Here is a 116763-nt window from a genome sequence, read left to right as displayed (position 1 = left end):
AGCCCTCATGTTTCCACTGTTTCTTTTGTCTAGCTTTGTTCATGTAACCCGCTGTTGGTGAATTCTGTTGTGGTTCATGTTCAAATCATTGTTCTGTTTTCTTGTATTGATTTCACTTTTTGTTTTGTAATAAACTGCAATAGGGTTCCTCTTTAGGAAACATCAGGTAAAAAATGCTAAATAAAATAAAAACATGCAAAAAAATTTGAGGATGACTTGCGATAGCGCACTAAAATTTGACAAGCAGATAAATGAAATTGAGTGAGTTTTTTTCAAATTGAGGATGATCTCTAAGATTAAGCCTTTTTTATCCCAGAAAGATTTGGAAAAAGTTATTCATGCATTTAGCGTCTCAAGATCACATTACTGCAATTCCCTATATTAAGGTGCTCAAAATAAAGTCTTAGACAGACTGCAGATGGTCCAAAATGCGGCTGCAAGAATGCTCACAGGCACTGGTGAATTAGATCATATTACCCCGGTGTTAAAATCATTGCATTGCTGCCTGTTTCTTTTAGGATTCATTTTAAAATTGTATTTTTTGCATTTAAATCTCTTCATGGCTCCATCTCATATTGCTGATCTAATTCAGGAACAAAAGCCAGTAAGATCCCTACGATCTCATTCACAGAAACGTCTTGTTGTTTCCCGGTCTAAGATGAAATCCAGAGAGGTTTGCAGTCGCTGCCCCTAAATTATGGAACAGCCTGCCGTTATATATTAGGGACATACCGATGCTCGGTCAGTTTAAAAGCCACTTCAAAACATATATATATATATATTTTTTTTTTTTATGATAGCGTTCGATCATAGATAAGTGAGGAGGTTGCTAGTATCATATGCCTCTTCTGATCCTAGTTAAGATGTATTTTGACTGTCTATTTAAGGTTTCTTTTTATATTACTTATATAATTATATGGAAGTGTTCCTTTTTTTAAAAGTTGTCTTCTTCTTGTGTTACTGTTTGTACAGCACTATGATCAACGTTATTGTTTTATTAAGTGCTTTATAAATAAATTTGAATTTGAATCTTCATCTTGTCTCCAGTGACTCATTACAGTCAGAGCTGTGTCTGTCAGTGTTTAAAACAGGAACTGATGTGGTTTCAAAGAAGGGCAAGTCTGTCAGATCAGTTGAGAAGAAAATGTTGAAACCCAGTGGTTGAAGTTTCTGAGACCTCAGACAGTGAAAACTTCTGTGTCTGTATGAAGCCAACTCAAAGCCAAAGGAAGTGTGGGTAAAATGTGTATTGTGCATTTTCTGGCCCACCGAGCCTGAACCACATTCATTTGACTGACAATATTCACACACAGACACACAAACATGACTGTTTTCTTGTTAGACTTGCATGATCTTTCCACAGTTACACTGGAGTGGAGTATATATTAAGCATAAATACTGTTAATGAAGTTTTCTTATAGAATAATTTACACACAAATCCTGCAGAGTATTGAATGGGTGCCTTTTGTAGTAAAGAAATGTGTGAACTTTGCATAAAAGTTTGAGCAATCTGAATGAAAACTTCAGTGAGTTACAGCTGCTGAACCAAAAGTTGTTTCAACCCTTTGCAGGGGCGCAGATAGGAATTTGTAACTGGGGGGGACCAAGCTGTCAGCAAATGATTTAAACTCAATTAGTTATTTGGCGTAATTTGGGCTTTAACTTGTGCTCAACATTCGGCAGACATTTTTATCCAAAGCGACTTACATTGCATTCAAGATACACATTTTACATTTTGTCAATTCTTGCTTTCCCTGGGAATCGAAACTATGACCTTGGCGTTGCAAGCGCCATGCTCTACTGTTTGAGCTATAGGAAAGCTAAACACTCTTTGTCCCTGGGTGGGCACGATCCACCAACCTTTCGATTAACAGCCGAAGTTATAATTTCATAATTTTTCTATACCTCCTATAGAATTTCACAACAATGTGAAATACAACATATTCCTGAGAATGAATGGCTAAAACTACTATTTCAAATGTCTAAGAATAACTAAACATTTGAAATTTAAGTGTTAATTACAAGTTTGTTGCAATTTACAGAAATATCTTTCAAACGATTTTTTTTTCATCCTAGCCCATAATTTAAGAATCTATATCCTCCGTTGCTCCATACAAAAAAAAAAAAAAAAGATTTCCTGCTATAAGAGGATGTCAAAAGTCTATGTAGGCCTTTATTTGTTGTTTGCATAAACCTTGCACCACACACATTTACTTATAATTATTTTTATAGTGGCTTGCATGACAGTGAACTCAAATTATACAGTACAATGGGTTAAATGGTCAGATAAAACATTTCCATTATGTTTGGCTAATTGACTACCATTCATATAACCACAGTTTTACCACAAATACCATGGTTAAACTCGGTTAGAGTAGCAAAACCATGGTTAATTTGTGGTTACCATGGTTTAACTATGGTTTAACTACATGGTTTAACTACATTTCTTTGGTTTTATTTGTAGTAAAACCATGGTTCATTTTCGTAAGGGCATTGTTGTTAAACTAGCTATTCTCCTTCAAAAAAATCTAACCTGCCACATATGGGAAAGTCAACAGGCACAGGATACTTACATTGTTTGTTTTTTTAAAAAAAACGAGGTGATTGTTTTTTGTCTCTTCATTCCGAAATCACCGACTCAGTCGGTGTCAGCTCAGTCATAGTATATGATCACTATGGTTACCGCTCTAAGTCCTACAGGCACGATTGAGGCAGCTACCAGCTCCTCATAGGACCCCGCGTTGCCAAGTCCGCGGTTTTCCATATGGGTTTTCCCGCAGAATTGGGCTACTTCATCACTATTTCCGCGGGCTGTTTTTCATGTCGCGGGTTGAAGCAACACCAAATGTGATTTTTACCGGGGAAGCAGTCCCCCTGAAACGCGATTGGGCTTGTTTTGAGTAGCAATTGGGTGGGTTTTGTTGTAACCTGGCAACCCTCCGGCGTCACTCAGGAGTCGTAGCAACCCAAGCACGCGCGCGCGCGCGCACACACACACACACACACACACACACAGAGCGTAAACGTCAGGTATCGTGTGTTTATTGACAGCAGAACAGCGTGTAGTGAGAACGTGACTACAAAGTAATAGTGACCGGTGTAGATTATTATTGTGTGTCACCTTGCTCTGCCCCGTTCGTAGGGGGGGACGGATCGGGTCACTATGAATCTGGGGGGACATGTCCCCCCCGTCCCCAGTGTCATCTGCGCGCCTGACCCTTTGGTGTGTAGTGGTGGTTTAAAATGAGGAGACAAAATCCTCAATTTTTTAATATAAAATGTAAATGTGTACATTATTATTAATTTTTCCTGGTTAAATAAACATTACACAAATAGAGACCAAATACAATTCTATTTTTGCAATAACTAGACTTATGTAATGTTCTATTGGTAACACTTTATAATAATGGTCCATCATATGCAGGAATTAATGCAGGACTAATAAGTAGTACTACATTAACCCTTCAGCTACTACTATTAACTAATGTAGAAACAAGCTTAACTAATCAGTAAGTAATATCAAATTTAGGACTAAGATAGTTCCTTATTAGCTAATCTATAATTAGAGAATGAGATTGGCATCATTAAGAACTAATAGGTAACTATGACAAATTATAAAGAATTACTAATTAATTACTAATCACAACATTAAAGTGTCTGAGATGTGAGCAATTGTCTTTTTTTACTCTCAACGTGGTCATAAAATGCATCATTAATCACTCAAGTGTTACCTAGTCACTATGCAGGAACTACTAGTGATCAGGACCATTATTTTAAAGTGAAAAAGATGTTTTTTTCACTTTAAAATAATGGTCCTGATCACTAGGAGTTCCTGCATAGGGACTAGGTAAAAATTAAGTAATTTATTGATGCATTTTATGACTATATTCAGAGTAAAAATGATGACTGATTACATCTCAGACACACAATAATGTTCTTTACGATTTTCCGTTAGTTAATAGTTATTAATGATGGTAATCTCAATAGGTAATTATAGATTAGCTAATAAGGAACTATCTTCTAAATTTGATATTACTTACTGATTAGTTAAGTTTGTTTCTATATTAGTTAATAGTAGTAGCTGAAGTGTTAATGTAGATCTACTCATTAGTCCTTACTTATTAATGGCGGACCATTATACTAAAGTGTTTTTATTAAAACCAAGTATAAATTTCATCAAGATAGTTTAAGTATTTTTACATTTATTCCAAAATAATAACTAAAAGCAGTAACAATTTAAACTATATATTATTTGTGAGCTAATGTTCCACTTTTCTTTTTAATAGTCAACTTCAGCTGTTATCGAGCTTGTATGGTCACAGACACAAAGATGTACCTTTTATTTCCCCAAGCTGATTGCTCTCTAAAACCCCACAGCCATCATGTTTTCAGAAAATTTCAAGTTTTAATTTGATGTGACACAAAGCAGTGAAACGTTTTAATTATTTTTCCTATTAATGCCATCAATATTATTGTTTGGCTTGAAGCAGTGCCGCACAGACCGATCAGTGTTTGACGTCGAAGTACAGCAAGAGCGATTCAAAAGCATAAGGAGTCGTCTCTCTGATCACTCTGTGTAATGTGTACTTTGATTTAGGCTGATGAAAATGCGCACGAAAACAATCACGCTAACCAATCATGACCAGTCGATCTCATCCAATCAAAGCGTGATGGAGGCACTGTCTCCTCTCATGTGACTTCCCTTCATTCATTCTCAATTACCCCCCACAGGGTGCACAGCAAACAAGCTAAATAAAACTTCACTTTCAAATGAAAATTAGCTCAAGCTTTACTCACCTTCAAGTCATCTTAGGTGTATATGACTTTCTTCTGTCTGACAAACACTCTCTGAGATATAATAAATATCCCAACGCATCAAGCTTCATAATGGCAGTGAACAGGACCCACAAGTATGAGCTGAAGAAAGTGCTTCCATCTACTTCCATCCATCATAAACGTACTCCACACGACTCCGAGGGGATAACAAAGGCCTTCTGAATCTAACTGATGCATTTGTGTAAAAAAAAAAAAATCCATATTTAACAAGTGTAAGACTGATGCCAGAGTGCCTGGACCAAAAGGGCTACTCTTTGAGAAAACAAAGAAAATTACCATTTGAACTCTCTCTTGGAAAATAGCATCCCCACCCGAGACGCAGTCACACTGAGTCAATCACACCTCAGCATCTGCCTTAATCTACAGTTCACTCCCTTCACCCTCTCCCCCCATCTCTTCTCTCTGCATACAGAGATGACCTAGAATTCACCCAAAATCTATCTGGTTTAATGTGAACAATCATCAAAGAATGCTATACAATGTTTGGTATCTTTGAAATGTCTCAGTGCAACTGGTACAACGGTCTCGTCTACATAAAGGTAAACCAAAGGTATTAAAGGTTTTAAGAGTTTTAGAGATACTTTGGTTGCAATCATGGGTGTGTCCCTTTCCCAAGGTTTTGATCTCCAAATTACCTCCTGTTCCACAGCAAGGTGCGAACCCCTGAGGTCTGTGACCCTAGTCAATGCAAATTCTGATTGTAAGTTCATGCCCCACATTGGGGGATGTTTTGTCTTGTCTGAGTATTTAAAGAAATGTTGCAAAAGGCTCGGCGCGCTTCTGTATTCAGACGAGCCCTCATTGCTGGGTGTCCCAGGTATTGATCACCTTTGCATTGATTATGTAATTGGCATGATACATTTACCTGACTAATAAATTGTCACATTTGATTTATTCTGACTTACTCTGAAATTATTGACTTCAGTAGATTACGATGTATCCATTGTTACCGCAAATCTGCGTCAGGTTAGTAACGGACTAAAGTCCAGTTTTGAGTGGAGCATAGGGCACACTAACTGTGATTTTAGAGCTCCGACTAACGCTTGGCATTAGTTCAAGTGTACTTAGTCTGTAAAGGCTAAAAAGGGAATTTCTGTTTAGGCAACAAATGTTGATCGACCAACCTAAATAGGGTGAGCCTTACCTCTGTTTATTGTAACGTTACTCTAGCTAAGTGTACATGGTAAAACCATAGCATAACCAAACCAAAGCTATTATAAGAGAAGTAATATTGGTCGACTTCCCTGTAAATAGTGGTTATGACCTCTGACTAGAGTTAGTGTTACTTTAATTCAAGTGTATACAGATCTAAGGGGACTACACAAATACTTTTAGACAGAGCAAGCATGAAAGCAGCCTTCTAAATAGTATAGTCAATTACCTCTGTCTAATGACCAAGACTGGCGAGTTTGTGATCGTGGGCCCGCATAATTAATGAATGGCCAGTGCGGGGACCCTGTGCGACTCTGAGAACCGAATGAACGAGAACAATAAGAGTAAAGAGTTAAATAGAGTATTCAAATGTAAAGCTAAATTATTATACAAATGACCAATAATCAATTGACATTTTAAACTAAATTCGAGGTCATGATAACATGGAGTCAGATAAGAGATTATTTGGAATTAAACTACTTTGCCACGCTGAAAAGACGGAACGCGCAAGAAACCTTCCCCGCCCGGTGGGAAACCGCCATTGGGCTGATTGGGCGGGCCTTACACAAGTTATGAAGTAAAATATCTAGTTTCCTCCGGACCACCTTCTGTATTCAAGTTACAAAGATAGTGTCAGCTGGCGTCGCTTCAGTTACACTTTTTCTGTAAGCCGAATAGGGCAGACGTAGGATGTAGCGTAAGCTTTGTGAACTGCAAGAGTTTTACACATTCTTCTTAAGTTGAATATGGAAGACGGTCTGGTGGAAGCTAGATATTTTATTTCATAACTTGTTAACAAATTACTGCATTTTCTCTTGGCTTTTCTTGACAAATGTGCTTTAAATATTTTATCAAAAATGGATTTGTTTTATTTTCAATAAAACATCTAAACCTCTGATAATCCTCAGTGAGAACTTCTTTAGACGACTGACGGGAAGTCAAAATAATTAGTAATACCTGAAGCTGTTAATGCAGTTTGTGCACTTGTTTAATCATCCTCTGCTGAGATCTTAAGAGATTTAATGCATTTTATCTTCAGTCTGTTGTAGTTCTTGTGTTTTTATTTTTTCTGTTCTTGTTGTTTATCTTTCCTTCAGTGATTCTGTTTGTTAACAGCAGGTGTTCATCAGTGTCTGAATTCACTCTGTCAAGTGGACTATATCAGTAAAGTAGTGTAGGGAATAGTGAATGAGGGTATAGGGTGTGATTTGAAACAGCCTCTGAGTGTCGATTCTGAACACTGATAATTCAAGTCAAGTCACCTTTATTTATAAAGATGAATGTTACGATCCCAATCTGACCTCTGACCTGAAATGTCTGTCAGTTTGTGGTTTTTATAACAGTTTGTTACAAAGGAAGCCATTAAGATGATCAGGTGATATAGGAAAAAAGATTAACTAATCTCATCACTGACCAAAAGAGCGTCACGGTTCATGGGTTCACTTACTCGCCCTCGTGTGGTTGTGGTGTGTGTTGCACTGAGTGAGTGATTGTGTGGGCGTCACCCACCTGTTTGATTGTGATGTGCTGCCAGCCGTGTCTTGTTCTGTGTTTGCTATATCTCGTGCTTGTCTTCATGGTGTCTTTGTCAGTTCGTTGCAGGCTGTCCCGGTGTTGTGCTTCTGTGTTTCACCTCCTGATTTCCTGGAGTTCTGGACTGTCGTCTTGTGCCCGCGTCTGGATTGGATTATTCCTTGGTTTCTGATACCCGTTGCAGCCCTGCGCCACCCTGTTCATCTGCCTCTGCACGCCATTTCTTCAGCACGTCTCTTTCACTGCAACGACTGCCCATTTGGAGTGAAGTTATTGTACAGCGTCTTCTGTCAATAAATATTGTTTTACTGGCACTTGGATCCTCTGTCGGTGTTCATTTCCTGACAAAGAGGTTGTTTGTTGTTAATACATTTTCCCCTTCTTGCCATAGATCAGACTTTCTTAATTTTGATTTTTAAAAGCATTTTGGGGAAATTTCTTTAGAAATTCATATGCTGATTCATGATGTCTGTGTGCGTGTAAACAAGTTTCTCACAATGTATTAAAAATGTAATTTGGTACAATTTCCCCATAATGCTTTTAAAAATATAAATGTATTATTAACAAATAACCTCTTTTGGTCAAGATTTGATCAAGATTAGTCAATTGTTTTTATTTTATGATGACACAATCTATATTTATATAAATAGCATATCACAATGTATTACAAATGTAATTTGGCAAACACCATCACAAAAACCACAAACTGACATAAAAAAACAAAGTGTCAAACTGCCGAACTAAATGAAACACTGATCACCAAAATGGCAACCAAACATTTTCAATAAAACATTGACTAAACCTCTATTCATTCTCAAACAGAACTGTAGATGACAGTCGGTCTGGTTTGTAATAAGAGAGATTTAATGTATTGTCAGTTGATTTGATCTAGGCTGTAGCTGGAAGTCAGTTGTGTTTCTCTTTCCTCCAGTGATTCTGCTCACTATCATCAGGGTTCTTCAATAATAATCAATCATCACACAATCAATCAATCAATCAATCAATCAATCAATCAATCAATCAATCAATCAATCAATCAATCAATCAATCAATCAATCAATCAATCAATCAATCAATCAATCAATCACCTAATTATCTCTAACACTGTTTCGTTGTTACTTTTAAAACCCTGCTGGTGGTTCCCAAATGAACACTGAACGGTGTTAAATTAACACAGAGGTATTTACTGTGCAGTATCTGAATTTATATTACATTATACATTACATTTATATTAAGAGGAACAGACATAAAATTCATTACATCTTGGTGTTTGAATATTAAACTGTTCACAGGTACAAATATATCAGCGTCAAATTCAACACCCTTATTGTCAGAGGCCTGAAAGAATCGATATAGAGTTGAGCTTATAGTTGTGGTTTGGTTTGTTCTCTTTCAGCTCAGTGGCATTAACCAGTGTGGAGGAACAGCAGTCATTCTCCAGTTTCTGCTTCTTCACTTATAAAGTTATAAGTACAGCTAAGACCATTATTACAATACAGATACAAGTAGTTTCCTTTTCCTTCTCCATTGAACACAAAAGAATATCAATTCTCAAAATAGCAAACTGCTGCTCTTCAGTTTGATACTGAATGAGTCCTGACAACATTTCACTATAAACTTTTGTGACATTTTTTGAAAACATGTTACAAGATTATCAACATTATCAGAAGGTTTTCTGTAACACATGAGGTTCATTTGTATGTCTTTAATCTGTCATTATGTTCCTAAAGATCTGACTGTAGGTATCAGGAAGTCTTGAGGCTTTAACTCAGTCTGTGTCTTTAACCGTCTGTCATTATTCAGTCAGTATGGAGCTCAGTCAACTTCCTCTTGTGCTCTGTGAGTATTATTTTCACTGGATGTTAACTGATCGTATTATGAATAGGATTGAACAGGTTCAAGAGATTAATTAGTGTTCTTGGATTATTTTCTTCTTTTCATGCTGCTCTCAGTGTTTCAGATCCAGCTCTAGTTCATGATAAATGAGTAAAAGATGATCTTGAGAGAGGAAGTGTGCAGTTAGAGCTGTTTGTGAAAGAGAAATGAACTCTGTTGTGTTTGAGTCAGTCTGTTTGTTCAGTCACTCAGTTTTGTGCTTTCTAATATTGTTTGTTGAATCAGTTCTGTTGGTTTGTTTTGTTCAGTTTTCTGTCCATGAAGTAGAAATTCACTAGTTTGTCTTCAGTAGATGTTCACTAGTGCAGTTAGTAAGAGTTTATCTTTAATCAGTCTTTAGATCAGACTGTTGGCTTCAAGTTTCTTAATCAATTTCAGGTTCTCTCTGCTGTGATGATAAAATAAACATTTCTGTGTTGTGAAGCTGAGGAACATGTGAATGATGGTGTTTCACAAGCAAAGGACGAATATTCATTTATAAAATGCCTAAAGTATAATAAAAGTTGATCAGCTCCATGTTCAAAAATTGTTAGATTTCAGTATTTGGCTGATCTGTCGTTTGGGTGGCTTGTTAATGTATTTGATTTCTCTATATAAAATGAGTAAGCTTGACCAGAGATCTTGTGAGGAGGAGAATTTACATGCAGTTTAGCACCGATCTTTAGCAGTGATGTTAGTCTGTCCCCGGCTAACAGATTTTTGTTATGAGAACTGTGACGAGCAGGGCGGGCGAGAGCCGTGAGGGAACGGCGCGAGTCGCACCAGCCTTGATTCTCTTATGGAGGAGCTCTGGAAGCATAAAAGGAGGAGTGGCGACCCTGAAGGATGAGAGAGGACCAGGCCTGGACTTTATTTTATGTTTTGTTATGTTTGTGTGGCCGGCAGACGTCCATGAGGGTCTGCCAGCATTACTTTCATTTTGTTCTTTGTTTGTTTATTTAATATTAAAGTTTGTTTGAATGTTCGCCGGTTCCCGCCTCCTCCTTCCTGTATCAACAAACTTTAATATAAAATAAACAAAGAACAAAACGAAAGTAATGCAAGTAATGCCACACAAACATAACAAAACATAAAATAAAGTCCAGGCCTGGTCCTCTCGTCTTTCACTGTCGTCATTCCTCCTTGTATGCTTCCAGAGCTCCTCCGTGAGAGACTCGCGTCACCGGCCTCGCTCCGTTCCCTCACGGCTCTCGCCCGCCCTGCTCAACACAAGAACTTTCTCCAAATATTCAATGATTGTTCTGGGAAAGTAAAAAATTTCCACTTTTCTTGGCATTAGAGGAATGAATTTGAAAAGGTATGATGTTCCTCAAACGTTCTTTCAACTTAATTTTGATGAACAATTCAACATACTAGGAACGTTGATTTGAAACTTTCCAATAACATAAAAATGTCCAGTTTCCTTAATGTTAGTAGAACGTTATTTAAAGGTTAGTATGATGTTCCTGAAACATTGGCTGTGTCCGAAAACTGAGGTAGCTGACTTGCTGTCTCGCTGCCTTATCATGCAATAACTTGTAAGGCATTGTTTGTGCATGAAGGCACCTCATGAAACGGATTTCAGACAGACTTCTGAGGCAGCATAAGAGTTTAATGATCTACAGCAATATACCGCAAGCTTTGGTGAGAACTAAACAAATATTTAATTACTACAGTAGTAATTTATCACTAGAAATGACATCAAAAGTGGAAAATGTTGGTCAAAAATGTACATTTACTCACAAACTGGCCAGCAAATGCAACTTTCGAACGCCATCTTTATTTTTCCAGCTCAACTGTTACAGAAAGGAAAGCACAGGATTGTGGGATATCAAAGGCAGTTAAGGATACATCTATGCTGTCTTCAGAAATCAGTCAGATGAAGGTATCTCAGGAGACAGGAAGTGAAGCTAACATTGAATTTGGACGTGCCTTGATGCCTTCCCAACCTGAAATGTGTCCTCTGAAGGCAGCATTTCCAGTTTTCGGACGCAGCCATTCTTTAAATCATTCATAAGACCACAAACTACAACTTTCTTCAGCGACAGCCTTAGATGAAATCAACTGAAGATAAAAGACATTAAATCTTTCAAGATCTCAGCAGAGGATTAAACAACTCCACAGACAGCATCACCAGGTTTAGATGTTGATGTTTGGTTGAAAATGTTTAGTTTGAAGTCACCATCATGATGATCAGCGTTTGCTTTATTTGAGTTCTTGACTTTTGTTAAGTTGCCTCTTTTCAGCAATTGCAGTTGTTTTCAGAAAACATTTCTGCATTGATAAAGCAGATCAACATATCTGTTTTAAAGGTCAAATGACTAACTTCAAACTAAACAATTAAACCTGTTAATTCCTGCTGTAGATGTCTGACAGAGAAAATACAAATACAAATAATCTTTTAAGACTTTTTTTTTTTTTTTACTTTGTATTTTTAGTGCTGATTTCAAACATCTACTCTGGACACACTGAAGGTGAGTGAATTTGATTCATAAATTTGATCACAAATGTGTCATTGTGTTACAAACCAGGCACCGAATTCACAAAACATTCTGAAGAAGAAAATTATTCTTCACTGTTATTTTCTTATAATTTTCTAACTTAAGAAAAAAAAGATAAGAATATTTGTATTCCCAAAAACGTTTAATGTTACTTTTAATGTTAAACTTAAGAAAGTTCTTATCTTGTTTCTTAAGACAAAATTTAAGAAGAATGAAGGAATGAGACATTTATTTAGCACTTTCCACTGTACATCCAAAGCTCTTTCCAATCATATCAGGGAGTTTCTCCTCCTCCAGCACCAGAGTTCATCATCCACATGAATGATGTGACGACAGCCACAGAATAACAGCACCAGTGGTAGGGGTGCAACGGTTCACAAAATTCATGGTTCAGTTCGATAAGACACAGTGGTTCACGGCTCGGTATGATTTTGATACAGCAGAAATAAAGAAATGCCAGAGAAATTTCCTTGACTTTTACCATTTTCTAAATTTATTAAAGCTAACATCATAAAGTATGATCTTTTTTTACTTTGAACAATTATGGAGCTATACTTGACCCATCTTCTGGGGTGTCTTCTTAGCAGCATATAAAACAAAAACCACTCCTTATAAAAAAATGAAATGTAATATTGTAGTAGTTGTAAACAAATACAAAGAAAAGAACAATTTAGTTTTAGGGAAATACAGTCCAATGCCCTGATCAATTTTATCTCTGCCATTTTGGCACCAGACTTGGTGCTTGGCTCATGGGTCATGAACAGCATGGAGAGGCCTCGGTACACATAAGGGTTGTCACAGTTTTCCAGGGTTTCAAAACTGTGATGACATTCTCAGCCAGTCTCGCGTCGTTTTCAGACACACGTCTTTAATATTTTTCTTCACAGCTTTGTATGTCATTGCAGAACACACTGAAGCCTGCTGCTCAAGATATCTTTCAATCATAGCTTGACATCCATCTAGTTGGTAAATCTTGGATGAGTTTGTGAAAAGGAAGCTGCAGCAACTCCTGTTTTGTCTTCAACACATGGGCCGTTGTTGTACAAAGCACCCTTTTTTGGCCCAAGTCCAGCAGCTCCAACAGCATTAACTATATTCCAGTAGTCACAGGAATCGTTACATTAGCTCGCTCCCACTTCCACACTTCCACCAACCCTTTGGTCAAATCCTCACTCATGTGACTCTCAAAAGGGCGTGTCTGAAGAACATGGCTTTTCATCTCCCACTCAGCAGTAAGATAATGTGCCGTTACTGTCAGGTAGCTTTGTGTAGCCCTCGACGTCCAGCCGTCTGTTGTCAGAGCAATCGCTGGTGCTTTGGTCAATTGGCTCTCTATGTGGGCTTTTGTTTTTTGTAAAAATCAGGAATTACGGTCTGGCTGAAATGGGCTTGTGAAGGAACAGTGTAACGGGGCTCAATTACATTAAGAACGTTCTTAAAACCTGCGTTTTCCTCTACAGAGTAAGATCTCATATCCGCAGCTGTAAATGCATCAATCGCTGCGTCTTTTGCCCTGTTCAAATGAGTTGTAAATGCTTGAATAAATGCAGCAGGGATAGCTTGTAGTGTGTGTGTTTCTCCTTGTTTTCGTCTAGTTCCAGTTATTGACACACAGGGATGATTTCGGTGTAAATAAGGTGACATGTTTGAAGCATTCCTGCTGGTGTGACCTATTGTCATGTAGCAGATGTGACATAGCGTTGTTTTTTATCCACCATTCTCGTGCCATCACCCTCATAACTTACAGGGAACCCAAAGTGAAAACGCCAGACCTGTTGGTTATTGAAGGATCTTATATTTCTGGTCTGGTAATCGCATAGGATTAGTCCAATGAATTGTTTGGTTTGTAATGTGTACCGAACCGAAAGCCTCATACTGAACAGTTCAATGTGAATATGTTTATCGTTACACCTCTAACCAGTGGTTCACCACACACCAGCTGTAGGTGTAGAGGAGAGAGAGAATTCATAATTCTGGAAATAATGTTCTTAAAATTCATCGTAAATAACTTCTTAAAGTTAGGATAACCTCCAACCTGTCTTAAATTCCCAAAGGAACATTCTTACAAACTTCTTGGAAATATTTCTTAAAACGATTTTCATGAATCCAGCCCCAGCAGTGTAAATGAGTGTCATGATTATAAATACAGCTTTTTAAACAAGTTATATAATGATTCATGTGTTGTGAACTAAAACCACACAGACAGTTCTGAGGTGTGACAAAAAACACCAAAAACATTCACTCACAAAAATGATCATATAAATATTGCATGGCCAAAATTTGTTATGAAGAATATAAAAAATTAAGCATCTTTTGACATTTCCTTTGTCTTGAATATCAGTAACTCTACAGACACCACCTAGTGCTTTAAAATACAACAACAATGTTCAACACTTTGGTATCTGATACTGTGTGTCTCTTTGACTGCTGGTGTAGATGAAGGTGGTGTGAAACCCTGCTTTGAGCTCAGAGCTACTAAACTAAAGGATGTGGTTTGAACCACACATAGGGTGATCTTTGCACCTTTCATTTCTCTATTTCAGATGAAGTCCAGTTAAGTGTTTCTCCTCAGAAGTGGTTGACTGAAGGAGATCCAGTGACTCTGATCTGTGAGGTTAACAGCTCCTCTACAGGCTGGACATTCAGCTGGTTCACTGTAACTAACTCATCAGGTCAGTGATGTGCTTCATGTTGTATCATCTGAATTGGATGATTTTATTCAAGTCTGAAATATTAATATTTCTGTCAGGACCACTATCATCAAATATTATTGATAGAGTTTGTATTGGTGGTATGATTCTGTTCTGGTCATGAACTCTCTGCACATCCATGCATGGATAAGAGCAGGAAGAGCAGCAATAACCCCCCTATGAGGTAAACAGAACAGAACCAACATATGCAGATATAATTAATGTCAATAATTTAACACATATTTCAAGAATGCTGAGTCTTGATACAAGGGAATCATAAGGCCAATCCTGACTGACGAGAGGAGGAGCTGGGGATGGAGGAGGGTAATTAGCTCCTGAGAACTGCAATAGCTGCTGCTGATAATGCTGAAGAGCTTATATATGATATGCTGTGATAGGTGTCGTATTCGTATAGGTAGATGTGAGTCACCTGGGAGTCAGCTGATGCGAGTTTGACTGACGTGACCTGCCAGAACTAAAGTTACGCTTGATTTCTGAATCCAAACAACAGAGACGGGGCATGTAGACTTGTATTGTTCCCAGGTGCAAGAATTCAGAGAGTGAATGTTTAGCAGGAGTGAGTTACAATCAGTGATAATAAACCTCTGTTGATCCGACTGTCCATGAGTGAGGATACAAAAATACAGAAGTGTACTCTATAGTTTTCACAAATATAATCTATAGTTTTCACAAATATAATCTATAGTTTTCACAAAAGCCCTGAAGATGTCAGAAGTCTCATTTGTAAAATGCCTCATCTGGTGGACTTTTGCTGACAAATAAATATGAATAACTCTGTCCAGGAAACACAGATAATGAGTAAACACTGTTCATTTACATTTACTACCAACATTATAACAATTCAAAGTGGGTTTAAATCAGTGAAGTTCCACTTTAAAGTGAAATCTACACCTTCTCTTATTTTACAGGGAGCAGAAATTATCATCCGCTCTCAGACAGCAGCAGAGGAGCTGGAGGAAATTACACTGTCAGTTCTGCTACTGTAAATCACACTGGAGTTTATGTGTGTAAAGCAGAAAAACCAGCCTATAAAACATTGTACAGCAACAAACAACTACTGTGGGTCACTGGTGAGTTGATGCAGATTTAAACAATTGATTAAACTTTAGTAAAGAAACTTTGGAATTAGAATACTGATCCTTCATTAATGAATATTTACTCAGGAACAAATGAGTAATGCATTATTAACACTCTAGTAACTACTATTAACTAACAAGAAACTGATTAATGAATTAGTAAGTAATAGTGATCAGTTATCAGTTATTAGATAATCAATAACTACTATTTTTTTATAAGAACTACTATATACAGGCTCATAATTAATGTGAATAATGCATAATGTATAATTAATTCTAAAGTGAAGATCACTAGTAATGACTGAAGTATTACCAAATCCTTTAGAAGGAATTACTAGTTATTTGGATCAGTATTTTAAAGTGAGAAACATGAAAACTGTCTAGTAACCAAAACTCTGGAATATTTTACCTGTTTTATTATAACTGTCTCTACACTACATGAGTTTAAAACAAAACTCAAAACCCATCTTCTTTCTTCTTTCTCTTCGCTTTTAATTGTTGTTGATGTGTGCTGTGTCTGGTTTGTTTTGTGCTGTAATTTATGTGGTTCATGGTGTTAGTGTGTTATACTGTACAGCACCTTGCTCAACAATTGTTGTTTTTGTTGGTGCTATATAAATAAAGTTGAGTTGAGTTGAATAGTAACTAGTCATAGTAATCTTTTGAGGTTTTTGTACATTTTTGTAAATAATTCCTTCTGATTTATTTGGTAACACTTAAATACTAGTGGGTTACCATGAACTTCGCTTTAGAATACTGATCCAAATAATTAATAATTCCTTTAGAAGGAAATGTAACATGTGAGAAATTACTAGTGGGTCACCATGATTTTAACTTTAGAATTCTGATACAAATAAGTAGTAGTTGCTTTAGAGTTATGTATTATTAATGCATTACTCATTTGTCCCTGTGTAATTATTCATTAATTTCAAATCTGAAAAATTACAGCTGTAATTGTCTTGTCAGGTGTTTCTCCTCCAGTGTCTCTGATCATCAGTCCCAGCAGAACTCAACACTTCACATCTGACTCTCTCTCTCTGAGCTGTGAGGACCAGAGTAACTCCGATGGATGGACAGTCAGAAGATACACAGACAGTCAGGGGCTGGAAGATTGTTCATCAATACTCTCAGGATCACAAACAGGATCTACATGTACAATCAGCTCCACCAGCACATCACACACTGGAGTGTACTGGTGTCAGTCTGAATCTGGAGAGAAATCTCATCCTGTTAATATCACTGTACACTGTGAGTCTGTGTTTCTGTATTTGTTCATTTCACTGGCAGTTTACAGTCAATGCATGAAGCAGGTTGATTTAAAGGGCACATATAATGCAAAATTCACTTTGAACATAAAAGTTTGTCGGCGGTGTGTGTACACAACCAACCTATAATCATAAAGATCCACCCACACTATTTTTTTTAATTTCCATAAATCATAAGCAGTGTCTCAGAACAGCCATTTGCAGATTTTGTTCAAAGTTACATCACTTTGCACGACTGCTGACAGACTCTGGTGTATTAGCATAGACCCGCCTGAGCAAGTTTTACCCAGTCCGGCATTTTCTCTAAACCGGAGCAGCTGTAGTGACAAGAATGTCTCATAAGAGTTTGAGGTGTTTTGTTGTCAGATGAAAAGGCTGATATATGCCTCTGCACTGTGGGCTATGTGTCGGTTTTCATTTATACTTCTGCGTTGTTGTCTTTGTCGATGTGCAAACATGCAGACCACTAATAGGCAGTGTCTGCGGTCATGTTGAGTATCAAGGCAAAAGTCGAAGAAGAAGCAGCTTGTCATGAACATTGTCAGAGAAGCTTCAGCAGTGATGGTGGCAAATAAGCACCATTCCTATGAAAGTTGAAAATGCTCGCTCTTCTCCGATTGCTCTTCTGCTACATTGTTACATTTTTGAAGAGGTGCATGTCAGGCTACATGTGCTACACACAGCCTACACCATAGATACAGTGTGCACTCATTGCAGGAGTTTAAATCAGCCTTAAGGGTGAGCATAACAGTCTCCATGTACTCCTGATATCAGAGCACTGAAGACACAGTGGACAGGGTTCGCTACAACAGGCTTATATTAGTAGTGGATAAAAGCAAGATGGCAACATAATTTATAACCACAATGTAAGGCTTGATTTTCCTCCTAAACGAAAACTGAGATCAAGCATCCTGCAATAAAGCAATAAAACTCGCCTAGAGAACAAGATCTCAAAGAAATAGCAATTGACAACGCCTTGCCCTAACCCAAAAAAGACAATGCCTCCCCCTCCACACATACACACACACACACACACACACACACACACACACACACACACACACACACACACACACACACACACACACACACACACACACACCCTCCTTCCTTTCCCTTGACTCAAGTCACTGAAAATTCTTCAAGACATATAATGTAACTTGTGTATTTATTGTTTTTCCCTTTTTATGTTTGGTATCATTTTAAATGTCTCAGTGCGGTTGGTAAAATGGTCTCAATTTCACAGCAGTCACTAGAATTATGAAGAAGATGGAAAATTAAGGAAAATTCTGTCCTCTTTTTGGGTGGTGTCTCTTCTCCTCTCCCCCAAAACAGGTGTTGGTGTAATAAGCATTTACGATACTTTTGTTCTGGTCCTGGTATAAAAGGTAAAGAGCAAAGCAGTCATGTGGGATCATCTGCAGCCAGAGGCCCCCAGAGAGGTGGGTGAATGTCTTTAGACATTCATGCATCACTGTGTGTATATGCATTTCAACTATGTATTTATTATTTCTGAATTGGCTTCTAATTATCCAACTGTAATGTAATTGATATATTTTTACTTGACAAATAAAAGGTTATATTTAGTTGATTCTGTATTATTCTTAATTCATTATTTCTAGTAGATTAAAGCGAAGGTATTACCTCAAATCTGTGTTCAGGATTGTTCATACGAAAGGTTTAATAGATGGAGCATGGGGCACGTCAATTAAGTCCATTTCGATTTCTGACAATCGCTGCCTTAAATAAGTTGCAGTTTTCGTAAATATATAAAAACTATGCTTTTTGTTACGAGTAAGCAGAGCGTGACCGACTTAAAGGTAGATACTTACCCTGCATCCAGTGTTTAAGGTCAGAACTGACGAGTTTGTGTCCGGGAAGAGCAAGTTGGCCAAAGTGACTCTTCTAAAGCAATACCGGGACTGCAGTGAATGAAATAATTGAAACTATAAGGTAATCAGAATAATCAAAAATCTAAATTAAGGCATAACTAATGATTAATTTCTAATTTGAAACACAACCTAAGAATAAGAATCATTTGAAACTGGAGTCAGATTAAACGAGAGAAATTAAGTGAACTTAATAGAGATGCTGAAAAGGCATACATGCATTAACCTTTGACCGGGCGTGTCAGATTCCGTTTTTGGGCCGATGGGGGGTTCCTTACAACAATTAAACTAAACTATACCTGTTCAATCGCCATGCAGCATATATTCTCTGGCTCTGTAGGCATTATTGTCTGAATCCGGTTCAGGCTGAACAGTTACTGACAGTTTCTGACATTATTAATGTGTCCATTAAACTCATGAAGCTCCTCCCTCTTAGACCGGGTGCAGCAGCTCATTTGCATTTAAAGGGACACACACTAAAACGGCATGTTTTTGCTTATACCCAAAAAGTGGCAATTTTAACATGTTATAAAAATGATCTGTGCGGCATTTTGAGCTAAAACTTCACATACACAATCGGGGGTCCATAAGAGACTTATTTTACATCTTGTAAAAAGGGGCATAATAGGTACCCTTTCACAAGAACAGAAAGCATCAATGGGCAAAAAACAAAAACAACAGAAACTTAATGCACAAGTAAAAAAAAGGTTTTGTCAGAAAATCTAGAAATATATGTTTTATGTTACCATAATGCTAGTATAATTTTACTCTTTATGCAATCAGCACGTGTTTTCTGTGTTTCTGTAGCTGATGTAGCTGCTGTAATTCTGAAGAGTCCTGTTCATCCTGTGACTGAAGGAGATACTCTGACTCTACGCTGTTTAGATCAGTTTTCCACCCCATCAATCCTCAGAGCTGATTTCTATAAAAATGAATCACTCATCCAGAATCAAACTACAGAGATGATCATCTCTAATGTCTCAAAGTCACATGAGGGTTTCTACTACTGCAAACACCCAGAGATTGGAGAGTCGCTCAAGAGCTGGATCTCAGTCAGAGGTGAGAGTCAATGAAACTGTGAGTGATTTATGTCTTCATATGTCCTCGTTCAGATATAGTTCATGATAAAGTGCAGTGATGAAGTTACACTGACAGTATCAGGTGAGTTTGATCATCTCTTCATAAACACACACAAGTTTATCATGTTATTAATGAGAGATTTGCTTCTTCACATTAAGATACTTTTTTTTTTTTTTTTTTACCAAAATTATCTCGCATGATCTTCAAACCAAGTCTCAAATTTGGCTGGATTTTTTCACTTCCATTACCAAATAACACCCATGATGTATCTTGATGATTTTTATTATTGAATTTTATTTTATTTTTAATATTTATTTATTTATTTATGTATTGCATTTAACATCTTTGAATACATCTCGTTACCAAATAGACACTATGTTTATAAGTTGCATATTTCAATATCTGCATTCTTTCCAAAAAAAAAAAAAAAAAAAAAAAAACTTTACGTGACCTGGCGACACACTCACAGTAATTTTCAGGATTGACTACGGCATATAAATGCGAGTGAATCCCCCTAATTCTTTGATGATTGACAGCCTGGAAACCATATCGAGTGTTTGGTATCTGTTATTGTGAGTTATTGTATAATATTATAGTAACAAAACACTCATTATTTTCAGCAATTTAATTAAACATAGTCAATGGAGGCATCTTGTTTATGCTGCTTATACAGTGCGCTCTTTCTGTGTTGCCATGATCACTAATTATAAGCATTTTTTGGGGGGCTTGTTGTTGTTTAAATCTCATAAAGCAAACAGGTTATTATTTTCATTATTTTCATTATTAGCATTTGTTGTTTTTTTTACAGTGTACTTACAGTTTGTGTGGTCCTTGCTGATTTCAGAACAGTTGATTCCTGATCTTTGAGCAAAATTTTTTGCGCAAAGCCAGTGTCAAATTTCAACTTGTTCTCAAAACAGTAGCTGGTCAAATATACAGAACAAGTCAAGTCAAGTCACCTTTATTTATATAGCGCTTTTTACAATACAGATTGTGTCAAAGCAGCTTTACAGTGATAACTGGTTCATAATTTTGGCTGCACGGCAGCTCTTAAAGAAAATGGTGTCAGTGCAGGCAGATCAAAGCACTGTTGAATATCAAATGTCAAGTCAAATGTCAAGTTTGAACAAACATGCAAGTCAGCACTGAAGTGACTATACGTTCATTAAAAATAAACTGAATAAATTTTTCTCTGACACTGGGATCCTTTGGCAGCTCATGCAAAAATTATGTTTTCCACAGCAGGAACAGCACAACATCTGTGTGGCATCGCAATCTCGTTATTATCACAATCTTACCATAAACAGCTTTAGATCCACTCACTGCTCATGGACATTCACTTGCACATCAGTGGGTGGGGACAATGATGCAATGATGTAAAAGTAGGCATCATTGTCTTGCTCCAGAGGCAGTCGTATGCAAATGATTGTGCCCCTGTGATGTCAACTGGTATATAGAGGTTCAACTAGTGTTTTCAGTAGTGTTGTAGTCAGGACCACCTAAACTGAGATCTAGTCGAGACCAAGACTACTGTGTGTCAAGATCAAGACAAGAACAAGACCAGACTAGCACTCCTCAAATTCATCTGAAAGATCCACATTTACTGCCTTATTATTATTATTATTTTTTTTTTTTTTATCAATAATTACATTAGAATAATAAAACACTATAGAGCTGTTACTAATCAATTGAAACAACAAAATGAATCTTTACACTGCAGAGGTAACAGAAGTTGCATCTGAATTGGTAAAATTACAGATGCATAAATAGTGTTGAGGTTAATGTTTTAAAAATAAAATTTTGTGAACATTTGTATAAAACAATATCATGGTTGCCTCTTTCTTGTGATATTCCTTAATTATAAGGAATTCATTGTTATAATATCAAGATCAAGATCACAAGTACTTTTTGCAATCATATCTTGAATTTTGTGGGCAATTGTATTAATTTTGGTGACATTTTTGATACAAACCCTTCTGACCCGGCACAACAGTAACAAAATAAATGAAATTAGAAATAAGTTATTGATTACATTCAAAGCAGGAAGTTTTACATCTAATCAAATTAACAATGTTAACAAAGAAATCAGTTTTCAGTGAAAGACAGGAACACACATTCAGTTCTGTTACTGAGTCTGATGCAGGTAAATACTCCTGTAATGGATCAGAGACTGAAGGATCACACAGATCACACATCAGTGATGAAGTTACACTGACAGTATCAGGGACTTTGAAAGTAAACTTTCTTATTTTTTTTAGTTTAAAATAAGTATTCTAATAGCACAATTGAATAAACTTCTTTTTCATACTTTTTCCTGTGTTTCTGCAGCTGATGTGATTCTGGAGAGTCCTGTTCATCCTGTGACTGAAGGAGATAATCTGACTCTACGCTGTTTAAATAAGTTTCCAACCCCATCAATCCTCAGAGCTGATTTCTATAAAGATGAATCACTCATCCAGAATCAAACTACAGAGATGATCATCTCTACTGTCTCAAAGTCACATGAGGGTTTCTACTACTGCAAACACCCAGAGAGAGGAGAGTCGCTCAAGAGCTGGATCTCAGTCAGAGGTGAGAGTAAGAACTATAAACACAGTCGAAATGTTCCTGTACAGTTTACAGCATTAATCTAAATGTAAAAAATACTTGTATTTCTGTATCCCCAGCATCAGGATCTGATGGTCTCAATCCTGTGATAATTGGAGTGACTGCAGGACTGACAGTTGTATTTTTAATCATTGTCTTCTTGGTCCTGCTGCGGCGCTTCAGAAACAACAAAGGTTCATCATCTCATATTAAAATTCAGTGACACATTTTCATACACTAGCTTTGTTTCCAAACCTTTTGAGCTGCCGTCTTATATCAGTCTAAGCTGGCTTTTTGGACTTAGCTGTTCTCCCAACCTAAAGCTGGTTTGTTCGCTGGTTGTTTTTGGGCAGTTTTCAGCTGGTCAGGCCGAGAGGCCATCTTAAATTGTTACTTCAGTTCTGTAAAATATTGATAAAATATTTATGTCATCTACAACCCCATCACCAGGAAAGTTGGGAGATTTTATTAAATGCAATAAAATCAAGAATTTGAGGTTTGTTAATTCTCTTGAACCTTTTTTTAACTGACAAAAGTACAAAGAAAAGATTTTCAGTGTGTTCAGTGGCCAACTTAATTGTATTTTGTAAATATATACATGCAGTTAATTAACAGTACTCAGTACTTAATTAAGTAGATACAATGTAATTATGGCACTGTAAAAAAAAGTGTAACCTAACTTTTTTACTTATCGTTTTACATCGATTTATTTATTATTGTATTTGACAACTTGACAAATGTAGTTTTTTGATTTACTAAAGTAAAGTGATCTTACTTTTTTAAGTTTTCCACTCATGATCATGTTCAATTAACCTAATTTGATTTATTTTCTTAGTTGACCCAAATAAATTATTATTTTATTTCAATTGCATTAAAAAAAATAAAAAAATAAAATAAAAAATATTTCAAATGTTTCAGCCATGTTTCGGCTTTTCTTTTTTATTCACAAAGTGTGTCTAAATGCTCAGTTTAAAATTGCTGCACAAAAGATGTTTCTAATATTCTCAGTTTGTGTCAGTGTTAATGCAGTAATGCACTTTCTCTCACAGCTAAAGTTGTTTACCTAAAATAAATTATTTTAATAGTTCAGTGGGACTTCAACATTTCTATGGTCAAACATTGAATGTTGTAAAACAAGACAACTTCAGCTAATCTCCAAAAAAAAAAAAAAAAAAAAAAATCATCAATATAATGGTGACTTCAAAAAAATTTCAATAAAAAGATCCAACATTAATTAGAGCTAAACCTCTGTTAATTCTCAGAAACATCTTATGAAAGAAACAGTGGCAAACTGGTCTGTAATAAGTGAAGATGTTAAAGCTGTTTTTGGAGTTGTTTAATCATCCTCTGCTCAGATCTTGAGAAATATAATCGATTTGATTTGCAGTTGATATTTCAGTGGCTGAAATCAGATCAGTTATTATTCGCAGTAGAAAATGTATTTAAATGGTAATAAAGTTCTCAACTGAAACATGGCTGAAACATTGGAAATAAAATAATTATTTACAATTGACATAAAAGAACAATTTATATAAAATAATTATGAATTAATAAAATAAGCCACATTAGGTTACACGAACATGGACTTCAGTATTAAAACTTAAATAAGTCAGTGGAAATCAGTACCTCAAAAGTTAAGTTGAGTGAACAAGTAAGTTCACCTTACCTTCATAAAGTTAATCCAAACTAAACTTTATACAGTAAGTTCAAACAACATTATATTTGTCGAGTGAATCAATTTTCAGATTTTTTTTTTTTTTTACAATGTATGTATAGTAGATGGTGAAAGACCTAAATACTTTGAAATCTTGCATTAAAAAGTGTGATTATTGATTTGTCTCATGAAATTTGGCACAAAGTGGTGAGCCATGACCCATCTTTGGTGAATGCTCCTTTTATACCCAAACACGACACCCTCTTCTATTACCAGTTCACCTGCTTATTGTGGGCTGTTTCAAAACCGTTTAATTTGGATATTCTATGACCTTTTCACTATTATTTTGCCTTTGTCCCAACTTCTCTGGAAATGCGGTTATATATTGAAATTATTGAAACTCATCTAAACAGTGTTAACCATCTTGTCCACTAGTTATTTGATATAGTGCATATGTACTGTAAGCACTCCAGATTAGTCTTTTATCAGGTTTAATTTGCTGACTGAATACAGCAGGCAGTGAGGCAGATTAATGTAAACAGAATGTGATAGATAAATACAGACATGTCATTAAACTGTTTGTCATTCTCAAGCATAAATACATGAATGAGATGAAAAGTCTGTTTTCCTCAAAGCATTGACACAGTTTGTGTTTGACTAGGCGTGAGATCTGAGTCTCCCTCTGCTGTCCGTCAACAGCAGAACATCAGTCAGACATCAGAGCAGAACCAGAGTGAAGCCGGATACAACACACCGCTGTCTGGTCAGACTTTATTCATTACCATTAATAATACCCATAAATCTTTTTTTAGTTTAGGAATAACTCTTAACTAACAGGACAGATATCAGCTAAATGATATTTCATTCTTTCAAAGTTTAACAAGATAATTGTCTATATATTTCAGCTAGATGTCATTGGGCTTTATTTGATCAAAAATTAAACTTTATTTGTCAACATGAAACCAATATTTTTCCGTGGGATTGAATTTATAAGATGGATGACACAAAGCTTTTAAAAATATAATTGGAAATTAATTCATGTATTAATTTATTACAGGAACTGCACATGTTTAGGCCTATGATTCAGTTGATGCAACTATATTAATAAATTATTTTATGTCATTATGAGTTCAGTAGTTCTTCTCTAAAGAAACTGGAAATCAAATCCATCGTTTTTTGTATCTCTGTGATATTTGCAAAGGAAATCAAGTTCAACCAAGTGTCTTTTTTCTTTCTCTGTTGTTCATTGTAGACGGTGTAAGAGCGCCGACTGAGATCACATATGCTGAGATTGAACTCAAATCTACAAACAAAGAAAAGAAAGAGGAAGAAAACAAAGGTAAACTGACACAAAAGTCTCTGCTCTTTTTTAGCATGTTATAGTGCAGTGGGTCCCAAAGTGGGGGTCGCGGGATGATTTCCAGAAAACAAAAAAATGATTAGATGATAATTAAACAATAAACAATTAGAAATAGCATATTTTACTAATAATTGTGAAAAAAATACTAAAAAATAGAAGTTAAATTAAAAACAAAAACCATGCAAATAAAAAAGCCATCAATCCTTTTGATTTTCCTTCCCCTCGACCGTGACTCCTGAGGTGATTACCACAGATTAACCACATATTAATGACAGCATCCGTTGAAGCAGGTCAATTTACAGCACCAGACATGTGCACGTAGGTAATTCTTTAAGCTTTGGATATTATTTTTGCCGAAATGAAACGTTGGTTAATAAGGACCAAAAAAGACAACGCAGGGAGGCCAGTGGAGGAGAGCTGAGAAGCACCACCGTCATGCCTTTGCAGTAGTCTAGGCCTACATATGCATCACGCGCTACTGAGCTTTCACATGTGCTGCGTTTGCAGTGTGCAACTGATCTATGGCTGTATATCACAAACACAACATTTACTTATTTCAAATCCAAAAGTTGTTACTGAACATGGCTCGTCAGCATTGCAATTCTCTTTGTATACGTTATATTTATAGATGTCACGTTTAAACGCACTACATTTAAACATTTTATTCATATGCACTGCATACGCATTGCAAACAGAGTATGTAAAACAGGTGTTAGTGCGTGTGTGCCATTGAGCACAGTGTTTGTTTACTTTAACCACCTCTGAGGATAGTGGGGGGTCACTGGCATCGTTATTTTGGGGGTCGTGGGCTGAAAAGTTTGGGAACCCCTGTTATAGTGGCATATTTCATATCACTGTTGGACGTACAGTAAACACTATAGAGATATGAACTGTTGGCTTCTTCTAGACAAAAACACTGAGAGTTGTGACGTCCTGTACTCTAAACTGAAGCTGGAAACAGATCAAGGTGAGTGAAAAACTAAAAACATCAATCACAATTCACTGAAATCACTGAAAACTACATCTACATGCATTATTGAGAGAAATTAAATTCTGCATATAAAAACTATAAATGTATGTTTTGAATTTATTGATAATTTATTGATATATTTTCAGGTGCTGGATCTAGTGACGTATGCTCAGGTTAAATAAATGCCAGGAGGAGAAACTTCAATCCAGGATGCTGATGAGTTTACTGTAGATTGAGAAGTGAATGACTTTGATACTGATGATCACTTGAAGGCAACAGATTTGCCAGAACTGACTGTTATATTAGTAAGCCTTCATGTGCTTCAGAAACAATGTTTATCTTTGAAAGCAATAAGATGATTATTCTTTATTGTTTATTACTGCACAGTGTGTATTTATATTGGTTAATACCAGCAGCAGCAGCAGCAGCGAATCATTTGACAACTGAGAGAACAGAATATTCAGTGAAAGACTGTTTCTTTTCACACTGTTGAGTAAGTGACCAAGTTTCCTTTTTTTATTTTCTGTCTTTTTGGTTTTAAATGTATTTCATTTGGTTCACATGATCATGGAAAATCACAGAATGTTAAAATTGTGATTTCCAGGTCCAGAAAAGTTGTCTTTAGACGTAAATGTAGTCTAGTGACACATTTTTTTGTAGCTATGCTCAAAATATTTCATTGTCTAGAAATCTAGAAATAGCTCTTTGTTAATCTTAATACATTAGTCACAAGGTTATAGTTTTTTCTGCTCATATCCTATATAAACTGTTGTATTCTTCTTATTAAAGCATATTCTAAGTCATAGTCTAGAGTCTGTTTGGTTTTTAGGCTGCGCAGCAGACTAGGCACTAGAGATCTTACATCTAAACTCAAGTGATAGTGTTTAAACTAAAGAGCTTATTACCAGGTGATAGTGCCCAAACAGGCCGAGATGTCGGCCGACTCGAACAGGTATTGAAGTATGCTTAGAGTATAAATTCATAGGTGTCTGGGACACCCAGTTTAACTTAAGTCAGGTGCATAACGGAAAATCTACCATACAGAGTAATAATAAAACTCAACACAGAGTAAAATACATATTCAAAAACATTTATACACATAATACACTATATAAAACTAGTTCTGTGGGACTGTTTCATCATTTCGAAGGCTGCATCCTCCTGAGGTTGTATTCGAAGGCCGCATACATCATCAATGATGTCTTATTTAAGAAAAGTAACTGTAACTTGACTGACATGTAAGTAATATCTGATTTTTAATTACTTTACACTTTTTTTTTTAACTGTATTTCCTTTTATTTCATTGATCATTCACATAAATTCATTCACTGAAGTCATTATTAATCATCACAGATAATCAGTGGTGTGGAGTTTTTATTCCAATACCCCAAACTAACAAAAAGACAAAGATTCTCAGTGAAAGACTGACCAGTGTAAGTGTAGATATGAGACATGGACTCCACATCATAAAAAGAGACGAGACCCTCTTCATAATCCACAAACACCCCGACAATCTGAGGATTCACTCTCAGAGAAAGAGGCACAGGTGGATCATTACAAGCCAAATAAATCCCATATCTCAGACCCACAGTCCAGTATCCATCCTGAGGATTCATTTTGATCCCAAAGCCCTTCCTGTTAATGGATTCTCTGACCACTCCTAAAAACCACTTGGTTTGTTCCTTCACCTGAACTTCATAGTAAAAACTCCCTGAGGAGAATCTGTCCTTGCCAAGGACACTAAGATATTCCTTAAACCTGCCATTTTCCTCTTCATTTCCATCCATTTTTTCCCCCAATTTATTTCCAATTTCCACTTGTTTCCCATCATCAGACACGATGAGACGAGGATGAGCTGAATCAGCATCCAGAATCACATTCACTGTTGAAATATAGAAAATTATGCTTTACAGATGAGTAGATAATAAAATAATTATAATTGTTATAGTGTATTGGTATCTTTACAAAAATAATGCAGTAAAAATACTGCATTTATTGTAAATAAATGTAATGTTCAGTGTACTTTACATTATGATTGATAAAGTCTGTCTGCTTCTGAAAGACTGAAATGTTTTGATTGTTCTGATCATGTTTTCTGTTATTGTTCATTGTTGGATTCCCTTATGATGGTATTTTGACTTCTTTTTGACTTTGTTTTTTTAGCTTATTTGCTGTACACCTTGTCACATAGCAGCTTTTAGACATTTTAGACAAGTCAAACATGACAAGGAGGCAGCTTCACGCAATACAAACTCAATGGAGACGCTTGGATTGTCCCCCATAAAACTTGAGTATTTTACTCACCCTTTTGTGTCCTTAACTGTGTGAGAGCTAAAAACAAAGTATGAAGTTAAAAAGGGTTCATAACAGAATTCATCTTTAGATCAGTAATGAGATCAGGTGTTTTTAACCACTTGAATACCAATAACATTCAAGAAGACTTTACACAGTTTACAATACAATAATAAAATATGATGAATTTTATATATATATATGAATGCACAGCATATTCATTCATATTTGTGCAGAAAAATTAATATCTTAATAAAGCCATAAAACAAATTCACCTTTTGGTATAATCGTCTTCTGACTTTGTAAAAGTTGATCAGGTTCTAAAGAAAATCCAGAAAAAAAGACGAGATAAGAATATTGAAATGATATTATTTTTTATACAGTAAACCTGTCAACAAGTTATGAATAAATATACATAGACAACTGAATAAACAAATTAATAACGTTACATAGAAAAAATAAAGACAAATTCACCATGTTGTATTCTGTTCATCTTTTCCTTTAGACGTCTGTGTGCTGAAGACAATTCAGAATGAAGACAAAAAAACAGCATTCAGACAACATAAACACTAAATATAAACATAATTTCTGACAGGATGATCATGCACAAAAGAATATGGATACACAATATAAATATTTTCTGATTTAATTTGTGTGTGTGTAGACTGCTAGTAAAAATGCATTTTTGTAACATAATCATAATAAATTATACTATTTTCAATGTGGTTGCAGATATTGAAATGGACCCCACCGTCTTAAACCTGCAATTTAACATTTAACATTTAACCTATTCAACCAAGGAAACAGCCTACAAGTATCTAGCATGTGAACTCATTCAATATTGTTTAAAAAGTGGGTAACGCTTTAGATTACAGCCCGGAAAGTACTGCATAATTACAACAAATTTACAGCATAACTTTGGATAATTATAGTGTACCTATAAAGTAATTACAGGAAAGTAAAGAAAAAAAAGTAAAGTCTTGGGAACCAGGAATATAATAAATTATACTGTAAGTATTTTAGAGCTAAGGGTACTTATACTATTATGATCGACAACAATCTTACATTTGGGAGAAATTTAGCAAGAAATAGCACTGATTAAGTTGTTTCTAAGCAAGTAGAAAGAAGTATTGCAATCTTTTTTTAATACATGGGGAAATATGCTTTTGTTTATTGTAGTTACAGGGTAAGTATGACATTGCGGGCCGTAAATTAAAGTGGTGCTTGTTACACTCTTATTTCATGTAGCTACAGGGTAAGTGTAATGTCTTTTTTTGGTGTTGTTTCATGTTCACTTTTCAAGGTTTATTTTATAGTTATGCTTTGTTTCATTGCTTTGCTTCCTGGTTTTACCATGTGCTCTGATGTCATGTGATTCCATTGCCCTCATGTGATCATGTCATGTGATTCCCCAGTCTCATGTGTTATGTTCGCATTGGTTGATTTAGTCAGTTGATTTCAGTTCTGTTCTGTCATTGGTTCATTGTCTTGATTGTGCACAGGTGTTCCTTGTTTATGAATTAGTCTCTCTGTATAGATAGCCCTCATGTTTCATTGTTCTCTCGTCTAGCTTTGTTAATGTAACCTGCTGTTGGTGAGCGTCTGTCTGTAGTTATGTCAAGCCACGTCTTTGTTTTTTGTTCATGTTTTGGATACTATTAAAACTGCACTTGGGTTCTCACTAGTGATGGGAAACCAAGGCTTTCTGAAGCATTTGAGGCTTTCATCAAATTGTGCCGAAAAATGGTTCATTACTCAAAGCTTTTAACACAGTGCGCATTAGCGACATCTGGTGGTCAGACTTGTTTTCTCCACCATATCTAAATCATCGCGGAGCAGATCTATGGCTTGAAAAAGCACGTGACAAAAGCTTTGGAAGTCCGTGATATACGTATTCACTCTTGTCTTGAATCAGTTCTATCTAATATAAACTAGTCTCATCTAAATTAATTTGTGACAACGAGACCACCACTTGTGTCATGTGTAACCTGGTCAAATGATTCACATATTGATCAATAATATAAAATATACAATGATGTAATCATAACAACTGACATTAGTAGTTAAAAATATATTTTGGGTGAGCTGTTTAACCCTTATGTTCTGTTTGGAGTCTCTGAGACACCAGCAATAAAACATGATTAAATGCATTTTCCTTTATGCAACTGAAGCGCCAATTTTTTCAAACCAGCTGTCTTGATTTTCCGATACTGCATGACATTCGAAGCTTCAAACGTCATCAATCACGTGGTATTGTCATTTCGATACAAGCATCGGTACAGTGTGCGATACAATAGTGCTTTGAAAACTGCGTCGGAGCCTCGAAGCCTCCCTATCAACTGTCCCATCACTACTCACTACGCTCGCTTTCAGTGGACTTTGTTACAGTTTGTAGCCAACTAAAAAATGACGCCATCCAACATCCGCATGAGTTTCTCAGCAGGCTTACCAGAGATTGTATATAATAGGAAGATAAGAGGGTCTATATCTCTTATCATTGTAGAAAGCGTAACGGCTAACTTAATTTCGTGCAGCACCTCTTAGCCTATTGTGTAATTGCAGGGACATCAGTCACAACATTCCCTAGTCTGCCTTCTCTTAAAAAAAAACAAAAATTTTATCAAGCTAAAATCTACATATAGTTCCCAACGAAAGTATCGTTTAGTGTAAAACATGCTAAAGATTAACAAACAGGCTGTCAGTTAATTAATTGATTAGCTATTTCCCCACAAAAGCTGTTTAATCAGCATAGTGAAGCCTCTTATCCATTGACTTCCATTCAAAAAACAGCCTCTGGTCTCCTTCCCTGCGTACTGTAGGGGGGCGGAGCATTAGCATTAGCCCTTACGCTTTTTTGGCTAAAGGTTGCAGGCTTGCCTTCCAGTGGCTTTGGGCTTACATCACGCGTCAAGTTACGTCAAACATGAACTCTCTACCCTCTCATGCACACACAGGTGACAGTCGAAAGTTTAAAATTTTAAATATTTGATATTTTTCTTACAAATACGTATTATTTCACTTCAGAAGACATTGATTCATCCATTGGGGTCTTACGGATTACTGTAGTTATTACTGTATGTGCTGTTTGATGCTTCACTTTTAGGAACACATGAGCTTGCATTAGGCTATAAAGCGTTCACAGAGATTACTTATTTTTCTAAAAAACTTTTTGTTCATCTGAAGAAGGAAAGTCGTATACATCTCAGATGGCATGAAGGTAAAATATGAGAAAACGGTGAACACATTTCCGGCTGTACTGTATTTTCTTTTAGTACAGAATAGCAAATGATATGGGATTCCCAAGATTCATCACGGGGAAGAAAGAAAATGAAGAGGAACAAGAGGAGGAGGAAGCCAAGCAAGAGAAACAAATAAGAAGTGTTGTGACTTTAAATCTGTTTCTAATTAGGTTGTTTTTCAAATAAAGGTTTTGGAGTCAGTGATATCAGATTGTTTGCATTTTTTTTATTTTTTTTTATTTTTTATATTATTTACCCAGTAACTTCATGAAATAAGAGTGTAACAAGCACCACTTTAATTTACGGCCCGTAATGTCATACTTACCCTGTAACTACATGAAACAAAAGCATATTTCCCCATGTATTAAAAAAGATTGCAATAGTTCTTTCTACTTTCCTTGAATCAACTTAATCAGTGCACTTTCTCCTAAATTGCTCCCAAACATAAGTGTCACGTTCCTGGTCATTCCCGGACTACATTTCCCACAATCCTCCCTGGCAATCACCTGCACTCACTTCACCAATCAGTAATCACCACACCCAGTTGCAGCACATTATCTAAACTATTTAAACCATTCACACACTCACATACTTTGTGAGGTCTTGTTAACTTCTGTTACAATTCTGAGCGTTCTTGATTCTTGTTTGTCTGCCTGTTTCTGATCCCGTCTGTTCCTCATTTACGATACTCTGCCGCCTGCCCCTTGGACCCTTTGCTCTGTTTTGGATTTACGTTTGTTATCGGCCAGCCCTGACCCATTGCCTGCTCCTCGACTACGATTCTGCCTGCACTCTGCCATACCTGTTTGCTGTTGTTACACCTTTGCCTGTTTGACTATGAACTCTGTTTAAATAAAGCTGCAAATGGATCTTACCATGAGTCCCGCTTCGTTACAATAAGATTGTTGTCTATTATAATAGTGTAAGTACCCCTTAGTTCTAAAATACTTACAGTATGAATAGTTTGATATTTTCCTGGTTGTTCCCCTATACTTACATGTACTTACTGTATAGGTACACTATAATTATTGAAAGTTACGCTGTAAATTTGTTGTAATTACGCAGTACTTTCTGGGCTGTAAACTAAAGCGTTACCAAAAAATGGCATCACAGATCAAACACAGCACACAATCATTTGCGATGTGGTGGAAATTACATTAATTATCCCTTTCAAAAGAAATGAGAAAAAGACTAATTAAATTATCAAACATGTGAGAACTATCCCCAAGCTGTCTTGCTTATTTACAAAAAAATATATATAAAATAACAAGAAAACAAGATTATTACCTCTGTATTTATGAACAAGCAATAGTCCAGCAATCACAATGAACAAAACAAAAACTGAGATCAGTGTGACTGATGTCCTCCAATCATAAAACATGTTATCTGTGAAACAAAACAATAATTAAGCACATTGTGTAAGTTAGATGTTTTAATGAGGTGATTATTGATAAATTTGGAATGCTATACACAGTGAAATGTTAATAATCTATAATGAACATAATGCTGCTTTTGCTTTTAGCATTACATAATGTCATGGACTTTAATAGTCTTCAAATCTCTAGTCTTTAAAACTGTCAGCACTTACTTGAGGTGTCAATCAGTGTCTCCAGCATGTGATGCTTCATTTTGACTCTGCAGTGAATCTTGTTGATACTGTGTTGTACAATGACTGTGTGTTTCACACTGAATCCGTCTGTGTTTCTGTGTGTCTCTGTAGTTCCTGAACTCAAACTGACTCCTTCACTGTCCAGCCACTCAAGATCAGGTTCAGGATACCAACCTTCAGATTCACACTGTAGATGAAGCCCTCCCGAATGATCAAACCCATCTACAGTGATCACTGGAGGACGTCCTACAGCTACAGATCAACATCAACATTCATTGAGTGAACATTTTCTGCCTACAAGCCTTTTTATGTTCTGCTGACAAGATCAACAAAAAATATCATCATTGTTAGTTTTCACTGGTTTCCTCACCTTCAACTTTGACATTAACAGTGGTATCATCAAACCAGGATTTGGACTGAATAAAACACTTATAACGTCCTTCATCAGAGACTCGGACTGGTGAGAGTTTGAGTGATGCGTTTCCTCTCTGTAGTTCTTCATGATTCAGTTTTGTTCTCCCTCTGTAGGACTGAATCTGATCTGTGTTTCTGTCTTCATGATCCTCATAGAGATGCACTAATGAACCTCTCAGATCAGGTCTAAACCACTCCACTCTCATGTCCACAACACTGATGTTGGGTTTGACTGAACAGGGCAGAATCACATCTTCACCAGCTACAGCAAGAACAGCACTGTAAAAAATTGACTGTAAAATTTACAGTAACTTACTGGCAACTCCGGTTGCCAGTAAGACTGTAAAATTTACAAGAGCACTGTAAATTGTTAACTACAAATGTACTGTAAAATTTACAGTAACTTACTGGCAATTTTGGTTGCCAGTAATACTGTAAAATTTCCAAGAGTATTGTAAATCATTAACTACAATTGTACTGTAAAAAACACAGCACACTGCCTTATATACATGAATATTCTGTACATTTTTTACAGCTGTAACTAAAATTAAAGTCGAAATAATGTTTATGAATGCAAGTGAAATTACAAGAGCAACAATGAACTTACATGTACTGCTATACATTTTACAGTAAATTAGAGCATTTGATGTGGAATTCAATTCACTATTTGTTTGCTGTAAGTTAAAGCATTTTTGTCAAATAAAACTCACAATAACAGGTTCATTAACATAACAAATTTATTGTAATGGCTATTTAACATAACCAGATTCCAAAATGTATTTGGTGAAACAAAAAAAAAATGTAAAAAAAGATTGCACATTAAATGCAAGGCTTTAGCCTTGGTTCATTAATATAACAAATTTATTGTGCAATAATGGCTATTTAACAACCTGATTCCAAAATGTATTTGGAAAAACAATGGAGGAGAAAAAAAAAAAAGAAAAAAAAAGGAAATTGCACATTAAATGTAAGGCTTTAGCCTTGGAAAAAACCTCGGAGAACAGCAGCACTTAAATATTAACTATGCAGTGCACATATTCCTAAAGTGATTGTTCTAAAGTCATAAACTAAAGAAATGGTCTGAACTGTGCCTACCTTAAAGGCAAGAATATGAACTTCAAATCGGGTCAGTCTCTGGTATCAATTCTATTGGAAATCTTTAAATGACAAGCCATTCAAAGTCCATTAGTTTACGCAACAGTGTGCATACATGTGGGTTCATTCCATGCATTTTCTTGTCTCGCTTTCCAGCAGCAACTTTTGATCCAGTTTCCGGGTTGATGCCCACAAGTCCTCTGTGGAAAAAAAAAAAAAAAAAAAAACACACACACACACACACACACCATCTAATTATCAAAAACAATATACACTTAAAAATAAAATTCAAAATTAGTCAGACAATTCAAATTACATTTAATTTCAATGAAGAGTAGGGGTCATATTTAATTTTATCAGAAATTAATGTAAAAATATTTAGCCTTCCATGTTTACAATAAACAAAATGTACAGATTATATTATTATACAGATTTAAAATTTCTAAAAAGTTGGCTATAGAACATGTAAATCATTACACACTGCAATCCACTGCATCTAGTGCACTGTGTACAGGAAGACTGCAGTGACTATACAGCTGTTAAATGATCTCCTTAAGAGATTTAAGACAAGGTAGTTGTACTGTATTGGAAGTGCAACCACATTTTGTAAAATGCAATAAAATCAAGAATCTGTGATGTCAATACTCTTTCAACTTTAACTGAAAAAAAAAAAAAAAAAAAAGTACAAAGGAAATATTTCCAATATTTTCACTGACCAACTTATTTGTATTTAATAAATACACAAGTTTAGATATTTAGATAGATTCATTGTTATTTTAGTCATTATAATAATTTCTTTTATTTTTTTTATATGGTTTTAGCATTGTTTGTAGTATTTGAATTATTTGCACGTTTATAATAGATTATTTGCTACAGCTGTGCTATACTTAACTGCTATACTCTTGGCATTCTACTCTTGCTAATTGAATCCAGGTGGTTATTCATAAATAGTCTACAATGAAAAAAGAGTGAATGTTTGCTGGAAATGAAGTACTGAAGAAAAGCAACTTGAAGCATCTGCTTGTGCTCGTCTAGTTTTTAATCCAGATGCACTTTGCACTTTTTAGTAACATGCAGTGAATAAAATAATTCTCTATTCAGTATGTGGTTAGCAATTTGTTGTTCATTTGAAAACTTTTCCATAAAATATCTAATTCTGATAAACTATCCTAAATTGAAAACCTAAAAAATAAAAAATAAAAAAAAGTGAAAGTAACAATAAATATTGAGTAAGATTTTATGCTCTGAAATACCTCTGAATAAATTCCAGCGTGCATGCAGCGTCATCCTGATAAGCAAGATTTAAGTTGTAATAGGTCGCAAACAATGCTGCCAGACCCTCAACGAACGCCTCTGAAAATGGGCCCAGGACAACTTCCCTCTCGACGGACAACATCCACTTGCTTGGGGTCATGGATTCACCTATAAAAAATAAAATAAGAATATGGCAGGGCATAGATTAATAAGTGTTGTATAGCTCATGTTAAAGGGATAGTTCACCCAAAAATGAAAATTTGATGTTTATCTGCTTACCCCCAGCGCATCCAAGATGTAGGTGACATTTTTTTCTTCAGTCGAACACAAATAAGGATCTTTAACTGCAACTACTGCCGTCTGTCATTCAAATAATAGGTGCAGATGGGGACTTCGGCTATAAGAGTAAATAAAGCTTGCTTAGACAAATCCAAATTAAACCCTGCAGCTCGTGATGACACATTAATGTCCTAAGACACGAAACGATTGGTTTGTGTGAGAAACCGAACAGTATTTATATAATTTTTTACCTCTCATACAAGACTATGTCCAACTCCGTTCAGCACTATTAGTGATGTCTGTTCGCGCTCTGACAGCGGCAGTGATGCGCATATACTTCAATGAGTGTCAGACATCACTGCCGTTGTCAGAGCGCACTCAGACATCATTAAAAGAGTGCTGAATGCAGTTGGACATAGTGGTGTTTTAGAGGTAAAAAATTATATAAATACTGTTCGGTTTCTCACACAAACCGATCGTTTCGTGTCTTAGGACATTAATGTGTCGTCACGAGCCGCAGGGTTTCATTTGGATTTGTCTATGGAAGTTTTATTTACACTTATAGCCGAAGTCCCCATCTGCACCTATTATTTGAATGACAGACGGCAGCGGTTGGAGTTAAAAATCCTTATTTGTGTTCGACTGAAGAAAAAAAAGTCACCTACATCTTGGATGCGCTGGGGGTAAGCAGATAAACATCAAATTTTCATTTTTGGGTGAACCATCCCTTTAAAGGGATAGTCTGAAAAGAATTAAATGAAGTGAAAATTACCATGGTTTACTCATGCTATCCTAGGAGTAAATTACTTTCTTCTTTCAGACAAATACAATCGGAGTTACAAAAAAAAAAAAAAAAAAAATGTCCTGGCTCTTCTCAGCTTTATTATGGTAGTGAATGACAGGCAAGATTTTGAAAACCAAAAAGTGCATCCATCGATCATAAAAGTACTCCACATGGCTCAGGCCTTCTGAAGTGAAACGATGCATTCGTTTTAAGAAAAATATCCATATTTAAAACCATATAAACTAAAATATCCACTTTTCAGCATATTTCAGCCTTTCAGTGAATTAATCGCATGAGATTGTCATGCGTGTCTCATCAGTAAAGCCGGTTCTGTGATTAGCGGTAAATGTCCATCACCTGCTTTCAAATGGAGCGGCACTTAATATACTGAGCCGTAGTTCGCTGACAAGCTACACAATATTGCGTTCATAATCACAGATGAATCGCATGCGGTTATGAACGCGATATTGCGTAGCTTGTCCGTGAACTACAGGTTATGGACATTTACCGCTAATCACAGAACCGGCTTTTCTGAAGAGACACGCATGACAATCTCATGCGATTCATCGTGCAGCCCTAGAGTAAATCATGATGTAATTTTTAATTTTTAGATAGACACTATACACTATTGGATTTATAATGAAGACTAATGTTACTAATAAGGATTTTTGTTGAGAGAGAATGGTTCAGAGACAACAACAAAAACAGGGCACAGAGAGAGCTAACTATGGAAGGAATATAGGAATGAGAATATAATTGTGAAATAGAATACAGGAACAGAGGTGGCAAAAATGTATTTTTAAAATGGCCATTAAAGTGAGAAAAAAAAAACAAACAAAAAAAAAACAGTACAGGACAAAGAGGTACAAGAGCTAGAAAGCAAATAATTGATGGAGAGAGACACAACGTAAAGCAACAAACCTTGGATGATCAGTGCGGGTGAATCCGGTAATCCCTCTCTTTCCATGTCGGCTGCAGTTGCTGCTGCCTAAGAAAAACAAAAATCAATTTTGCATTAAATATTTGCAATTAAATATTTAAGACATTAAAAATCTAAATGTTATACTTACATCAGCTTCAATTAGAAGTGATTCTGTTCTCTCTTTGAAATGGGCCATTAAGAGTTTCAAGATGCACAGGACCAGAGAATTTCCCTCTTGATACTTTGACAGAACAGCACACACCTCTTTGTTTGTTGGCTTTTCTTGAAAAAATCTTAGAATCCTCTTTCCTTTTCCTTCAATGCTCTCCATGATTTTTTGTAGCAGTGAGATGTCAGTAAGCAATTGGAAATGTAAAAAGATCCCCTTCAGACAAAACAGGTAAGGCCATGAATTCTTTAGTTCAGACAGTGGTGGAGTGGCGTTTATATCACGGCGCTGACGGTAATATGTGACCTCCATCAACTTGTGAAGTTCTCCTCTATCGGCTCCAGACATTCCTTCAGTAGAATGAAGCAGCACCATTTGCTTGCGCTTCTCTTCTAAAGTGTCATCATTTTCTCCTGCAGGAAACTCCTCAGGCTGCCAACTGACACAACCATATTGATCAGCCAGCCTTCTTGAGCTCTGGCTTATGGTTCTACACGATGATCGTAGTCGTTCTTTTCTCCGACGAGCTAAAGTGTTGTTTCGGTTTACATGTTCAACACGGGTTTTAACTTGCATGAGCAAAGAGGCATACCCACTACCTATTTTTGTTCCATCAGACAGAACATCAGCAAAGCTTTCCGGGTACTGCTTAACAATATTCTGCACTACAATCTGACACTGTGCCTTTGATGGGTTTACTTCATGTTTTTGCATGTTATCCACTAACATTCTTACTAGCTTCTTTCGATCAGCTGGTGATGGTCTTTTTTTATTTGCAATGGCCAGTTTAATTTCGGAAGGCATGACTTCCCAAGACACCTTAAATGTTTCAGCCCAGGCGCAAGATGCAGAAAAGCAAGCAGTAGAACGAGATGGTGTAGAACTTGAACTCTCTGATCCTGGGCTTGATATATCTGAAAGAACTTGACGCGATGATCGTTTGGGAGTCGAGCAGCTGGATTGTTCTAACACAAATAACCAAATAAAAAAAAAATTAAAAAAAATGAAATTTGAACATGAAACATTTTACAATATTTGACAAATTGACATTAATCATTTTAAATCAAATCAAATAAAACATACCTTCATTTTTCCATGCATTCAGTAGTTTGCGGCATTGTATAGGCCTGAGGAATTCCATGAGGTCTTCTTCTTTGACATACCGGAGGTCATCTTTTGTCTCAACACCAATAGCAGAAAGACCATGGATAAATTTTTGAAGCGTTTCATCAGAGAGACCAGGTAACGAAGAGGAGATGGCAAGTTTTATTTCCTCTAAATTAGACATACCTTAAAAAGATGGAAAAGAGTGGTGTAACACAATCACAGACAAGCCACATGTGTTATACTCCTGAAGAGGGTAATAATCTAATAGATCCTCTTGAAGTACACAGACATGTCTTGGGTCCTCATCTGTTATGCAGTATACACCCAAATCCACCAACCGCACAGCACACCGTTTCTCAGACACAAAGTAAACCACAGAATTCTGGTGAACAAGAATTAGTTTAATTCTGCCAACCTCCAAACCCTCATCATTACTGGCCAAAAGAACAACCATGCCTTTCCTGTACTTTGTTCCTTTCAAAGTGATTTCAGTAGCTACTAATGTATTGCCTGGCTGAAAATCAAAATGATCAACTGATTCCCTGATCGCTTCGTTAAAATCACAAGAATAAAATTCAGAGCCTTTTTCAACTTGCACAGAAAGCTGAAAGAGGTTTCCAGCACTTAAATAGGCTTGGAGAAGCTGGTGCCTTTCTGCAAGTGTTGCACATACATTTTTGAAGTTGTGCAATTTTCTAGCACATTGTTTAAAATAGGTATGTTTGCTCTCAAACCGCATAGTCCATAAGCGAATGAGTGGTCCAAATTGTTTTATAAGCTCTGGGTAATGGCACGAGTAGTGATGTTTAGGCTTGAGAGGCTTAGAAGGCAAAGTCACATACCTAAAATGAATGTACTCATCAATGAGCACTTTCAGATATGCAACCTGATCTGCCAGTATTGCGGGTGCACAAATTAGGTCTACAATTTGTCTGAGGAGTAGAATGAGCTGCCACCCTTCTGATTCTGGATCCTTAATTCGGTGTCCAACAATAACTGGTAAAAGTCTTAGAAGACACCAGTTCTGAACAGCGTGACCACAAAGCTTCTCACTCCCCGAGTTAACCTCAGCTGGTTTATTGGCAGCATCATTTCCTGTGTACTTAAACTATTTAATATAGCAATTAAGCTCTGTGTAAGTAAAGAATTTCTCTTGATTTACCAAGTAATCAATGTACAACTTAAGATCAGATGCCACAACACCCTCAAAGAGGTCATGTCCAAGGCAGGGGGGCAAGCCAGGCTGACAAACATGAAAAGAATTCAGCTGATTAAAAGGAGAGTTAAATTTGACTCCATCAACTACATTATCGCCTAAGGTAGCAAGTTCCTGAATGTTTCTCTCGTAAGACTCCACAGTTCGCTTCATAGCAGGTTCTAAAGGTGTGGCATGGAATGAGTCTCTCTCAATGGTGCAATACCTGCAGAAATGTAGGCTTCGGCTAAAGTTCTCAACAAAACCACCAATCATGTGGGATCCCAGGTTGTCACCTACGATGGAACACAAAGAAGCTTTCAAAGTTTTGCCATCATTCACCACAACACCATTCTCCTCAAGATCTTTAAGATCTTCAATTAGTGATCTAAAAACATGAGCTGGTCCAAAGTACTTAAAATCTTGCTCATTACACAAAAGAACAAGTTGCATGTGGTCTATGTTTGACCTGTTGTGAGGTAAAATATCAGACAAGGTAAGATAAACTGCCAGTAATTTGTGTTTTTTTCTAGCTGAGCCTAAAGGATTTACCACCTCAAATGAATCCTGGTAAATGATCAAACCCAGAGATGATGGATCAGTTTGAAAGAGAGAATTTTCAGAAAAATTCTTACCATCCTTTACATCCCGAAACAGATCATTTTCAGCTGTTTGCGAGTGCATCTGTTCATATTGATCCCTCACAGACTGGCACTGAAACAGAGCACTGATGGTCTGTTTAACTGGGACATATTGAGCAAAGCACTCTTTCCCATTTCTTTCACTGACTCCTAAAAAAATAGGGACTGGCTCAACATAGTGGAAATCTTGCTTGAAAGTAGTCCTTCTCCTCTGTGCTGTACTTAGAACTCCACTATTACAAGCTGTCAGCAAATCCTCCCTAGACAACTGATCAATCACATCATTAATCCTTTCCTCTGGTAATTCAAGCAAAGCAAGCTTTTCTCTCAGTTTGCTAAGAAAAAATGACTGCCCAATGTCATGGATGTTTTGAAATTCTTCAACAATGCCTTGAATGGTAGACTCAGGCAATAGCAATTTAGCTTGCAGTTTCAGATAGAAGAGGGTTAAATTTCTTAGAAAAAGAGATTCATCCACAACTTCAGAAAGATTTTGCTCTGCAACTTCTGATCTCTCACTCTCAGACACGACATCTGAAACTGAGGTTTCCATGGTCATAGCAGGCTCTATCAGATGGTTTACAGAGCACATTTTATGTGTCCGTGATACATGTGATGCAAATGTAGATCTCACCTTAAATGTCCTGTTGCAACCAAATGGGCACCGGATCTCCAGACCTGACTGAATATGGCTCTTTAAATGAGACAAAAGCTGTGTTAGGGTCCCACATTGAACTTCACAAAAATCTACATGGCATTTAAAAGTTTTATCACACATCTGTGCCTGATGCTCTTTAGGAGTAGACTGGTGATGTTCCCTGTGATTTCTGTATATGTGGGACTTCAATGAAGAAAACTTAGTGAAAATATGTGGGCAATCAGGTACAGCACATCTAAAACCTGATTTAGGCACATTTCTATGCAGTTTCACATGCTGCACAAAACTCAGGATTGTACTGCTCTCATTATTACAAAAGTGACAGATAAACATTTTCAACTTTAAAAAAATATAAACTTCACAAGCTAATAAATGCACAGCAATAAAGCATGTGCATTGCAAACTAACGTTAATGGCTTGGCAGTCAAGTTAAACACTATTTAACTGCATAAAACCTACACAATCAAGTTAAAAGCCTAAAACGTTTAAAAGCTTACATGTCTACTACCAACAACAATGTAAAAGAATTTTATACCGAGCAGTTATCAAAAATGTTATAGTAAAATGACAGCCCGGCCACATTTTAATGGTGAAGAAAATATAGACAGCTAACGTTAATCGTTAATCTGTGACGACTGACTCATCAAGCAAATTCATCATAAAATTGGACAAATAATCAATTTTGCAAAGTGGATGTAAAAGGATTCCATATTGTAGATGTAACACACCTCGACTCGCTCTCATTAGAGATCCTCCTCCTCCTCCTCCGGTAACCGTAGAACAAGAGTTGAGCGCGAAAATTGAGTGCTGGCGATGAAGACGCAAGCGCGTGGAAAGTCCCAACTTCTTCGGTTGGCAACCTAGCTTATTGGTGCATTATCGCCACCAACTGGAATGGAATATGGATCAAGTTGTTTGCTTTTATAAAGAGCTCTTTTCCATAACGCTATAAATCCATTTTAATAGTTTTCATGAAAATATTTTTTTTTTTACCTAGACCTATACATATAAAAATATACAAATATAAATAAACATAAAAACCAAGCACTGGAAAGTCCCAACTCCCAAGATGTCCACTGAAGATGACGAAAACTTTTGCAACTGTTTTTTCTTCTTCTTAAAAAAGCATTTACTGCAGAAGTCATAGGAACATGCAATAACAGTGATCTACCTTAAAAAAAAAACACACAGTATCTTATTGGACCTCTAAAATTCACAGCAATTATGCATGCTCCCACATGGCAAAATACAGTAATGCTGTAAAATTAAAAAACCAGTAGTCTATTGTAATTATTTACTGTAAAAACTACAGCAATTTTTAACAGTGAGGATCTGCAGCTCCCACTACTTCATACTGCTCTGTTACAAGAGAAAGAATGAAAGAAAGAAAGCAGGGGCAAGTTGCATAAACTGCTTAGACTAGTCTTACAAGTTAATCATCTATTTTTTTTTTCTTCAAGATTGGTCATAACTTTTTAAAGTCAGTTACATAAAAAAAGATTTCATTTAAATCCAAATAGCAATACTGATTAGCCATTGGCTAACTGGTCAGACTAGTCTTAAGACAGAATCTTAATATAGTGGCCATGTTTATGCGACCGGCCTCAGGTCTAAACTGCACGTATTAATGAAGCTCATTGATTATGCAGCATGTTTAAATGTGTTTATCATAAAAAGCAATTTAGTCTCTTTAGAAAATTTGGACTCAACTGCTCAATTCATAGGGATAGTTTTCCGATCGCTTTATGATGTTTTGGAAGCGTCAAATTGATTGTTGCAAAGCAGTCTATAGAAGGACACACATCTATAAGATTTCATCAAAAAGATCTACATTTGTATTTAGAAGATGACCAAAAATCTTACGCGTTTGGAAAGACAAGAGGGTGAGTAATTAGTGACAGAATTTTAATTTTGGGGTGAACTAATCCTTTAATGTTTTATTGAAAATAATAAAGTTTGATATCACCACTATGGTGATCAGTGTCCGGTTTAGTAGGGCTCTTGACCCTTGACTTTTTAACATTAGTTTGTCTTTTACTGTTTTAACTGTGTGTTTCTGATCCAGATTTGTTATGGCAAAAAAATGCTGGAGAAAATCTCAGATGAAGTTGGTCAATTATTGGTGATGCCATAGCATTATTTAGTTGCCTGATTCACTTATATAATTTAAAGCCAACAGAAAAACAACTAATGTTGAAAAATCAAGGGCCTAACTAAAGCAAACACATGTAGACATATGGAGACATTAATTCACACATGTGTGTTATTTCTGCTTAACTGCAAGAGATTTGCATTTTACAGTGAAGGTGTTTGATTGTGATAATTCAGGAAATACCTATAAAACATTTAAGGAACATTTCTGTTAAGGTTTGTGCTTAATTTAAATTAGGATATCATATTAGGATATAGGTTTGGCAGTTGTAGCTTTGGCAGTAATTTAATTTATTTTATAATTTTTTCAGTGTATGTAATACTTTGGCCCTGATTACACCTGGTATTAAGAAGCATTTTGGTCAATCAGATCACAAGTGGACAACACTAAAACATATATAATAATTCACACTGAGTCATTTCAAAATAAACCACTTTACTCAGACAATGACCAGCTTACTGTACACTATCCCTTTTACAAATGAACACAAACTTCATCTCTTTAAACCGCAGCTCTTTAAAAAGAGTAAATCATTTACCTGATCTTGAACCTGTAATTCTACTAATAATCAGCAGCACCAAACAAATGAACTTCATCTCTGAAGGACACAGATGCTAAAAAGAAAAATATGAGAAAACATGTATTACAATCAGAAACTCAAATAATGTTAACATGCATGTGTTTTGCTTCAGAATACTTACATATAAACTTACCAAATAAATTTCACACACATCTACAATCACTTTCTGTTTCAGGAAAACTGGTTAAACCAGTAGAACTGCACAACATGCTTGTCACAGACTGCATTTCCCACCATCCTCCCTGACACCTAACCACACACACCAGGAAGTCATCTAGCCCTCATCGCCACACTGTAAAAATAAATAATAAAATAAAATAAAATAACTTTGACACTAAGTTAAGTTGTATTTACATAGAATATTATGTTCAACTTGCCATATTAATGTACTTTGAACTTAGGATTCGATTAACTTTATGAATGTAATGTGAACTTACTTTTTTAAAGTTTTCAGTACAAACATTCCCTGTAAAATGTTATTGTTTGAGGTACAAATTTCCACTGAATGATTTAAGTTTTAATTACTTAGAATATTAAGTATTTTCAACATGACATTTAATTATTTAAACATTTAATTTAACTATTTAAACTTACAGTTCAATAGTTTTCGATAGTTCATGCTCATGTAACCTAATTTTGTTTATTTTATTAATTCAACAAAATAAATAACTATTTTATATAAATTGTTCTTTTATGTCAATTGTAAATAGTATTTTATTTCAAACGTTTCAGCTATGTTTCAGTTGAGAACTTTATTCCCATTTAAATTAATTTCTACTGTGAATAATGACTGATCTGTTTCTTAATTAAGTTTCTCAAGATCTGAGCAGAGGATGATTAAATAACTCCAAAAACAGCTTTACCCTCTTCACTTATTATAGATTAGTTTGACCTTATTTCTTTCACAAGTTGTTTCTGAGAATTAACAGAGATTTTTTTTTATTGAAATTATAGTGAAAAGCGTTGACTATTGAGTACTTGACCCTTGGCTTTTTAAAATATATATATATTTTTTTTACAGCAATTGCAACAGTGTCTTATTAAAAACAATTGTGCTTTGATAAAGTATATCAGCAGTTCATACCCTTGACCATGTGTCAAAATGATTGATGGTGACCTTTGACCCTATGGTGAAGATATGTTGTAAATTTCCTACTGTAAATATATCAGATTTATTTTTGTGATTGGATATGCATTGCTAAGGACTTTATTTGGACAACTTTAAAGGCGATTTTCTCAATATTTTGATTTTTTTGCACCCTCAGATTCCAGATTTTCAAATAGTTGTATCTCAGCCAAATATTGTCCTAACAAACCATACATCAATTAAAGCTTGTTTATTCAGCTTTCATATGATGTATAAATGTCAATTTAAAAAAATTTACCATTATGACAGGTTTTGTAGTCCAGGGTCACATTTTAACAGATCAAATCATAAGAGATATTGAGGACCTCGACATGTTCAGACATGTCAAATTTCCCTGTTTTCTGGAGGCTTTTCATAGACATTATGATTTTCATGCTGTATATTCTACCCCATACCCCTAAACACACACACACACACACACACACACACACACACACACACACACACACACACACACACACACACACACACACACACACACACACACACACACACACACACACACACACACACACACACACACATTCAGTTACAGGGAAATGGTGAGATTATTATCTGGAGGTGAATTGACCGTAAGTTTCTTTGACCGTAACCTGAGAGAATTAATACACTAGCAATTCAACAATAGTTTCATTTGCTTAATAAAATTGCACCAGCTCAGCCAAAATATGAGACCTGTGTTACTTGCTTTGGCTGCTCCTGTAAGCGCGTTTTCCTTTCATGACGGAGTTGAAGGAAGCGGCGTTGCTCGGTCAAGAGTTCTGAAGGACGACGTCCGTGGGGAAGTAGTTGGCTTTGTAGAAAATGGAGTCTTCATCGAATAATTGCAGGGTTTACGCGTTGCTGCGTGTGTGTCTCTCTGCCTCTCGAGGAGGACTTTTGTCTCGAGGACAAAGGACTTTTGGCGAGTCCTCTTCTGCGAAGTTCAACGAAGGTTATTGCAGGGGTTTGAGTGAGTCTTGAAGTGGTTTGGCTTGCAGGCAGGACAGTGGCCGGTCTGCCAACTCAGCGAAGGCCAAGGTGAAGTACAAGCAAGGGCAAAAGCAAAAGCACAACGCACGGTATTGAGTTTTGAACGGTTTGTTGGTTCCGCCTTTCCGATCGTTTTAGCCAATCAGGTTCTGTTTTGGGTGGGTCCTATGCCCAGTTCTTCTGTTCTTGTATGCAATTAGCATAATGTCCTTACAGTTCTTTGTTCTCCAACTTAGGGATTTTGGTCAGAACTTTGAGAAGTTCATTTTGCTAGTTCAAAAGTTGTACATCTTACATAAATCAGTTTTGCATCAAAATACTGGAAGGCATCATCCATCACAACCATACCAAACAGTACACACTTTCTGTAATTGAGATTTTTCAAATTTACCTGTAATCAATATTTAGAACACACAGAAAGAATTACATAGGTTCCATGAACAAAATAAAACGTGCTAAATACATATATGCTAAAGATTGCTTTTTGGTGATAAGTTCATATCTCTGGCAGTATTTTCTAAATTGTCTCTGTTTGAACAAAAAGAGTGGCTTCACTGTCTGCCAGGGAAGCTTTGGAATGTCTTTTGAAACGCAAAGCTGGGCAGAGGGAAAGTTTCCTGTAGGTGATTCCTGTGGTGCCCTGCTGTGATCTTCATCTTGAGATGTGTCACAGGTAGGGATGGGTACCGAAACCCGGTATTATATTGGCCCCGGGGCTAAATCATGAAAGAACGGTGTATCGATGAGCTCTGACATTAACGGTTCTAATATCGGTACTGGAGAAATTATGAAGAAAATACACGTACACTTATTATTGCTATATAGACATTATCTTGCGAATTCTATCTCGCCAGAGTCGCCAGCTGTGTCTGTATGCAATAATATTAGGACATTTGTGTATGATGTATTTTTGCTTTCGCAATCCTGAAGAGAGATCGCGCTCACGCGCTCAGGAGCTACAGCACGCAGCCGCTCACATGAAAGCCCTGTTTAATGGTGACGATGGAGGAGAAAACTAAACAATTAAACGTCTGCTTACACTTTAGGAATGTGATATTATGCTTATTTTATTTTTGATTTCGATTTTGGCTTCCAAGGATCAGAAAGAAGATATCTGGAGTAAAACTATTCAAAACTAGCCGCGTTTCGTCTAGCACACCTTCTATTCACAGCTGTGCGCGTTCATTCCTCCTAAAACCCAAACTTAATGTCAGAATCAGCACAATCGATGATTGTTGTAAAATCGAGTCTTTACTGTTGCTAAATTGCAGTAAATGTTTGATAATTATCAACGTTTTAAAACGTTGAAAGCACAGTAATCCGCACAAGAGACGCTGTTCCTCAGGCTGAATTGTGTGCGCGCGCTCCAAAACGGATCACAAATAGACAAACATCACTTTATTTCATTTGTTTTATTGTATTTGTCAGTTCTTACTGTATATTATATAAAACACTAAAAATGCCAGACACCATATAATATAAAGCAAAGTTAATTCAGCTCATTTATATATATATATATATATGGATCATATTTTATATATATATATATATATATATATATATATATATATATATATATATATATATATATATATATATATATATATATATATATATATATATATATATATATATATATATATATATATATATATATATGGATATATATATATATATATATATATATAAAACAAAAAGTACCGATAAGAATACCGTTAAAGTACCGGATCGATAAGCAGTATCGGTAAGAGTAGTAATAAAAAGTAGTAAAAACCTAAACGATACCCATCCCTAGTCACAGGTCAGAGTTTCCTGATAACAGTGGGAATTTACACCTTGTGTCCTGGTGTTTGCTGATCCATCCAAGTTAAAAAAGTGAGAGAGAGAGAGAGAGAGAGAGAGAGAGAGAGAGAGAGAGAGAGAGAGAGAGAGAGAGAGAGAGAAAGAGATTTTTTTTTTACAATCACTTTATTACAACTGTTCTTCAAAAATGTACATAACTACAAAAAATAAAAATAATAAATAAATAACATTTACATCAACTCTTTTACGAAAACCATCTCTTCATTGACAACTGAACAAAGAACATTACAAAACCACTGAATTTCAAAAACATTTATCGTACTCATTAATTTATGAAAATTAAAATCAATAAGCATTCTTGATTTTACCATATTTTTAAAAACTAATACCACATCTTGTCCTAACTTCTTTTCTATCTTATTTCTCCTAGTAATATAAACAGCGTATTTTGCTTGTCCTACAAGAAAATTAATAACATGACATTTTAACTTTAGTTTTGGACTATAATAAAAACCAAGAATAAAATCTTGTTTTGTAAAACAAATATTAAAAAAATCAAAAATAATGTTTAACAAATCAAAAAGAAGGTTAAGTCGATTGCAATCCATAAAACAATGAAATATGGTCTCTCGTTCCAAGCAGAAAGGACATTTGTCACTTACAGTGGGATTTAAAATAGATACAAAAGAATTTACAGCAATAGCTCCATGTAAAATTCGCCATTGTAAATCACCAAGTTTTTTTGTTAATGGTGGTTTGTAAATTGCTCTCCAAACAGGTTTAGTTTCAAAATCAATCCCTAATTTTTCTCTCCATACTGTATCTGTTTTAATACTTAAATTTTGCTTATGAATAACTTTCACAATGCATTTATACAGCATTTTTCCTTCTACTGTGAAAAAGTCAATATGCTCATTAATTCCCAATTTTAACAGTGGACTATTAGCACAAGACCCATCTATAGCAGGAGAAATTTCAATATCTGGAAAAAGATCTTTACTGTCAGGGATAAAGGTTCCTGCACCAAAGTCTTCTAAAAGTATCTTCTCCTCGGCAGTTAAAATCATAATCAATTTATCAAGAACCTTCTTAACAAAACGTATTGATCGAATCCCTAAAAGGGTAGTAACTTGTTCAGGTCTCTGGAAATCATATCCTGATTCAGTTATAATGTTTTTTAACTTAAAAATCTTTTTACGACATAATAAATCTATTAGACCAGGAAAATCTCTAGAAACATCAAACCTTGCTCCAAAAATAAGTGGTTCTTCCAACAGCCAATAAAGAGAAGTTGCTGGTTCCATCCACTGATGTTTAAATAAACCCCACACTTTAAACAAGTTTTGATAAAAAACAGGAATTCCAGTAAAATTCAACCTTTTATGATCAATTAAAAACAATGTTAAATCCATTTCCATATCCCCACACTTCTTAAAATGCTTAATGCCAATGGCCTCCAGACCAGTGAGTGAGGTCCCATTAAAAGTTTCTGTATGTATTGGAGACGGTAAGTGGCTCTTCTGATTGCAAGATTTACTAATCCTTGCCCTCCTTCTTCCTTGGGCAAATACAATATGCTTTGAGGAGTCCAATGATAATTGTCCCAAAAAAAGTTCACCAGTTCTCTTTGAATATTTACAAGGAGTCCATTTGGAGGGTCTACACAAGCAAATTTATGCCATAATGAAGACGCCACAAGATTATTAATTACAAGAATACGCCCTCTATAAGACATTTGAGGGAGTAACCATTTCCATTTTTCCAATCGACCTTTTATTTTCTCAAATAGACCTTCCCAATTTTTCTTTATGAAGCTTTCATTTCCCAGATAGATACCAAGATATTTTAACCCTCCATTTTTCCAAAGCAATCTTCCTGGTAAAGTGGGAAGATCTCCACTCCAATTTCCCACTAATATAGCTTCACTTTTCCCCCAATTGACTTTAGCAGAGGAAATGTATTTAAAATCATTAACAATTTTTTCTAACTTATTAATGTCATCTCTTCCATTTACAAAAACAATAACATCATCAGCATAGGCGGAAAGATATAAAGGATTATTACAAGCAGGGAAAACAAGACCTTTTAAATGAACTCGTAACTTTTGAAGTAAAGGTTCAATGGCTAGGGAATACAACATACCAGACATGGCACATCCCTGCCTAACTCCCCTCTGTACTTTGAATGGAGCACTCAAACCACCATTAATCTTAAGAACACTCTCAATGTTACAGTACATAGCCTTAATCATTGATATAAAAAAAGGACTAAAACCAAAAGCCTCTAAAGTATTCCATAAAAACAGATGTTCAACTCTATCGAAAGCTTTCTCTTGATCAAGAGAGATCAGACCAAAGTTAATTCCAAAGAGTTTAGAAGCATCTAAAACATCTCTAATTAAAGCAATATTATCGAAAATAGACCTGTTAGGAATGCAATAAGACTGATCAGAATGAATCAACTGGCTTAAAACTTTACTAAGTCTTATAGCCAAAGCTTTAGACAAAATTTTATATTCTGAACATAATGAAACAGGGCGCCAATTGCTGATATACTGAAGATCACCTTTTTTAGGTAACAACGTAATAACTGCTCTTCTGCAGCTCAGTGGCAACAGTCCTCTTTCCAGACTGTCATTAAAAACTGCCAGCAAATCCTCTCCTATGACGGGCCATAGAGTTTTATAGAACTCAACTGTTAGCCCGTCAATTCCTGGAGATTTACCATTCTCCATGCTCATCATGGCAGTATACAGTTCTTGCAATGACAAAGTCTGTTGTAGTTCATTGTTGGATTCTTCATCCACCTTTGACAGTCCTTTAAGGAAATCATCCGCATCTGCACCCCATTCTGTCAGATCAGATTTATAAAGGTCAGAATAAAAATCTACAGCACAGCTACGAATATCAGCGGGCTCAGTAAACTCTTGTCCTGTAGCTGACTGTAAAGAATGAATAATTTTACTTTGACCTTTTTTCATTTCCAAATTAAAAAAGAATTTCGAAGGAGCATCCATTTGAGTTACAGTTTGAAAACGTGAGCGAACTAAAGCTCCTTGGGCTCTAACTCCCAACAGGTCTATTAACATTGTTTTTTTTTTCTTCAATTCATCAATATGCGTTTTATTTTTTGTAGATGTTATTACATCCTGTAAATCAACAATTTCCATTTCTAAATTCTTCATTGACTGGGCTATATCTCTAGTAACATTCAAGAACTTTACCACAATCCCACCATTGCTGTAATGAAGCATAAAAATGTTTTTGCTGCTTAAAAGTCTCCCAAAAAAAAACTAAAATTATCTATAAATTTTTTATCACTTAACAATGAAGTATTAAAAATCCAGTATGCACTCTTACACTTAACATACTTAATTGAAACACTGCACAGAACTAAACTGTGATCAGAGAACCCCACTGGAATGATTTTACAAAATTTAAAAAAATTACGCTGATGCTGAACACTATAAATTCTGTCAAGTCGTGCCAGAGAGATAGAATTTTCAGTACTATGAGCCCAAGTATACTGTCTAATATCTTGATTCATATACTTCTCCATATATCACATAAATCATAAGTCTCAATCAGCTGTACTATTGTTTTCTGAGAAGCAGCATGAGGTTCTATATGATTTCTATCCAACTTGTCATTAGCGGTACAATTAAAATCTCCACCTATAAATAACAATTCTTCTGGATTTAAACCTTTTAAAACAGCATCTACCTTTTTAAAAAAAAGAACTCTTTCTGCTCCTTTAGTAGGTGCATATAAATTCATAAGTACCATAGTGTTTTTTTCAAATTTAACTTTAATCTTTAAAAACCGACCACCAAATACTTCATCAACTTCACAAGATAAAGGTAAAAAATGTTTTGAAAACAAAACAGCAACACCTCCGCTACTAGAGGATTTATGGCTTAAGATAATTTGTCCATCCCATTCTCTTCTCCAGTCGGTCTCATTTTTAAAATCACAATGTGTTTCCTGTAGAAACACTATATCAATTTGCTTTTGTCTAATAAATTCAAACAACATCATTCTTTTATGACAATCTCTAGCACCATTTATGTTTAGAGTTCCGATTTTAAAATTTGTCATATTTATTTTAGAGACCAGAACAATAAAAAAGAGAAAAGCTGCCAAAAAAATAATTTTTGGCAACATTTTAGAGGTTGACAACTTCATCATCCTTGGTCATTTGTTTTTTGAGTTTGTTCACAATTTTTCTTAAACGGTAAACCTCTACATCTTGAAAAACTCCCTCCTTCATAAGGAACCTCACATCATTTACAAATTGTTTAGAATCAGGGAAGAAATCTTCAACTTGCACTCCTTTCATTCCCTTTGTTTCTTTCAGAAATCTGCTAATGTCTTCAGCTCTATACACACAAATCAGGTTTTCATTTTGAGAACTAGTGGACAGATTTGAACACTGAGACATATTTGAATCAGAGGAATCTCTATCACTATCTGATCCTGCATTCTCACTACCACCATCATCTCTCTTGACTTGTTTAATAGCCTTTCCACAGCTTTTCTTCTTTCTTTTAACTGGGATCTTAAAAACAGATTCTGCTTCCTTCTCAAATTCAAAATCATGGTCCTCAACACTCATTTCATCAGCATCTACTTGTAAACATTTCCAGAAAATTCAACCTTTTCATCGGACATCAACAGTGTGTCATTTTTATTAGACTTACCAGTCTCTGTTGTATCAATTTCAATCTCAGTAGCTACAACTACAACCGACTCGTTTTCAGCGGCTTCTACTACAGACGTAGGTCTATCGGCAATATCCGCGTTCCTCGCGATCTCAACCGGGACAGCAGCAGAAACTACTTCCGAGTTTGTACTCATACCTGCACTGCCCGTTTTATTAGGACAATCACGAACAAGATGTCCGATTTTACCACAACTAAAACATTTAATTGTGGTATCAGATGTTGCAAACACTGTGTCGAACCCATCAATTTTGAACTTGAAAACAAGATCGATGTCATCAATTCCATTTTTCAGCACCATAAAAACTTGTCTTCTAAACGAGACTAGATGTTTTACCAATGGTGATTTGCACGCGAGAGGGATTTTCTTAATAGGGGATACCATTTTGCCATAACGAGATAATTCTTGCACCAACACCTCGTCTTTAATAAACGGAGGTACGTTAGACAGTATAACTTTCTTAGACGGGCTACTCAAAGGCAAAACAGGCACGAGTGAACCATTCAACACTACGCCGCTTTGCACAATGTCATTTGCCTTTTCAACGGATTTAAAGAAAAGAACAATTGCACTGTTCATCCGCGATGCCGACACAATATTTTCATGTCCTACGATCTCTCCCACCGCTAAACAACACTGTTCTACACTGATTCTAGACTCCACCTTCACTCCATGACGGCGGGTTAAATTATCAAAACTCATAGTGTTTTGGTTCGTCATGCCTCCCAGCATAACGCTGGTAGCAGACGCAAACACCTCTAAATATCAAACGGCCAACCAATTCAACACATAAAAGACAAACACACATACATACATAAAAAAGATAGAAGATAGAAAAGTTTTTAGCACACAGCTACAAACGCACTCACCCTCACCACGCTCCGTTCACTCCCAGCATGCACTCCGACAAACAGAGAGAGAGAGAGAGAGAGAGAGAGAGAGAGAGAGAGAGAGAGAGAGAGAGAGAGAGAGAGAGAGAGAGAGAGAGAGAGAGAGAGAGAGAGAGAGATTTTGATCTGTCTCTACTATCAATGGTCTCCAAATGGCAGAAATTGGAGAACAGGATCTTTCATGAATGGGTCAGTGAGGGAATGCGTTGACTCTCTTTGATCTTTGGGGTGTGGAATTTGTGGTAATTTGGTGGGCTTCGTTCAGGAATAATCCTACAGACTTATGACTGGTTTTGTGGTTCTGCTGTCACATAAAAGCAGAAGAATCGTGACCTCTGACTGTAACGAATCAATAGTTTGGACTTTCATCAAAACTCCTGTAATCTACAGAAATGATTAGAGTTAGTATGGAGAGAAAAATAATATAACTATACAATTTCCAACAATTCTTGAACATGCATTTCTTTTGTATTTTTACGTCCTGTGGTTCAGACTGGCGTGTGAAACTGTTACATACTAGTGTTCAAATGAGAACTGCTGGTTGATGTTGTGATGGTTTTTAACGCTACTGAACATGAACACATGGTGTCAAGTGCTGAATATGTGTTGATGGTTGTGAAACACAAGAAAAGTGTTGATAGTTCTGAGAAATCTTTTAGAAAATAGTCTGAAAACAAGATCTGACGTGAGCTTCTCTTCACACCAGTTTCTCTCTCTACAGCACTTCCTCTTTCACTCTCAGTCTCTCAGTTAAATGAGTCTTTCTACAATTAGGGTACATGTCATCTCCATCAATGATAATTATGTCTGTCTTTTCTAATTATTTCCTTTACAAAAATTATATTTTATCCATTAAGGGAAAGCAGATAATCTAAGACCCTCCACCATGCCATGATCCAGGTCCAGTTCCTCTTCACAGTCCCTCAATCCTCCTCCTGGACTTTTTGTGTTCTGGTTTATGTTCAATTGTCATGTTCGGTTAGGAGTCTAGAGTCGTCCTTAGATGGAGAAATGTTACATCTATTTTGAGTTTTGTTTCATCTTCATCTTTCCTTTGTTTCCTGGTTTTGTCATGTGATTCCCTAGTCTCATGTGTTGGTTCCCTTGTTTCATGTGTCACGTTCTTTGGTTCATTGTGTTCAGGTGTTTCATGTTAGTCATTAGTTCATGTGTATATATAGCCCTCATGTTTCCACTGTTTCTTTTGTTTAGCTTTGTTCATGTAACCATGGGCAGACTGGCCATTTAGCATACCGGTAAGAATAGAAACCGATAGAAAAGCTACAATTCAGATTAAGAAAGTTTGCAAGATGCGCAATGTCAAATTTGTATGTATGCATGTAGAAGGACGGGTGGTATTTGTGATCTTATGTGGTGGTGAGCTGGTCTGGGCCAAAATGCCAGGGCTGATTTTTGGTCCCAGTCCATCCCTACATGTAACCTGTTGTTGGTGAATTCTGTTGTGGTTTTTGTTCAAGTCATTCTTGTTTGTTTGTTTTTTTTTTGTTTTGTTTTTTTGTATTGATTTCACTTTTTGTAATAAACTGCAATAGGGTTCATCTTCATCTTGTCTCCAGTGACTCATTACAGTCAGAGCTGTGTCTGTCGGTGTTTAAAACAGGAACTGATGTGGTTTCAAAGAAGGGCAAGTCTGTCAGATCAGTTGAGGAGAAAATGTTGAAACCAAGTGGTGAAGTTTCTGAGACCTCAGACAGCGAAAACTTCAGTGTCTGTATGAAGCCATTTGACAACTCAAAGCCAAAGGAAGTGTGGGTAAAATGTGTATTGTGCAGTTTCTGGCCCACCGAGCCTGAACCACATTCATTTGACTGACAATATTCACACACAGACACAAACATGACTGTTTTCTTGTTAGACCTGCATGATCTTTCCACAGGTACACTGGAGTGGAGTGTATATTAAGCATAAATACGGTTAATAAAGTTTTCTTGTAGAATAATTTACACACACATGCACACACTCATGAGTCAAACAGAAAGTGGATTATGGATCAGTCACAGAGAGATTGTTTAAGATTGTTCCTTTGGATTGTTTCAATAAACCTGTTTTTGAATTATTGCATTGTGTTTTTGCTGCTTTTGTTTAATTGTTACATCCTACCCGGTAGTATGCTCTCTAAATCCCCCACAGCCATCATGTTTTCAGGCCATTTCAAGTTTTAATTTGATATGACAAAGCGGTGAAACTTACTTTTTAATTAGTCTTCCCATTAATGCCATCAATAGGCTTGTTTGATTTGAAGCAGAGCTGCACAGACCGATCGGTGAATGACGTCAAAGTACTGCGAGAGCGATTCAAAAGCATAAGGAGTCTCTCTGATCACTCTCACAGTACTTTGATGTCATACACCGATCGGTCTGTGCAGCGCTGATGCATCTCGCGTCTTCATTCAGGCAAAATCTATATTTATATAAACACGATGCATCATTCAGACAGACATCAAGAATCAGCTTCATGCTTCATGCCACAATGCATGCTGGGAGCACCCATAGTATTAAACTCAAGACTCCCAGCATGCATTGCAGCATGAAGTATCATTGTTGAGATTCATATGCTGATTCTTGATGTCTGAGTGCGTCTAAAAAATGTTTCAAAAATTCAATTCAAAATGTCTGATCTGTGGCAAGAAATTATTGTTGGTGTAAATTGATTTTCTTTATGATAATGAAATATATATCACCTGATCATCTTTGCTTTTGGTTTCCTATGCAACACTGAGTTTTGGTAAACACTGTCACAGAAACCACAAACTGACATAAAAAAACAAAAACTAAGCGTCAAACTGCCCAACTAAAGAAAATCAAACATCATAATGATGACCAATGATTTTCAGTAAAACATTAACTAAACCTCTGTTAATTCTCAAACAGAACTGTAGATGACAGAAATAAAGTCGGTCTGGTTTGTAATAAGAGAGACTTAATGTCTTTTCAGGTGATTTCATCTAAATCTGTGGCTGGACATCAGTTGTGTTTCTTGTGTTTCTCTTTCCTCCAGTGATTCTGCTCGCTATCATCAGGTGTCTTCAATAATTGAACAATCATCACTAAATTAATCACTTAAGTACATAATTAATATAACTTTAACACTGTTTCATTGTTACTTTTAACACCCTGCTGGTGGTTCCCAAATGAACACTGAATGGTGTTAAATTAACACAGAGGAATTTACTGTTCAGTATCTGAATTTATATTACATTATACATTACATTTATATTAAGAGGAACAGGCACAAAAATCATTACGTCTTGATGTTTGAATATTAATCTCTTCACAGCTACAAATATATCAGCATCAAACTTCACACCCTTATTGTCAGAGGATGGAATAGAAATAGATAGAGTTGAGCTCATAGTTGTGGTTTGGTTTGTTCTCTTTCAGCTCAGTGGCATTAACCAGTGTGGAGGAACAGCAGTCCTTCATCAGTTTCTGCTTCTTATAAAGTTATGAATACAGCTAAGATTATTATTACAGTACAGATACATCAAAGTGTTTTTCCTTCTCCATTAAACAGAAAAAGAATATTAATTCTCAAAATTACAAACTGCTGCTCTTCAGTTTGATACTGAATGAGTCCTGACAACATTTTTAGTATTTAGTATTTTAGTTCTCAGCCCAGCCCTTTTCACTTTATTTTCACATGACTGTACACCCATCCACTCCTCTAATACTATGGTGAAGTTTGCTGATAACACCACTATAGTAGGGTTGATATCAGGAAATGACAAGATGCACTATAGAGAAGAGGTTCAACATCTAGTCGAGTGGTGTTTGGATACTGACCTGGTTTTGAACACCACCAAATCAAAGGAAATCATCATAGATTACAGGAAAACCTGGAAAACGACACATTCCCTCTCTATATAAATGGAGAGGAAGTTGAAAAAGTTACCAACATCAAATTCCTAATTATTACAAATGATCTAACATGGACTGTTAATACTCAGTATGTAATAAAGAAAGCTCAGCAGAGGCTTTTCTTCCTGAGAAAACTCAAAAAAGCCAAAGTCCCTTCTCAGCTTTTGGTAAATTTCTACAGGGGTACAATAGAAAGCATTATTTGCCACTGTGTGACAGTGTGCTATACCAGCTGCACTACACAGAATCAAAGAGATTTGGCCCGGATAGTCAAGACTGAACAAAGGATTGTGGAAATCCAGCTTCCCAATCTAGACACAGTTTATGCTAGCCGTCTGCATATGAGGGCTAGCATCATCATCAAGGATTCAACTCACCCACTTCCATCAGGAAAAAGATACAGAGCAATTAGAACACGCACAAACAGGCTGAGGAATAGTTTTTTTCCCAGAGCTGTAGAATGTATCACAAATGTTTCCCAAACGTACACACACACTTAGCTGTGGCAGACTGGAATTGAACAGTTACACACTTAAGTGTTGCTTCTAATGTACTGATGCTTGTTTAAATTTGTTTGCACTGTTGTTTGCATTGTTTAATTCCACTGTATATATGTATATTACTTTGCATATACTGTGATATTATGATATTATGTACTCTGAGAGCTACTGAAAATTCATTATATTTTCATAATGACAATAAAGTTTCTAGATAAACTTTTGTGACATTTTTTGAAAACATGTTACAAGATTATCAACATTATCAGAAGGTTTTCTGTAACACATGAGGTTCATTTGTATGTCTTTAATCTGTCATTATGTTCCTAAAGATCTGACTGTAGGTTTCAGGAAGTCTTGAGGCTTTAACTCAGTCTGTGTCTTTAACCGTCTGTCATTATTCAGTCAGTATGGAGCTCAGTCAACTTCCTCTTGTGCTCTGTGAGTATTATTTTCACTGGATGTTAACTGATCGTATTATGAATAGGATTGAACAGGTTCAAGAGATTAATTAGTGTTCTTGGATTATTTTTTTTCTTCTTTTCATGCTGCTCTCAGTGTTTCAGATCCAGCTCTAGTTCATGATAAATGAGAGAAAGACGATCTTGAGAGAGGAAGTGTGCAGTTAGAGCTGTTTGTGAAAGAGAAATAAACTCTGTTGTGTTTGAGTCAGTCTGTTTGTTCAGTCACTCAGTTTTGTGCTTTCTAATATTGTTTGTTGAATCAGTTCTGTTGGTTTGTTTTGTACAGTTTGCTGTCCATGAAGTAGATGTTCACTAGTTTGTCTTCAGTAGATGTTCAGTTTATCTTTATTCAGTCTTTAGATCAAACTGTTGGCTTCAAGTTTCTTAATCAATTTCAGGTTCTCTCTTCTGTGATGATAAAATAAACATTTCTGTGTTGTGAAGCTGAGGAACATGAGAGAGTGAAATTATGGGTTTTTTTACAAGCAAAGGAAGAATATTCATTTATAAAATGCCTAAAGTTCATCAGCTCCATGTTCAAAAATTGTTTTCCTGTAGTCAGTTAATCCTCAATAAGAACTGTTGTAGACGTCTGAGAGACAAAATACACAATCTTTCATGAGTTTTTTGTTTGTTTGTTTGTATTTTTAGTGCTGATTTCAAACATCTACTCTGGACACACTGAAGGTGAGTGAATTTGATTCATAAATTTCATCACAAATGTGTGATTCTGTTATAAACCATAAAACATTCTGAAGAAGAAAACTCTTGTTCTATTTTCTTCTTATTTTCTAACTTAAGAAAAGAAAAAAAGATAAGACTATTTTGTATTCCCAAAAACTTTTAACATTAAACTTTGTTACATTTAATGTTAAACTTAAGAATGTTTGTCTTTTTTTCTTAATAAAAAATTTAAGAAGAGTGAAGGAATGAGACATTTATTTAGCACTTTCCACTGTACATCCAAAGCTCTTTCCAATCATATCAGGGAGTTTCTCCTCCTCCAGCACCAGAGTTCATCATCCACATGAATGAAGTGACGACAGCCACAGAATAACAGCACCAGTGGTAGGGGTGTAACGGTTCACAAAATTCATGGTTCAGTTCAATATGGTTTTGATTCAGCATAAAGAAAGAAATGCCAGAGAAATTTCCTTGATTTTTACCATTTTTTTATTTATTAATACTAACATTATAAAGTATGGTCTATTTTTTACTTTGAACAATGATGAAGCTATACTTGAGCCATCTTCAGGGGTATCTTCTTAGCAACATATAAAACAAAAACAGCTCCTCATAAAAAATTAAATGTAATACTGTAGTAGCTATAAACACATATAAAGAAAAGAACAATTTAGTTTTAGGGGAGTACAATTTCATCTCCTCTTCTGCTATTTTGGCCACAGACTCAGTGTTTGGCTCATGGGTCATGAACTAACTATATTCCTGTATGGTGTACATTTTCGGTCTTCCTCACACCTCAGTCATAGAACGAAAAGGCATCATGCCTCAGACTAAAAGGCTTCAGTCACTGGACAAAACGGCATTGCGCCTCAGACTGAAAGGCTTCAGGTCTCAGGAAAAACAATGTCAGGTGTCAGGTCTCGTACAAATAGGCATCGAACGAAACAGCCTCAGACCAAAAGACTTCAGACCAAAAGGCACCGGATGAAACGGACTAAAAGGCATCATGTTTTTTTGTTTTTGTTTTTTGTATAGCCTAACTTTCTGTTTGTATTGTATTCTGTTTGAATGCCGTCCTTCAGTTGTCTTTTTCTTTACTGTTACTATTCCCAAATTGATGTAAGGTGTGTGTGCATGTTAATTATGTAGAATCTGATTGTATTCATGGAGGCTATTTATGTAAACCCTTGGAAAATTAGAAAAGAAAAGAACAGAAAAGAACATGGCGATTTTCACATTGGTCTGCAGAAAAACAGCAACGGGCTGAATGAAAATGTAAAATGTGACTCTTCCATCCAGATAGTGGTATTCTGTTTTTATTTTCATTTTTGTGCATTCCATTTTTATTCTTATGTATTTGTTTCCTTTTTATGTAAAGCACTTTGATTTACCATTGTGTATGAAATGTGCTAAATAAATAAAATCGGCCGGAAATAAGCAACAAGGGCCAACTTCATCCGACGGTGCGAAACACACTGAGAAAACTTAGTCAGTCGACGAACAAAAACTGCCCGACGGATGACTGTTGGCTTGGTGTGTCCGATGCCTTTTAGTCTGAGGCCGTTTTGTCCCTAGTGAAAAAAAAAGTATACTTTACTGTATTTTAAATATATTCCCTTTTTCTATAGTACTTTGCAAATATGCTAACAAAAAAAGTACTATCTTTAACCCTTTGATGCATAACATGGGTCAAAAATGACCCGGCTGAGTTTTTATTTTCTATATCTTTGCAAGAAATTAATTTCATCATTCAATATTCCAGGTATTCCTTAATTAACTTGTTTTTGATCATCACAAATCCTCATTTTCGTTTTTTCTTTCTTACTTTTTTAATAAAAATCATTTTTGTATCACTGCCCTTCTAATGCGCAACATGGGTCAAAAATGACCCATATTCATTTATTATGTAATTTTAATAACGGTTGAATGTTTCCTTGCTGAATCTTTAAAAGAAATGTATTTTATCATTCATTTATTCCAGGTATTCCTTAAATATCTTGTTTTTGATTGTAAAAAATCATTATGTTCATTTTTGCTTTCTTACTTTACAAACAAACACAGTTTTTGTTTGTCTACATCAATTTTACACACATGGGTCAAAAATGACCCGTATTCATTTCCTATGTAATTTCAGTCATGACTGAGTGTTTCTTCACTGAATCTTTGAAAGAAATGTATTTTATCATTTATTTATTTCAGGTATTACTTAAATATCTTGTTTTTGATTTTCTACAAATAATTATGCTTATTTTTTCTTTCTTACTTTATAAACAAACAGTTTCTACATCAATTTTACACACATGGGTCAAAAATTACCCATATAGAAATCTTTAATATTTGCAAATTTTTGCAAGTAGGAACATATTTACTGCAGACAACTGTTCATCTGCCACACATTTCACATCTTAACAAGGCTACTTTTGTATATTTCATGGATGTAAGTCTTATTATATTTAATATATTAGGCTATATATTTCATAATTTTTAATTTTTTGTCATAAATCAATGCAATTGGTCATCCTTTATGTCTGTCAGCGTTCCTTCTAAAGGCCATTGTATACCTCACTTTTTATGCGTACGTGAAGGTCAGCATACAGATTTTTGTAACTTTTTATAATTTCCGCCAGATTTCTGTAACTGTGTACCTGCACATACACATTTAAATTGCGTTTGTGCACAAAGTATACTTTCAGCTTTTTTTTTTTTTTTTTTACAGTGATGTCATCATCCACCTCAGTTCTGTTGAGGACAGCCATTAACACTCTAGATAAAGAAATTCAAAATCACTGTTGATCGATACACTTATTATATATTTTCCCTGTTGGACAGAAACCTTGTTCAAAACTGTTACTTTTCAGGAACACTTATAGATGTAAAAGGTGACCAGAATCATTGGTTTATGACAAAAAAATACAAATTATGAAATATAATATATAGCCTATTTTATGAAATATAATATGACTTTCACCCATCAAATATACAATGTTGATGTTAAACAGCCATGTTGAGAGGTGAAATGTGTGGCGGATGACCAGTTGTCTGCAGTAAATATGTTCCTACTTGCAAAAATTTGCAAAGATTTCTAAATGGGTCATTTTTGACCCATGTGTGTAAAATTGATGTAGAAATACAAAACCTATGTTTGTTTATGAAAAAAAAAAAATAAAGAAAAAATAAACACAATGATTTGTTAAAATCAAAAACAAGATATTTAAGGAATACCTGGAATAAATAAATGATAAAATACATTTCTTTCAGTGAAGAAACACTCAGTCATGACTGAAATTACATAGGAAACGAATACGGGTCATTTTTGACCCATGTATGTAAAATTGATGTAGACAAACAAAAACTGTGTTTGCTTATAAAGTAAGAAAGAAAAAATGAACATAATGATTTTTTACAATCAAAAACAATATATTTAAGGAATACCTGGAATAAATTAATGATAAAATACATTTCTTTCGAAGATTCAGCGAAGAAACACTCAGTCATGACTGAAATACCATAGGAAATTAATACGGGTCATTTTTGACCCATGTGTGTAAAATTGATGTAGACAAACAAAAACTGTGCTTGTTTATAAAGTAAGAAAGAAAAAATGAACATAATGATTTTTGACAATCAAAAACAAGATATTTAAGGAATAGCTGGAATAAATGAATGATAAAATACATTTCTTTTAAAGATTCAGCAAAGAAACACTCAACCGTTATTGAAATTACATAGGAAATGAATACGGGTCATTTTTGACCCGTGTTGCGCATTAGAAGGGGTTTTCATAGCTTGTGCATCAAAGGGTTAAATATATAAAAAGTATATTAGCATTGTAAGGGAGTCTACAGCCACCACCGTCTCCACCCACCACAAGGTGTCACTGTGGCCTCAACGCTTCACTCTTGCCTACTCTGAGCTCGATTGCTGATGTCTGAGAGTCAGGAGCTGAGGAGCTGATGTCCCTCCTCATTACCCTACGGACAAAAATAATAAATAAATTAAAAATACATAAATGTAGAAATTATTAAGAAATGCAGAAATGAATAAATAAATATCGAAATTAATAAATAAATAGAAGAAATAAATGTGGAAAAAAATAAATATATACATAAGATAAATGTATGAATAATTATTCTTTTTTTTTTTTTGCTTTTCTATGTAATGTATTTATTTATTTATTTATTTTTACATTTCTTTGTGTATTTATTTTTAATTGATAGACTCCATAGTGAACCACACAGACAGTTCTGAGGTGTGACAAAAAACACCAGAAACATTCACTCACAAAAATGACAATTTCTTCAGAAATATTGCATGGCCAAAATTTGTTATGAAAAATATAGAAAAATAAAGTATCTTTTGACATTTAATTTGTCTTGAATATTAGTAACTCTACAGACACCACCTAGTGCTTTAAACTACAACAACAATGTTCAACACTTTGGTATCTGATACTGTGTGTCTCTTTGACTGCTGGTGTAGATGAAGGTGGAGTGAAACCCTGCTTTGAGCTCAGAGCTTCTAACCTAAAGGATGTGGTTTGAACCACACATAGGGTGATCTTTGCATCTTTCATTTCTCTATTTCAGGTGAAGTCCAGTTAAGAGTTTCTCCTCAGCAGTGGTTGACTGAAGGAGATCCAGTGACTCTGATCTGTGAGGTTAAAGGCTCCTCTACAGGCTGGATATTCAGCTGGTTCACTGTAACTGAAACAGGTCAGTAATGTGCTTCATGTTGTATCATCTGAATTAGCTGATTTCAACTTTTCAAGTTTGAAATATTAATATTTCTGAATCCAAACTATAGAGACAGGGTATGTAGACTGGTATTGTTCCTGGGTGCAAGAATTCAGAGAGTAAATGTTTATCAGGAGTGAGTTACAATCAGTGATAATAAACCTCCGTTGATCCGACTGTCCATGGGTGAGGATACAAAAATGAAGTATACTCTGTACTTTTCACAAAAGTCCTGCACAGAAAAATCCCCAGTGTTAAATTAACACCCCTCAGTGTTCGAGTCCACAGTACATGGTGTTAAATGTAACAATGAAGCAGTATTGAAGTTAATGAGATAATTAAAGTCCCCCTTTAGTAAATAATTTTTTTCCTTAAAACTCATCTTTGATCACCAAAATGACATATTAAAAAAAAATTCAAGTGAAAAAAAAATTCCTTTTATACCTTAAAATAGCTTGAATGTAACTCTACACCCTTGCCTCATTCAATATACACGGATCAATGAATATGCAAATGAGCATATAATATAATATATAATATTAATATATATAATACATAATTAATATATATAATACATATAATACATATAATATTAGCCCCGCCTCCACTCGCTCACGCCAGCTCGGAGAGTCTACTGTTGCTGTAGTGACGACTGACGATCAAATTGTTTGTGTTGGATATTTAAGAAAAAAGCTTGCTTCGCTTTGTATATTCAGTTTAACATCTCTGCAACTAAACTGAATATTTTCTGACGCTTAAATTGTGTTTGAAATTATAAATTGGTAAAACGCCTTTGCAAAACGTTTGGACTGCCCTCTCACCGAATCACCTGAAGTGATTTCTCAATAAAACAGACAGTATCGAGAGAACAAGCAGCTGTTTTCCTCTGTGAACAAGCGCTAAATTGATGTTTGACAATTTTGTTGCTTTTTGGACTTTTCAGATTTAAAAAAAATGAAAATCCTGCAGGCGCCCGTGCCTTCTCCGTACATTAAATAAATGCACATCCTTGAATGAGCGCGGATTTCCAGCATATTTACTTGAAGTTATCAGGTAGGCTAATATCTCTGGTTTGATCCATTCCAGAATCAGAATTTCTAATGGACTGAAATTCACTGAATAGCTCTCAATCACGGTCACACACACACGCTCAGAGCAATATTGTTTTAGCTATGTTTATAGTTTTAAAATATTTTGAAGGACAAAAACATGAACTTTATTGGCTTTATTTCAAGTCAGCTGTCACTTTACTTTGGCGTGAGCCCCTATGCGTCACACACTTGACACAACGCTTGTGATGGTTCTGTCATTAATTAATATGAATATAATTAGCCTTTTGCTTGACTACGTTATCAAACAGCTAATAATGTGTTGCTAACGTTACACACACCGTTCCTGTTCTTCATCTCAGAGTCAGACAGCTGCCTTCTAACAATCAGTATCCTTACACACGCTTTGAACAACTCAGAACATCAGTGGAGAAAGACATATAATTCATCATAACATCGTAATAGACTCGCTATATTGATAAATCTACACAATTTTTCATATCAACAGAAAATTTACCGGGATAACCTGGCTTCTCTCGAGACTTTCCTGCTTCAGAGCGGTCATAGTTAATGATATGCTAAAGCCTGCCGGCACATTGTTGTGATTGGTTACAAGGTAGTCTGTGACGTCACAAACACCACCGATTTCAAACTGCGGGTTTTTGGTTTACTGCAGTTTCAAACATAAAATCCTCAGCAATGGTGCTTGCTTATGAATTTGCACATGGTTCGTCTTAAAGCATATTAAAAACACCATATAGACATATAAACAACATTAAAAACAGGGGGTCTTTAAGTGATTAAGTGATGATTGTCAGTTATTGGTGATACCTGATATAAATAAGCAGAGACATTGAAGGAAAGACAAAAAAGAACAGAAAAAAAGAGACACAACTAACTTCCAGCCATAACACATTATTACACTTATTACTACTCTTTCTTGTCACAGGATTCTGCTTATTAGCATCAGGTGTAATTGTCGATCATCACTTAATTATCTCATTAACTTCAACACTGTCTGCTTCAATGTTACTTTTAACACCCTGTAGTGTGGACACACATGTACACTGAGGGGTGTTAATTTAACACTGGGGATTTTGCTGCGTATGTCAAAAGTCTAATATGTAAAATGAGTCATCCTGCAGACTTTTGCTGAATAACTCTGTCCAAAAAACACAGAGAATGAGTAAACACTGTTAATTTACATTTACTACCAACATTGTAACAATTCAAAGCAGGTTGAAATCAAACCACTTTAAGGTGAAATCTACACATTCTCTTATTTTACAGGGAGCAGAAATCATTATGAGCCGCTCTCAGACAGCAGCAGAGGAGCTGGAGGAAAATACACTGTCAGTTCTGCTACTGTAAATCACACTGGAGTTTATGTGTGTAGAGCAGAAAAAACAGCCTATAAAACATTGTACAGCAACAAACAACTACTGTGGGTCACTGGTGAGTTCATGCAGAACTGAAACGATCGGTTAAACTTTAATAAAGAAAATTCGTATGCTCAAATCTGAAAACTTATATTGCTGTAATTGTGTTGTCAGGTGTTTCTCCTCCAGTGTCTCTGATCATCAGTCCCAACAGATCTCAACACTTCACATCTGACTCTTTCTCTCTGAGCTGTGAGGACCAGAGTAACTCTGATGGATGGACAGTCAGAAGATACACAGACAATTGGCCGCAGCTGGAAGATTGTTCATCATTATGGGGATCACAAACAGGATCTACATGTAAAATCAGCTTCACCATCACATGGGACACTGGAGTGTACTGGTGTCAGTCTGAATCTGGAGAGAAATCTCATCCTGTTAATATCACTGTACAACGTGAGTCTGTTTCTGTATTTATTCATTTCACTGGCAGTTTACAGTCAATGCATGAAGCAGGTTTCATGTTAAGTTCACTTTTACATGGTGTTTGGACATAAACATGTGTTGACAGTGTGTGTACACTACCAAACTATAATGATAAAAATCCACCCGCTCCTCTTTTTTAATCCCCATAAATAATAAGCAGTGTCTCAGAACAAGCTGTTTGCAGATTCTGGGCAAAGTTACATCACTTTGCACAGGCCCCGCCCATGACTGTTGATGGACTGTGCCGTATTAGCATAAACCCGCCCTGAGTGAGTTGTACACAGTCCACAATAGGCCTATTTCACAATATGGCGACCGAGACTGGAAGTAGGGAAGCGGTACGTCTGGTTGCACTGATTGCCATTCATTGTTTAATGCACTGAGGATAGTTTGTTTTCTCTTAGTAAATACATTAATTTATTTAATGTGTTTATAGCAAGAATAGCAGATGTTATCTGTTTTGTTGACCGTTTTCAGGGAAGGCTACAAATTCTTTTTTGAGCAACTGATTTTTAATTGTCAAGGTATGTATTATTAGGCAGTTGCCTATAGCTAATTTCCAATTCATCACTTTATGGATGCATTTCAAAGTGGTTTAATAAAAAAACAACAACAAACAAACAAACAAAAAAACTTACTGTCCTGGTTTCACAGACAGGGCTTGGCCTAATGTAACGGGGCTGTCTCTGCGTTGTGTTGTGTAAAAGTCAGGATGGACACCAATTAGCACTTGAAGGCTTTTATTCTGTTAACAACATATTAAACAGCGGTGATCAGATTTGCAAATCACCCTCGTGCTTGCACAATCTGCTCCTCCTTGATTGTCTCGTTAAGATGATGCAGAAGTGCGTTCCAAAAAAAGTTTTACACCCTTCATCCCTTTGAAGCTCTCACTCCGGAGGGTAAACCCTTTGAAGGGATTAGGGCATAGGGATGAGCCCTTCCGAATGGAACGCAGTGTAAATGACCCTACTGGAACCAGTTCATTCTATGGGTGGAGTGTAATTAAAGAGGCCATACATGAAAATGTGTAGCAAGTGGAAACACCTTTTTAACCCTGTTACACTAAACCAGGATTAGACCTTAGCAGAGGTGTAAAGAGTACCTGAAAACCATACTTGAGTAAAAGTACTGATACCTTACATCGAAAATGACTCTACAAGTTACAAGTAACCAGTTCCAATACGACTTCAGTAAAAATCTTAAAGTATCTGATTTTAACAGTACTTGAGTACTTTGCTCATGCTGAATGTAGGCTCAGAGATGCACTAGTCCTGAGAGACTGCCAGTGACAATAAGAATCAATTGATTTGTAAGATGAGAAATTAAGTTTATTTTCTAAAATCAAAATAAAACTGAAAACCTCCAATATTGCAATAAATCAAGGTTGACACAACAACCTATTAAACGTCTACAAACTTTCAAGTCTCAGTTAAGCTCAAGTGGCCATTAGACCAATATTCATCAAAACGGTCTTGTCAATATAGCGAATGAATAAAAAATGTTAAGTATAATTAAATGGTCAAAGTCTACTGTATGTGCTGGTTTGAGCCTCATCGACAGCTGCAGTCATTTCCTCATCTCAAAAATTAAAGCTTGCGATCAGCAATTACATGCTAATGCACTCACATTCATATCCTTGTTGACAAGTTTGGTGAGTAAAGGCAAAATGCACAAGATAAAGTACCTTCAATGCCCTTAGATGGCGATATTGCTGCTTTATATCAGAAACAAACTGCTGCAGAAAAAGTTAGCTGCCATGAAAAAATGTAATTTGTAACTGCATTACTCATGTAGTGGAGTAAAAAGTACATTTACTTGCTCAAAAATGTAGTCAAGTAGAGAGTAAAAGTTGCCAATATCTCTGATACTCAGTACAACTACCAAGTAGCCAAAAAGATATTTAAGTACAGTAACTAATTACATTTACTGGAGTACATTACATCTCTTTACCTTTAGTTCAATTAGGATATTTAAGTAGCTTTTATAAACGTACACTAATACATTACTGGTGTTCATATTGAAACAAAACAATGGCTCTGACATATTTCAAGATATGTCAGTATACAAGTTGCTTTCTGTTAAAACAGCTCAAACATGCATTTTTAGTGTAGGACTTGCTTAAAGGATTAGTTCACTTTCAAATTAAACCCCATGCTTTACTTACCCTTAAGCTACTCTAGGTGTATATGACGTTGCTGCCTGTCCTGACCCTTGCCTGTTATACTGTTCTGTGAATGATATCCGCCTGCCTCGATCTACTGCCTGTGCCCTGACTACGATTCTGCCTAACCCTCTGCTGTACCTGTTTGCTCCTGATTTACCCTGCCTGTACGACCACGCTTACTTTTGTAATAAAAGCTTGCAAATGGATCTCTGCCTCAGTCCCGCTTCGTTACAGAAGACTTCGCTGCAACAACGATCCAGCAGCTTTTCTGATGAACACTGGTCTGGTAGGAACTTTGCATTTTTGTTGTTAGAGCTCAAGCAGGGCTCACGATCGCTGGAGAATTACATTGAGGAATACTTGGAAATTGCATATTGGTCAGACCTGCCGGACTGTGTGCTCATAGACTTTTTCTGTGAAGGCGTTAATCAGCCACTTCTTCACTTAGTCATTTTCTGGATTATGCTCTATTGACTGTTGGCTCTCCGGTTACGTTGGGTGTCGCGGAGGAACGCGATTTCTTTTCTGGTTGTGTAATGGCCGCCGCGCCAGATGACACTCACAAAATGGCGGTCACCACAATAACAACACCAAGTCAGGTCAGCGCTGATCGCCCAGAGTCACGTCACGTCTCCGCTGATCGCCCAGAGTCACGTCTCCGCTGATCGCCCAGAGTCACATCACGTCGCTGGTCCTGTCCGAGAGCGGAGAGGATTGCGTTCCAGCATGAATGATCCTCCACTGACTACAGCACGAGCAGCTGGCATTCCGAAACCCACGGCCGCTTCGCTCTCAAACCAGCCGGACGCTTCCCTCTCAAGCCAGCTCGCCTGTTGCAACGCTCTCAAGCTCGCCTATTGCAACGCACTCAAGCGCCCTGGACGCGATGGACAAGATGGCTGCTTTGCCAGTGCCTACGAGCAAGATGGCCGCCCCTTCGGTGCTCACGGAGGTAGGGGGTGTTCCAGCCATTGAGTCCACTCCAGAACCCGCTTCAGCCAGTGAGTTTGCTCCAGAGACCGCTCCAGTCGGTGAACCATCGCCTCACTCTCTGAGGAAGAGTAGTTCAAGAGGCCGCTGTGGGCCTGGAGACCACTCCAGAGGTCTCTCCTGCTCCGCCCAAGCGTCATGCTCTACCAGCACCGCCTAAGCGTCTTGCCCTGCCGGCGCCTACTGAGCTCCTCGCCCTGCCGGCGCCACCTGAGCTCCTCGCCCTGCCGGCGCCACCTGATCTACCGTGGCCGCCCGAGCCACCTGACCTGCTGTGGTTGCCTGAACCACCCGACCCACCGTGGCTGCCTGAGTCCCTGGGGCTGCATTGGAGATTCCGTTCCCGTCTGCCGTTAGATCTCCAATGCACCCACCCCCCCTCCCTAGCTGTTCCTTTTATGGCGCGAGGACGCGCCTTCCGGGAGGGGGGCGTTATGTCACGATCATTGCCCGTTCCTATTCACTCCGGACTCCATTTCCCATAATCCTCCCTGTCAATCACATGCACTCACTCCACCAATCACCTGTTGCCACATACAGCCATGCACACTCCACACTAATCACCACACCCAGCTGATACTCATTACCAGGACTATAAAAGACTCACACACACACCACCTCACCGCAAAGTCTTAATTCCTAGTGACCATTCTGAGCGTACCTTGTATCCTGTCTGCCTGTGTTTGATCTTGCCTGTTCCTGTGTATTGACCCGTTGCTGCCTGTCCTGACCCTTGCCTGTTATACTGTTCTGTGAATGATATCCGCCTGCCTCGATCTACTGCCTGTGCCCTGACTACGATTCTGCCTAACCCTCTGCTGTACCTGTTTGCTCCTGATTTACCCTGCCTGTACGACCACGCTTACTTTTGTAATAAAAGCTTGCAAATGGATCTCCGCCTCAGTCCCGCTTCGTTACAACTTTCTTCTTTCAGATGAACACAATATTAATATTAATAAATATACTGAGACATAAAAGCTTTCTAATGGCAGTATGTGTTACCAAGTGAGTATGAGCTGAAGAAAGTTTCTCCATCCACATGCATCCATCATAGACATATTCCACACGGCTCCGGAGGGTTAAAGGGATAGTTCACCCAAAAATGAACCTTCTATCATTTACTCATCCTCAAGTTGTTCAAAATCTGTATAATTTTTTTTGTTCTGTTGAACACAAAGGAAGATATTTTGAAGAAAGTTTGTAACCAGGCCGCTTTGGGGCACCATTGACTTCCATAGGGGAAGAACTAGAGGTTTGGAAGAACTCGAGTAAATGATGATAGAATTTTCATTTTTGGGTGAACTATCCCTTTAATAAAGTCCTTCTGAAGTGAAGCGATGCATTTTTGAGAAGGAAAAAAAAAATCCATGTAGGTGGAGATGAGAGAGAGAATTCATTATCCTGAAAAGAACGTTCTTAAAAATCATAGAAAATAACTTCTTAAAGTTAGAATAACCTCCAACCTGTCTTAAATCCCCAAATTAACATTCTTACAAACTTCTTGGAAATATTTATTAAGAAGATTATTGTGAATCAAGCCCCAGCAGTGTAAATGAGTGTCATGATTATAAATACAGCTTTTTAAACAAGTTATATCATGATTCATGTGTTGTGACTATAAAACCACACAGACAGTTCTGAGGTGTGACAAAAAACACCAAAAACATTCATTCACAAAAATGACAATTTCTTCAGAAATATTGCATGGCCAAAATTTGTTATGAAGAATATAGAAAAATAAAGCATCTTTTGACATTTGCTTTGTCTTGAATATTAATAACTCTACAGATACCAACTAGTGTTTTACAAAAGTGACCTAAGTATTGAGAAATGTGTCCTAGCGTCTGTAAAAAACTGTAAATCCCCAAAGGAACATTCTTACAAACTTCTTGGAAATATTTCTTAAGAAGATTTTCATGAATCCAGCCCCAGCAGTGTAAAAGAGTGTTATGGTTATAAATACAGCTTTTTAAACAAGTTATATCATGATTCATGTGTTGTGAACTAGTAAAACCACACAGACAGTTCTGAGGTGTGACAAAAAACACCAAAAACATTCACTCACAAAAATGATCTTATAAATATTGCATGACCAAAATTTGGTATGAAGAATATAGGTGTTTGGTAGCTTCTCTGCTACCAAATATAGAAAAATAAAGCATCTTTTGACATTTACTTTGTCTTGAATATTAGTAACTCTACAGACACCACCTAGTGCTTTAAACTACAACAACAATGTTCAACACTTTGGTATCTGATACTGTGTGTCTCTTTGACTGCTGGTGTAGATGAAGGTGGAGTGAAACCCTGCTTTGAGCTCAGAGCTTCTAACCTAAAGGATGAGGGTTTGAACCCCACATAGGGTGATCTTTGCGCCTTTCATTTCTCTATTTCAGATGAAGTCCAGTTAAGTGTTTCTCCTCAGCAGTGGTTGACTGAAGGAGATCCAGTGACTCTGATCTGTGAGGTTAAAGGCTCCTCTACAGGCTGGACATTCAGCTGGTTCACTGTAACTGAAACAGGTCAGTAATGTGCTTCATGTTGTATCATCTGAATTAGCTGATTTTATTCAAGAACAATAGAGACAGGGCATGTAGACTTTTATTGTTCCCAGGTGCAAGAATTCAGAGAGTAAATATTTAGCAGGAGTGAGTTACAATCAGTGATAATAAACCTCTGTTGATCCGACTGTCCATGAGTGAGGATACAAAAATACAGAATTATACTCTGTAGTTTTCACAAAAGTCCTGGAGATGTCAGAAGTCTCATTCATAAAAGCGTCATCTGGTGGACTTTTGCTGACAAATAAATATGAATAACTCTGTTCAGGAAACAGAGAACGAGTAAACACTGTTCATTTACATTTACTACCAACATTGTAACAATTCAAAGCAGGTTGAAATTAAACCACTTTAAGATGAAATCTACACCTTCTCTTATTTTACAGACATCAGTGATCGTTATAAGCTGCTCTCAGACAGCAGCAGAGGAGCTGGAGGAAATTACACTGTCAGTTCTGCTACTGTAAATCACACTGGAGTTTATGTGTGTAGAGCACAAAGAGAAGAAACGGCCTATAAAACATGGTACAGCAACAAACAACCACTGTGGGTCACTGGTGAGTTCATGCAGAACTGAAATGATTGGTTAAACTTTAATAAAGAAAATTATTATGTTCAAATCTGAAAACTTGTATTGCTGTAATTGTGTTGTCAGGTGTTTCTCCTCCAGTGTCTCTGATCATCAGTCCCAGCAGATCTCAACACTTCAGATCTGACTCTCTTTCTCTGAGCTGTGAGGACCAGAGTAACTCTGATAGATGGACAGTCAGAAGATACACAGACAGTCGGGGGCGACTGGAAGATTGTTCATCATTATACCGGGGATCACAAACAGGATCTACATGTACAATCAACTCCACCCTTTCATCACACACTGGAGTGTACTGGTGTCAGTCTGAATCTGGAGAGAAATCTCATCCTGTTAATATCACTGTACAACGTGAGTCTGTGTTTCTGTATTTGTTCATTTCACTGGCAGTTTACAGTCAATGCATGAAACAGGTTGATTTAACAAGAACAGAAGCATCAATTAGCAAAAAAACAAACAAAAACTTAATGCAACAGTTTTAATAAAAATCTAGTTTTGCAGAAAATATATAAATCTATTATTGTTCATATAATCTTACTCTTTATGCAATCAGCACATGTTTCCTGTGTTTCTGCAGCTGATGTGATTCTGGAGAGTCCTGTTCATCCTGTGACTGAAGGAGATACTCTGACTCTACGCTGTTTAGATCAGTTTGCAAAACCATCAATCCTCAGAGCTGATTTCTATAAAGATGAATCACTCATCCAGAATCAAACTACAGAGATGATCATCTCTACTGTCTCAAAGTCACATGAGGGTTTCTACTACTGCAAACACCCAGAGATTGGAGAATCGCTCAAGAGCTGGATCTCAGTCAGAGGTGAGAGTCAATGAAACTGTGAGTGATTTATGTCTTCATATGTCCTCGTTCAGATATAGTTCATGATAAAGTGCAGTGATGCAGTTACACTGACAGTATCAGGTGAGTTTGATCATCTCTTCATAAACACACACAAGTTTATCATGTTATTAATGAGAGATTTGCTTCTTTACATTAAAATACTTTTTTTTTTTTTTAAACCAAAATTGTCTCTGATCTTCAAACCAAGTCTCAAAGTTGGCTGGATTTTTCATATCCATTACTAAATAACACCTTAAAAAGTAGTCATGATGTATTTATTTTTTGCATTTCACATCTTTGAATACATCTAAACAAGTTGTCAAATAGACGCTATGTTTATAAGTCACATTTCAGTTCATTCTCTCCTAAAAGCTACATTCTGTGACACAACATCAGTATTTGTAAAATTATTGTGGGTTTCCTCGTCCATCATGACACTCGCTGTGAGAAATGCTGCAGTGATACAAACAGTGAAACGGTTTCCATGGTGATACTGGTAGAATATCTGGAAAAGGCTCTCAGCCAATCAGATTCGAGAATCAGAACAAACTGTTGTATAAATGCATATACACTGTTGAGGGTTAAACAAAATATTAATGGTTAAACAAATCAAATAATTTTCTGCCTTTATAACTTATCATAATGTTTAAGGCCTAAAGTATATTTAGGGTGAGCTCTTTTTAATGACATTAAGCTGCATTGCGGTTTTCAAAACTTTGCACTTGTGAATAAAATAAGAAGTATGAATAAAAAATGAATAATAATAATAAAAAAAAAAAAGAAATAAGAAGTAAACAATTTATAACAAAGTCAACATTTGTCCTACTAATGTATTCCAAATTTCATACCAAGTAATGGATGGGAAAAAAATAAAAATAAAAATAAAAAAATAAATATATAATATCCAAGTAAATACCTCAGTCCAAAATATATGAACCAAATTACATTGTAAAATAAATGATCAACAGTGTCAATATCATTATTACAAATTTAAGTGTTGAATCCACATTAAATCTTAGCTGGATAAATATCATACATAATTTTAAAATGCTCTTTACATTTAGGAGGAATGGGAAATAAAATATTTTCTTCTGAATTCCTACTGAGATGTTAAACTGTAATCTCTTCTTATATGACCAGGATATCTTTCCTGCACAAGACGATTCCTTATAAAATTATTAGTGTTCACTCCTTACCAATATCACTTATTTTGCCTCAATTATGATCAAATATTTTTTTTCTTTGTTTTTTCTTACAATTAAAATTGAATTGGGTGAAGAAATCACTATAACTCCAGAAACATTCATTCTTATCCATCATGTTCAACAAACACCTCTTTTCCACCAATCCTCCAAAACAAAGATTTTCTTTGAATTCTTATGGAATAAATCTTTGTCGGTTCATTTATCTGATCAGAGATGGCAGGTTTGGTGACAGCACCACCTACTGCTCAGAAATGATACCAATTTATCAACACTATAATCTACTGTAGATGATTTTTAATGTTCATGTAAACACTTTGTTGAACGGTGTGTCTCTTTGACTGCTGGTGTAGATGTTGGTGGTGTGACACTGTGGCTCGAGCTCTAGATTATTAACACAAAGATTGTGGGTTTGAACCTTTATATTATTATTATAATTAAAGGGGTCATGAAATTGATTTTTTTTATTATTATTATTTTGTTTCCTGGGGTGCACTTATAAAGTTAATATGATTTTTACATAAATACTTGTCATAATTTAGAAATAAATGACTATTTTCTACTGATTTTAGTCCTCTGATTTGAACTCTGTTTGAAGGGGCGTGTCTGCTGTGAGACTTCAGTGTAAACGCCCACTGCTGTGATTGACTGACATCTTTTCAATTGAAATAAGTATTACATGTGGAATCCTCTCGAATAATTTTACCACATTTTTACTCTTACAGCTGTGGAGATTAACAAATCATGAAAGTGTTGATTATTGCTTTATATTTAGATCTATTCCTGTTACATGGAAGGTTGTAGTGATTAACATTGATCAAATGACAGTCTGTTGATCGTGTGAATTAAGTGATCTCATCATTGCAACGCAATTTCTGCACTCTTATGAAATGCTTTCATGAACTAACAATGCAAACATGATGTAAATACAGTAAGAGATTCAGTGTCTAGTGTAAGAGTGTCAGTTGAGTTGAGAATGTTTGAGATTGCGAACATATGCAATCTCAAACTACATAATTTTCAACATCTTCAAAATCTTCAAAATCAATATACAGCACTAATCTAAATGTAAAAAAAATACTTGTATTTCTGTATCCCCAGCATCAGGATCTGATGGTTTCAATCCTGTGATAATTGAAGTAACAACTGTGATAATTGGAGTGACTGCAGGACTGGCAGTTGTATTTTTAATCATTGTCTTCTTGGTCCTGCTGCGGCGCTTCAGAAATAACAAAGGTTCATCATCTCATATTAAAATTCAGTGACACATTTTCAGACACTAGCTTTGTTTCTAAACCTTTTGAGCTGTTGTCTTACATCAGTCTAAGCTGGCTTTCTGTAAATATAAACAGATTTTGATTTTAATGGCTTACAGTGTAGTTGTTTGATATAGTGCATATGTACTGTAAAGCACTTCAAATTAGTAATTTATCAGGTTTAATTTGCTGACTGAATACAGCAGGCAGTGAGGCAGATTAATGTAAACATAATGTGATAAATGAATAAAAACATCATTAAACTGTTTGTCATTCTCAAACATGAAAGAGATGAAAAGTTTTCCTCAAAACAATGACACAGTTTGTGTTTGATTAGGTGTGAGATCTGAGTCTCCCTCTGCTGTCCGTCAACAGCAGAACATCAGTCAGACATCAGAGCAGAACCAGAGTGAAGCCGGATACAACACACCGCTGTCTGGTCAGACTTTATTCATTACCATTAATAAACACACAGAAATCTTTACAAGCTGAGATAAAAGACACTTAGGAATAACTCTGAACTAACAGGACAGATCTCAGCTGGATGATATTTCACTCTTTCAAAGTTTAACAAGATATTTGTCTAACACACTGTATATATTTCAGCTGTCATTTGGTTTATTTGATCAAAAATACACAACAAAATATATTTTTCTATAATTTAGAATGCTAATAGTACATGAAATATTATGTCTAGTGCCTTATATTACATGTTTTTGTCAACATGAAATCAATATTTTTAAGTGGGATTGAATTCATAAGATGGATAATAAAAATATGTTTAAATTATATTTAAAAATATAATTGGAAATGTATTAATGCATTAATTTATTACAGGAACTGCACATGTTTATGATTCAGTTGATGCAACTATTAATAAAGACAGAAGCACAGGTAACTAATGATGACATTTAAATTATTTTATGTCATTAATCAGTTCAGTAGTTCTTCTCTAAAGAAACTGGAAATCAAATTGTTTTTTGTATCATTGTGATATTTGCAAAGGAAATCAAGTTCAACCAAGTGTCTCATTTCTTTCTCTGTTGTTCATAGACGGTGTAAGAGCGCCGACTGAGATCACATATGCTGAGATTGAACTCAAATCTACAAACAAACAGAAGAAAAAGAAAGAAAACAAAGGTAAATCGACACAAAAGTCTCTGCTGTTTTTTAGCTTGTTATAGTGGCATATTTCATATCACTGATGGTCGTACAGTAAACACTATAGAGATATGAACTGTTGGCTTCTTCTAGACAAAAACACTGAGAGTTGTGACGTCCTGTACTCTAAACTGAAGCTGGAAACTGATCAAGGTGAGCGTCAAACTAAAAACATCAATCACAATTCACAAGAAATCACTGAAAACTACATCTACATGCATTATTGAGAGAAATTAAATTCTGCATATAAAAACTATAAATGTACGTTTTGAATTTATTGATATATTTTCAGGTGCTGGATCTAGTGATGTGACGTATGCTCAGGTTAAATAAATGCCTTCATGTGCTTCAGAGACACCCCCAATTCCAGAAAACTTGACATTTTGTAAAATGCAATAAAATTAAGAATCTGTGATTTGTTGATTCTTTTTAACATTTATTTAACTGACAAAAGTACAAAGAGAAGATTTCCAATGTTTTCACTGAACAACTTTATTGTATTTACCAAACACACACATATATATATATATATATATAGTACAGTCCAAAGGTTTGGAACCACTAAGATTTTTAATGTTTTTAAAACAAGTTTCGTCTGCTCACCAAGGCTACATTTATTTAATTAAAAATACAGTAAAAAACAGTAATATTGTGAAATATTATTACAATTTAAAATAACTGTTTTCTATTTGAATATATTTAACAAAGTAATTTATTCCTGTGATCAAAGCTGAATTTTCAGCATCATTACTCCAGTCTTCAGTGTCACATGATCCTTCAGAAATCATTCTAATATGCTGATTTGCTCTTCAATAAACATTTATGATTATTTTCAATGATGAAAACAGTTGTGTACTTTTTTTTCAGGATTCCTTGATGAATAGAAAGTTCAAAAGAACAGCATTTATCTGAAATACAAAGCTTCTGTATCATTATACACTACCGTTCAAAAGTTTGGGGTCAGTAAGAATTTTTATTTTTATTTTCTTGAAAAGAAATTAAATAAATTAATACTTTTATTCAGCAAGGATGTGTTAAATCAATCAAAAGTGGCAGTAAAGACATTTATAATGTTATAAAAGATTAGATTTCACTGTTCTTTTGAACTTTCTATTCATCAAATAATCCTGAAAACAAATATTGTACACAAATATTTTGTACAATTGTACACATTAAATGTTTCTTGAGCAGCAAATCAGCATATTAGAATGATTTCTGAAGGATCATGTGACACTGAAGACTGGAGTAACGATGCTGAAAATTCAGCTTTGCATCACAGGAATAAATTACTTTGTGAAATATATTCAAATAGAAAACAGTTATTTTAAATTGTAATAATATATTCACAATATTACTGTTTTTACTGTATTTTTAATTAAATAAATGTAGCCTTGGTGAGCAGACGAAACTTCTTTTAAAAACATTAAAAATCCTAGTGGTTCCAAACTTTTGGACTGTTCTGTTTATATATATATATATATATACACATACATACATACATACATACACACATATATGTGTGTGTATATATATATATATATATATATATATATAGAGAGAGAGAGAGAGAGAGAATTGAATTTTAACAATCCTTTATTACAAAAATGAAACACAAACCAATTAATTTACAATATTATAAAAAGTGAATAAAAGACAAATCTCCTTCAAAAACACAGCACAAAGCTTCATTGCAACACCAAATACCTTTGAAGGTAACAAGATCATCCATAAATTTATAATAATTAAAATCAATCAATATTCTAGCCTTTATCATATTTGAAAACAGCACAACAATATTCTGTTCCACATTTTCATCCACTTTCTTTTTTATACTTAGATAAATAGCTAATTTTGCTTGGCCCAAAACAAAGTTCAGTAACTGACAAATAGATCTTTTTTTGAAAACATATTTAAAACCCAAAATAAATACATCTATTGAAAAAGTTTCATTACAACTACTAAAAATATTCTTTAAAACCAAAAACAAAGGTCCTAATCTATTACAGTTCACAAAAGCATGGAATATGGTTTCTTTTTCATTACAAAATGGACAATCAGCGCTAACTTCAGGATTCAAGATTGAAATAAAAGAATTGACAGCAACAGAGCCATGAAGAATTCTCCACTGTAAGTCACCTGTCTTCATATAGTGCTCTCCACTCAGGTTTTCTGTGCTCATTTAACTTTAATTTTAACTTTAAAATTACGCCATGGAGTATCAACTTTCATATTCAACATTTTTTTGTTAAAACTAAACACACAATATTTATACAAAACCTTTCCAGTGCTTGAAAAAAAGTCCTTACACAGAGATGCAGCTTTTAGAAATATTCCAGAAAATCCTTCAAGGTTCAATGAATAAAACAAGCAAGGAAAAGAGTCTTCAGGAATCGGTTTACAAAGACCGTCACAATACTTGGTTAACAAAGTCTTTTCTGTTGGTTTAAGAGCTGCCCGCCATTTCATTAGTAGCTGTGCAACCACTCGTGTTGACCTGATTCTCCAACGTTGAGCAATTGCTTCTTCATTCTTGAAGTCAATCCCTGACATATCCATTAACTGGCCCAAAGTTATTACTTTGCTATTTATAAGCATCTTGTTAAGTCCTGGGAAAAGTCCATTTGCAGACACATCCAGGCGTGCTCCACAGATTAAGGGTTCCTCTTGAAGCCAGTGAAGAGACTGTGGATCTTCTGCTTGTTTAAAAACAAAAAGACTCCAAACCTTAAAAATATTTCTGTAAAACACGGGTAGGCCAGAAGTGTTCAGTTTCATTGGGTCCATAAGGAAAAGGGTCTTATCCAACCCCAGACTCCCAAGATTATGTAAAATGGCATACGCAACAGCACACCATTTAAAATCAGTTGAGCCAGCCAGTAATCTTTGTACAAATTGCAGACAAAAGGTTGCTATCCTACTTTGAAGATGTATTAAACCATGCCCACCCTCCTTCTTTTGTCAAATATAACACATTCTGTGGGACCCAATGAAATTTGTCCCAAAAAAAGTCAACTAAGATAGCCTGAATTTTTGTTAACAGATATAGAGGAGGATCAACACAAGCAAACTTGTGCCACAATGAAGATGCAACCAAGTTATTTATAATTAAAATACGCCCTCTATATGACATCTTTGGCACTAAGCATTTCCATTTGTCCAAACGACCTTTACCCTTTTCAATAACTCCTTCCCAGTTTTTCTGAACTGTTAACTCATCACCCAGAAATACTCCTAAATATTTAAAACCAAATTTACCCCAGCTTAAACCTTCAGGAAGTCTTGGTTTCCCATCTGCCCATTTACCCAATAAAAAAGCTTCACTTTCACTCCAGTTTACACTTGCAGAAGAAAGACCTTTAAAAGTTTCAAGTAAATTTAAAAGAATCTGAATGTCATTTTGCTTGCTAATCATAATTATAACATCATCTGCATATGCTGACAAAATAAAATTACTTTTACAGTTTGGCAAACATATACCGTGAAGTTTATTCCTAATTTGTTGTAAGAGGCTCTATAGCCAAAGAGTAAAGCATCCCAGACAAAGAACATCCCTGCCTCACACCTCTTTGAGCTTTAAAAGGAGCACATAAACCACCGTTCACCTTAAGAATACTCTCAACGTCACTGTAAAGAACTTTAATATAATTGATAAAACTCTGACAAAACCCAAAAGCTTCTAAAACTCTCCACAAATAACAGTGCTCAACACGGTCAAAAGCTTTCTCCTGGTCTAAAGAGATTAACCCACAGTCTAAATCTAACATCTTGGAGACTTCTAAAACATCACGGACCAAAGAAATATTATCAAATATCGATCTACTGGGAACACAGTAAGTCTGGTCAGGATGGATAACACCATCCATCACACCTGCTAGCCTATTAGCCAGGCTTTTAGAGAGCAGTTTATAATCACTGCAGAGTAGTGATACGGGTCGCCAACACTTGATGTCTGTAAGGTCGCCTTTCTTAGGCAGGAGGGTCAACACTGCTCTGCGGCAGCTCGTGGGCAACTGACCTTCAGCCAGGCTTTCATTCAACACCTCCAGTAGGTCCTCTCCCAACTCTGACCAGAAAGACTTATAAAAGTCAACAGGCAGACCGTCGATTCCGGGTGCTTTACCGGACTCCATTCCTTGGAGTGGATCCCGCCCCCCCGCCTACCTTGGAGCCCATTGAACATGGCCAGGGCATGGATGCCGAGCTTTTCCGCATCCTATCCAGAGCCGTAGAAGAGCTGGACCTCGACTGTGCCCCACCTGAGGAGCCGTCGCGCAGTCGCCTTGACGAGTGGTTCCTGCCTGGCCGCCGCCAAGCCCCTCGCCAGCGAGCAGCGCCCTTTTTTCCCGAGGTCCACGAGGAGCTGACGAAGTCGTGGCGCGCTCCGTACTCCGCCCGCCTTCATACCACGCACCGCTCCGCCCTCACTGCCGTCGACGGCGCCGAGGAAAAGGGATACGAGCACCTGCCACCCCTTGACGAAGCAGTGGCTGCTCACCTCTGCCCTCCCGCGACTGTGGGATGGAAAGCTAAGAGGTCACTCCCTTCCAAGCCCTGCCGGACTACTTCCACCTTAGCTGGTCGAGCTTACACTTCGACAGGACAGGCCGCTTCTGCGCTACACTCCATGGCCATATTCCAAGTCTTCCAGGCCAAACTCCTCCGCTCTCTGGACGAGTCTGGGATTGACGCGCCGGCTTTCAAGGACCTTCGCAGCGCTACTGACCTTGCCCTGCGAGCCACGAAGGCTACAGCTCAGGCCATCGGCCGTTCCATGGCCAGCCTGGTAGTGTTGGAGCGCCACCTGTGGCTTAACTTGGAGATCAAGGACAATGACAAGACGGCCTTCTTAGACGCCCCGGTCTCTCCCTCTGGTCTCTTCGGCCCTGCAGTGGATGGCTTCACTGAACGCTTCACAGCGGCACAGAAATCGTCTCAGGCCATGAGACATTTCCTGCCCAAGCGCTCCAGCTCTGCTTCCAGCCGCCCCAGGACTGCGTCGGCTCAGCAGCACAAGCCCGCTCCACCTGCAGCACCGCAGTCAGCGCCACCTAAGGAGCAACGCCAGCGCTCGCGCTCTGTCAAGCGCCATCCCTTCCCGAGACGCCAGGGACCCCGGCCCAAGATTGTGCTGGACCCGGTGCCTCCGAAGTCATCCTGATCTGCCAGGAAGGAAGAGGATGGGGAATCGTCCCGTCGCGACCGGACCACCCCAAAAGCTCCCACGAACATTTTCCCCTCCGCCTCGTTTAAATCCGGGCGTGGGAAACATGTTTCAAGTGACAACTGGGCCCACAACTGTTGCGCCCACTCCAAACGCCGTTTTCACGGCGAACAAATTTTTATATCATCTAAAAGGGAGCAAATTTCCTCTTCCGCTACTCTCAGTGTACAACCCCCTCAGCGGCGGTATCATATCATTCACAATATCATTCAACCCCTTGCCACTCGGGCCGAGGCTTGGCAGGCCATCCCCGATGTGTCAGATTGGGTCATGGGGATCGTAACTCAGGGTTACTCGCTCCAGTTTGCACGCCGGCCCCCTCGCTTCGGCGGGGTGCTTCAAACTTTGGTCAATCCGGACGACGCCCATGTCCTCCGAGCCGAAGTCATGACGTTGCTAAGAAAAGGAGCTGTGGAAATAGTTCCCCCCGCGGAAAGCGAGTCAGGCTTCTACAGCCGCTATTTTCTGGTCCCCAAGAAAGATGGTGGTCTCAGACCCATCCTGGATCTCAGACTTTTGAATCATTCCCTCATGAGACGGAAGTTCAAAATGCTGACACTGAAACAGATCCTCGCGCACATCTGCCCCGAGGACTGGTTCTGCTCGCTGGACCTGAAGGATGCGTATTTTCACATCCAGATAGCCCCTCGTCACAGACGATTCTTGAGATTCGCATACGAGGGAGTGGCATACCAATATACGGTCCTGCCCTTCGGGCTGTCTCTGGCTCCTCGCACTTTCACCAAGTGCATGGACGCGGCACTTTCCCCTCTCAGACAGGCGGGAATCCGAGTCCTGAATTATCTCGACGGCTGGCTCATTCTAGCTTGTTCGCGAGTCGAGCTGGAACACCACAGATCCGTGCTCCTCAGCCATTTACAATGCCTGGGTCTCAGGGTCAACGCAACCAAGAGCTTGCTGTGCCCCACTCAACGAATATCGTTTCTGGGAGCAGTTTTCGACTCAGTCCATATGACGGCAGTAGTCTCGCCAGAGCGCGCTCTGACGATTCAGCAGCTCACAGCCTCAGTCAAGAACAGAGCCTGCCTCCCTCTGAAGTTTTTTCAGAGGCTGCTAGGGCTAATGGCTTCCGCCTCTCCGGTACTACAGCTCGGCCTTCTTCGGATGCGGCCTCTTCAGTACTGGTTGTAGTACCGGGTTCCTCCCAGCGCTTGGCGGCACGGCCGCCTTCGCCTCAAGGTCAATCAGGCCTGTCTTCTAGCCCTGAAACCTTGGACGAACCCTGTATGGTTCAAGCGCGGAGTGCCCTTACATGCGGTCGCACGAAGGACGGTGCTAGCAACAGACGCCTCCAACTCGGGTTGGGGCGCTGTGTGCGACGGCAGACCGGCCTTCGGCTCATGGAGCCAAGAGGAAAGCCTTCTGCACATCAACTGTCTAGAGATGCTAGCAGTGATGAAGGCCCTTCAGTTCTTTCAGGCTCATTTGACAGGGCGTCACGTTCTAGTCCAATCGGACAGTATGACAGTGGTGTCATATTTAAACCACCAGGGCGGTCTCTCGTCCAGCCGCTTATGCGCTCTGGCGAAACGTCTACTGGAATGGGCTCTTCCGAGGCTTCAGTCGCTCAGAGCGACTCATGTTCCTGGCAGGAACAATCTGGGTGCAGATATGCTGTCACGGAGCAACGTCCCCTCCGACGAGTGGACGCTCCATCCCCAAGTTGTCCTCAGGATTTGGGAGCTCTTCGGGAAGGCAAAGATAGACCTCTTCGCCTCAGAAGACAACTCTCATTGCCCAACATTTTTCTCGAAGGAGGTCGACGCTCTGGCCCATTCATGGCCCAGCACGCTCCTTTACGCTTTTCCTCCGATCGCCCTGATCCCTCAGGTCATCAGGCGCATCAGAGAAGACCAACACAGAGTCCTTCTAGTGGCCCCGCTCTGGAGGAACCAGATTTGGTCCTCGGAGCTGTTCAAGCTCTCTCTGAGAGCCCCGTGGCCGATCCCCCTGAGACGGGACCTCCTCTCTCAGGCGAACAGGGCAATCTGGCACCCACAGCCGGAGCTCTGGGCTCTGCACCTCTGGTCCCTCGATGGGAGCCTACTAACCTCCCCAGGGACGCCCTAAATACCATTTCTCAGGCTAGAGCGCCGCCCACGAGACGCCTCTACGACCAGAAATGGTCGGTCTTTGCTGACTGGTGTTCGTCACGCAACATAGACCCAATGGAGAGTGACGTATCTTCTATACTGTCTTTCCTCCAAGAACGCTTGGAAATGGGGCGCACCCCTTCCACGCTCAAGGTTTACGTAGCAGCCATTGCAGCGTTCCATGCTCCTATTGCTGGCCAATCAGTGGGACGAAACGGACTTGTCATCCGTTTCCTGAGGGGCGCTAGGCGATTGAATCCTCCTCGCCCCCTCACCGTTCCCTCCTGGGACCTGTCTTTGGTCCTCAGGGCCTTAAAAGGAGCCCCATTTGAACCAATGGACTCAGTCGACCTCAGGCCATTGACGCTAAAAACCGCCTTGCTGTTAGCACTGGCCTCGGTTAAGCGTGTTGGCGATTTGCAGGCCCTCTCTGTGAGCCCTGCATGCCTCGAATTCGGGCCTGGAGACTCTAAGGTCGTTCTGAAACCCAGGCATGGCTACGTCCCTAAGGTGCTCTCAACGCCGTTTAGAGCTCAGGTCATCTCGCTCTCTGCTCTGCCCCCTTCGACGGAAGAGCAAGGGCTGGAGTTACTCTGCCCTGTCAGGGCATTGAGGACCTACATAGAGCGATCGCAGTCTTTCAGACAGTCAGATCAGCTCTTTGTCTGTTTTGGAGGCCGCACCAAAGGATCTCCGGTCTCAAAACAGCGCATTTCTCGTTGGATAGTGGACGCTATTACGCTGTGCTACTCCTCACTGGGAGCCAAATGCCCCATAGGAGTCAGAGCCCACTCCACTAGAGGGATGGCTTCCTCATGGGCTTGGTCCAACGGAGTTTCCATCCAAGACATCTGTGTGGCGGCCGGCTGGTCTTCGCCGTCCACCTTTGTCAGGTTTTACCATCTCGATGTCCCGACCTTACAGGCTCGAGTCCTTTCAGTGTGATTAGCGGCCTCAGATGAGCTCCGCCTCACGCTATCATGGAAATAAATTTCCTCTAAGTGTAACGCAAGGGTTCGGTAAGGGCTTGCCCTCTCGCTTGTCTTTTTGGCCCCCTCTCAGGTGTCCAAACTTCAAGCTATATCGTTCCCAGCCGTGGCACGGCGTGGTTGAATTCGTTCCCCATACGCAGTACGAGTGAAGTATCGAAAGGGAACGTACTCGGTTACTGACGTAACCTCGGTTCCCTGAGATACGGAACGAGTACTGCGATACTTGCCGTGCCACGAGGCTGCGGCTCAGGGTCGTCGCTTCAGTCGAATGACACTGAAATCCTATGGCGAAACGCCTGCTTATATAGCCCTTAACCCCGCCCATTTCGGCGGGAATATTCGCGCGCTTTGTCGCCATAGGCCGCGCAGCTATGCCGCGCCGTCATAAGTTCAACAACTTGTCTATGAGTGAACCAATGATGGTGCAGTTACACTGCGTTATTGAAAAAGGCTTCAGCAGCGGGGAAAAAGGGAGACCTTTCCCCATACGCAGTACTCGTTCCGTATCTCAGGGAACCGAGGTTACGTTAGTAACCGAGTACGTTTTCAGCTGAAAGAACAAACAGAACAATCGAGCGTGAATAACGTTTTAATATATGCAAACTACGAATACAGATTATACATCTAAATATATATACAAGAAAATACACACCTATGTACAAGAGTGGAAGTAGAGAACGAAAGAGAGAAGGCAATTAGCAAACTCACAAACAGTCCTAAGCCAGCACGGAAATCAGTTTCATCATCTAAGATTGAGAAACGGCAGTATACTTGCATTGGTTGCGTGTGTCGAATTTCAGGTTAGTGCTGGTGCAGTTCGTTGGCTTCCTCCGTTCAGCGGGAGGGTTTGAACTGAGGACGAGAGTGAGTTTCGCTGGAAGATGGCGATCCCGAAGCTGAGCGCGATGGCAGCGCGTGGTCACCAGAGAGGTCCGGGAAACGTGCACGAGATGCTCGTGAGACATTCGGGAGAGAACACACAAGAAATTGTGCGTCTTTGCTTTTATGACAGATAAGCCGACACACCTCCTTGAGGTGGGGTAGCCAATAACATGGGTGCAAAGTTGGCGGGAAAGCTTTCCCTTTGTTTGGCCTCACGACTTAATCCAATGATTTATGACTACCAGATCAGATCTCCAAAAGGAGTGTGTTCTTCACAGTATCATTAAACACATAGAAAAATGCATTTGTCAGCTGTGTGACATATCTCAGTGAATAGCTCGTGTCCGGAGCTTTACGGAGAGACCAAACTCGATAGGTCAGAAAGGCATAGGAGAGAAGTTATGGTTTACAGACAAAATTATATCGTTAAAATGCACACTAGCACAAATACACTCATTTAAACACTAGGAAACATGCATAGGCCCTAAAAATATATGAAATATATATTTCAGCATAGTGATAGTTTACAAATACAGTTCAAAATGTATGATTGTGTGTTTCTGTGTGTGTCTGTGTGTGTGTTTTTGTGTGTCCCTGTGTGTGTGGGGTTTTGGAATGTGGATCTGGTCAGTCTCTGGTCAGAACACAAATATCTTTGTGTTCAGCCGAAATTAGAAAGTTATACAGGTCTGAAACATGAGGTTTTTTTGGTCATTTTTGGGTGAACTTTCCCTTAAACACATTACAGCGGTTTGGCTTATTTTTTTCTATCCTCCACCCCCAGGTCTTCCTGGAGCGTGCTTCAGATGTTCCGCCATTGCTGCATCTATTTCGGTGTCGGTAGTATTTGGGCTCCACCTCTTCACAGCATCTAAGGGGAGAGAATATATATATTTTTATTTCTGTTCATAACTTTGTTGACAGTCTCGAACAGAATATCCACCAACCCTGGACAGTTGCTGGACCTAAATGTGAAAACAATTGAAATAAGATAAACTTGACAGATCAACTTGACATCAACATCTTAGATGGATTCTTCAGAGAGTTTTAGGTCACTCTCTGAATCCATCTTCTTTAGAGATGTTGTAGACCTGCCAGGGTCCAGAATGCCAACTATTTTGAGTTTGAGTTGATCTTTCAAATCGAACAACATTGAAAAGAACTTCCTTTGAAATTCTGAAAGAAAAATTAGAGTAATATGTACACACAACTGGACACCTGAATAATTAAAAATTCTTCATTATGACACTTGCAGTCACAATTTGAGTTTATGCAGAGCATAACATTTTACAGTTTATTTGGACACTTTTTCCCAGTCTTTTTTGCCTGCTGATTTCAGGTAAAAATAAGGTTGTGAAAACAGAAGTGCAAGACTGAATTAACAGTGAGCAAAAACACTTATTGTCATTCAATACTTGGTTTAAAACCATAAACTAGTACTTTAACAAAAATTGCATTTGCATTTTATTTTACTGGCCAGTGTTTTAAAACCACCACATATAATATTTCTAACTTGTGGTTGTCATGGGGTAGGCGCTCCTTGAGGGTCTGGTACCACCTATTGAAAAAAAAAAAAAAAATGAAAAAAGAAAATAAATAAAACATTGTAAAATGTTAATTCAATTGTGGATAGGACAACCCCATGGCTGGAACAAACATACCGTCAGGTCTGTGCTCACTCCTCGATGCAGCTGTCAAGAGGCAAAACAACATTACGAATTGCTGTTATTAATTTTTCTGGACCATCGTGTAGAAGATGTGATTCAAAGCTGAATTTGTCATCATTACTACAGTCTTAAGAGTCACAAGATCCTTTACAAGTCATTCTGATATTCCGAATTAATGTTCAAGAAACATGTATTATCACTATAAATGTTGAAAAATTGTACACAACTGTTTATCAGGATTATTTGATGAGTATAGAGTTCAAGAGAACATTTATCTGAAATATAAAGCTTTTGTAACTTTGATCACAGGAATAAATGACATTTTATACTATTTTTAAAATAAAAAATAGTTATTGAAATTAAAAATATTCACAATATTATTTTATTATTATTTATTTACTTTTTTTTTTAAATGCAGCCTTAATGAGCAAAACAGACTTCTTTCAAAAACAATCAATTAGTACAGTTTCCAAACTTTTGACTGGTAGTGTTTATTGAGCTGTGTTGTCACTAAGGTGGACTGCGTTTAAAATAAGATGTGACTAAAGTTCTCACATACACTGGGGTGCCCTCTGGGATGGGGGCGTCCTCTGGGACTGCGGTGCCAGCGAAGAATTTGGGACAGGAGACAATACTGAATACACATTACAAACAAAAGGTGTGAAAAATACAAAGTTAATTAAGGCAGAAAATGTCACATTAATTGTTGAACATTGTAAGTGTACGATTAATTAAAAATCCTCTTTATGTGGATGAAATTAAACAAGAAAACAATACTATGCCTCTTTCGGTTGCCCCAGATGGCCTGGAGAACGTTTCATAAGTTCTCCGTCTGGCAGATGGCTGTTCGTTATGTGAACCTGAGAGACAAATTGCACGTTATTGCAAATTGCAAGTTATTTAAGGTCAGAAAGGTCACATTAATGAATGAATAACAGCATAACTGTACAATTACCAAAAAATAAATAAAAATCTTCTTTAGGTGTATGACATTAAACAAGAAAACAATACTATGCCTCTTTCGGCTGTCCACGATGGCCTGCAGAACGATTCCTGATTTCTCTGTCTGGAAGATGGCTGTTCATTATGCGACCCTGCGAGACAAATTACACCTTGCATGTAATTTCATTAAGTACAATAAACATGCACATGCAAAATGTGTTTAAAAAAAAAAAAAAGTACATAGTTGTCTAAAATATTAAAATAAATCACTTTTTAAAATCAATTTTTTTGGATATTATGTTGATATTCAGGCAAAACCCGGACTCATGGAATACATTTTTACCTCTAAATGAGAATGACATATTAAAGGCAAAAGTGACACATTTTTTGTGTGCTATCACCTGTTTTAACAAAATACACTGAAATAATTTATGTAAATTTTTGAGTTTCATATCTTTTGGTACTCATAGGACATGATTAGCAATTCTAAAATTACAAAATATTTTAGCAGTTACTGAAAACAAACATGTTCGAATCCAGCTAAACATTTCAATCTCTTTCAGATAATTTACTTTCTGAAAGAAACTCTCAAAAGGCTACATTAATAATTTACAGTAATAACTATGACTGTATCATTAAATATACTTATACTATGGTGTACCATGTATAAATTCAAAGTAATTTTTAGCCTAACGTTAGCTAATTTTAGCCATACCTGGTGAATTTCAGTTGACAATGTACGCATCATTTCTCTCGGTTCCTTCGTGTCAAATGCGTAAAACTCAAGCACTTTAATCAAATAATACAAAATGTACTCACCCAACAGTAGATTTTATAAATATATACAGACACAACTCCCTCCTCAATTGCTCCTCTCCTCGTGGTTGTATGTTCCAGGACAGGTGAACGCTTAACCACTATCACGCGAAATAATCATAAATAATCATCTTTCTCTCGAGTTTTTTGGCGGATTGGCCAACCATCGTAAAAGGTGCATGTCCGCCACCTACTGGTCTGGAGTGTGAAACGTACACGGTTTAACTATAGAAGAATAAATAAATTAAATAATCCTGATGTTGTATACATAATTCAAATCTTCAAACTCTTTCCATTAATATTGTCTTTTTTAAATACTTAAACTTCTCCATATATTCTTTATTGCATTACTTTACAGAACTCCCATCAGTTTCTTTTCTTGGAACCGCAAGATAATCTATCCTATCGCGGGATTTTGGAATATCCCCAGATTTGTTACTACATGTTGGCAGCGCAGTTTTTGCAATTACTGAGACCTATATGGTGACCGGATATATATCTGTTTTACATGTATATGCGTAGCTACATTCCATGAAAATAATAACAACGAATAGACCTACATAAATCAGGTTGAAATAATTACTAAAAATCAGTAGCTTGCAATCACTTTACCACACTGGGCACTTTATGATTACAATTTATTTAAACAAGATAAATTAAATATATTTACTTTGTATACAAATCATGTATTTCATAAAGAAAATTATTTTTTCCCCCTGCTAGTCTTGCTTGACGAGACGTGTAAAAGACGTCTGTGGACGTCTTTTCACGACCGTGACTAGACGTGTAAACGACGTCAGTGGACGTCTCTTCACAACCTCTTAAAACCCTCTTAAAAACTACTTGTTGCACTTTATTTAATTATTGCAGTATTAACCAAGGTGTAATTACAGCTTTTGCATATTGAACAAGGATTTCACAGAGGGTCATGACGGACGTGTAATACACGTGTAAAAGACGTCACCTACTGACGTCTTCTCACAACCGATTTACAACAGGGTATATATTAAACTACACGCAGCTAAAAGTCAAAGAAACAATTATACATGCAACCCCATTGAACTATAGACATGTACAAACATATCTGAATGCATTTTTAGGAAATGTTCTGTGTTACATATTTTTACCGATTTATGCCGTCCTACCGCGACTATTTTTGGCCGGGGACACGACGTCGCCGTCGGACCAATGTTTGCTGGGTTTTAAGAGGGTTTTAAGAGGTTGTGAATAGACGTCCACTGACGTCGTTTACACGTCTAGTCACGGTCGTGAAAAGACGTCCACAGACGTCTTTTACACGTCTCGTCAAGCAAGACTAGCAGGGGAAAAAAATAATTTTCTTTATGAAATACATGATTTGTATACAAAGTAAATATATTTAATTTATCTTGTTTAAATAAATTGTAATTGTAGGTGCCAGATACGGTTTGATGTCTTTTATTTTGAAATTGTCACCAGTTTGTTACGTCATTTTGTATAGGTGCATATTACTTGTTAGTTTGCATGTGGATAGCATGGAGGGAGGGGGTGAGTAGCTGGGACGCTCACTTTCTGTTGACCGTTTCATTTCGTTTGTTTGTTTCATTTTATTTGGTTTATTTTTCTTTTCTATCTTACCTTCTTCATTCAACATGTTGCTGTTTATTCCAACTTTGTAATTAAAAACTCTTTTGCATCGAAACGCGTCATGGATGTATTCCCACTACTTAGCCCCTTAGCGGGTACTGGCTGCCGCTACAATTAGTCAACAGAAAATTCAGCTATTGTTGGATTATCATCGTGGATCATTGGAAAGGATTTCTTCGCACACGGCATGTGAAACGCTGACGCACACACTGAAGTGAAACAACGCGCTTCTGTATCCTGTGTAGAAGAGGTATGTGAGCGGTTTTACTATGTTTTGCTGCGCCATTGCTGTTTATTGGATGGGAAAAGACGCTGTGGCCGCCAGCCGTGGAGTGTTTGTGTGCCGCTTATTGGGATGGATTGCGGTTGTGGAATGCAGCGTAAGCTACGCACTTGTTATCGCGCTGTGGTGCTGCGCCCATTCATGAAGTTGTTTGTTTGATTTATTGGAATACGGCGCTGGAGTATTGGATCGCGTTGTGCGAGAAATGGACGCAGATGAGTCTGAGCGCGCTGCTGAGAGCAGCAAAAGAGAGCCTAAGCTAACGGCAAAGGCATTGGCACTAAAAATTGAAGCACTGCAAAAGGATCGCAAAGCTAAGGTGAATCAAGTGAAAACCTTGATTTTATCAATGAAGGATCTCATGAAATGTGATAATGCTTTACAAGTGTCTTCAATGTTGGGATCTTTGAAATGTTTGAAAGATGATGCATCTGTGTTGCATAAAGAGGTACTTCCTTTTCTTCCTCCTGATGAACAAAACAGACAAAATGAGTGGTTTGGTTCAGTTTCTAAGCACAATTACGGGTTTATGGAAGATGTTGAACGATGGCTGAATGAAGCTAAAAATCTGAGGAAAAATGCTCAAATAACACAGTCAAGTTCTACTCAAAGGTATGCAAATCTTTGCCCATCACACTCTGTTGTTCATGAGACAAGTGCAAGAGTAATGGATAATCCTACTGAACCTCAGCTGAATTGTGATTCTAATATTCCTCCTTCTTCTGAACCAGTTTCGTCTTCTCATAATATGAATGTTCTAAGTGAATATCAGAACAGTGATATTGACTATGATGATGCTCAGAATCAAGTACAACCAACAGACAGTGTTTCTAATGTGAGCAGGAAAACATCTAGACGAACGACAACAACAACCCATGGATCTCGAAGCAGTCGATCTTCTGTTGTATCTGCTCGTCTTAAAGTTGAGGCCGAAATGGCAGCTTTGTTGGCACATCAGGAAATGTTACAACGCAAACATGCACTACAGAAAGAAGAGGAGGACTTGAAGAGGAAAAAAGAACAAATGGAGCTTGATACTAAAATCGCTGTATCAATGGCCAAGATGAAAGTGTATAGCGGCGCTAGATCAGAATTGATTGAGTGTACTAACCTTCCTGACACCAATGCATTGAGAATGAAACATGCAGGAATCAGTTCTCCTAACCCTAGTGTGGAATTTTTACCCTCAAGTCCACATTCAATGCCACAACAGCCATCTGTATCTCAAGCAGCACAAGATTCAAGGTGTCTTCCAACTCCGCCAGTACAACAACAACAGAGTATAAGATCAAATATAGTGTCAACGTATTCTGCATTACCAAGCATTAGTCATCATGGTGTACATGGATCTGGATTGCAAGGTGCACATGGATCAAGTTTACAGGATGGTTTGGAAGGAGGAGGTATCCTCAGGCTTATTGATAAGCAAAATGAAATTGCTGCCCTATTAGTTCAGCAACAGAACTTGTCTTCACTTCCACCGAGGGAGGTCCCATTGTTTGATGGTGATCCATTGCGTTACCACGATTTTATGAGAACATTTGAAGAGGTTGTGGAAAAGAAAACAAGTAATAATGCAGATTCCTTGCATTTCCTTGAACAGTATACTAGAGGGCAACCTAAGGAGCTTGTCAGGAGCTGTCAGCACATGGTTCCATCTCAGGGGTATTTAAGAGCTAAGACGTTGCTCAAGGAGCATTTTGGCAATGAGTTAAGGATAGCCTCATCTTACATGGAAAAGGCGCTTTCATGGAGAACAATAAAATCTGAGGATGCTAAGGCTCTGCAGGACTACAGCTTATTTCTCCGAAGTTGCTGTAATGCTATGCAGGATATTTCTTATATGAAGGAGTTGAACCTTGCTTCTAATATGCAAATTGTTCTTGCAAAACTTCCTTATAAGCTCCGAGAAAGATGGAGAATAGTGGCCTACGATTTACAGCAAAAATGTAACCACCCAGTTTCCTTTTCTGACATTGTGGACTTCATAGAAAAACAAGTGAAAATAGTCACAAATCCGGTTTTTGGAAATATTCAAGATGTCCTGCCTAGTGGAGGTAGAAACTTAAATATTAAATCATCTCATTCAAAACCCAGAAGCAGTTTTGCCACTACAGTCACTGCAACTGGTGCAAATGTGTATGGTGGGAAGTCTTCAAACAATATCTGTCTTTTCTGTGAAGGAAAACATGCTTTGGACTCCTGTAAAGTGCTTGTTGGAAAATCCCATGGTGAAAAAATGAGTTTCTTGAAGAAGAAAGGGATTTGTTTTGGTTGTTTATGTACAGGACATATCAGCCGTGATTGTAAAGAGAGAAGCATATGTAAGATATGCCATCTCAAACACCCAAGCCTTCTTCATATTTCATCAGAGAAAAGAGGCATTCAGAATAATAAAGATGAATCAAGGTCAACAGTGGGAAGTGCTTTGGTCTCTCTCCAGTCCAGTGCTCTTACTGGGGCTGGTAAAGATAATTGTGCATTGTCCATTGTTCCTGTATGTGTGAAATCAAAGAAGGGAAGTAAAGTTGTGACCACTTATGCTTTTCTGGATTCTGGGAGCTCTGCAACTTTCTGTACAGAGAGTTTGATGTCTAAGCTTGATCTTTCTGCAAAGAAAATTAACATTCTAATGAGAACCATGAATCAGGATAAATCCATCTTCTGTTATGTTCTTAAGGATTTGGAAGTGTCAGGATTGGATCAAGAGCATTACTGTACATTACCAGAAGTATACACGCAGAAGACTATGCCTGTAAACAGAACCAACATCGCCACACAAAACGATCTTGCTTGTTGGCCTCATTTAAGTCACCTACGTTTGCCTTCAGTTGATGCTAATGTCGAATTGTTGATTGGTGCTAACGTGCCAGAAGCTTTGGAGCCATGGCAAATTGTTCGTAGTCAAGATAATGGCCCATACGCTATTAAGACCATGTTTGGATGGGCAGTTAATGGACCGATTGAGCATCAGGAAGAGTGTGCTGCTGAGGACCATCCTTACACAACTGTTAATAGAATCACTGTTATGAAACTGGATGAATTGTGGGAGCAACAATTCAGGGCTGACTTTCCTGAATGTGTTCAAGAGGAACAGCAAGGATTGTCCAAAGAAGATCATCAATTCATGGATTTTGTTTCACGGTCAGCAAGACTTATCAATGGGCATTATTATATTGGTCTTCCACTTAAAAACGAAAAGGTAATCATGCCAAGAAATAGAGTAATTGTTGAACAACGTGCTCTAAATCTCCAAAGAAGGCTTCGAAGAAATGCTGCTTTACATGCTGACTATACTACCTTTATGGAGAGTGTCATCGCTAAAGGCCATGCAGAAAGGGTTCCCACAAATGAACTCGAAAGACTTGATGGACGTTTATGGTACATACCTCATCATGGTGTGTATCATCCTAAAAAACAAAAGATTAGAGTTGTGTTTGATTGTGGCGCATCATACCAAGGAACATCTTTGAATGAACATCTTCTGCAAGGGCCAGATTTAACAAGTTCACTGGTGAGTGTTCTTGTGCGATTCAGAATGGAGTATGTCGCCATGATGGCTGACATCGAATCGATGTTTCATCAGGTTAAGGTACATCCTGAGGATTGTGATCTTTTGAGGTTTCTATGGTGGACAGGAGGAAACATTGATGGCAGTTTGAAAGAGTACAGAATGGTTGTACATTTGTTTGGAGCGACATCGTCTCCAAGTTGCTCTAGTTATGCATTGAGAAAGTGTGCAGAGGACCATAAGAATCTGTATGATGCAAAGACTGTGGACGTTGTCTATAATAACTTCTACGTAGACGACTGTCTTGTATCTGTGCCTACAGAGTCAGATGCTGTACTATTGTACCAGAAGCTCACAGAAATGTGCGCCAAAGGTGGGTTCCGTTTAACGAAATGGACAAGTAACAGCCGCACTGTGTTAAATGCCATTCCCAAGGAAGACAGAGACAAGAAATTAAAGAACTTGGATTTGGAACATGACACGCTACCTTTGGAGAGAGCATTGGGTGTGCAGTGGTGTGCGGAGTCGGATGTTTTCAAGTTCAAGGTGACCATCAAGGATAGACCTCTTACGAGAAGAGGGATTCTTTCTACTGTTAGTTCTATCTTTGACCCTCTTGGCTTTCTGTCTCCTGTTATTCTACGGGCCCAAATGATACTTCAAGAACTGTGTCGAGAGAAAATTGGTTGGGACTGCACTATTCCAACAATGTACATTGAATGGTGGACAAGTTGGTTGGAGGAACTACATGAATTGGAGAAATTTGAGGTCTGCAGGTGTTTGAAGCCTGAAAACTTTGGAGAAGCTACATCTGCCCAATTACATCACTTTTCGGACGCCAGTGAGAAGGGCTATGGCATGGTGTCCTATTTACTCCTTCATAATGATCAACAGCTTGCCCATTCTTTTCTTCTAATGAGTAAAGCAAGAGTGACACCTTTAAGATCGATCACTATCCCTCGTCTGGAGCTCACGGCAGCCACGCTTGCTAGTCGCATGGATACGTTGTGGAAGAGAGAGCTGAACATGCAATTTCAGGATTCTGTTTTTTGGACCGACAGCACCTCTGTGCTTAAGTATATTCGAAATGAGACTTCAAGGTTCAAGTGCTTTGTAGCAAACAGAGTTGCTGAAATTCGAAAGGTTTCTGAAGTCACACAATGGAGGTATGTGAATTCATCCGACAATCCATCTGACCTAGCATCCAGAGGCTTAAAGGTGAATTCATTCTTGAAAAACCAGATATGGGTTTCTGATTCCTCCATTTCTTGTGCAACCACGAGAGTTGTGGCCCATGGATCCTACTGATGTAGGTGTGATGTCCTCTTGTGACCCAGAAGTAAAAGAGAGTGTTCTGGTGAATACTATACAGGTACATCAAGAGTATGATTTTATGCCTTACTTTAATTACTACTCTTCATGGATGCGATTGAAACGAGGCATGGCTTGGATCCTTCGATTCAGGAACATTCTGATTGATCGGTGCAAGGAAAAGAAAAGGTTGATGACTGTTTACTCTAATCTGGACAAGTTGCAACAAAAACTATTATTAACCAAGAGATGCAAAAATTTAGATCTAATGTGTCTTCAAATTTGTTGACTTCAGAGGAGCTGGAGAGGTCTGAATTGGAGATTATCCGTCTATGCCAAAAGAAGAGATACTCCGAGGAACTGACTAGTTTAAGAAAAGACGGATTGGTAAAACAGAGTAGTGAACTCTATAGACTTAACCCTGTGCTTCACTCTGATATTATCAGAGTTGGTGGGCGTCTGGACAAGGCTATGATGCCGGAAGAAATTAAACATCCGGTAATACTAGCCAAGGATTTACATATTTCGGATTTGATTCTGCGGCAGATTCATAGTGACATTGGACATTGTGGACGGAATTATATGCTGGCTAATCTACGACAGAGATATTGGATCCCTGGTGCTAGCACGGCTATAAGAAGAATTTTGTCCAAGTGTGTAGTTTGTAGACGCCTTCATGGAACCACGGGTTATCAACAGATGGCAGATTTGCCGCAAGATAGAGTCACTCCTGACAAACCACCATTCACGCATGTTGGAGTGGACTGCTTTGGTCCCTTTGAAGTAAAACGGGGAAGGAGCATGATAAAACGTTACGGAGTGATCTTCACATGTTTGACTATAAGAGCTGTTCACCTTGAGCTAGCAGCTTCACTTGATACAGACTCTTTCATCCATGCATTAAGACGATTCATTGCACGAAGAGGTCAAGTAGTCGAGATCCGTTCAGACAATGGTACTAACTTTGTTGGTGCTCAACGAGAACTGCAGGAAGCTATGAAATGCTGGAATCATAATCAATTCATTTCTGCTTAAAAAGGGAATTAAGTGGAACTTTAATCCCCCGGCTGGTTCGCACTTTGGAGGAATTTGGGAAAGGCTTATAAGATCAGTAAGGAAGATTCTGAATTCTATCCTTAGAGGACAAAGTTTGGATGAGGAGGGTCTCTACACACTCCTTTGTGAAGTTGAATCCATCCTTAATAATCGTCCTATATCCAGAGCATCAATGGATGTAAATGATTTGGAAGCCCTTACTCCTAACCATCTCCTTCTGCTAAAAACACAGCCATTTTTACCACCTGGACTATTTAATAAGGACGATCCGTATTCACGACGGAGATGGCGTCAGGTCCAATATATGGCGGATTTATTTTGGAAGAGATGGATTGGGGAGTATCTACTTCAACTACAAGAACGCCAGAAGTGGCTGGTGAAGAAATGTAATTTTCAAGTGGGAGATATTGTGCTTGTAGTAGATGATACTGCCCCAAGGAGCTCATGGATTATGGGCAAGATTATTCAAATCATACAGGATAAAAAGGGATTGACACGTCAAGTAAAAATCAAGACCAAGAGCACCTGCTTAACCAGACCTATTACTAAGATTTGCCGCCTCCTTGAAATGGAGGACTTTTAACTGCTCTATGACTGACTGACTGACTGACTTATGAGAGCTCTCAAATGACTTACTGAAGACTTATGACAAATGACTATAGACTGTTTGATTGACCTTTTGATTTTAATTGATTATGGACACTTCATACATTGAAGAACTGGACATTTTTACACACATATAAAAACACACATTTGTGTATTCACTACACTATTTGTAAAACAAAATTGTGATTTTCATGTAAATGTTTAGTGATGTATAACCTGTGTGATTTATGTATTGTGATTATTACAGTTTTTTGGGTGTAATAATCAGGGGCTGGAGTGTAGGTGCCAGATACGGTTTGATGTCTTTTATTTTGAAATTGTCACTTCCAGTTTGTTACGTCATTTTGTATAGGTGCATATTACTTGTTAGTTTGCATGTGGATAGCATGGAGGGAGGGGGTGAGTAGCTGGGACGCTCACTTTCTGTTGACCGTTTCATTTCGTTTGTTTGTTTCATTTTATTTGGTTTATTTTTCTTTTTTATCTTACCTTCTTCATTCAACATGTTGCTGTTTATTCCAACTTTGTAATTAAAAACTCTTTTGCATCGAAACGCGTCATGGATGTATTCCCACTACTTAGCCCCTTAGCGGGTACTGGCTGCCGCTACAGTAATCATAAAGTGCCCAGTGTGGTAAAGTGATTGCAAGCTATACTGATTTTTAGTCATTATTTCAACCTGATTTATGTAGGTCTATTCGTTATTATTTTCATGGAATGTACATGTAAAACAGATATATATCCGGTCACCATAGGTCTCAGTAATTGCAAAAACTGCGCTGCCAACATCTGGGGATATTCCAAAATCCCGCGATAGGATAGATTATCTCGCGGTGCCAAGAAAAGAAACTGATGGGAGTTCTGTAAAGTAATGCAATAAAGAATATATGGAGAAGTTTAAGTATTTAAAAAAGACAATATTATTGGAAAGAGTTTGAAGATTTGAATTATGTATACAATATCAGGATTATTTTATTTATTTATTCTTCTATAGTTAAACCGTGTACGTTTCACACTCCAGACCAGTAGGTGGCGGACATGCACCTTTTACGATGGTTGGGCAATCCGCCAAAAAACTCGAGAGAAAGATGATTATTTATTATTATTTCGCGCGATAGTGGTTAAGCGTTCACCTGTCCTGGAACATACAACCACGAGGAGAGGAGCAATTGAGGAGGGAGTTGTGTCTGTATATATTTATAAAATCTACTGTTGGGTGAGTACATTTTGTATTATTTGATTAAAGTGCTTGAGTTTTACGCGTTTGACACGAAGGAACCGAGAGAAATGATGCGTACATTGTCAACTGAAATTCACCAGGTATGGCTAAAATTAGCTAACGTACTTCGGTAAAGTTGGTTTTATATTCGCACATTCTGACATCCGCACTGGCGTAGGAACCGGGGGGGACGTGTCCCCCTCAATATTGGAAAATGCTGCATGTGTCCCACACAAAAATTAGCCTATACACCGCAGGAACAAAAACTGTACATTTTGAACTTTTATTTTGAATACGCGACGAAGAAGATATTCGGTTTTGTCAGTCAAACCCAGAGTGATTTCATTCATGTTTGAATAATCACCATTCGCCAATCACCAGCTTCATATTCTTCACTTTTCACCTATAGTCGGACTCGGAGCATCTGATTGGTAGAGAGAAGTCAACATTACACTACGAACATTCAAATACGTTATTGGTGCGCACCAGCTTTGAACGACTCGACTTTGTATGAGGTAAATTAGTCTCAGTCAAGCGGTTTAAATTAACAAGCTTTTTAAAACTGAATTATGGATACGAGGCATGACATTAAATCAACAGTGGAATTTTGTATGGCACGTATGTTATGCTTTGCGAGAGGAGGTTAACGTTACGTTAGGTAGATAGCCATATAGCGGGCAATCGATTTCTCTGTGTTAACCTTAGCAAAAGTAAAACGTTCTGTCATCTCTTTTCAGCATAATGCCACCACAGAAAAAAATAAAACCAAAGGAAATAACGTTGCTGAAGTTTTTTTACAAAGAGTAAGGTTAGTGTTATATATTATAATACAACACATTTTACACAAGGACAGGGCGACATCATAACCTTCATTTACCAAGCCTATATTTACATTAAAAAAATATATAATTTGTCATCAGGAGAAGGCTGGTATTATCAGGAAAGAGGCAGGTGAGGAAGGAGTGGCACAAGTAACAGGTGGAGGTTTTTTGTTGAAGCCAAACTAAGTTTAAAAAGTGAAACCAAAAAAAAAAGTTATAGATCTTGATGTTTACAAAAATGATATATTAATATTTTATAGAAAATATATAATTTTTATGAAACAGAATTTTAAACAGTAAACTCTAAAACTAAAAAGCCATAAAAAAAAAAAAAAAAAAAGTTGTGTTCCAAATTTGAGGTTGATATCTCAAAAAAAATAGCTTTCTGTCAGTTTGTTTGGGTGCAGTGCCAAAGTTTCCTCATTAGATGCCAGCAAAACTCCACTGATTCACACAGTGTTTGGATTTATGATTTGCAGTACAGTTGAGTTTTTCTCTCTCAAATATTACAAGCACACCCACACAATTTTTTATAACACACATACAAACCAATACCAACACACCCACACAGTTATAGCTGCACAATTTATCCAATTGTCTTTATAATAAGCAGAAGCCGTAAAGAGGAATAAAGTGAGTATTTTATTTATAGGTCAAACCTAAAAAAAAGGCACCATTTAGTAAAAAATAGTACAATTTTTAATTTATGCTAATAAAAATGCAGAACAAAAGCCTATTAACAAAGATTGCATCATTTTATAGTTAAATGGCAATGGGATTAAAAATGTGTCCACATTTGGGAAATTTTTGTCCAAAAGACACTGAGAGGAAGTATTTTGTGTACCTAGTGCAAAATAGATTTTTTAAAGGAAATGGGGGTGAAAATTCCTATAAAAACACACACCTGTGGCAAATTTTTCATGCCTGCTGCACGCATCATCTGCCCCAGGACACCCCATCACCATCTTGCATATGACATCCTGGAATCCAGTTATTAATTAGATTTTCATTGTGTAATTTTAAAATGGTCTCTTCTTGGGTTCAGGAGCTTTACCTTAGACATGCATCACAGCAACCATATTGTATTTTTAGGAGCAGGAAGGCAGCAGCAGTATGGAGACAGGAGAGGATGGTACAGGGCCTGAGGTGAGGTCTTAAAAAGGCTTAAGTGATAACATTTTGTCTGCTGTAAACAGATGTCAGTGTGTGAGTATTTGTGAATCTGCAAATCAGTGCTTTGAAATCTTACATATTAATTGTTCAATCTGACAAAACCGTATTATTATTATTATTTTTTGCCTTTTTACTTTGTCAAGTCCAGTTCTGATACTGTACTAAATTTTTTGAGTTACTGGTTATGGTATTACCTAAATGCTAGCGTTGTACATCATGCAGGAAGATCATCAAATGGTTGAGACAGGCAGAAAAAGAGAGAGAGAGAGAGAAGCAGAAACAGACCGACAGGTAAGAGAGATGTAGGAGATTAGCCCTTTATAAACTTTGTATAAAGTGTAGTGGCTTTGAGTGAGATTGTGACTTTTTTGCTTTAGGGAGTTCAGAGCATGCATGACAGAGGCAGAAACAGGGACAGAGAGTTGAGTGACATTGAAGATTCAAGTCAGAGGATAGAGCCATATCAGCCACACCCAAAATGTATACCGACTCAAGTGCTGTCTAATAGAGTTTTACATTTCCAAGAGAAGTGGTACAGCGAATTTCCCTGGCTGCATTATGATGCATTGAAACAAGGGGTTTTGTGTTTCTATTGCAAAAAAGTGTATCAAGAAAAACCCACACCCTTTGCAGCAAAAGCAGAGCCTGCCTTTATTAATACAGGATTTAAAAATTGGAAAAAAGCGATTGAAAAATTTAAAGCACATGCAAGTAGTCATACACACTGTCATGCTGTCTCTGTGACTGCACAAGAAAATCATCCTGTAGATGCCCAATTGTCCAGTGCTTTGGCAAAGCAACAAGCAGACAATAGGCACTGTCTTGAGAAAATAGTAAGTTCTATCAAATATTTAGCACGACAGGGACTGGCCTTGAGAGGGCATGAGGATAAAAATAGTAATTTGTATCAGCTCTTGAAAGACAAAGCAGAGGATGATGTCCTTTTAGACAAATGGTTGCAGAGGTCCCAAAAAGAATACATTAGCCCAGAGATCCAGAATGAAATTCTGTCCAAAATGAGCAACAGCATTGTTCGTGGAATAGCTGACACAATCAGGAGTATACCCATTCTTCAGTATGCAATTATCATTGATGGAACACAAGACATATCTGGGCAAGAACAAGAAAGCATATGCCTGCGTTATGTTGACAATGACCTGATTCCCCATGAAGATTTCATAGGTTTGTTCGGTGTCTCAGATACAACAGGAAGGAGTCTTGCTGACGTTGCAAAGGATGTGCTGCTGAGATTAAATTTACCAATCCATGGTTTACGAGGTCAAACTTATGATGGGGCTGCTAATATGTCCGGCAAGCACTTTGGGGCACAGGCACTGATAAAACAAGAGCAACCACTAGCACTCTATGTTCACTGTGGTGCCCACTGTACTAATTTAATAGCACAGAAAGCTTGCTTAGCCTCCAGTTTAATCAGAGACTCCTTGGATTGGGTCCACCAGTTGGGAGTCCTGTTCTCTCAGTCAGGGAAGTTTAAAGCAATTCATGCTGCGATTGCACATGCTGAGAATACATGTTACACCAAAATAAAACCACTCTGTCCAACAAGATGGACGGTACGGAACAAAGCCATCACAGCTGTTTTATCACAGTATGGATCAGTGCTTGCTGCCTTGGAGGAGATGGCTTCTGGTGCCTCAAACACAGCATCTACTGCTAATGGCTTGCTAGGTCAGTTTCGTAAAGGCAAAACAGTGTTAGGTCTAAAACTTGCCTTACCAGTGATTCATGAGCTTGAATGCCTGAACATCTCTTTTCAGAAGAGAACTGCTACAGTTGCAGGCATGAAGGCTGCTGTTGAAGTTGTCAGGACCTCACTCATGGCCAAAAGAAATGAGGCAAGCTTCCAAACTTTGTTTGAAGAGGCGATGGCCATGGTTCAGTCTTTAGGTATTAAGCCCATTACAATTCCACAGAGCAGACCACCTCCAAAATGCTTCACTGGAGGAGCTGAAGCACATCAGCCTAAGTCTGCAAAGGACCACTACAGAGTGGAATTCTTTAAAGTCCTAGATACTGTAGATGCACAGTTCACTGAGCGGTTTGGGCCAGGATGATTTGCTGACTTTGCAAAAATTGGAAGAGACACTTCTGAGTGGAGAGGTTGATGCTCCAGTGATTGATAAATATTCAGAGTTGAACAGAGAGTCACTTTCAGTCCAGCTTTCTATGTTCCGATTGAACTACTCATTTAGTAACAGTGCAGAAGCTGCAGGGATCATTCGTGGATTGCCTGTAGAGGTACGTGGATTATTTGGGCAAGTGGAAACCCTGGTCAGGTTGCTTTTGGTAGTCCCTGTTTCTTCCTCTGAGGCAGAGAGAAGTTTTAGTGCCCTCCGCAGGCTTAAGACTTGGCTCCGCTCTACAATGACTCAAAACAGACTTAACCATGTTTCTGTCTGTCATATCCATCAGGATAAACTGGACTTGTTGGACAAAAAGTCCATTTGCAAGCAATTTATTGCTTTGAATGACAAGAGAAAAAAACATTTTGGCTTTCTAGCCTAAGCAATAGGGCATGCCTAAGGCACCATTTACCTCACCCCCTGAAGAGCAGAACAGGAGGATTTTAGAAGAGCAAGAGAATGACAGACAGATTTAAAGATCTTCCTATGAGTTTGTAGTCTTCAGGATGTTTCTATGGAGCTTTGAGAACAAAATACTGATACCAAACTAAAGTGGGACATTGTCTGGGGGGAAGGAGCATGGGGAGCAGGTGGGGCACTGGCATTAGAGGGGAATATTAGACTTAAGCATCAATTTCATTAGCTTCATAGTCAGCTTAGATAATAAGCTTTGTTTTACTGTTATAAACTTTTTAATAGAAAAGTAAAATGTTATTGATATAGATAATAATGATAGTTCTAGTTCCAAGTGCCTATATCCAAAGCCGTATGTGACTGTTGTGTTTTTGTATTTTTTGGGGGTTACAAATCAAATATTTGCCTTGTAAAGTGCCCCTTTCCTTTCTGCCCGCAATTGCAGGGGGGCTTGTACACTTTTATGTTTCCCAACTTCAATATTTGTGTAATAATAAATAGATAAATTAAACAGATGAACAGATGATAAACAGATGATTTTGTTTATTTATTTTGCTGTTATTTCATATATGTCGTACCACGTGACGTCACCATACTGTATGTTACTATTATGGTGGCGAGATGGACGTTGATTCATAATGGCCAAAATGTCCCCCCCAATGTCAAAGTGGTTCCTACGCCCCTGGACATCCGTATTCAATAGCCTTGTTAATCACACTACATTGGACATTCAGTGGACATTCACAAGTAAATATGCCATTAAAACAATACTTGCCTATTTTGATCGACTGTGAAAAATGTTGTAAGTTGATAATTGTTGGTTGTCAATATCATGTCGCTGCTTAAAATTCGCAAACATTAATTTATTGCACATTTATTGGAAAGTCTGAATTTATCAGAAGTCCGAATGTGCGAATATAAAACCAACTTTACCCAAGTAGCTAACGTTAGGCTAAAAATTACTTTGAATTTATACATGGTACACCATAGTATAAAGTATATTTAATGATACAGTCATAGTTATTACTGTAAATTATTAATGTAGCCTTTTGAGAGTTTCTTTCAGAAAGTAAATTATCTGAAAGAGATTGAAATGTTTAGCTGGATTCGAACATGTTTGTTTTCAGTAACTGCTTTAAAATATTTTGTAATTTTAGAATTGCTAATCATGTCCTCTGAGTACCAAAAGATGTGAAACTCAAAAATTTACATAAATTATTTCAGTGTATTTTGTTAAAACAGGTGATAGCACACAAAAAAATGTCACTTTTGCCTTTAATATGTCATTCTCATTTAGAGGTAAAAATGTATTCCATGAGTCCGGGTTTTGCCTGAATATCAACATAATATCCAAAAAAATTGATTTTAAAAAGTGATTTATTTTAATATTTTAGACAACTATGTACTTTTTTTTTTTTTTTAAACACATTTTGCATGTGCATGTTTATTGTACTTAATGAAATTACATGCAAGGTGTAATTTGTCTCGCAGGGTCGCATAATGAACAGCCATCTTCCAGACAGAGAAATCAGGAATCGTTCTGCAGGCCATCGTGGACAGCCGAAAGAGGCATAGTATTGTTTTCTTGTTTAATGTCATACACCTAAAGAAGATTTTTATTTATTTTTTGGTAATTGTACAGTTATGCTGTTATTCATTCATTAATGTGACCTTTCTGACCTTAAATAACTTGCAATTTGCAATAACGTGCAATTTGTCTCTCAGGTTCACATAACGAACAGCCATCTGCCAGACGGAGAACTTATGAAACGTTCTCCAGGCCATCTGGGGCAACCGAAAGAGGCATAGTATTGTTTTCTTGTTTAATTTCATCCACATAAAGAGGATTTTTAATTAATCGTACACTTACAGTGTTCAACAATTAATGTGACATTTTCTGCCTTAAATAACTTTGTATTTTTCACACCTTTTGTTTGTAATGTGTATTCAGTATTGTCTCCTGTCCCAAATTCTTCGCTGGCACCGCAGTCCCAGAGGACGCCCCCATCCCAGAGGGCACCCCAGTGTATGTGAGAACTTTAGTCACATCTTATTTTAAACGCAGTCCACCTTAGTGACAACACAGCTCAATAAACACTACCAGTCAAAAGTTTGGAAACTGTACTAATTGATTGTTTTTGAAAGAAGTCTGTTTTGCTCATTTAAAAAAAAAGTAAATAAATAATAATAAAATAATATTGTGAATATTTTTAATTTCAATAACTATTTTTTATTTTAAAAATAGTATAAAATGTCATTTATTCCTGTGATCAAAGTTACAAAAGCTTTATATTTCAGATAAATGTTCTCTTGAACTCAATACTCATCAAATAATCCTGATAAACAGTTGTGTACAATTTTTCAACATTTATAGTGATAATACATGTTTCTTGAACATTAATTCGGAATATCAGAATGACTTGTAAAGGATCTTGTGACTCTTAAGACTGTAGTAATGATGACAAATTCAGCTTTGAATCACATCTTCTACACGATGGTCCAGAAAAATTAATAACAGCAATTCGTAATGTTGTTTTGCCTCTTGACAGCTGCATCGAGGAGTGAGCACAGACCTGACAGTATGTTTGTTCCAGCCATGGGGTTGTCCTATCCACAATTGAATTAACATTTTACAATGTTTTATTTATTTTCTTTTTTCATTTTTTTTTTTTTTTTTCAATAGGTGGTACCAGACCCTCAAGGAGCGCCTACCCCATGACAACCACAAGTTAGAAATATTATATGTGGTGGTTTTAAAACACTGGCCAGTAAAATAAAATGCAAATGCAATTTTTGTTAAAGTACTAGTTTATGGTTTTAAACCAAGTATTGAATGACAATAAGTGTTTTTTGCTCACTGTTAATTCAGTCTTGCACTTCTGTTTTCACAACCTTATTTTTACCTGAAATCAGCAGGCAAAAAAGACTGGGAAAAAGTGTCCAAATAAACTGTAAAATGTTATGCTCTGCATAAACTCAAATTGTGACTGCAAGTGTCATAATGAAGAATTTTTAATTATTCAGGTGTCCAGTTGTGTGTACATATTACTCTAATTTTTCTTTCAGAATTTCAAAGGAAGTTCTTTTCAATGTTGTTCGATTTGAAAGATCAACTCAAACTCAAAATAGTTGGCATTCTGGACCCTGGCAGGTCTACAACATCTCTAAAGAAGATGGATTCAGAGAGTGACCTAAAACTCTCTGAAGAATCCATCTAAGATGTTGATGTCAAGTTGATCTGTCAAGTTTATCTTATTTCAATTGTTTTCACATTTAGGTCCAGCAACTGTCCAGGGTTGGTGGATATTCTGTTCGAGACTGTCAACAAAGTTATGAACAGAAATAAAAATATATATATTCTCTCCCCTTAGATGCTGTGAAGAGGTGGAGCCCAAATACTACCGACACCGAAATAGATGCAGCAATGGCGGAACATCTGAAGCACGCTCCAGGAAGACCTGGGGGTGGAGGATAGAAAAAAATAAGCCAAACCGCTGTAATGTGTTTAAGGGAAAGTTCACCCAAAAATGACCAAAAAAACCTCATGTTTCAGACCTGTATAACTTTCTAATTTCGGCTGAACACAAAGATATTTGGAAGAATGTAACCAAGCAGATCTCGCCACCTTAACTATCATAATAATTTTTTTCTATAATGGTAGTTAATGGGTTGTGAGATCTGCTTGGTTACAAACATTCTTCCAAATATATTTGTGTTCAGCAGAACATAGAAAGGTATAGAGATTTGAAACATGAGGGTGAGTAAATAACAGAATTTTCATTTTTGGGTGAACTATCCCTTTATATAATTAAGTATTTTGTACTTGTTGTTTTAATTTGGTTAACAGATGCTAAACCGTTCCAAAAAAAATAAAAAGTGCTAAATCAGAACATGCTTCTTTTTTGCTTATGTCCACAAATAATGTGTTCTTGTTTGTGATGTACACGTGATTTTTTTTAATGTATGTTCAGGTCTGACTGGACCGGTTTTGAACCTTTTGTCAAGTTAAACCTCAAGACATAATTAATTGCCTTTCACGATGTTACACAATGGGTGTGTGATTATTTCATAATCAGGCTTATACACTTAAAATATGCAGCAACACATTTACACGTCCAGAAGACGACACATTTAGACGTCCATGGACGTGCAGAAAAGACGTGCAGTTCACGTCCAGAAGACGTCAAAGACGTCGGTTCAACTTTCATTTTGGAACTATTTTTCAACCATGACGGGACGTGTCGGACGGACGTCTTTTCAACGGCCAATAGACGTCCGAATGTTTGCTGGGTTATTAATTTCTAAATAAGAAATGAACTGGTTATGCAAGGTTTTTTCAAGTAACTTCGACATTGCTAGAAGTATTAGGTCTATAATTTGAAACAAGAGTAGGATCATCAGATTTAAAAATTGGAGTGATTTGTGCTCTTTTCCAATCAGTAGGAAAGATTGAAAGCCTGATACAAAGACTAGTTAAATGATGAAAAAGAGGTATAAGGCTATCAGCATGAGTCTTCAAAAATAAAGTAGGCCTATTTAAACCATAAATATCACAGGCATGAGAATTTTTTAATGAGCGCAATATTCTGATTACCTCATTCTGTGAGATCTCAGAAAATGAAAACTGATCAGGTGTTAGAGAAAGATTAACTGATTAACTGCAATAGTTTAATCTTGTTGAAATTAGGGCTGCAACAACTAGTCGATAAAATTCGATTATTAAAAGAGTTGGCAACGAATTTCATTATCGATTCGTTGTGTCGCGCGACTATTACGCCTCTCAATAAGACACGGAGATGTTTGAGTATAAAAAAAAGCGCGGTTGAGCGCGAAGCAGAGCAGAGCAAAAATAAATAAATAGGAAAGTCAATAAGGAAAGACCATCGGAGAGACCCGTAATGTTGTTCTGTAACACATGGCGGAGGCAGAGAAATCAGTACACTGCAAAATTTTTCGTTGTAAATTTACAGTAAATAATTGGATAAATTTTGCATGACTTTCACAGTAAGGATTACAGCAATATACTGTGAAATATACTCACAGCAATTTACTGTAATTTTATATCTGTGATATTACAATGCATTGTTGTAAAAGCACAACTGTATACTGTAACTTCACAGCTTCAATGACAAAGCAACTACTGTGATATTACAGTACATCACTGGGGAATTACAATCTTTTGCTGTACATCATTACAACAAGGCCCTGTACTTTTACAGTGTGTACTGTGACAGTAATGTACAAGTTGACAATAATTTACTGTGAATTTACAATCATTGTACAATTAACCCCCTCCCCCCAACAAACAACTCTGAGGTAAAGTCAACGTTAGCCCAATGGCATATTTATTAACAAATAAATATTTTTCAATGTACAGCAGATGCCAAGAACTTCAAGAGTTCAAGAAATTAAACTTTCTAGTCATAAAAGCCATCTTAAAATGCAGAAAATGCAGAGAAATTGTGCAAACTTGCAATTCAACTACCTGTCTCAAAATTCAACTATTCAACTAGCTGTGTCACAATAACAGTAATGGACAGGATGGGAATGAGGCCTTCATGGCAAGATAAGAGAGCAAGGGAGAGAGTGATGAAGGAATGTCGTAAAGGGGTCAGGCGCTCCTCTCAGTCTCAAACATTATAATGAGTCCACACGCAACAGCATTGTGTAAAAATCTTGTAGTGCAAAGTTGTCTTGAAAAATTACAAAAAGAACAAGGCTACTCAAAACTGAGCCTGACAACTACCGCTGTAAAAAAAACTATGATGCCCACTCAAAGTCAATAAGTTTCCTCAAAAGGGTGCTCACATGAGGGTTCATTGTTGTCCGCTTCTTGGTCTTTGAGCCTCTTTCAGGATTGATGCCCAGGAAGCACCTGTTAATAAGCAAAGATAGTTTCAGTTTTAAATAGACTTACAGTATGTATTGCAGACAGCATTTATCAAGGTGTGCTTTTTGCTGTGCTTTTCCCCTACATCAAACCCTAATAGATTTATAATCCAAACTTGTTAGATCTTACTCTCACCATAATTGTTTTTTGCCATTTTTAGCCAAGGTGCCTCAGGCAAAGCGGTTGATTGTCTACTATAAGAGGCCATATCAACGTGCGCCGCCACTGAAATGCATCTTCACGCAATTGGCCAGTTGGTAAATTAAAACCAAATCCTGTTGAAAGTATGACAAACACATCCTTTTCAATTAAAGGTCCTTAAGAGGATGTTTTGTTTTATACATTTTTGCAATATTACTTGAAACTGTCTTTACTAACTGATAAAAGACTATTTATTAGGTGCACTGAAAGGAATGACATTAATATACAACATCTGTGCACGAGGTAGGGCCTTAAAAACATCAGCCAATCGTTTAGGCGATCATCCTGTAAACGATTGGCCCTCTGGCTTGTCAATCACTGCCATGACGTTCCTTGTGAGAGACGAGCGCGGCTGCGCACTCCAGTAACTTTCCACACTCCACAGGCGCCGCATGCAATGTTTTTGTCAGGAGACAGGAGTGACAACTGCAGATTATGAGTTACCTGCGGTGAGTCCGACATAATGAATCCACTAACACGACACAGAGAATGCCGGTGGTAAACACTCGTGTTCAAATACGAGTGTTTACGAATTTTGGGAGGCGTTCCTTCAAAGGAGGGGGGTTGTTCTTACGCATGCGCTCATTTCAAAAACTCAGTAACATTAACAGTAACCAAAGTTTCTCAGTAGACGAAAAGATCCTCTTTAGCACCTTTAAGGGCCTGAGAGCATATTGTTCTGCTTTTAAAGAAAATTTCATCTACTTCATTCAATACATTCGCATTTCGCAATACACGTTTCGAAATCATCATCACATATCCTGCCCCAAAACAAAATAAATAGCTGTGATTGGACCGGCAGGTATTTGTCAGCATAACGTGTAAAAACCCAGACTGATCTGCAGAGCGTAATTGAATGAGTTCGTGAGATCAGGATGGTCTCACCAGGCTAGCCTCAGGTACCTCGTTTGTCAGCATTTTTGACCTCAAGACAATCATTGAGTTGGAAGCATGTACTATAATGTGAATTACAAGATTAAATGTGATCTTTATAAAATACCTTTGAATGAACTCCAGCATCGAAGATCCAGCGGCAGGATACTCAAGGTTGAATACGTAATAGCTGCTGAAGAAAGCAACTACTCCGTGTAAAAAGAAAGGGTGTGGGCCCATCACGACATGTCCCTCGATGGATATAAGCCATCCAGAGGGCTTCATCATGTCACCTGAAATGAACAGATACAACATTATGCGTTATGAGCACTTTGTGATCTGCTTAAGAGACAAAGGGCTATACAAATGTAATTCTTATTATAATTATTATTATTTATTGTGGTCATGTAGATTTCTAGAATGAAAACAAAATAATGAGTTAGAAATGTTGATACTAGATCAAAGTAACATTACCTTGAATGATCAAGCAGGGGTTGCCGGGGAGTTCTGCAGTATTGACGTCCACAGCAGTGGCACATGGCTGTAACATAGTTAATACACAATAGCATGGATTTAGGATGAAGGATAAATATTGTTCATTGGTCAGAGGTAGTAAATCATGCAAGGTAAATGTTGATAATGTAATCACTCATTTTGCATTTTAAATATTTGAATAAAAAATCTTACATCAACTTCAAGCATCAAGCTCTCTTTTGGCTCTTTGAAGTACAACATTAGGAGCAGCAGGACACAGGCAGCCTTGTCAGAGTCTGGATCATAGCAGGCCAGAACATCACAGATCTTGGGGTTGTCCAGTGTTGCACAGTAATCCAGGATCTGTCCTCGTCTGTTTTGTGTGCTGAACATAGTTACACACATTCTCAGACACATGGTCACAGCCAACGAATTTACAGTTGAACATTGTGGTGCATGTTAACTAGTCACCTACCTAATCTTTTTCTCCTCACTCTTAGCCTGACACTGAACAGGATAGTTAGCCTCACCCTCTGATGACCTGGAAAGAAAAAGGAGAAATTACACAAAGGCAACCAACAATAAGAATTTCAGTTTGAATGCAGATTATGATCATTGATCATTGTAATTTAATTTTAGCCGTTTATAGTGGTATATATATATAGTGTTTTTTTTTTCTGTAGCACTTTGAGATTGCTCACTCAATGTAAAGTGCATTTACAACTTTTACAATTATTATTCATTCATATCAGGACAAGTGGGAACCCTAGTGTTAAAACCCTCCCGTTGTCGAACACGACATGAGACTAACTTACTCCAGTTAGCTCAGTCATGTTGTAATTAGGATATCCGCTGGAAAAATGTTTTTTCATGGACCGTTATTAAAGTTAAACAGCTAACTTAACGGTTAGCCCTGCTAATCTATGATAACCTTGACTAATTACAGAAATGTGCACACATAAATAGTAATGTTTGTCCCATCATTGGTTTTATAAACTTTACAAACACCAGATTTGTTTAAACGTGATAGTGACATGCAAAATTATAGCGAAACTCTCGTCATTACTAACATTACTACTATTAGCAAATGCTGTGAGAGAACTTTCAACAATTCCGGGCACTTGCTAACAAAATGTTAACTGTTGTAACGTTAACTAGGATATCCACTGAAAAAAAAAAAAAAAAAAAAAAAAAAAAAAATTCATGGACCGTTTGAATCACTAAGTTATTAAAGTTAAACAGCTAACGGTTAGCCCTGCTAATCTATGATAACCTTGACTAATTACAGAAATGTGCACGCATAAATAGTAATGTTTGTCCCATCATTGGTTTTATAAACGGTGATAGTAACATGAAAAATTATAGCGAAACTCTCGTCATTACTATTAGCAAATGCTGAGAACTTTCAACAATTCTGGGCACTTGCTAACAAAATGTGAACTGTGTCATGCGATAAACGTTTATTTGAAAGTAAATATTATAATTATATTAAAATAACATGGGTGTAAGTGCTGCAAACCAAAACCAAACAGTTCAGTTATGTCATGTGACTTCCCAGGGCATATTTCAATACAATATTTCACTGTAATAATACTGTTTAATGCTGTGAAATCCTTAATTTTTTTCACTGTGTTGCTGTGATATTACAGACCTTGTTGTGATATAACAGCAGGTTTTAGATTGCAAGATTTTACTGTAAAATAAGAGTTAAATGCTGTAAAATCCAAGGATACTGTAGTTTTTACAGGTATTCATTGGGATATTACAGGGAAACTTAATTACAACAAGTTACTGTAAAATAATACTGTTAATTATTGTGAAATGCTGGTAATTTCTAACAGTGTACGACCCAAGTCATCCAAGGTGTGGGAGCATTTCACACTAAATCATTCAAAAAAGTGTGTTAATTGCAAGATCAAAAGCGACATGGCATGACACGGGAGCACCACGGTGATGATGCAGCACCTAAAACGAAAACATCTTGGAGTCCTTGATGAGGAGGAAGGGAGTTCAACAGCAGGGTAAGTCACTACAGAATCCTACTTTTGATCCGTTTTGAAGTGAGGAGCATAACATCCCTCCAGTAACGTTAGCTCTTCTGGTGCTGGTGTTTACTCATCCATCATGACAAGTTAGCGTAAACTCGTTAATCTCACCTTTTTTGGCCCATTCATTTTTCAATCTGTTGCCATGTTAATTTCGTTGACGAATAATTTGTCAATATTTTCATCAACAACATTTTTTAACTAAAAAAAAAAAAAAAAACAGTTTTGAATGACAAAACTATGACTAATATCTATTGTCATTTTCGGTCCGCATTCATTCTTAAAGTCACAGCAGTCTATAAACCTGCCGCCGTCAGTGCTCTTAATTTTAATCAAACAACAAAAGACAGAAAATCACTCACTGCTCTTTAGCTTTATAATAAGGATTTATTATATATTAATTATATTTAATCCATAAGGAATGTTGTATGCAAGTTGTTATAAAGAATGCATATATCATTCATTGAAAAGAAGACACTGTGTTCTTCTTTAGGATGAGTGGTTTTATTTAATTATAAGATAATATTTTTATGTCCCAGCAGTTAAATCTGTGTCTGTATTGCATGTTCAAATTTTAATACCATTCATATTAATAGGTTAATACAGTATAGCCTATGTTTTCTCTAGGAGTATATAATGGGTTTGGAAATTTTAGAGAAATTCTTAATGCATTACAATTTAACTAAACCCATTAGATTTAATCAACTAAAATCTTGTGATATTTAGTCAACTACTAAAACAATTCAAATGACTAAAACATGATTAAAACTGAATGGCATTTTAGTCAAAAGACTATGACTAAAACTAAATCAAAATTTGCTGTCAAAATTAACACTGATCTGTTGTCATGTATTTATTCTGTGCTTTGCCCCATATTGGTTATTGTTGACAAATATATTTGTGTTTGTTGTACTTTTTAAATTTCATTTTAAAGTTTTTTTTTTTTTTTTATAGCACTTGGTCATCTTAAGCTGTGTTTAAATGTGGTGTAATGAAATTAACTTGCACTTACTACAATGATGGTAATAATTTAATGAACAAGCTTCAAGTGAAGTAAAGTGAAGTGTGTGTGTGGTCTGTAATTGCTCTTTGGGTTACTTACCTATTAACTACCTACACAACTAGTAACTAAAACAACAAGTATGCAAGTATGTATTGAGTTGATGTAAATTGTGCTATTACACATACTCATACTATCTTTTTGATTCCACAAAAAAACAGCAAACCATGAGAGGCTTCTTGATTGGAAATGCATCATATACACCACAGCAAGCCGCTGTCTTGACAGATAGTATCTTCAACATGCTTGTCACTGACATGAGGCCTCTGTCGATGGTTGAAGATGACGGGTTTACTAAAACGATCCACACTTTGAACCCTGGTTACACTCTGCCTTCCAGGACCCACTTCACAAAGCTCATGGAGAGAAAATATGAAGAGACATTCAAGAAAGTGAAGACTGCAATAAACACCAACAGCAAACTTGCGCTCACCACTGATGTATGGACAAGTGTAGCAACTGAAGCCTCTCTTGGCGTTACATGCCACCACATCACAGATGACTGGGACATGCAGTCATTCTGCCTCACCACCATGCCACTGCAGGACAGACATACTGCATCTAACATTGCAGAGTGGTTGGAGCAGGTAGTGGCCAGATTTGAAATTCCTCCTAGCAAAATCATTGCCATTGTCCATGACAATGGTGCTAATATTGTGGCTGCGGCAAATATCCTGGAGGAGCAGCATGGGTGGTCCTCTGTCCATGGCACTGGCCATACTTTGCAACTTGTGATCAATTCTGCATTGAAGCATCCAAGCATTGTAAAAGCTGTTGGGCTGCAAGATGTCTGGTAGAACATTTTAAGGAAAGCGAGCTAGCCAGCAGTAAGCTCAGAGAAAAACAATGACAAATGGCCACACCTGAGCACAGCCTCGTTCAAGACATAAGCACAAGATGGAATAGCACATTCTATATGATAAGCCGACTGCTTGAGCAAAGGTGGCCTGTAACAGCAACATTGTCCGACAGCTCTGTCACACAGAGAGGCAAAAGGTACCTGGATGTGAAACCAGACCAGTGGAGCCTGATGGAAGAGCTTTCAACCGTCCTTAAGGCTTTTGAATGCGTCAA

At 37.2% G+C, this 116763-nt stretch overlaps 4 protein-coding genes and 1 long non-coding RNA gene across 6 annotated transcripts; 3 read left to right on the top strand and 2 right to left on the bottom strand.

Annotated features, from left to right (window-relative positions):
- The first annotated feature begins 9329 nt into the window (after positions 1 to 9329).
- Positions 9330 to 25232, top strand: LOC137017247 (Fc receptor-like protein 5). The gene is made up of 9 exons (XM_067381289.1): positions 9330 to 9360; positions 11835 to 11870; positions 14441 to 14569; positions 15400 to 15406; positions 15521 to 15678; positions 16651 to 16932; positions 22247 to 22489; positions 24820 to 24921; positions 25216 to 25232. Exons 1-9 carry the CDS (start codon positions 9330 to 9332, stop codon positions 25230 to 25232), a joined length of 1005 nt encoding a protein of 334 aa, XP_067237390.1.
- Positions 25233 to 25280: 48 nt separating this feature from the next.
- LOC137003996 (butyrophilin subfamily 1 member A1-like) lies at positions 25281 to 35154 on the bottom strand (the record flags this gene model as incomplete). Its single annotated transcript, XM_067364276.1, has 8 exons — positions 25281 to 25461; positions 27875 to 28370; positions 29056 to 29100; positions 29255 to 29296; positions 33307 to 33405; positions 33608 to 33880; positions 33999 to 34321; positions 35138 to 35154. Coding segments are annotated over 8 exons (1476 nt in total), but the record flags the coding sequence as incomplete, so codon positions are not given.
- On the bottom strand, positions 34697 to 42652 carry LOC137017245 (sterile alpha motif domain-containing protein 3-like). 2 transcript variants are annotated; one of them, XM_067381284.1, is made up of 6 exons: positions 42123 to 42652; positions 39629 to 39835; positions 38525 to 39510; positions 38376 to 38442; positions 36391 to 36559; positions 34697 to 35337 (listed from the first exon to the last, which is right to left on the bottom strand). In XM_067381284.1, exons 2-6 carry the CDS (start codon positions 39831 to 39833, stop codon positions 35202 to 35204), a joined length of 1563 nt encoding a protein of 520 aa, XP_067237385.1. In that variant the 5' UTR covers positions 39834 to 39835; positions 42123 to 42652; the 3' UTR covers positions 34697 to 35201. The 2 variants fall into 2 exon arrangements, with proteins under 2 accessions (XP_067237385.1, XP_067237386.1); XM_067381285.1 differs by lacking the exon at positions 42123 to 42652 and adding an exon at positions 41074 to 41143.
- Positions 42653 to 59196: 16544 nt separating this feature from the next.
- LOC137003980 (Fc receptor-like protein 5) lies at positions 59197 to 78725 on the top strand. The gene is made up of 15 exons (XM_067364275.1): positions 59197 to 59227; positions 59902 to 59937; positions 64521 to 64646; positions 67007 to 67171; positions 67270 to 67551; positions 73135 to 73260; positions 73686 to 73856; positions 73955 to 74239; positions 74466 to 74708; positions 77033 to 77167; positions 77525 to 77626; positions 78025 to 78081; positions 78241 to 78327; positions 78442 to 78501; positions 78641 to 78725. Exons 1-15 carry the CDS (start codon positions 59197 to 59199, stop codon positions 78679 to 78681), a joined length of 1947 nt encoding a protein of 648 aa, XP_067220376.1. The 3' UTR covers positions 78682 to 78725.
- Positions 78726 to 106638: 27913 nt separating this feature from the next.
- Positions 106639 to 107722, top strand: LOC137009329 (uncharacterized). The gene is made up of 4 exons (XR_010892870.1): positions 106639 to 106715; positions 106872 to 106949; positions 107098 to 107172; positions 107696 to 107722. It is a non-coding gene; the product is annotated as an uncharacterized lncRNA (long non-coding RNA).
- The last annotated feature ends 9041 nt before the right edge of the window (positions 107723 to 116763 follow it).

The sequence above is a fragment of the Chanodichthys erythropterus genome, chromosome 3 (genome assembly GCF_024489055.1).
Source record: "Chanodichthys erythropterus isolate Z2021 chromosome 3, ASM2448905v1, whole genome shotgun sequence".
Lineage (NCBI taxonomy): Eukaryota > Metazoa > Chordata > Actinopteri > Cypriniformes > Xenocyprididae > Chanodichthys > Chanodichthys erythropterus.
This window is presented reverse-complemented; position numbering and strand designations above follow the sequence as displayed.

Excerpts from the sequence above, each read along its gene's own strand:
- LOC137017245 (XM_067381284.1), bottom strand. The coding sequence starts at position 39,833 with ATGTCTAATTTAGAGGAAATAAAACTTGCCATCTCCTCTTCGTTACCT. Across the intron at positions 39,511-39,628 it reads GAATGCATGGAAAAATGAAG|AACAATCCAGCTGCTCGACT; the intron begins GTATGTTTTATT and ends TATTTGTGTTAG. Across the intron at positions 38,443-38,524 it reads CACTTCTAATTGAAGCTGAT|GCAGCAGCAACTGCAGCCGA; the intron begins GTAAGTATAACA and ends TGTTTTTCTTAG.
- LOC137017247 (XM_067381289.1), top strand. The coding sequence starts at position 9,330 with ATGGAGCTCAGTCAACTTCCTCTTGTGCTCT. Across the intron at positions 11,871-14,440 it reads CTACTCTGGACACACTGAAG|ATGAAGTCCAGTTAAGTGTT; the intron begins GTGAGTGAATTT and ends TCTCTATTTCAG. Across the intron at positions 16,933-22,246 it reads TGTTAATATCACTGTACACT|CTGATGTGATTCTGGAGAGT; the intron begins GTGAGTCTGTGT and ends GTGTTTCTGCAG.
- LOC137003980 (XM_067364275.1), top strand. The coding sequence starts at position 59,197 with ATGGAGCTCAGTCAACTTCCTCTTGTGCTCT. Across the intron at positions 73,261-73,685 it reads GTTCACTGTAACTGAAACAG|ACATCAGTGATCGTTATAAG; the intron begins GTCAGTAATGTG and ends CTTATTTTACAG. Across the intron at positions 78,328-78,441 it reads GAAAAAGAAAGAAAACAAAG|ACAAAAACACTGAGAGTTGT; the intron begins GTAAATCGACAC and ends GGCTTCTTCTAG.